Source organism: Apostichopus japonicus, chromosome 16 (genome assembly GCF_037975245.1).
Source record: "Apostichopus japonicus isolate 1M-3 chromosome 16, ASM3797524v1, whole genome shotgun sequence".
Taxonomy (NCBI): domain Eukaryota; kingdom Metazoa; phylum Echinodermata; class Holothuroidea; order Aspidochirotida; family Stichopodidae; genus Apostichopus; species Apostichopus japonicus.
In genome coordinates, this window is record NC_092576.1 from 41,358,611 (window position 1) to 41,473,722 (window position 115,112).

Here is a 115,112-nt window from a genome sequence, read left to right on the forward strand (position 1 = left end):
AAGTAACATGGATTTATGTAAAAAGAAATCGAATCAAAAGGAACAATAAATATGTCAGAAAGCTGCGGAATAAGTGATGTATGATTTAATAAAGATTTTTTTTTGCTTTCGTGGTTGACTTATTAATAACTAATTTCACACTTATATTTATAAGAAACATCAGTTAAATAAAGGAACACTGTGTGTTACTTGCTTAAGCTTCAAAAAGCGAAACTTTACACATGTACAACACATGTATATTCGAATTAATACGCGTATATATTCTAATTAATGTGCGGATATATTATGCGGTGTTTGTCCCACATGGCTTGCCATATTCGTACAATCCATCTTTCATACAAGTGTAAAGATAACATCTGTATCTTTTAAGAATTGACTAACCCTCTCTTTTAATGATGGCATTTATCAATAATAACGAACAAACAGTAGGCCGCTTCTGGTTTATTACTTGACCTGAAAATCACTTAGAATATTGTAATAGAATATTAAGTTTATCCAATGCACACATCTTAAAGTACTTAATTTGTAAGTGATCAGATGCTTTTCTTTTCTTTTACATCAGCAAAATGATGTCCCTTTGACTTTTTTTGAGTACAACGTACAAGTAAGTATGATAAGTATATCACAGTATAGTGTTACCATTTCATACAAATCTCTTAAAGCCAACGGCTCGAATCCAAACGGAAGTGTAGCAGAACTTTTACTGAAGAATCTACCAGTACATGTCTTGATAATGTACCTACTACTGGCTAAATAACCATGTGCTGGTAAAATAAAAACTATACCTTCACAAACTCAATCACAGAACTGATGATTAATATTATGGTGTAATCTCCCAAATAGTAATCTGAATACTGTTTGAACTAAACAAATATTTCGTTTATTATATCAACGTGTTCAATTTTATTGCTAACTTTGTGCGTGAAATAGCTTATAATGACATGCTGTGGGGTAAGTTTTTGTTTTGCAATTTCAAATTTACCGGAAGGTGAATGAACAAAGATGTAAACAATGTTAAATATTTGAAAATGTGTGTAGATAATAGAGCTTAATTATCTTTGAAAGCAAACATATATGTACGAATATTAAAATTAATATTTTACAAAACGAACTTTATGATGAGTGCCGTTTGATCAAGGACTTGATCATACACATAACTCTCAGCATATGCAATGTTACTGTGGCTCATATGCAACAACATGACTGGTGTGAATCAATCATAGCTTGGATTATCTGTTATTCATGTAACCTTCGCTTACTAATTCAAATCACATTCTTAACCGCTATTTTCCTGTGTTGTGCAGCAAAATGTAACGGAAAAATGTGTATTATTACAGTTAAAGATCATGTTGGGAATACATTTGTTTTCGTCATGTTCTTATATGATAGTATTTTTTAACATTTTACAACGCTTTGATATGATATGTATTTGCAAGAAAAACAACAGAAGGAACCCAATATTACAGCATGAAGTAAATATAATCGAAAACATGTATTGAAATATTAAGGAAGAAACAATGATAGCCACGGTCCACGGAGAACAGTGGTTGTTTAATGGTATTCCAATGTACATTAACAACGACGGTAGCAGAAGGTGAAATTCAATTCGTTATATGGTGGCTCTACACAGAGGTTAAAATTAAGAGGCGAGAAACATTCAAATTAACAACGACATTAACATATTAATTTGAGCTTTAATGTGAAACACATCTTATTAGATCTGGCATCATAATTTAGTCTCTCATCCTTACAGTGAATAGAAGTCAAACCCTGCATTGGTATACACTAGATTATATGAACAATCAAATGTATTTAAGCACATTTCCATGTAAATATTATATCACAAGTATCATAGGGAAGCTTACTATGTTAATAGCTTTCCATCTGGTAATTTGTAAAGTGTCTATTTTATCTTGTTTCAGATGAAAAGATTTCGAGAAAAATTTGAGGTAAGCTTCAAGTACTTCCGATCTTCTTCTTTAATGAAGTATTATTTTGCGTTTTATATTTAATCTAATGCATATTATTAACCATGGATGAAATTAAATGGGAATGAGAGGGCCCAACAACGTTTAATATATAAAAACTCAGTGAGTAAATGCTGAGCGATGCAAAATGTTTCTGATGACACATATCTGTCATTATCTACAGAGAGACCAAATGAACAAGAACCGTACTGCATCGGAAGGGAAGTGATTTTCCGAAACTATACCAAGATGTTAACAGGGAAGTACCCAAACAACTGCAAAGGGCCTTGCTCATTTCATGTTTAATTCAATCATAAACATCCTGTTTCGTCACATCAATGAAAATATATTAATGTACTATAATATCTAAACAAACAGTAAGAATTAGGGTATTAAATGATATAGCTGAAAAGTATCCACGAAATGTATTTTTACCATATGTTATGCTCTCGGATAGGATGTTTTACTGAATTAAAAAAAAATTTAGGGATCGCAACTTGGTTCAATTAACGATCTTTCTTGCCTTCCTGCGTGTCATGACCCAGAAAGTTTTGTAACCAACATAATGTAACTATGTACATTATAAACAATTGCCATGAGTAACTATTTCGTTTATTTGCGACGGTTTCAAACACTGGAAAGAACCTAAATCTACGGTTTCTAAATACTCGAAGCTTTCCGAGTCAAACTCTGCCGTTGCGTGTTTGTATATAACTAATCACTTATAGTTCACATACCTAGAGAAACACGTTAGACGATTTGCTTTTATGTTTTTTTCGGTGATTGATTGTTAGGACATCAACTCCATATTTATAAAAGAGAAATGTTATATAAGTGCTCTTGCAATATCATGGACCTTCTTATTCCTCAATCTAAGATTAAAATTCAACTTAAGAAACATTCCTTTATGATTTTGTTTAGGTAACGTGAAGATTTATAAGTAATTTAATGAGATTTAATGAGTAATTAGTGCATAGCGTTCCGTTGTAAAAACACTGCTGTTAGTTGGATGTTAATCACATGAACGAATAGAAGGTTGAACAATTTGAACATTTTTAATTTCCATATTATTGTTTGAAATCATATTTGAATAGTCAAAGCCAAAGCTAAGAACTTGATCTTCTTGGGATTTTTCCTTACATAATAGCATCAACATAGTCCTCAGATTCTCCTAAAACTAAGAAACAAAAATGTTATGCCAATCACACATAATAGGTTTTCGCATTAGTCTCTGTTTTAATCATGTTGTCGGTAATTGGCTCCCTGAGAACTTGTAATCTACGCTGTTACAAAATAGTATCTTCCTGCAATAAGTGTACAGACTTGTCTAGGTCCTTGTGTATATAGTAATAAGTTAGAATAAAAACTTTTGACTGCCAATCTGTGGACGCCCCAACCCGCTTTGTTCTGCTTCTATGTCCCGCATGATGGTTACAATCTTAGTTAGCCATTACACTCTTTTCACGAAATTTGTCTTATTCAATTTATAATCGCAACATTACCATAACAATGAATTACATGTGTCAGAAAGCATGTATTTGAAACTTCTGTTATGTTTCTGAATTTACAATTTTCTTGTACAGGACTTCATTACTAACAAATAATACATAATAATACAGAAAACATGTACATTTGTAAAACCATCGTTGCTTGATTTGATTTCATTAATTATCTGAAGCTTTAACCCTTTTTTAGAGTCATAATGATGATTTATCAAAATCAAGTCTTTCTATATTTTTCGTTGTCGTTTTACGTTTTAGAGAATCAAATAAGTCCCTATTTGAGTTTTTTTTTTTAAGCTGTTAAGAAACAAACGTGTCTTGTCGTTTAATGAATGATGATGTTAAGGTATATTTAGCCATCGATACAGTGTCTTTGTTTTGCAGACAACACTGCTAACTTCAGTTATATAGTACATACACAATCATTTTACCTTAAGTTGCTTTCAAATTAATATAATAATATTGCATTTTGTAATTCCTTAGAGGCCCCAAATAGGGATTATGTATGTTATGTTTATTGTACACAGTGGAATTGTATGCACACAACGTACACACCTTAGTCTGCATGGCTGAACCTTAACTTGTAATGGAATGTTCGGGTAGAACAATCTACGTGATTCAAGTCGCAGAATGTTCTCTATAGTTACAAAGTTAATGTTTACACTATACCGTCAATTTACAGGTTATATAGAAAGTTCGGCACACATCAACACTTCAAGAGTGTTTTGTCAAGATTCTTCTCTGATAGAATTTATGAGAAACAAATGGAGATTTAAGTTTGTTCAGAATCAGAATTTTTAGGTTTAAATTGCAAATAGCAATTAATTATAATCAAATCATTGAATCATCAGCAAAAAAGAAAAAGAAAAAAGTAGGAAATCACTAATTACCCATAAATGATATCAGCAACAATATCGATTTACTTTTGATGATATTACTAGATGGTTTAAGTATACTTTCCAATGAGTTCGCTGTGTGAGTAATTAAAATAATGCGTACGTACTAATGTGTAATATATATTAAAATATGTATATACATTTTCAGAATCAGAATGCAGTCAACTTGTTTCTTTTAGCAATGTAACATCATTTCGTACTGTAACCGAAATTTGCGTAGCAGTTTAAATTTACAGTTTTCTTTTACCATGTATTTACTGTTTTAAGCTTAAAGTAATGTTGTAATTCTTTGCTAGGAGATCTCCGTTATCCTCTCAAGTTGTTAACAATGACGTAAGCAATCGTGCACCTGGCCTTTATTCGATTAGTGGGGCTCTCCGGTCTCCGGAAGACTGGTGACCGCAACTCAGAGGCGGTGTTCTTGAAGTAGTACATTCTCGAGCGCGTAAACATAGGCCAATATTCAGGCTAGTACTAAAGGAGCTGATGTTAACGTGCAGCGTGGCGCTCTTTATCGAAATTTCATACAAGACGTCTACGTACTGTACGCTATCTTAAGGCATCGTGTCGTAACTGTTCGTAGACTTGTTAGTGCCCAAAAACTACTATTAAATATATTTGTGAGTCGTATGAACTGCTAGCCAACTGCGCTATTGCACTGAGGGAGATAACGCCCGGTTATTTAGGAGTAACGTAATAGACCAATTGTCAACATTTACGTTACTCAGTAGCGCTCTGAACTGCGTAAAACTGTATGCACGTTTGTAAAGATCAGTGCTTTGCTGTGAATGGTTTTTATTTCAGTTAGTCCTAAGAAGCAACATCAGTGCAGTAGTCCTAGTTAAGCTAACAGAAAGGAAGCTAGGTTAACTGATGCGCATTACGGCCATTTAGTCCATCCATTGTTTCTTAGCGTATCTACATCATTTAACGGCATTGCAGACACCGTTAAGTTAACTAAGTAGCCTTCAAGCTGATTTCATAGATGGTCGTTGCATTTTGCGTTGCGTTTAGCACCGCGTTGCGCGTTGCGTTGTACGCTGCGTTTGACGCAGTGTTGAGGAATTGCATTAACTGTAAGGTTCCGCGTAATGCAATACTTTATAACCATTATATGCAAAAGAAGTCTTAAATAAACGGTACCACTGTTCCACGTGCACTTGAATATCTTCTCCATTTCTTTTTTTGTTGTTGTCGAGACTCTCTTTTGCCAACCCCAGCTTCGAAAATTGCCACACCAGACAGGGAAGTGTCGTGACAATATTATGACAAAAATGGTTTATATGCCAAAATGTTAGTAGGCATATCCCCTTTAAGCACTTCTTTGGCAGTTGTCGGATTGTTCATTCCCATGACATTCATTATTTAGTTATATATGAATTCTATTTACAAGTCCTCGTGGTCCTATAATATAAGCAAGGTTGTGTACTCTGGACTTTGGTTCCTTTTAATTGACATTATCTTACCTTAAAAGTAATGTGATGCTTGAAAAATGCACATAGAATGTTTCACCACATTAACATATCAATCATCGGATGAGCCAGTAACTATCAGACGTTTGATAATACGATGTAAGAAACTGAACTATTTCCTTTGAAATATTTAATATCGACCATGATTTTACTTTAGCGTACCTAAGACGTGGCTTCAGTGTGCTTGTTTAGCGTAGCCTAGTTCTTCGTTTTAACGAAAATTTTAAGAAAAGAGAACTCTTTATTTTTGTAACTTTGACCTTCAACTGCCTCGTTAGTAATTTAAACTGCGTTGGGCTTATAGGAAATTACAAGTCCTTCTAAGTATCTAGCCCAAATATTTCCGGGGAGTCTACCACACGGGAAATTAATTTTTGACGAGAGTTGTTCCACTCTGATTTCATCAATACGGAATTCCAAGCTTATCATATAGTCAATGGTGGCTTACTGTGTATTGTGGTGAGACTTTAGGAGCCAATTTTCCAAGCGAGCGGTTTCAGTCAAATAGAAAGCGGTTAGCTTAAAAATCGAATATAAGAGACTTTGAGGTTACTAAGTAATAAAAATTGTCTTTCATCCCTGCCTTTGTTATTCCTTTACTCTGCCTCTAATTAGCCTAACGAAGACAAAGGTTGATTTTTAAAGGCCTCACCAAAGTGGATTAGGCTACACAAATGTCAATGCCCGGTAGTAACTAATAATTTTGTTCAATCAAATTATCCTATCAAGTGCTGTGCCTCTTCTCCACAATACTCAGAGTCCTTGCTACTCCACGTGTAGTCTCATATGTGACATTAGTTCCTTCTACTTGAGTATCCCCCTTCATCGGTACGTAAATATCAAGTAGATTGCTGTTTCGCATTGGAAAGGTCTCTGGCATCTGTGAACCGGACACCTATGGATGTAATATACGTGTTCAAAGTGAACTTCAGTGAGCTCCACCCTGTACGTGACGCCACGTTAAATAACTATGAGGTCTGCCTACTACTGAACATCCACCTTTCCGTTCCGGCCTTTCTTTATAACACTGTCCCGTCTATGTTTGACTCTTACTTACTTCTCTTTTGCGACCACTTATAAGACATGTTCTTTTTTGGACCGACTCTCTTCCTGGAGCTTCCTGACTCAATCTCTCTGCAACTTTCGCGAACGAATTTCCTTGCATGTAACACCCCAACAGGGAGCCCAGCAACAACAGGCTAACGCTAATGTACCATTACGAACGTATTTATTTGTGTTCAGTTGTCACCAAGAGACACTGATTAGGTTCATTTATAAAGACTACGTATATTGTCTACATTATTGTTTTCGTCTCCCAAATATATAGTATATGGACTTCGTAACACATGTCAATGTTAAACAATGTCAATCATTGAATAGTTATCATCGATATATTTGTTTACTTTCGAACGTTCAAACTGCAGAGCGCAGCTGTTATAAACTTTAAAATAATCTAGCGGTTCTCAGTGCATCTATCATATCTGTTAGTTTCAAGTAAACCAACACTACTATAACCGAGTTATTAAAAGGAACATTATATCTCACAATTTGATAGTAATTTACAATCATAACAGCTGCGGACCAGACGTCACTAGTCCATAAATATCCATCACGATGTGACGCCTTTGGGGACAGCGACTTATGCTAAGACTGGATACAATCAAATACACAAAACATACGTGCTAAGGGGTAAAAAGGTATTGGAATATATCAACTGAGTTCCAACAATTTAAAATAATTTTTGGAGTTGCCTGAAATGATATATAAGTAACTTTGAGCGTAGTGTGTCAATACTGTTAATGCTTAATTTAAAACGCAAATATATGAACACATATCGAGCATGACTGTGTTTTTTAAAACCAATGTGGTGTGATAGAAAAACATCAAAATTCTCGCTCTATTTGTCGACTGCTATATTGGTGCAAAGTATTTCACATGATCTTCTATGGTGTACTTATGTTTCCAGCAGGACAGGTACGTGTTAGTGCAGCAGTCGGAGTGTCTGACCCAAAACCACTAGCATACCAGCTAAAAACAAAACAAAAACAACAACAACAACCAAACAACTCACACCAAACACCACACATACGTTGATGTTAAGAAGTATCTCTATGGAATAGTAGTTTTGTGTAAGCACATTGTGGCAATACAGATAACAATTTGTTGTATGCAAATGAAACTTGGAATATACATAAAGTCTGTGACCGGTTAATAGTCAAACAACTAGTTAAATTGAATCAGTTCTTAAGTATACTTCAAAGTACGTGACTGAAAATCCTGTTAGTTTTCTTAAATGATATTAAATTGTAAGAGCTTGGTTCGCTATTAAGCTTAATATAAACAACTGGATTTGAAATATCATTCGTATGAAACTTCAAGACGATTTTGGAAACTGCCATTTTGTCTCTATATGAATGGAAGCTGTTCACGTGTGGGACTTGTGCTTGGAATTCGTATTTAATTCATCGATCATTTCGAATGTCAGTCTGGATCCAATCGTAAGTAATATATTGCTGAAACACAGCGATATTACTGAGCCTATCAAACTAGAGCACTATCGGAGCAAAACTTATCCGATAAACTAAGTTTATTTGTAATGTTAGGATGTTACGGTCTTCATACCGAAAAAAACAATTTATCAGGTTAAGTAAGCATTTTTATTATCTACAGTTATAAAATAACCATAATTATTTACTTCTTCTATTATGCTTTCCATCAATACCTATAATCTCAAAGTGCTTATTACAAGAATATACAGAGTAAGAAAGCCATACAAATCAAAGAAAAACATGGACAGCGTGGCATTGTTTTCCCCATGTAAATGAGCCAGCTGAATATTAAGCATTCTACAGAGTCACCTCTATCACAATAGGAAGATGTGGGACAGAAACATCTTGATTACCCTCGCTTTACAACGGGTGTTGATTCTTACATTCTGTCATCTTCACCCCTGCTCCTACTTCAGTGGTAAAATATTGAATCTAACTATGTAAAAGACTTAATGTAATGGTGTAGAAACATTTTACAATATGAGTAAGGTATGTAAATTAAAATAGAAAACGTGTAAAAAGTACGTCATAATGTTATGCTTTCTTTTAAGTAACTCTGCAATTAATATATCGCAAAAGTGGTAACAGTTCTGTAATCCATTTTTTACCTTAATGCATTAGGAACATTGCCAGATACTATATTTATGCAATGGCTATCATTTCAGTACATACGTTCCTAATATTAATTCCGAAATTGTTAGCTAGAGAATAACAGAAAAAAGTAATTCAGTTTTTTCGCTCTCCTGTTACCTTTAATAGTGTTTTTATCTACAAAACTTACATTAAATTAGTACTATACTCTCTCCAATAAATTCCATATGTGAGGTCAAATATTGCAAATGAAGGTAGCTTTATAGATTTCAGAGATAATTAAGTAACATACACCAATCAAACCGCTGAACGTTTAGATTAAATTACATGTAGCAAGGTCAATAAGTGGAAGGTACCTATTTGGTCGTTGAAGCGTATACACGTACTTTTTCGGAGCTCTTGCAATTTGTTCATTTTTGGGATTTTTGGGATCGTTTTTTTTTATCAAACACCTTGTGATTCGTTTAGTTGCTGTTTGGAGTTATTTTTGTCTGTTCCTGTCATTCTGCATATTTTTTTTGTGTTCAATCTGTGCTGTCTTTTGTCTTGTGTCGGTGCTGTCCGTGGTTTAAGGTCTGTAGCGTCAGTGTATCCTATCGTTCAGTGTATAGTCTATGTTGAGCCTAAGCTGCTAATCGTGAGTATCGTTTTTCCGCGTTCGCGGATTTTTCTGTGCCTTAGTGTATTCGTTTTTATTGTCTGTTCCTGTCATTCTGCATGTTTATGTGTTCAATCTATGCTGTTTTTCGTCTTCTTTCAGTTCTGTCCGTTTTTTTTAGGTCGGTAACGTCAGTGTATCCTTTCGTTCAGTATATTGTCTCTGTTAAGCGTAAGCTGCTAATCGTGAGTATCGATTTTCTGTGTTCGCGGGTATTCTGTACCTCAGTGTATTCGTTATTTATTATCTGTAACTTTCATTCTGCATGTTTTTGTGTTCAATCTGAGCTGTTTTTGTCTTGTTTCAGTTCTGTCCGTGGTTTTAGGTCTGTAGCGTCAGTGTATCCTATCGTTCAGTGTATAGTCTCTGTTTAGCCTAAGCTGCCCGTCGTGTGTTCGATTTTCTGTGTACGCTGTTTTTTTTCTTTGACTTAGTATTTTCGTTATGGCTGTGCCTGATCGTTTAGTCTGCTGTGATGCTTGTAATATGTGGATTGAGTTTGAGATTTCTGACTTGGCATGTGATTTTAAATCAGCGTCTAGTGAAGCTATTGTGTTTGTTTGCGATAAGTGTGTGAAACTTAAGTAATTAGAGGAGCTATTGAAAAGCTGTAGTTGTGTATGGACGGAAGTCGGGAATAGTAGGGCTGTGAGTAGTGCAGTTGCTGTAAGGGATTGTTGCGAGGTTGTTCCAACTTGTAATGGATTTGATGTGTTACCTGTGGAGGAGTCACGTGATGTTGATGATGGGAATGAAGTCTCGCAGGAGGGAAATAGTGAGTGGCTAGTAGTGGACTAAGTGCGTGGTGCTTGTGATGTGATAGAAGATGCTAGTGTGGTTGTAAACAGCGGTAAGTGGGGACAGGAGAAGTCGAAAGGAAGAATGGTATTGTGTGGGGATTCATTAGTACGGTTTGTAGACCAAGAGTTCTGCAGGGTGGATAAAGCAAAAAGGGTCAGGGTATGTTTGCCAGGTGCTAAAATCCAGCATGTCTGTAAAAGGGTGAACAAAATCGTGTCAGATGAGGAGGTGGTTGTAGTCCAGGTAGGCACCAGTAATGTGCAGAAGGAGTCACAAAACATTATTCAGTCTAGGTACCACGAATTGATGTGTCGACTAGCATCAACTCGGGCTAAAGTTGTCATATGTAGTTTGTTGCCAAGATTTGACAACAAGGTTCTGTCAGAAAAGATTGTAACTTTGAATGGTTTATTGTATAGTCTGTGTGCCGACTTCGGCTTCACATTTGGTGACATGTGGTCATCCTTCCAGGGTAGAAGGGATCTGTTCGCCAGGGATGGTTTGCACTTAGCTAATACTGGGGCCTCGTTGTTTGGTAGGATGGTGAATTACTCTGTTGAACAGCTATGTTTAAACTAAATCGGGGGCGATGAAGTCAGGAATTAGTTTGGATAAGGATTATGTTCCTAGTGGAGGCGATTATAGGCGTTTTGAGAGCAAGAAAAGTAATGGTCATAGTTCTAACTTTAGGAGGCATGCTAAGGTACATAGTTTCAGGGATAAGCTGAAGATTGTCTTTACCAATGCTAGCAGTATTCGTAAAAATATTGCTGAATTTACTGTGCTTCTCGAGGATCTGAAACCGGATGTGTTTGGTATCACCGAATCTTGGTTAAGGGAGGACATTGATCGTGCTGAGGTTTCTCACCCGGGGTATGTTGTGTATCTTCAGGACAGAAGGGATACTCATAACGGGTTTGGTGGGGGAGTTTTACTGTATGTTAGGGATGACATTGTAAGTGTTGAGAAATCTCAGTTGCAAGGGTCTTTTGTTAATTCTGTCTGGTGCGAGTTGTCCACAAACAACTTCAAGAGGTCCAGGGACGTTATCTCTGTGGGTGTTGTTTACCGCTCTCCTAACAGCAGCGATGATAATGATGTCGTGCTGTTTGATGCAATTAGAAAGGCTGATAAAGGTGATGTTGTTATAATGGGCGGCTTTAATTTTCCTGACATTAATTGGATAGATGGTTCTAGTAGTAGGAAAAGTAGTAATTTTCTAGATGTTGTGCAAGATTGCTTTTAACATCATCATGTTACTTTCCCTACTAGGGTGATAACATCCTGGATCTTGTTTTGAGTTCTAATCCAAGCAATATTGTTGATTTGACCGGTCTAGGAAAACTAGGAACTAGTGATCATGATATACTAGCTTTTGATGTTGTTTGCAAGGTCGTAAATTCTGTTAGCAAGGAAAAAGTCCCTGATTTTTCGAGATCAGATACAGAGGCAATTGAAACTTTACTAAAGGGTACAGATCGGATTAATTTGTTTAGAGATATGAGTGCTTCTCAGTCTTGGATTTGTTTTGCTGATAAATTAAAGGTCATTATGGAAAATCATGTTCCATGGAAGAATCGTCGTCGTAAAAGCAGTATGCCTCACTGGATGAATAAGAAAGTTAGATGGGCAATTAGGCAAAAACGTAGAATGTGGAAGTTGTTTAGGAGGACTAAATCTTAATCTCTTTTGGCCAAGTTTAAAATTCATCAGCTGAAGGTAGAATGCTTAGTCTCTGATGCTAAATTGAATTTCGAAAAAAGCATTGCCCTAAAAATTAAGGATAACCCAAAGGCCTTCTTTTCTTATATCAGTTCAAAGCAGAAAGTTAAGGCTGATAAGGCTGATAAGATAGTTACTGATAGTCAGGATCTTACAGATCTTTTGAACGACTATTTTGTGTCGGTTTTCACAAGGGAGGATACGAGTAGTATTCCAGATTTTCAGGGGGACAGTGATAGGCCTAAACTGGATACGGTCTAATTTTCGGATGACGTTGTCTTAAAGGAGCTGCTTCGTCTAAATGTTTCTAAAGCTTCTGCACCGGATGCAATCCATCCGTATTTGTTGAAGACTTTTGCACACCATTTCTGTGTTCTGTGTTTTAGTAAATTTATGGATGGAGGATATGTTCCTAGGGACTGGAGATGTGCTAATATTACCCCAATTTTCAAGAAGGGTGATAAGACTAAGCCCTGTAATTATAGGCCCGTTAGTCTCACTAGTGTAGTTTGTAAGGTCGTGGAGTCTATTGTTAAAAAGTCTTTGGTCTGTCACTTCAGCAGTCAGTCTTTGATCAGAGAGTCTCAACATGGCTTTTGTCAAAAAAGGTCTTGTCTCACTAATATCCTTGAGTTTATGGAAGATGTAACAAGCTCACTAAATAGGCAGAGGTCTGTAGATGTTGTGTTCCTGGATTTCCAGAAGGCCTTTGACAAAGTTCCCCACCAGCGTCTTTTACTTAGGCTGAAGAGCATGGGTGTCATAGGGAATTTACTGTTTTGGATCGGGAATTGGCTTGGTAATAGGGAACAGAGGGTGGTAATTAATGGCTGTGCTTCTTCTTGGCAGAACGTTACTAGTGGGGTTCCACAAGGGTCTGTATTAGGTCCCCTGTTGTTTGTTGCCTATATTAATGACATCGATGGAGATATTTTGTGTACAGTTAAGAAGTTTGCTGATGACAACAAATTGTATTCTGACGTCTCTTCCAAAAGCGATTCTGAGAAATCTCAATTGGATTTAGATAAGATTGTTTTCCTGGTCTCAGGGATGGCAAATGCTTTTTAATATAGATAAATGTAAGGTACTGCACATTGGTAGTAGTAACCAAAAGTTTACATACAATCTAAATGGTGTGGAGTTGCATGAGGTCTCTGTTGAAAGAGACTTAGGTATCTACATTGACTCGTCTCTGCAACCTTCTAAACATCGTCTTGAAGCTGCTAAAAGAGGTAATAGGGTTTTAGGTATGATCAAGAGGAACTTTAGTTTTCTGAAAGAGGACATCGTAGTTAGGCTTTATAAGCAGTTGGTTAGGCCTCATCTGGAGTATGCTGTGCAGGCTTGGAACCCTTATTTTGCTAAGGATAAGGAAGTACTTGAAAAGGTCCAGAGGAGGGCTACTAGGTTGATTAGTTCCTTAAACAGGGTTCCTTATTATAGGCGGTTACAAATGTTGAATCTCACCACACTGGAGCTTAGGAGGTTACGTGGGGACTTGATCCAGGTTTTCAAGATTGTGTATGGTTTCGACAATTTATCCTTTACCGACTTTTACATGTTTGCAAACAGTAGTTGTACTAGAGGTCATTGTCTTAAGCTTCAAAAGTCGCATAGTAGGATTAATATTCGACATAACTTTTTTCTAAAAGGGTTGTGAATGAGTGGAATAGTTTGCCTGAGAAAGTTGTACTTGCAAGTAGTGTCAATGGGTTTAAGAATGCTTTGGACAAGCACTTTAAGCATTGTAATCGGGTCTGAGTGTTTGTGTCTTCAGTTTTTTCCCTCTTTTTATAGGGTCCTTGATGGGGACTTAAGTGTCCTTCCTGATCCTTTTTTCTACTAAACTAAACTAAGGTCAATATGTCTCCCGCCAAGCTTTCAATCAAGAAATTATTGAAAGCAAAAAAATTGCTCACCTTAGTAACAAATCGGCCACTTCAATGCCATACCTTTGTTGGTGTAATTTCTGTAAAGATTATGTTGAATGCCCCCCCCCCCCCGCCTCGCAAAAAAAAAATGTACATTCTTCAAGATGTAGAATTATTTGAAATAAGCCTTATTATTTATTGGTAATATATGTCAATTTGAGTTTCTTACAGCCAGAAATAGTCTCCACTTTGCTAGATGATGTCAGGCTGATAATACTTAAAGGGGTGTTAAGAAATGGGGATTTGAAGGAACGCTTAGATGAATATTTCTGATCCATAACACGGGACAAAATAAATGACCTGCTAAGGCTTACCTTCGATTAACAATTAAACGATGCATCAATAGCTTCATCAAACTACGAATGGAAAAAAAGTCAAAACTTAAATGAATTTTTAGGATCCCACTGTATTCTGATGTATCACGTGTGAGGGTAGGGGATTGGTAGGGAACCTAGTTACGAGTAGTTTACCACTGCTAAACCATTATTATCTAGCAAAATCTGAATAGCTCGAGTAAGCTTCATTTCTTATAGGTGAATTGTTATATGAAACTGATGCAGATAAAAATATTGACAATAATTTGTTCAAAGAGGAAACTCATTAAATGTATTGTGAATCATCGTGTCGTACAATGTTATGGATGTGAGCTCTTATATCCTTTTTGCGTGAAATTCTTGAAGCTGAACAACATTTGTAGTACATTTTTAACACAATGATGTTTATAGTTTATAACATATATTGCTTTCTGAAATTTGAAACGCAATTGATGAAGGCGAACTAGTAACACATTTTATATAAACATGATTGATCAAGCAGTGGCGTTAATGGCAGTCTGATCATAAATGTAAATTATTATATAGAAGAATATTTAATGAAAGATGACTTTTCTTTTAATATTCATTATAGAGCTATGATCAAGTTCTGGTTTTACATAGACACATCATCACGAAGTTGTACAGCCGTGTAGGGTGAATAACAGATAGATAAGCGCCAGTAGCATGACGCCATCTCTAGGCATCCTAAACTAATAACAAACAGAAAGTTCATCACGAGTTAATTTTTAATTACATAAGATAAGGAAAAGTTCAGGTTTTATAAGTACACCGGCGTATGAGTACTTAAACGGTGGTTACTCGAGTGTTTCAAGTACATGCATTGTGCAACTTTGAACGACACCGATTGTGGCCTGTAAGGATATGGCGTATACTAGAGTACTAGGGAGTTGGGTTTGAGTGATTTAATCGTAAAACGAAGAAGATTAACGAATAATATTTGCAACTTCTGTCTGTCAGAATAACATACAATCATATAATAAGAGTTAATTATTTGAAAAGATATGCAAATAAATGAACAATGAAAATTTACCTAAGAAATTATAAACAAAGGAAATGAACAAAGAAATGTATGGCTAAAACGGCTAGCAACGAATCGGTTTGTCTGTTCTTTTCCATTATTTGACAAGACATTATAGAAGCAGACAGCACTGGAGACATACCCACATAATGCATATTGGCATTTATGTGTAAAGATACACATCTAGCTTTTGGAAATGCTAACAGAACATTCCAGATTACATTATTTACACAAGCAAAACGTCCTTAAATAACCGCAATTAGCAAATAAAATTTGCAAAAATCAACTTGATGATATTAAGATCAGTTGCATTCACAGGTCAGGCTACAAGCGCAATTAATAATAAATAGGCGCGTAGCCAGGAATTTGCCAAGGGAGGGGCGAAACTGTAGATTCGGCATTGTAAACTATCTAAGCGTAGCGCCACCATGATTGGCGCGAAGCGTACAAGAAAATGTCTCCCAGATTGCTGGAAATGGCACTTCCCAGGCCTTGTAAGTTTGCATCTTAGCATTTTCTCTTTTGAAAATACTAGCGATATCATAAAAAACATTAGAAAAATATGCTCAAGGGGGGGGGGGGGGGCGTCTGCCCTCTTCGCCCCCCCCCCTTGGCTACGCGCCTGACAATAAATGAAAAACAAAATGTTCATGTCGACACAGGTGTATAAAAGAATGGATTAATACTCCTTGAAGTTACAATCTCGACGTACTGAATATCTGCTATGACACACAATCAAGTATTAATTAAAAGTATCACACAGAATGAGGTTCGTTTTAGATAACAATTCCCAAGACTTACTCTGTAAGAATCAATGAGTTCCAATCCATCTAATATTTCAAGATAAATCGTTTAAACTCAACCTCGGTGAAGGAATTATTATCTTTATTGGTTTCTCTAAGATGGGAGTTATTAAATATGTTATCCAAATGTTCTTGCACTCAATACAAATGAGCTGTTACGAAGATTTACATTGTGTCCAGAAACGTTTTTTGTTAAAAATCAGAAAAAAAAATTATGAAAACTATAAGAACTGGGTATTGAACACATATTTCCTTTTTTAGTTTAAGTAATTTATTTATCATACTTTTATCTTTTAAATTTGTTAACTTTGCGTATTATTCAACTAACTACTGAAATTAAAACTAATTTATGAACTAACATTGAAACATATTCGCTGCCCTGTTTTTCATAGACCTGGTACTAGGGAGAGGATATATAGCCGATTTTATTTGAGATTGGATTGCAGGGACAACAATTTCAAATCAATAACGTACACTAGTCAAAACGTATGAAAGGTGTCTCCATATATCGCCCCTTCCTCCATCCTGTGCGCATACAATCACATATATGAAATGCATGTGTCATGGTTAGCTGGTGCTATATAAGTGTGGGCATTGCATTTAATGCCATATTATAATTGAATAAAGTTTGTAACTGCTTACAACGTTTTTGAATACAAAATCATAAATATGTGCTAACTGTTCATTGAACATATTAATATCGTAACCTTCAGCACATAATTTAGTTATACTAATTCGTAAGCACACACACATACAGCTGTTTTGCCAAATAAGAAAACAGTAGTAGACCTTTTATCGTCTAATGTAAACAACTGAATATGAAATATCTTATATGGTTTGTATAAGCAAACAAAAATGAGATGAGTTGTCGACAGTAAGCCACGTACGATATAAACCGTAGTACGTAAGCATTCGCTGTTACAAGTTGTAGAGACGTCGCCGTTTTGTCTGTAACTGCATGAAAACTGTTCATGGCTGGAACTCCTTAAATTAAAAAAAAAATGCCAACTTATTCCGACTGTCGTGATTCCCTCATTACACAGGTGTGAAAGTATTTTACTGAAACATATTCTGACTGTGTTCTCACTGAGCTTATTTTAAAATCACTAACTATGCCTATTGTCTTGGTCTGACACACTTGTTACGCATGTATTGCCAGATATTTGCTTTGTAAGGTTAGCATATGTTTCCAATTTCCTAGGCTGTGCGATTTAAAAACGATTAATAGCATCTCCTCCTGATAATACTGTGAAGGAGTGTCAAGGAAGTAGCAGTTCTAATTAATATGTATTTGTGGGTACTTAAAGCGGAGGGGTATGAGTGACCGCTTTTATGGGCGTCCGCAGAACAAAAGTTACGTCGGACTTTGGCAACCGGTTAACTTAACAACTAGTTATACTTTAAGGTTTAGTTTTATTTGTCACCTTCTAGACGTTTATATATGACGCTCGGGCTTTCGTTACTCTTTAATGTTATCGTTTTAATTTGTATCGGACCAGACTCGAAAAGTTATCTTACACCAAACAAAAAAGGCTACTTGACAGTATTTATGACATGTATAAATTCTTCTGATCTTTTAACCGTGTCTTAAGGGGATAGGTAGCTTTATTGTTTCGGTACTTATTCTGCCCTGGGGCAGGGTACCCCGCCGATTACGACAAACGCGAAACCTCGTTTCAAGTTCTCGTTAATTGTTATTTTACGCCCAATTCACATATCATAATGAAGAATTAAATGTATTCGTTGGAAAAGGTCCCTGGGTAGGTGTGAAGCCCTTAAAGTAATCATAGTTTCTTGCTGCCCTGTATTGTGTTGTAAGCAACAAAGTACAAGTCAGAACACTTATTCACTATGAAATTCACTTGTGAAAAAGTGGATGTAATTGTAGCTTTGTCTATATTTTTTGATAACATGTTTAAGGGTTAGACAACCCCCAATGGATTGACCGTGGCTGCTACAGGCCCTATGAGCGTCTTGTATACTTTATCCAGATAATACCAACTTGCCATCGTACAATAAGCTGTATGTTTGATCAAATGTATGTGACGTTAACGGTTCCATTTAAGTTACATTACGGAGTGATTTTGAACGTGCTAAATGTACTCCTTCTGCCATCTTTTATGTATGCTGATTGTCCAACGCGATAAAAACTAACAGCTTTTTGGCTGATTAATACGGCCAACGTTAAGTTCAGCAGATATAGCAGTGGGCTGCAAATCCGAGTCAAACAATAATGGGACATAATACATTTGATTCATCGATATATTGGTAACTGTCATACGTATGCAACATGCCAATTGCTAAGGTACTTAATCGAATAAACGTGGCATGCCTTTTTAGTGATTAACAAGATTGATTTTTTACAATGAATGAAGCATTTAGCCTGTCATATACAGTAGGTTAAATGTAGGAATTAATCTGGCCATTACATACTTAAAAAAACAGCTGGGAATAGTTTCAAAGTGAGAAGGAGCGACTGAGATTTTGATTCTGTTTCAACTTTTTGGTACTGTAAGAATTCGTAGGAAAGGGACAGCCCCTTGCTCCCCCGCCAATGACCACTTGTGTTACTGTTTTTATTTTGCGTTAATTAATAGTTGCCTAAATTTAATATTAAGCTGAAAATAGATAGTCCGACGGGTGGAAGTTCCATTTTATACTACTATTGTTTTCCAAAAACTTGTTTGAACAAGACAAATTTTCCTGTAACAGATATTGACGCAGATACTGTAATTCACAGTTATTCGCAAGAGGATAATAGTTTTGTTCATCCATTTTCTTGCCGCAATTCCATTCTGAACATCGATATGTTAAAATGATTTAATTGTTACATAAGTGATGCGACAAAAGTAAAACCACATCAAGCATTTTTAAATCCATGCGGTTTATGCTTCATAGGACATCTTAATGTTTCAAAAGCCAACGAGACTGAATAGGTCAGACTATCACTAAGCAGCATTGACGCAACATTGGTTATAATATAAGTTTCATCATCGACTGAAACTGTTTATTTTGTAGCATATTTACTTAACATTTTATTGTAGTGTTAATACTTTTTATACTAACAAAATCATATAATTTTGCATCTAGAACATGTCAGCATAATATTGCGTAGTAAACTATGGAAATCGCCTCACGTGTAGTTATGAGGGATTAGCATGTTTGTTCAACCTTATAAAGTCTTAAATATTAAGCTTAAAACGTCATCCTCATACAATGGATTCGGTCCATAAGAAGTTCAGGACATAAATTGTTTTCTTGATTATGGATCTGTTTGATTGAAGTAGGTATCATAATACAATATTAATCGCGATATCACTCGATCGTGTTCTGTGCTACATTAATTGGACCTTACATGACCTTTGTATATTATATTTTTGTCAACATTCATCGCAAACAACATCAACTAAATAAAATGAAAGAAAACATTTATTTTACAAAGGACCTAATTACGTTTACATTTTGGGCCAAACTTCTTTTGATGTTGCGTATTACAAATAGTCGCTGGATTAAGGGGCTCCAAACAAAATGCTTGCAGAAACCTCAGAGTAATGTAATTGACAAAAAAAAAAAATTACTGGTATCAGAAAGTAGTTCTATATTTCACTAGAGTATTTATGTATTGATGAAGCAATGTTTCAACAACATTGTATCCACAAACCATTACCAGTAAAATGCCTGCATCTGACACTGATTCAAAGAAAAGATTCACAGAAAATATAAACTTTGCATTAAAAACACTTCTTTGGGTTGCAAGTTTGCGCTAATTTTATAGGTCTTGCTTAACATATGTATATTATGTGGTCAGTATTGTTTTTTTTTTCTCGAGAATGCTGACCAGAAGTGGAACATAACGTCTTCATTCGAAGGCAATAGTTCATAAATCTGTACCCCGCCCCTCCACAACACATAAGTGACGAAATAGGTATATTCACTAAAATTCCGAAAGTTCCACCTCATCCTATCGTGTCAGTCCGCAGGTATCTCTTGTGTAAACAAAAACTCATATAAATCAGATAAAGAGTTCTAGTGGTCCGATAAAACATATCTCTTTTACTGATAGTAGGTATATATTACACGAGTACTCAGTGGTCGCGTATTAGCTTCATGCGGACGGTTACGTTTTATGCTGTTGTGCAAATATAATACCACTTGCATTTCATGTAGTGTTATACATTTGATTCATTAGCACCGCTTGGTTACATTAAGACAATTGATCATTATCTAATATCAAGTTGGTAAATATCACCCAGAAATCGTGTTGACGCCGAAAGAAAAAGTTCTCGTCATTTCAAAAATAACGTAATGTGCAAATAAAGTTTTCCGTTTGCCGAACTGTGTATCTAGCATTTCTGTTTGTCATAGGTCGACGAGCTTTGCAAATAAAAAATATAACAAAGATGACTTCCATATGTCCATGCACAAAGGTATCCATTCAAACAGTTCGGTGATGACAGTTCATGAGTATGGGAAGCCGTATGTCAAAGCTTGAAACATTAGAAGTGGATCCATCGGATGAACAAGCCAGTGGATATGAAGAACCGACATCATCATCTGCTAGCTCCATCCTCAGCGCACTAAATATTCATATATGATAGGGGGGTTAACACTTATGTATTTCTTTATCCAGCTCCATCCTGAACGCATATTTAAGCCCTTCCACATTATTTAAACCACGCCTATATCTCCAGTCTCAGCACACTCCTTATGTCACTCAAAGGTTTCCCCCGCCTTAATATGTTAATTTTATGAAACTTCAAGACGATTTTAAAAACTGCAATTTTGTCTGTATCTGAATTGAAGCTGTTCACGTTTGAGACTTGTGCTTGAAATTCGTCTTTGATGCAACGATAATTTTGAATGTGAGTATGGGTGCAATGGTAAGTAATTATTCCTGAAACACATCCATAAAGGGTTCTTCCTGAGCCTATTTCAACTAGAGCACTATCGGAGCAAAACTTATCAGATCAACCAAGTTTACTTGTAAAGTTAGGATGCAACGGTGCAAAATAAAATTATCAGGTTATCAAGTATTTTTCATCTACTGTCATAAAATAAACATAATTATTTATTTCACTTTACACTTTCTATTAATACTAATCACCGCAAAGGGACAGCGTGGTAATCATTTGTGCCCATGTAAATGAGCCAGCTGAATTATCAACAATCTACAGGGTCACCTGTATCACAATAGGGAGGTGAGGACAGGAATATCACCCTGATTACCCTCGCTTTCTAACGGACGTCGATTCCTCCAAACTGTCATCTCCACCCCTGCTCCTACTTCAGTGGTAAAATATTGAAGCTAACCATGAAGAAAACATGACGTAATGGTCTAGAAACGTTTATAAAATAAGTAAGGTATGTAAATTAAAGAAGAAAACATGTCAATAAAGTCAGGTTTTCTTGTTCTTCTGTTACCTTTAATATTATTTATTTATCCAAAAAACTTACATTAAATTACTAAACTCTCTTCAGTAATTCCTTATGTGAGGGCAAATGACGATAGTTATAAAGATTTCAGAGATAATTAAGTAACATACTCCAATCAAACCACTTAAAGTTTATATAGCATTACATGTATCTAGGTCAATATGTCTCCCACCAAGCTTTCAACCAAGAAATTATCGAAAACAAATCGGTCACCTTAGTAACAAATCGGCCAGTTTATAGCTATACCTTTGTGGGTATTTTTTTCTGTAAAGATTATGTTGAAAGCTCCCCCCCCCCCCTTTCACACACACATTAAAAATCGAAAATGATTTAGGATGTATAATTCATCGAGATAAGCCTCAGTATTCATCAGTAATGTATTTAAATATGAGTTTCTTACAGTCCGAACTAGTCTCCAATCTCCCTACAATCATCAATCCAATATGTGAAATCTTGATTCCAGGCTGACAATACTTAACGGGGGTGTTAAGAAACGGGGACTTGGAGTAACAGCTTTAGATTAATATTTCTGATCCATAACCGGGGCAATAACAAATGGCCTGCTACGGCTTAGCTATGATTTACAATAGAATGATGCATCAATGGCTTCAGCAAATGACGTATGGACCTAAAAAATAATTTAGAGGAATTTTGGGATCCCACGGTATTCTGATGAATCACGCGTGAGGGGAAAGGTGAGTGTGAGAGAAACCAATTATGAGTAATCTACTACTGCTAAACTATCATTATCTATCTGATCTGAGGAGCATTAATAACCTTTAGCACTTATATGTAATTTGTTATATGTAACCGATACAGATGAAAGTCTGAAAGACTGTTATAATAATTCGTAAGCACACAGCTGCTTTACCAAATAAGAATACAATACTGGACCTTTGATCATCTAATGTAAACAAGTGAATCTGAAATATCCGAGATGGGTTGTATTAGCAAACAAAAATGAGATGAAGTGTCACGGCAAGCCACGTAACCAAATACCGTGGCATGTTTTACAAATTTTAAAGACGTCGCCATTTTGTCAGTTACTGCAGGTAACTGTTCATGGATCGAACTTCTTCAATTCAAAAGATGTCAATTTATTGCGACTGCAATGGTTCCCCCATTATACAGGTAAGAATATATATTGCTTAAAAAATATCTTACAGTGTTCTAGAAAAAAAAAATATTTTAAACTAATTGACTATGCCCATTGTCTTGGTCAGACAGACTTACGCATGCATTGATAGACACTTGCTTTGTAAAAATATCATAGTTTTTCAATTTATAGACTGCATGATAACATTATCTAGTAGTTACAACTTTAATCACATGTCCTCTTGATAATACTGTGAAGGAGTGTCAAGGAAGTGGCAGTTCTAGTAAAGCGGAGGGGCAATTGTTACCGCTTTCATGCGCGTCAGCAGAACATAAATGGAACGTCTGATTTTTTATACCTGTATACATAACAACAAATTAAACGTTTAGGTCTAGTTTTATTAGTCACCTTCTAGTTGTCTAGATATAATGCTCTCGGACTTACTTTGTGGAGGCAGGATTTCCCTTGAATTACCATTTTTTGGGGGATAAACTTTAAGAAAGCTTTAATTTTCTCCTTTTATTATTGTAAGGGAAAAGAATCGGAACATTGTCTTTCTTCTGGTCCCGCTGCCTTATTGCTATATATATGTATGAACAAATGTACATCTATGTGATATAATGGCATGCATAATCGCAACAAAACTCTACTGGAAAGTATTTATGACATGTTTAAAATTCTTCTGACTTCTTAACCCTGTCTTCAACGGATAGGTAGCTTTATCGTTTCGGTACTTACCTACTGTGCCCTGGGGTTGAGGACCCCAGCGATTGCGGCCACCGCTCCAACTTTCTTGGGCCTCCGTGTTTCAATATCTTATTAATTGTGATTTGACATATAATAACACTTGTCATAGAGAGGAATAAAATGTCTTCAGAATAAAAGGTTCGTGGAGAAAGGGCGAAGCTCTTCACATTTTAAAGAATTTTTGTTCCCATGTAGCGTTGTGTAACAACATAATAAAAGTCTCACAAAAGACTATTTACTTTCTATGATTTTGTGAAAAAAAAAAGATTTTTTAAAAATGTTCTCCTTCTTTTTTTACTTCATGTTTAAGGGATAGACAACACCCAAATGACCTTACCCCTGGCTGTTGTTCCAATAATATAAACTTACTACCGCGCAATCAGCTCTCTCTTTGACGAAATGAATGTGAATTAAAATGCATTATTTAAGTTAGATTACGGACCGAAGTTTAAACGTGGTACAGGTGCTCCCTTTCCCCATATTGTATGTATGCTGACAGTCCAACAAGATAAACATAATATTTTTTATGCTCATAAATAGGGTCATCGATCAGTTTAGTAGATGTCACAATAGGCTTTAGATTCTAGTCAAAATAATAGACCATCTTAGATTTGACCTTGATCTTAATGGATAATTGTCTTACGTATGCAGGAGGCCAAACGCTTGGTTACTTAATTGGATAAACGTGGTATGCCCTTTAGTGATTCACCAGATGTATTACTCACAACTAATGAAACATTAAGAAGTTATCTGTAGGATCTGAAAATAGCACACCTAAGTAAAAGCTTTAGTTAGCTTTAAAGGGAGACAGAGAAAATAGGTTTGGTTCTGTTTGCAGTTTTTGGTACTGCTATTATTCGTAGGAAAGGGAACAGCTCCTTGCCCACCTCCCACTGCGGTTGCTCATGACCGCTTTGATTACTGTTCATATCCATATACGTTCAAACGACATGTTCAGCGTTAGTTCATGAAGCTGAGATTGCTTACATTACTAACAAGCTGAAATTAGATCGGCCAATGGGTTTAAGCCTATTGTAAATTAACATTGTTTAAGACGACATTTTTTAAGCCAAAATGCCCTCTCATGTGTCATGTTACATTGTCTGTTGTAAAATCTACATGTTTCTACAAAAAAAAAAAAATATGCTTGAAGATATACTCAGTAAAAAGGCACCTGTCCCGATGCCATCAAAGCTGATTACTAGCAACCCCATATATAGAGCACCAGCATGGGTCCATCTTCGTGAGTCTCGTAATAAAAGCATCCCTGGTGGTTAATACACACCAGTGTTGAGTGTCTGATATCAGCGATTATTACTGAAAGTAGCGTTGTTACGATATGGCATTACCTGCATGTGTTGGTATGTGTAGATGTACCAAATCCATGTATTGGCAGTGAATATGTTATGATCTCCAGGCGTTCTTTTACTCCTATCCACACAGTAAAGACATTTCACGGCCGTAGATAGTTCCTCTTATCATACGATATAATCATGGAGTTCCATGATATAAGCAATTCAATTATATTAGTTTGATCACGTTTAGTTATAGCATTTCGCGCAATACGTATACCAGCGTGGAACGGGACAGTCACCAATTTACTCGTAGCCTTTATTCGTAACCTGTATTCGTCTGCGTACTTATTTGCCGTGAACTTGACTTCGATAAAGGATGATTTGAAGAGAAATTGATACATATTCGTGGTAAAGAAGTTATGCAACAAATTTATAGTTTCAAAATTTGAAATGATGATATTCATGGCAAAAAAAAAAACAACAAATATTCTAAACAGTTCGAAAGTGGTTAAGTTACGTTCGAAAAAAAGCCCAAAATCACTGTTTACACTTTTTTTATATTATTTTGTCAATAAAAAATAGATTAAACACCTCTCCGTCATCAACTTTAATTATTGCCAGACAAATAAATAGGTTAATTACTGTAAAATTGAACTTCGAAAATAATAGGTTTTACCTAAATAACTATTAATGAGGAGTGACGTCAAGAAACTTCGTGCATATTCTACAAGAGAAGAAACAACTTTTCGCACCGCTGGGGACTGACTGGGTTGCAAGATTTCGCTTATCTTAGGTATTTTATATTAAAGGTCAATGTAACGGTTCTCGAGTACACTGACTAGAAGAGCAGCATAATGTTTCTATTAGAAGGTACTAATACCATAGGACCCCACCCGCTCCTCGTACATTTACTCTAGAACAATTATATTTACAGAAAATCCGAAAGTTAAACCAAATACCATCGTTTCAGTCTGAAGGTCTACTTTTTTTGTAAAAAGAGATTGCTATACATCAGATAAAGTTCTAGTGGTCTGATAAAATATATCTTGTTGATTGATATAAGGCATAGTAGGCGCATTTTTAGTGGTCGCGTGTTAGCTACATGCGGAATGTTATAGGTTTTCTCCTGTTGTACATATAGTTCAACTGCATTTAAAAAAAAATGTTTTCCGTAGTGAGAGACATTTAGTTCCTAAGAAGCACTTGGTTGCATAAAACCAAATTAGCACTGTCATATATATAATTAGTTAAATCGCTCAGAAATCGTGTAAACGCATAATCAAAGGGTTCTCGCTTTTTTCCCAAATTACTTGCAGATTAGTTACGCCGTTTTCCAAACTGTATATTTAGCATGGTCTTTTGTTAAAGGAGGACGAATGAAATAGGACACTTGTATTAAAGCTTCTGACAGATCATATATATGGTAACACATATGTATCCTTTCACAGTTTAGTGATGACATTTCATGAGAATGGAAAACCTCAGACCAAAGCTTGAAACATTGAAGGTGGATTCATCGGATGTGCAAGCCAGTGGAGATGAAGAACCGTCACTATCATCATCTGCTCAAGCTGCTCAAGATTGTGCGACGTCATCGCAGTCAACTGAAAGACCTACGTTTGCTGATGGAAATGATTATTCGACGTCCACAGTTACCGAGAGTCTAGGTTTGTTTTATGAAGTTGCGCTCTATTGACCTTGTCCTGTCATAATAAATAGGAAGATTAGTTATCTTTGTTACTTTTAATTTCTCTTTCTTTACACTCAAGTATGTGAGAATTGTTGTAATCTCTTTCATATAAATTGTTATGTTAGAAGCCTTCCAATTAAACTTTGTTTCCTAAATACTTCCTACACGTAGTTTTAGTTTTAGTTTCAGTTCATGTTTTGAATGGTTAAGCTTAAAGAATTATGAACTTCTATTAGGTTGTTGACATTACATATTTTTTTTTAATTTGCTCTCAAAATATTAGTTTATTTAACTATTACGCTTTTCCTGTGTTATTCAGTTCCTTGTCATGTTATTCAACAATATATTGCATTATTGCATTTTCTTGCAACGGTATTCTACGTTATCATTCACCCAGTAATGAACGACACTTATAGCGATATAATTGGAAATATTTATGCTCCTTCTTTTGGAAACCGAATCACATTTATTTGAAAAATATAAGGTGGAGTTTCTTAGGAAGATTAAACAATGTTTTCTGATTCCTAACACACATTTCTCGGTGTTGGCACTGTTTTGTATATGTAGCGTCTTGATCTCACTTTTCTATTGATTATATTTTGTGCCTTACAAGTTCCCAATGTACACATTTCTTATTCAAAGTACTTAACAAACAAAGATCCACAGTGTTACCAATTAACATCTTCCCGGCCTCCTCAAAAGAAGAAAACGAAAAGTAAAGCAGAATTGAAATACAGTATAAAATGGGATTTTAAAAGTTATCCAACGAAAGATGAGATCAGGTTATAGATTTTACTAAACTCTTAGTTTAGTATATATGCAATGACCAGAATAGCTCCAAATATTCCGAATTGTTCGTTAATCGTTTAATCTAGGTAAGCTATAGACAGGCAATCGTCAATTATCAGAACAGTACTACTAAGAAAAATTCTTCTCGATGGACTCGCCTTAGGATGTGGATGAAACCTCATACCTAGAACTTTAACAGAAATCTTACTTGGATCTTTTTTTTTCTGCGAGTATGTACATATATTACGTCATGATATGTAACTTTCCTTCGCCTCCGTTAAGTCGAGTTTTGTATTTCTTCACAGATAAAAAATCTCTTTTAGTAAATGCTTTGAAAAGGAGATATAAGATACAATACGACGCTATCCAACCAATACCGTACATTAAGGAGAGACTATATTGTGTAGATAAGGTATTTGTTGAAGGAGGTACAGAGTTCTATATTGTTAGAGGAACAGCAGATAAAGGTGAATGGGTACGTGTGAATTCTTACAGAGATATTTTCACAGACTCACGAATTAAATCCACCCGTCGTATCATAGAAGCAGAGGCCGGGTATGGCAAGTCAACTGTAACCCTACAGCTTGCATATGATTGGTGCAACGGTGTAGAAAGTTCACCTCTGAAAGATGTAGAAATTCTCATTCTCCTCCGGTTAAGACAGCTTGGAAATGTCAAATCTATCTACAAAGCAATCAAACTTTTCTTGTTAGCTGGCGAACCGCGAATCAAATCCAGTGATATTAAAAATATCATTGAAAGCTGTTCTTCTGTTGAGATACTTCTGGACGGATATGACGAGTATCCTGATAAGAACAAACGTACAGGAAATGACGTAGACCGAATAATTACAAATGATCTGTTTGAGGATCTTGACGCATCCTTAACAACCAGATATCTTCCAAAGGACTATGACAGATATAACACTAAGCGAGTGAGATTAGTTGGATTTGACAAGAAAGCACGTGATCAGTACATTCGTAAGGCCATTGCTGGAGATAACGAAGAGATTGTTGAGGACATTAAGCGCGCTTTGAAAGATAACCCGATACTAGACGACTTATGTCAGGTTCCTATCTTCTTTGTTACGTTTGCTCACATGACTCACGAAAAGGAATATTTTAAAACATTAAAATCGGTTACAGAATTCTTTCGCCACATGATCCAATGTTTCCATAATCACATGAGAAAGAAATCCCTCGATAAGAATACAAAGAAGCACATCAGTGAGTATGAAATTGAGCATACTGAACTGAGTAATGTAGCGTTTGAGGGCCTCAGTAACGAAAATCAACAACTTTCATGGGGTAGGGAAGAACTCGGTGAACGACTGGGTCAAGGGTTTTATGATCACTATATCTTAGTTGGTATTTTGGTTGAGGAAGAAGTAGCTGACGTCACAAATGAAATGACTGCAGCTAAGCACATACAGACGAAGACGGAAGCAAGGTTCTATCACAAGCTGTTCTGTGAATATTATGCATCTTTTGCATTGGTAAATAAGGTTGCTGCTGCCAGAAATGCAAATAAGGTGAAGAAAATTCTTGATAAAATAGATCCATTCGATCTTCAATACCTGTATCGATTCAGCTGTGGGATTGACGCTAAAGTTGGGAGCAAGATAATAGAATACTTGAAGGGAAGAAAAGACGGTGATAAGTTTGCCATACTCTGCATCATGGAACAAGCTGGAGAGATAGATGATGGCATCAAGAAAAGTGTCAGAGAGATCTGCTCGAAGGTGTTTTACCTCCCTTATGATGACAACAAGCTGATTCAAAGATCATCTATTCAGCTCCTGGATATTGCATCTAATTTTGATGTAAGTAAGGCTTTCGACATTTATATATTACATTAGCTCTTCATTGCTGCTTCCCTCTAACCCAATGGGTGTGTCTAGATTGTGTTAATAGATCAAATCAAAACGAATGGAAAATGTCAACAATGGAAACAACTTTTCTTATTTATCGACCTTTCTAGTTTTTCGGTAGTTTATGTTAAAACCGTGTTAATATAGTTATATGTGATTACCAGCCATTAAACCGACGCATCCACGATCCCATTCATTGCATTGATATAATTTATTGTCTGTTGTTTATGAACATTATACTCTTTCTAATATTATGTAGTAAACACGTAAGCACATAAGAATACTGGTAGTGATGTATCTGACTAAATGGTAAATAGACCACAACAAGTGGGAGCGGTCTGAGCCTAACACATAAGTCTCTTCACCGACAACCTAATTAAATTAAAATGATCGAAACGCTATATATTCTTTCTCTCTAGTATTAAGATGTGTATTTGTTTTATTCATGAGGGCTTCTTCATGTGATTTCGTAATAGTTATTGGATGTGGAACCGTCACTTTTCCTTAACACTTGTCCACATTATCGCGGCCTACCTTAAGTCTAAATCTCAGGGACAGCTCCCCTTTCGTGGCCTAATAATACAGCCACTAGATTTTGAGAAGGCTATTATTTTTAGAATGCTTCATTTAAAAAATAGGTATTGAATTGAAATACAAGGAGAAGGCTCACCGTGACCTTGTCAAAGTACTGTTAACAGGGTTCCAACCCTATCCCTTACGACTGCCTCTACGAATAAGCCGTGTTTAAGAAAACCGTAAAGAAGCCCACCCTCCTAACTGGTCGGAGTATTTTTTTTCTTCAAATGAGAACACTAGATCAGGGTATGTAATGTTCACATTCCACTGACTGCGTGATGTGTTACTACTCAGTGACAATTGAATAGATGCATTCAGTATTAATGACTGTGCTTTTTATGATTTTCCTCTAACATCAGACTACTTATGTAGCATACTTCCCCGTGTCCAGCTTGTTTAGTCCTAACCAATCAATATTTCAAACATACATATGCAGCAGTACCCAGGGTTGCCATTGTTTGCTTGACACAACCGGTCAAATTAAAGATATTTTGCCAAATGGAGAATAGGAACATTAGTCTGTGGGGGGAGGTGATAGGGGAACGGCCTCTGAGTGCTCCAGCCTACACATGGGCCTGGGTGCTTCCGTATAGTCGGGAATACTTGTTACGTGCAATAAACATGAGCATAATACCGTGAATTAGACAGAATCAAGATAAACCCAGATACCATTACCAATGAAGGTTGATGCTACATTGTAATTACGGGTGAAGTACAACGTATGGGTTTGGATCTGTTTTTAAAAGTAGAGAGCCAGGGGGGTAAATGTGTGACAGTCGGTGGTGTTTTACTGTGTGAAGTCAGTGGTAACATCTTTAAACAGTTGTTTCACCTGCTGTTGGAAATTTCAAATGTCAAGGCAATTGAAAGTAACCAAATGCCAAAATTCGTGTTTTGGGCTAGTTAACGGTCAAACTGGCAACCCTGTTTCTACGGTCAGTCATATAATAGCTTCCTCGTTTACAGTGTCTTACACATAAGCACGCAATAAAGCACTGAATGTACGGAAGACGACAGTTTCGTGATAGAGGTGTAACGGTGTTCAAAGGGGCTTAGATTTAATTAGGCTGAAGTATATTAGCCGTATTTGTTTTGAAAATCTTCATGAAGCGCCATGTCAATAGCCAATTCATGTTTCACCGATCTTTAACGTTTGGAATGAATAAGCAGGTGGTGATGAAATGACAAATTCATGATACAAAGAGGTCAAGGGGCACCTTTTACTTGATTTGTGAGGGAGAGAGAGAGAGGGGGTGGCTTGTTGGAACCCACCATAAGAGCGTTAGTGACAAATTCCTTTCGTTGCTCAAACTGTTGTTTCAGAAAACTCAGTACATTACATATACGGCGTATGTTGGACAAATTACTTTCTCAATCCAATGGCTAAATAATAGCGTAAACAAGAGAATCATTGCGAAAGTTTTTCCCTTACAAAATGTCAGTTCCTGTCATCAATAAGTGGGGACAATAATTTAAAAGCGGCTTCAGCTCCTCGTATGACTGTCTTCATTTTGCATAGGCTATAGTTTGCTTAACATTCTGAGTCTTTGGGCTGATATTCTTGTCAACAGCTCAAAGTAACCTAACCTTACCACCTTTTAATATTTCTGTTTTTGTTTGGATAAATATTATTGATTGATGTCATCCCTCCATTTTTTTCTTTTCCTACCTCTTCACCCCCGCTTTGGTCTGTCATTTCGTTTCTATTGATTTCATGTAAAATTAGTTCATATTTCCTTTGTTTTACCACAGATCCCAATTGATGATCTGTATATGGTTGAAACTTTCAGCAAGGCTGATAAGGATAACATCGTCCTTCGTTCTGGTCTTTCTTTAAGCAATCTTTCTACATTACTCAAGATAGGAGTAAAAACAGAGGAAGGAAGAGAATTGACAGAGGAAGATGTTATAGGTTTATTACTCTATGCAGAACAATCAAAGGGTTTACGTGAACTCTGGTAGGTATTATTAGTGTTAGATACATGAAATATCTACATAATTTTATAAGAAATCTTTGACCTGGTACACAGATGACCGAATCGATATGGCGGGGCTTTAATTTAACTGGCTGGATTATGGATGCGATTTCGTCCCCACCCGGTTCCATTCACATGCACTTCAACACTTACTAAACATATCGCTGGAACTCCGGTCTAACTTTGCTATAGGAGAATTATTGATTTCAAGAAAATTCAATCTCTAAGAAAGTAAAATGAAATAGACATTGCTTCCACTTCCTTTCAGGTTTCGCAACTGTCTACTACCAGAATCAATCCATCCAAATTCTATTCCAATCAGTTTGAAGACATCGAAGTTTAAAGGTAATTTTAAAATCAACGACATGTTTACATAAATTGCGGATATTGCACGGGCAAAATTTCCGTGTCGGGCTGTTTCTACCAAATAATCAGTCAATACAATTGAAGAGAAAACACTATCATGTTAATGTGTGCGTATGCTCTGTTATTTTTCTGTTCGAGTGATGTCGTAAAAGCCATCTACTAGCTACCGATAATACTATAATTACTCAATGATTTAGCCCCCACAAAATACCGATTACGTTTTCATATAAAAACTGGTAAGTTCTTTATTTTATACCTGACGCACAATATAACATGATCTGGTTTAACCAAATAACTATGAAGGGGGAATGCCGACACAGTGAATGGTTGAGTTCTGAACAAGTGAATTACATCAAAAAGCGTGAGATTTGTTTGTAAGGCCAACAAAAAGAACACTTTGTTGTCGACGTATTTTACTGGAAAGCCGGCTACAATATCACATCTTTTTACTAAATAGACAATCCTAATTTTCACTACATTGTTATGATAGGACTATCATGAATAAAATGTGCCATAACTTGAATAAAAAACTTAGAAAATCTAAAATTGTATGATAGATGTCATTACTGCAGGATATATACATAATTAGTTCAACATGTTGCCCCTGTCCTTAGCGTATAAGCTTAATATCAATTCAAACAAGGTTAAAAGCGAACAAAATAACAATATAAACGCAATCCATTTCTTGTTTTATCCCAAGTACACCGTAATCATTAAAAGGATTGAAACTACGAAATATTTAGTCTAGGTTTTTCTACTTGCATTAGGACCTATTAATGACTGTTAAAAGATGCATGGAAATGCTCCACTTACAACACCCTATATTCATATGATACAGGAATTAACATAGAGGCACACATTCATGATTGTTATTTTTACAGGCTTGAGGTATAATATTAAACCAAGTCACATGGGAATAACTCACACAAGACAAGGCATGTAAATAAAAAATAAATACGGTGAATCGTTTATATTGAGGTAATAGAGCGGTGACAAATAGAAGAGAGTAATTTTTAAGCCTTGAAGTCTGTAATTATTTTAAACATCATTTTTTCATGTCCTATAATGCTACTTGAACAGTATCATCGTAAGGCAACATATTGATCAAACAAAATAAATATACCTACGGTAGCCTGTCTATTCCTAGGCATGCATATTAGATAGTAGACCTACTGTGTAGTGCATACTTAGATGATAGGTTCACGCATTCATTAGCATAAAGTTAGGAGTTGCCTGTGTACTATTGCAATGTAATCGTACCTAGTCAACTCCTAATATGTACCACACAGTAGGTCTACTATATAATATGTTGACTATGTATATTTTTTTGTATGATCAAACTTGATTCACACTAGCCGAGGCATAGTACAGCAAACCACTATTAAATACTATAATAAAGAAATATTTGTTTCTTTAATATTTGTGACGTTAATTATTATGATCTTGTAGGTTCATTTAGGCTCTGTTGATATGTACCTTTAACAACAACTAAAACTGTATCAAAGTAAACAAAATCGACAGTAATTTTGTGATAATATCTTGTCACAGAATGATGATATATTCAAATATGTTCGAACTTAATGACACAAGAGTTAAATTAGGTCAAATAGTAACATTTCCGTATAACATCTGCAAAATTCTCATCCCATAGCTGTTCCGCTTATCGTTGGTTTGTTTAGCAAATATGGACCAACATTTATAACAAATATAATAACAAAGATGCTTAATTCGTTTACTTTTCTGTTTTGTGTAATGCATTGTTGTCATAGTTACATCATTTTGACCATAGCAAATTCATTAAAAATATATTTTTGATATCAGTGTCACTCCACGTTTTTGTTTAGTATACATAAAGATATATTTCATTCTTTAACATTCTCTACCATGTAACGACCTATCTCTCCTATACAGTCTTCTCGCAAAATGATGGCAGTTGTTTGGATCTCTATTCCGGGCAGTGGATTATGGTAAGTGTACATGGCTATGATACACAGTGAGACCACGGTAAAATACCTAATAATGAGTCAATGTTTCATATGGGTTTCGTACTAGTTTTACATATTATTTTGATAACCTAACTGTTCGACTACTACATCTTCTCTGATGCACTCTACCATTCCTTTTTATCTAAAGTAAGCTACAATCCATCTCTGAAGTCATATAAGTGAGAATAGTATAAACAGACGAATAATTCGTGATTCTTCAGTGAAGATAGTAACCATTAATATACATGTGCTAATCATTATCATTGTTCAATGTAGAAATAAACTGAAACAAATCTCAAGGTATTATATTTATATTATCTTCATACAATAATTGTATGACGGGAAGGTGAAGGTTAATCCACACTGGAGCTTAGGAGGTTACGTGGGGACTTGATCCAGGTTTTCAAGATTGTGTATGGTAACGACAATTTATCCTTTACCGACTTTTTCATGTTTGCAAACAGTAGTTGTACTAGAGGTCATTGTCTTAAACTTCAAAAGTCGCATAGTAGGATTAATATTCGGCATAACTTTTTTTCTAATAGGGTTGTGAATGAGTGGAATAGTTTGCCTGAGAAAGTTGTACTTGCAAGTAGTGTCAATGGGTTTAAGAATGCTTTGGACAAGCACTTTAAGCATTGTAATCGGGTCTGAGTGTCTGTGTCTTCAGTTATTTCCCTCTCTTTATAGGGTCCTTGATGGGGACTTAAGTGTCCCTCCTGATCCTTTTTTCTACTATACTAAACTAATCTAAACTAATCTTGGGAGTAAACATTTTCAATTTATCATTAATTTTATTGCGCTCGTTTCATTGTTAGGCTGATGACGTCGATAGTATCACTAAGCTGTGTTCAGATATCGTGGCTATTGCTGAGCGTGACAGTGAGTCACAACAGAGGTCAACCATAGAGCTCCTGGAGAAGGCATCAAGTCGTAACGTAAGTCAGTGTAATATATAATTATATCTCACTGTACGTATACATACGTCAGCTTAACCATAGAGACACCGTCTACCTGTACATACCCTATGGTATTATTGAAAAATAAAAATATCCAATTCTGCAAATAATTTGCTGGTCATCAAACTGATACATTGATATTCACGTTTAGATGCAATTATATTGAAGAAGGAAAGTTCAACTATACCAACGTTTTTTTCTAATATTTCTTTGTCGCATAGTTTCATTGACTGACTAAACAAATAACAGAATAAGTGTAAATTCAGGTTTTTTGTTTCCCTTATTCCCGGTTTTCAATTTATTTGTATATTGAAAGCAGCCTACAATGAACTGATGACTGCTCACAGTTTCATATATGAGCAAATGTAAACTTAAATTATCAATTTTCTCAAGGATTGGTCGAAATTCCCCCACGGTTCGTGTATCACAGCGATATGTTAACAGTGGTCAAGCGAGTCTCCATAATATATCAACTCAACCAGTTTGCCTTATTGTAGGCACAGTAAATCAATTGAGACCCTTTCCTTTGCTCAACAGGACAGATGACAGTATCCTATCTGTCAAGAAACACAAGTCCTGATCATTGTGGTTAAAGCAGCATTTTGCATCCTTTTCTTTGATTTTTCTTAACCACACTGATTCCACTATGCCATAACGACATACAAAACTAGCTTATCTATTTAAATCTTACTTCAAATGGTGTCATAAAAGTCGAAAAATGTGCAACTTTCAACTTTGTTTTTCTCCAAGATATTTTCCGTTGGGATCCCAATAAACGTCGCCTATGATATGAATATTTAAATACTACCAACGTCATTGACCAATACGTAATATAACACCATGCTTGTTTTGCGTACAGTCTAAATGGCAGTTGTACCATGGTGTTCCATAATAACTCCTTGGTCTCCTTAGTAGTACCAACGCAAAGTCTTGAATCTATTTTTAGCAACGGCTTATAACTAAACCTGGATCTCTGGTTGGTTGAATTCAAACAAGTGGGTTCGGGGGAACTGTATGCGATTAAATTTAAAAGTGGAAGTTGTCGTGAACACTATTCTCACTATCTGCAATATCCTTAATTACTCGCCAATTAACGTTGTTGGCACGGAAAAACTTGGCTTATATCTTAGTTTGCTGTGTGGTGATTGATATATGTAAAAAACTTGTTGGACATGTCAAAACAGTAGAAAACGGCGACCAAAAGCAAAATGCTGATTTAAGCTTAATGTACCTACTAATTTACCAATTTTAGTGATGCATTTTGTATTTTGTCGTTAGTTTACTATATTCTGATGGTAGTCTGATTTCAAACTCGCATAAGTATTTTGCAGATCGATTTGTTAATTTATTTTAAGTAGCATACTTAGTTAATGGAAAATTAATAAAAAGCACTTGATTTTTTTTCTTTCGTTTTTGCACATATTGGCCCGTTCTCCACCGTGTAGTATTATACAACACATGATAAGATTAGCTAAAATAGTCCTATGCACACCTCAAAGTAACTTCAAGAATTCCGGGTGAGGAACTCCCGATAGTGACATACTTTATTTAGGCAGTGTTTTGCTATCATTGGATTATGACATTGGGAACCATTGATATTAACTTTAGATGGTTGGATAGTTAAAATAATATATTGTACTCATTGTGTCGTGTAGGTCTTACTGTTTATATTCATAGCTAGTAGTGTACTTAAAAAACCTAATACAACGCAAATATGCTGATATAGATACTGCTATTATATTTACTTGTTACGTTATATAAGAAGGTAAGTGTAATTTAAAATATTATTTCATTTTGAATTTAATACTAAATCTCTATAAGTTTATGATACTCATTTGTATGAATGTTATAGATAAACTGTTAATTGTGTTGTGTTAGAAGTTTAATAATATTGAAAACTGAACACAATTCAATTGTTTATATTCTTTTCCTCACCCAATGTATTACCTTACATCTCCATGTTATTGAACTGTAAACTCAGACAGTATCGTCATATTTTGTACCTGTTAGTCCACTTTTTGTGTGAGTTTTAATAGCTAAACAGTTACATTCACATTCACCGTTTGACTCGCTATATCCGTTCTACTTAATTCAATAAATAAATGATATCAGCATCATTAATTTGTTTCATTCCATCAGATTCCTATCCATACCTTATACCTGTACAAGTCATTTAGTCACATAGATGAAGGTGACGTCATCCTAAGATCAGGTCTACGACTTTCAAGACTGTCATCGGTACAGCTAATTCACATAACAAAAGAGAACGACAGGATAATGACACCAGAAGAGATGATTGGTATATTGGTGTATGTACAGCAGTCACAACGATTAATTAAACTGACGTAAGTATATTAAAATATATAATGACACCCATTCAATAATGGAACATTCTTAGTCGTATATCATGACGAAACCTATACATACAAAGTCCTTAGTTAGGAACCGTACACTACTCTGTTACTGCAAAGTCCTTAGTTAGGGCATCCTCGAACACGTTGCTTCGCTCCAATCATTGGGCTCCGAATCTAATATCCAGTGTCAACAACATCTTGATCTAGATCAAAATCAGGCAGCTTAAACCAAGCACAGTTCAACCTTCAACAGTTGGTTTTGAACCAAATTATGCTGCAATATAACGCCACTATAATACGATTCATAGGAACCCCTTTGTTTACCTACAATATGAAAATCAAAATGTTTTTTCCATACTTTTCCTCTAACGAATTACAGTTGATAATATTGAAATTCCAAAATAAAATTTTTCAAAATTTTTGACTTTTTTTTCGTTATTGGAATTGAGACCTTAAATGTAAGCTAATAATTTGGTTTATATTATGCCAGTATAAAGTAACTAAAAGTAAGAAGTAAAGTAACTAAATGAAAGGAAAAACAATCTCAACGCAACAAGCCGCTCTAAGAATCATGAGTACTTATCATCTCAGGTTACAATTACGGGGAATAGAGGTCAATACAATAACGAAGGGGAAGTGACGGTAAGAACAATACTGACATTACTCAGTGATGGTTTTAAAAGTGGGAAATATTACAACCAAAGAATATTCCTTTCTCACTGATAAATACCCGTCGTTTAATTTGTTAACTTTGATAAGGTGATCAGAATATATATTTACAAAATAATTGTTTAGGATATCGGGATATGAACTGTATAGCTACAAGTCGGGATGTGTATTGTCTCGTGTCATGTTTTTTTAATGATTTTCCAAGAGGGGCTTAATGTAAATCAATATATCCATGTAATTATTAGTGATTATTATTATTATTATTACTGATAATTTCTTATTGTGTCAAGTAGTAACAATAGTTCCCCTAGTATCAATCGGAAGTTTTTGTTAGGGATGCACCGGATTTTTACATGTAACCGGAATTCCGTCTTAAGAGCAGTGACATAGGAATTAATATATTTTTTTTTATATGTCCTCCTCCTCCCCCCCCCCCCCACCAAACAAAAATGATTCACAGCAATGTGGGAATTAATAATTTCGGAATGCGTAAAATATTTGTATTACAATACAACAATTGTTTGGACAGCGATTCTGCATTACTTGATAATAGTTCAATTGGTTGACGTACTTCGTAAAGTAGCAACACTAGTTACCTCAATGTTCAACGTGAATTTATATTGAGAGTGTGTTAACATTCCTCTCAGCGGTAGATTGTCTATAAAATTTACGTAATACTGCACTACATATTTGTGATAATAACTTTACAACACTTAGACACGCGATGGGGCTCGGCTTCTGACTTTGAATACTTACATTTTTAACTTAAAAGAACGTAATAATATATGTGTGTACTTTTTCATGAGTCTTTGGCGGAAATATCTTGCCAAATGCGTGGGTGGGTGAGTGTGTGTAGTGTGTGGGGGTTGCAGATAATGATGTCGCTAAGATGAAAGTATGTTCCTAGTCAGGCTATGAATTTTTCCGTAGTCTGAGTTTTCCGTAGTTTAATATCGTGAATTCAGCCTCGTTTATTGCAATGTATCAGCTTTCGTTGCCGTATAGCGTTGTTGCTTTTGTGGACGTTAACAAAATATTACTAAATGTTAGCGAGTGTCTCTTAAGAACTATTTGAGATAATTCATTCGCAAAACTTTGTTACATACACTAGTGCCGTCATGTGTTAGTTCCAAACTCTAAATTATGTGTTAATTGAAATAGTGATCCATAATCCATGTGAATTTATTTGACGCCATAATTTTCCCAGTGTTTTCTCGAAAAAGTTCAGAATGCCATCTTCAAGATATTATAGTATCTCAACAAGGTTACTCACATGACACGTTTAGAAAGTAATTATGTCGCCATCATTTTGTTTGTTGAGAGTGTATTGACTTGACCTTGAAAGACCAGAAACACATTCTACTTTCTTCTCATCATTACTTATTTACATGGTTTAGGGATATGTTTAGTATAAATATATTTAAATTGTTTTTATTTGTTCATTCTCATATATTTTCTTGCTGTCTTTTCTCATTATTCTTTAGTTTCTACAATTGTCTACTACCTAGATCGATTCCTTCGGATTGGCTATCAACGGCTATCACAGGTATCACTCATAAAGAAAAATTAAAAAATTCTATTGATTGATCGATCGGTTTAAGTAATACTGTCTTAGTTCAATCACAACCATCCAGATTACAGGGCAAAGTTCAACGGCTAAAATGTTTAGTATACATTCCGTTGTTAAATATTTCAAGTGTTGACTGTCTGCGATGAACAGATTTAACTAATGGGAGTCGGCTACTTATGAAACAATATAAATCATGAACAATTGTACCAATCGAAAAACAAGAAAAAGATACGATTCGTGAATAATTTAGTTAAGTAATTAAAACTTCCCCAGTACAGAAATCTATGTAATAGGGTATTCATTGTATTTTCCTCAGATAGTAATATCTTTCATTGGAAGTAGACTGAATGACAACTGCGGTGTAAGAGTTTACATAATCTATATATGTCATTGTTTATATAATCTATATATGTCATTGTGCCAATGGTTCACGGTTCACTCTATCTTGTAATAATTGCGTAAGAAGAACAGAAAAAAAATGTAAAAAACGGATAATTTCATGCCAACTGTAATGTTTCCTTGGCAACCGCCCTTCTTCAGTTGTATCATCCTTCTTTCTTTATTTTGCCAACTGTACGTAAAAGCCATGTTCTTTCTAAGCGTTGTAAGGATTGCAAGTTTATTGTAAATTGCAAAAAAGATTGTTTTAATCTTTAAATCACAAACCATACAATCTTTCGAACCTAGGGTATGGGGCACGACGTATGGCTGACATCCGCACTAGGGAGGGGCGTAAAGGAGAGTTCACTTCTCTTGTGACTTGGTGGTATGGACTTAGGTCTTTGATAAGAAGGTCCGTGGTTCGATTCCTAAATGCACCTGAAAGGTCCCAATAAGACAAAACCGGTCGTGAAGGGGCATTTTTGATAGTGTTGACTTCTAATAATTTAGTATATATGCCATACCACTATATACCACTATATGCCATACCACTATATATATATATATATATATATATATATATATATATATATATATAATTAACAGTTAACAACTTCTTCCTTGAGTGGTTTCCATTTGCACCTAATCGTATCGGTTACGTCATGGATTTTCGAACAGGTGATTGGTTGGTGAGTATTCTAAACAACCTCCTTCAGTCTTTGGTTCCTTCCCACTGGGAATAGCTATTTAGAATTAAAAAATCAGTCAGAACTTAACAAATCAAAGTTGTTTTCATATCCAATGTTTGATGAACGACATGTTTATTTTACTTATATAAATTTAAAACAAATTTTAAGTATAAAACAAATTTTAGCTTACTTCACTTTCAAACTCAAAACATTATATAATGTAAGTGCTTACTGCTCTTAACTGAAAAATTGTCACTGGTGTAGCTACAATTTGTCAATGGTTGGAACCTACGTGGATTTTTATTTCGAATGAACATACTGACATACAAGGCAAAGAAAAGACAATGGATTTATGCAAAAATGAATTGAATAAACATGAACAGGAAATGGGTCAGAAAGCTGCGTAAAAAGTACGTAGGATATAATAAAGGTCGTATTTTTGCTTTTGTGGTTGACTTATTAAAAACTAATTTCGCAATTTGTTTTTTAAAGGATTATTACCACAATGTTCAGACGTTTGTGTGAATCATCAAGAACGATTAAAAATCACCATGATAGGAACAACTGTTGTTAAGTTTTCCTATAAACGATAGAACAATATTGATCAATGATGACGTTTGAAAGTTGAATATAACATTTAAATTTCTTACTGCTTTTAATTCATTCTAATTATTTGATATGAGTTCATTTTGTAAATCCTTTGTAGCAGTTAGTATTCTACGTTAGTTTTGTTTTTCAACTCTTTACTATGCGATATACAGAAATTATAACTATAGTTTAGGTCAGAATTGTTTGGAATCAAAGTGACTGAAATAGTTAAATAAAACCTACATTGATTATTTTTCAAATTTCTATACTGGTATTCTGATTGCCTTTTGTTTATTGAGCATGCAGTTAAAAAAAGCTTGGTAGAACGAAATAACTTTGCTAAAACATATTATGAAACATGGTATGTGGAATGTCGCTTGCACTAGATATGTACATAACTTTATACTTTTAAGAGACATATGTACGATGGAAGTTAATTGAATTATATTTTCAGTGTACTTCATGTCCACATGATTGCATTGGGTCTGGACAGTTTCCTGATAGGGACTCTGAAAGAATCATTATCAGTGGTAAAGAGTTATATACGCAAAATGTGTAACAACATGTATGTCGTTCAACAATACTAGTGCTCATGCACAACCGATTCATATCTGATACGTTAAGAGCAATCCACCAATCATGACAATATTTAGATTGCATCTGTAACTTTAACGAATTGACTACCACATTTGATGACAGTTAAAAATAATAAATAAAGGATGATAACTGGGCACTGACCTCATAATCACCTAGAATAGAATAAGTTAATCATATGCTATGATTTTAAAGTCTTTTATTTGTGAGTGATCAAGTATTTTATAATTTCTCTTTGAAAGCATCAAAATGGTGTCCGTTTGACCAATTCAAGGTACAGACAAGTGGTAAGTTTTGCAATAACTTTACTGTGAAATGATTCTATTTCATACTAATCTATTTAAACTAACAGCTTTACCGCTCGAATTCAAAGAAATGATTCACAACACTTTATTGATTTAAAAAATGCAGATTACCCAGTGTAATGTTTAAAGAACGTACCTTCTGCACGTGAGACCATCGGTGTATTAGTACACCTAAAGTCCACATTAACGATATTATAACAAAACTGATGAACAAAATTGTGGTACAATATCTCAAATAATAACCTGAACACTGTTTGAACTCTTAAATGATTGGATTCGTTATATGAACTTGTACAACTTTATTGCTAAGCTTTTTGTGATTTATAGCTTCCTAACTTGTGAATTGCTTTTTGTGCTTGCTCTTTCGAATTTACCAGACTTGTAAGGCAAATATGCAAAGACGTATAACCTAACCTATCACAGTACTTATCATTTTGCGGATGATAGAGTTTACTTGTCTGTTAAACGTATGGAATATATAGGTACTAATACTGTTACTAACAATTAATTAATATTAAAACTATCGCCATTACAGCGACACTTCGAAGATGATATACGAGACAGTACAGTTCAATCAATAAGTGGATGTTATACATTCCTCTTATCATATAAAATAATATTGTGATTGGTTTATAAGCAACAACATGACTAACATGAATCAATCACATATTTAAGCTTAAATGATCAGATAGTATTGTCATTCTCGCTTCACTAATTCAAATCACCTTCTTAACAATTCTTTCTTGTTCTTGCAGAAAAAAATGTTCCGTAAATTTCGCATCATAAAACTCCATATATTAAAGTTTATGATTATGTTTGGAATAAATTTGCTTTCGTTATGTTAATTCTGGATATCATTTTATAACGTTACGTTCACGTTTGATACAACGCTTTGAATTAATATGTATTTGCTAACCTAAACGGATAAAGGAAGAAATTATATAAAAACGAGCTACAATTAAGGAAAGAAACAATATTAACCACGGTCCACGAAGGCTAGTGGTTGTTTAATGGTATATCGATGTACATTCAACACGTGACAATTACAACGACATCAATACATAATTTGAACCTTGATGTGAAAAACTTCTTATTAGATCTGACGAGAGAATCTACATTCTATCGTCAGATCTAATAACCATGCGGTGAATGGAAGGCAAACTCTGCAGACTACATGGACAATGAAATGTACTTCAGAGGACATCTCTATGTAAATAATTATCATACGAGTGTAATAAAGAAGCTTTTCCATACGGTTGTTTGTAACTTGTCTCTTCTATCTTATTTCAGGTGGAAATATTCCGGCAAAAGTTCAGGTAGGCTTCAAGTACTTAGTATTCTCTTCTCTAATGAAGTAGTATTTTGCATTTTACATTTAATCAAATGCAATTATTTTTCCGTGGTGTGAAATAAAATGGGAATGAGAGGGCCCAAGAACGTTTAATATATCCAAACTCAAGATGACTTGCTAAGCGATGCAAAATGTTTCTGCTGACGAATATATGTTATTATTTACAGTGAATTCGAAAGACAAAAGAACCGTACGGCATCGGAAGGGACGTGATGTACCGATACACTATACCAAAGATGCTAGCATGCTAGGATAGTGTCGAGAGCAACTGCTAAAGACATTGCTCATTTCATGTTTCATCCAACCATATACGTTCTGGTTTATCCCAACATTGACAAATACTGAATTAACTATCATATTTAAAAAAAAAAAAAAGGTTGAAGTACACAATTATAAAAATTAAAAGCTTCCACGAAAATCAGTTATTGCAATAAATTGCGCTCTAATTGTTGTTTTAGTAAATAATTAAGAAAACTATGCAGCTCGCTTGGTTTCAATAAACGTTCCTTTTGCTTTTCTGTGTTTACGTGACCCAGATTGTCAGAAAGTTTTTAACTAACAGACTCTAAATACTTTATTATCGTTTTTTATTTGAGTCTGGAGAAGAAAGACTGGAAAGTACCTAATTTTAACCTTATTAACAAAAAATACATAATAATTCAGAAAACATGTACATTTCTAAAAACATCGTCGCTTGTTGATTTTATAAGTTTTCTGAAACGTTCATACTTTGCTAGATTCACCATTATACCTTTTTTAATATCAGTTCTTGTTGGTCTTCATTCATTGTCACAATCGTTTATGTTTTCGGGTATGCTATGTATATTGTACACAGTGGCGTATTATGCCAACGAAAGTCACACCTTAGTCTGGATTTACCTTAACTTGTAAAGAAACGTTCATGAAGAAGCGATAAAAACATACTGAATTCGTCATCAATGTGGAAGATTCCATTTCCAAATGTTATCTTTTATGTAAGAAGATGAATGTTTTAAGTCTTACACTTCAGTCAAATTCAGTTTGTGGACAGTTTAACACACCATATGAGTTTTTTTTCAAGATGATTTTCTGATATCATTTATAAAGAAAGGTAGAGAAGTAGTTGTTTCTGATATCAAATTTTCCAGTTTGTAGAATATTAATCAGAACTTAATTAATTGATATATGTTAAGAACATTTGAATAGAATAAAATTATAATCAAAGTCATTGATTTACGCCCTCCCCCCACCCCCTCCCCAAAATGACATCAGCAACAAACCAAATTTCCTTTTTTTATGATATTGAAACAATTGTAAAAACATCATCGCTTGTTGATCTTATTAGTTGTCTGAAACGTTCATACTTTGTTAGATTCACAATTATACATTTTCAATATCAAGTCTTTTTGGTCTTGTTTCATTGTTACAATCGTTTATGTGTTCGACGATCAAATAAGTCACTATTTAAATTTTTCTAAAATGTGTAACAAAATAATTAAAATATCGTGTGTTGTCGTTTATTGAATGTTGCGGTTAAAGTATAATTGGCTACGGAAAACATGTTTTTGTTTTGCAGACAACACTAATAACTTCACTTTTATATTACATACTCATGTTCAAGTAGTTGACCTTTAAGGGGTCAAAAGTAATAGTATTACTGCATTTTATAATAACCTTAGTGCTGCATTATATCGTGACTTACTTATTGTAATTAAAAAGCGTTCGCCGTTTCTTAAAAATGAAATTAACAAGGATGTGATTAAAAAGCGTTTCTTTTCTTGTGAACTTAAAAAGTAAACGTATACTTTGAATTTAACCACTTATTGTTACTGTTTCTGCTGTTTGCTTCTAAAATACATCCTTGTGGGTATGCTATGTATATTGTACACAGTGGCGTATTATGCCAACGAAAGACATACCTTAGTCTGGCTTTACCTTAACTAGTAAAGAAACGTTCAAGAAGAAGCAATAAAACATACTGAATATGTCATCAATGTCCGATATTCTATTTGCAAATTTTATCTGTCATGTAAGAAGATGGAAGTCTGAAGTCTAACACTACCGTCAAATTCAGCTTGTAGAAAGTTTAGCACATCACATGAGTTTAGCTTCTAAGATTCTTTTTCGATAACATTTATAAAGAAATGTGGAGATGTAGATGTTTCTGACATCACATTTTCTAGTTTGTATAATATTAAGTAGAAATTAATCATTGATATATGTTAAAACATTTCAATTGTAACAATTTACAATCAAAGTCATTGATTAACGTCCCCTCCTCCCCGAAAAAAAACATCAGTAAAAAAACTAATTTCCTTTTTTATGTTATTGACCGGTGGTTGAAAAAGAGTTGCCAATACGTTGCCTCTGTAAATAATGACACAAATGTGTACGTACAAATGTGTATTGCATATTTGATAATGCTTAAATAAATTGTCATAATCAGTATGCATTCAACGTGTTTCTTTTCTTAATGTAACTTCATTTCATATTCCTACAAAAATGCTGAACATGCCAAAATGTAGTTATGCAACTCCCCTTTGAGCACTTTTTTTGGCAAGTGCTTCCTTTTAATTTAAAGTAACGTGCTCTTTTGAGAAACGCGCATAGAATTTTCACCACAATAACATCTCAATTCACTAACCATCTGACGTTCGATGACACTAGGTAATAAACTGAACTATATCCTTTGACATTTTTGACATCGACCACGATTCAACGTAATTACCTCAAGTCATGAAACCTTATGATATATCCTGGATCTTTAGGAGAGTAAAACTGAGTATACACATTAATCTGCCTCGAATTAACCTAACGTAGACAGAGGTTGAACTTTATGTCTCTACAAACGTCATTATAACCCACACAAAAGCCAATGCTTTGCCCAGAAGTATGTAATATTTTGTGAATGAGATCATCATATCAAGGGGTCCGCCTCTTCTCCACAATACTTAAAGTCCTTGCTTCTCTATGTGTTATCTCATATGTGACGTCATTCCCTTTCTCTTGAGTATTCCCCTTCATCGGTACGTAAAGATCAGGTAAAGTGCTGTTCGCATTGGAAAGGTTTCTGGCATCTGTGAACCGCACACCTGGATGGAATATTAGTGTTGTAAGCTAACTTCTAGACTGGTTTCTATACGCCAGGTCAAGACTGTCTTTGTATATCGTTACCCTCCTATATCGCCATCTCCTCTCCTTAATATAATAATTCTTATCCAAACATTATCCATCATAATTGTCAAAACTTATGCTCAATGAGAAGAATACGTAAGAGTATTGATTTCGTTTTACCTGTGAAAAGGAACATTTTAAGGCAGAAACAATAATTACCACGGTCAACGAACCCTAGTGGTTTGATGTAATTTCAATATATATTCACAACGACGGTAGCGGAACGTGAAAAGACATTCGTTATATGATGGCTCTAATCAGAGGCTCAAAATTAAGAGGCGAGAAACATGCAAATTAACAACGATATCAACATATAATCTGGCAACATAATTTAGTCTCTCATCCATACAGTGAATAAAAGTCAGACCCTGCATTGATATACACTAGGCTATATGAACAATCAAAAATATTTAAGCACATTTACTTGTAAATATTATCCGACAAGTATACCAGGGAAGCTTACAGTATCACTAGCATGTTATACAGTACATTGTATCGGTATCTAAAGAGACTAAGAGTTTTAAAAAAGTACTCTCATGTCAACGCACTGGAAATGTCCGCTTTATGACTTGTGTTGTTCCATATGAATGAAATTCGTAACCATGTATTACCTTTAACCAAGCTCTTACATAAGGACCAGATGGAAAGCTGTTTCTGTGACATATTCTGCATTTTAGGAAGCTCGCACTTGTAGTCTGCCATCACATATGTATAACATGAATCATTTTGTAGTATGCTTGTACATCTGAAAGGTTTGCCAAGATCCTTCGCACATGTACATTTTATTTTCTATTAGATCGTTGATCACTGGCTTTGATTGGATCGTTGCTTCTATAACGAAACTTGAAACAAAATATAGTGCATTAATTCAGCTATCCTTCTCCCGATCATTATGGCATGTAATTAAATTTAAAGAGAGTGTTTACCTGCAATCATTACATAGCAACTGGTGGGGTGGTGGGGGTGGGGGTGGGGGTGGGATCGGTCTGAAATGGTTAACTGGTTAATGCTTGTTACAGGTTATTATAACGCTCTCTGCTCCTCGGTTTGTGGATTTACACAAGTTTTTAATCTACATTACAATAGGCTTCATTAGGTTTAACCAAAAAGGATAACAAAATATCACATACTATCAGACACGAGGCATGTACCTCTGATTTCTTCACGTCGAGTCACTATAAAATACTGCGAGTAAGAACCGGCTGTATTTTATGATCCCATTTCGAAATTGTGCAATAGACAATAGCTGGTAATTTACCAATATTTTATTGTATCGGCAACGTTTAATGGGACAAATAAGTCTAAAGATGTAAATTAGACGCGTTAGACTGAATGGGTTGACGGAGGATATTGACTGGATTTTTAATAGTTTAGATCAATGTACACCACAACCTACTGACTGTTAAGTGCTAACATCAGTCTCAGAATATCTCAAAACGAATTCCTTACTTTAAAATGAAATAGCAAGTGTTAGCTCAGCAATTGTATTGCATGTGAAATGTTATTGCAATAAACAATAACAGTTTTGTGTATTATTATAAGTCGGAAGAAATCATCGTTAAATATGTAACTTGATTCTTCCTTTCTTTGTTCTTTCACTAGTTCGTAACTTGGTGCGGTAAGAAAGTAAATCATAGAGTCATGCAAGTCAAAATTGTGGTTCAAGAGTATCGTAATAATAAAACAAATAACAGATTGTGATCGCCATTTATGAATCGCTGTATTATGTTATGGCATGGAGGAGTACACCCGAATTAAATCAACTTAATACACATGGTTCTATCTGAAGGTGGTTTGACCTTTATTATACAAGTAAGATTTATGAAATGCGTTATAAGGTTTATGATCCGTTTGACCACGCAACTCTATTGAAGAAACGTTATCAATACTGTATTAGTGGTGTTAGCTTAGAGTGAATTAAGAGCCTTTTGTCCAATAGTAAGCAGTTTGTATATTATAATGGAGTCCATTCTGAATCATAAAGCCTAACATTTGTGATTTCCGAGGGATACACCTTGTGACCTTTACTTTTTATGGTGTATGTCAATGACATTTCTTATGTTTCAAATGTTTGCACCTTTTTTTTTGCACACGGCACTATAATTTTTTTTGTTTCCTTCACTCAATCTGCTGAAATTAACAGAACTAATCCATGTTCAGGATGCTGTGTTGCTCACCGCAAAACGATATAGCTCCCACGTATTTTAACACTTCCATCTCGTTTCACTGTGACACACATGACCATAATAAAAGGCAGTCTAGATGTTTCCGCTTATAACGGTTTACCTTGTTTTTAAGTTTACGTATACTGCATCCTCTGCATGGAATGCGCTTCCCAATGGAACCCGAATTTGCAACTCAGTCATGTTTTAAGAACAAGTACATTAAGAATTACATGTATACATTCATCATTAGCTACCACAAAGAGGATTGAGTCTGGGACGTTTTGGGAGGGAGGTTCACATGGAAGTCGACGGTCAGTGTGCTTTTTGAACACTTTTAGAGGCAAACTGCAGAAATGTTTTCATTTTTTTTTATACAAAATGCATCCTCGATGCATCATGTTTGACAAATCTATTTTCGATTTAATATCAAATTGTTTTTTCAAAGAAGTCAATGGTTGTAAAATTCAAAAAGTAGACTTTAAAAGTATACATTGCAGAAAACCTATCTGTAAATCTCAAAAAGGTCATTATAATCACCAGAAAGGGGTGCAAATGGGTGTAACTTTTGGTTATTTTTTAAATAAATATGGAGTGGAAGAAAGTGGACATAGGTACTTATTAACATCAAGGCCCAAGTCATGTTTATATTTTTCAAGATTTATTCAGTATTTATGGACATATGGGTAATTAACTAGAAAAACAAACTAGTTATCCGATGAATGCAACACGATGTATCTGTATCATGTCTATCTTGCATATCATAATAATCCATGTGGTAACAATGGTTACTAAGTTAATAATATGCATACTATTGATTAGAGGTGATCGCTGTAACGTTCTGGTGTGTTCCGGTTTTTTTCAAGTTATTACATGTGAGGGAAGGTGGCGAAATCCATATTCATGAACTCTCCCCTTAGCAACTAGTTTGACCTGTGACCCGACAATTTGCGTAGCACAGTGGACTGTATTGTTTATCTGTACTGTCACTCACTAGAACAATGGCTTGTATTGTTTTGGTGTACAGCATCCCTTCCGTTCTAGCTATCGTGAGCGTTGTTTCTACACACACGCCGTCAAACCACTGTAGCAATATCACGTTATCAAGCAATCAACCATTTCTACATATATCTATTTTGCTTTATCTATCACATTCGGGATGTGAGAAGCTGTAAAGGTAAATATAAATATTCACTTTGATCACCCAATATCAATTTTAAGTTAAGAAGTGGTTCATTCACGTGAAATATAGCCAAATTGTGGTCCTCACGTGTCCTTGTTAGTCAAGTATTGGCAACGTTACTTTCCTTGTTGCATACTCACTGTGTAATAGTCCTGTAGGCTAATCGTAAACGATCGCTTACGAAGAGTGTACACTGTAAACAATAGTTAGTCTATATGACTAAAAAAAATTAGTCACAACGATGCCTCTATCGACCAGTTTCTTCTAGTCATTTGACTATATAACATTAGTTTTGTGACTAATTAAATCGAGTTTTCTGACTAATTAAAATTAGTCCTACTACGATGCCTCTATCGACCAAAGCTTAGTCCAGTGACTAAAAATATTAGTCATTGCAACTGTGACTACTTATTTAGGTCACAAGACTAGTTTCAGATTAAGTACTGATTAGTTAAGAAATGAGATAGTGACACACATTGTAAGTTTCATGGTAATTTTTATTAACATTCAGTATTAATGCAAAATGTGACAAATAAACATTCCATTTAAAAGTCATCTCATAAAGAACAGTAACAAACACTAAAGGTTAAAGAACATTTAAAACTGAAATATATATTTATTGGACAATTGGGAAACTTATCTTTACAAAAATGTCAAAATCTTCTCCGATAAAACATCTTGAGACTACTCATGGGATTACTTTGAAACGCTCCTAAGTTGGCAGTGTTCAAGAGTTTTCAAACAATTAGATCATGCATCATTATGGGCTCCATCAGTTTCATCAAAATAGCAGCATGGAAAAGATGTGGACAGACAGATAAAGGGAAAGTTTGGGAGTACACAGCTCAAATATAAAAATAGAACTTCAACCAAATAAATTATCTTAATTAATATTTTAATATAAATATACATAACATAGATTTAATATACACAAAATAATATATCATATAACTATTTATAATTTATTTATAAAAATAATACCCCATGTCAAGTCAAATGGTATAAAAAGGCCTTGAGTAGCTCTATATGACCTTAGCTGTTAAAAGGGCCAGAAAATATCCTTATAATCATCATCTCGAATTAGGATGATAAATAAAAATATTACCATGACAAGCTAAACCAAAAAGTGAGCTTTAAAGAGAACCATTGACCAGAGATTAAATTTCTATGTCTAACAACATCTGACAACTACATTTAAAACAAAAGAATAATATAAGTCATTTTATGAACTTGGAAGTGATATTATTCTGAGTTTCTGACCATGAGATGTGATGGTACAATATTATTGCAGAACATGCAAGTTGAACATGTTATTATCATTGAAGCAACACTAGGGTGGAACAGTAAACAAAGTATAGTTACAACATTTCTAGAAGTACTTTATCACAAACCATAAGCTATGTCTTGACTGGTAGACAATTACCTTCTAGGTCAATTTTTTGGGGTACATTTTAAATGAGGTCCCCACATTCAATCACACTAACCTCATTTAATCATTGTAATTATTTCCAAGTACACTGAAGTCCATGTTAAAGACTTGCCCGATATATCGAAAATCATTTGCTGATAATTTGATCTTTGCTTGATCCCAAACGTGTGCGCAAGTACACAAACAATAATCTTATACACTACACTTATGTGGGGCTTAGGCATGCACTATAGCATATACTAGTAGTATGACCGGTGTGCATTATTGAATATAACCGGTGTGCAGTATTATGTGTACGTATATGGCTAGACAAGTATATTTTTGAATTACCTCGCAGGGTACCCTATACACCTGAGTAAATAGAGGCAATTGAGATTAAGTGCCTTCATTAAAGATACATACAAATCGACCAGGTTGGTACATGAACCCACGATCATGGAATCATGTGTTCAGTGCCCTAGCCATTCCACCACAACTTCTGTATGTCTTTACGTACTGTGGTTATTTCACTGATTGCATAATGCGCACTGTATATCACAGATTGTTCCTTATATTGAATGTACGATTTTATTATCATAACTACTACAAGAACAAGACACAACATTTCTGTACGTGCTAACACCATTGGGGTGAAAGTTCAAGCGACCAACATATGATATTTACATATTCATATTTATTTTTTCTACAACTCTCATAACTGTCTTGTCAACTGGGAGTCCATCCTGGATGTTTAAAATCATCCTCTGGTAGAAGTTTAGGGTTTTCTTCAGAGCTGTTGGATAAACCAAGTTAAATATATAAAATGTAGCCAAGTAGACAGCAAAAGCTGACATGAAATTGGATGATTCTGTGACTTTGAAGCCATCAACTTTAACTGTGTAGCTGCTGACTTCTTCTTCACCTTCAAACATTTCCATGATCACTGGAAGTTTAACTTCATGCTGCCAACAAAGAAAATGAAATGAATAAGTAACCAATTATTTTAGGAAGCACAATGGCAGATCCAGGATGGGATTTGAACCCATGTAGTCAAAGCAAACGTCATGTTTTTAAGAATGATTGTGCAAGTCACCATATTAAATATGTAATTATTTAATATATAGTCTGTTTAATAATAGCATTAAAGACGATATTACATATCATTGACAAATTTTGTTAACATTATGAGTCATTTTCCTTACATGGCTAAATTTCAATGGTATCACAGTACAAACGTTAAAATGTCATTAATATGCAGTGTTGCAGTTGTGGTTGAGGCAACAGCCTCCAAGGCAAAAATTTAATGAATTTATTTGCCTTAATATATTATTAAAATTTCCTTGCTTTTCTTCAGATACTTTATTCAACTCAGACAGAACTAGTTGTTGATGCTAAAAGGTCCTTTACAAGGAACGTTTCCATTTATTGTTTAATGAAACTCATACACATATCAGTTTGTCTTTTGTTTCCCTTCAATTTAATTATAAAGGGGGAAGTTAATGACAACCCATAAGAAAAATATGCGATAAATTTAGGGTAATTATCCATTATATATATAAGTTACTTACAGTTTCATCAACCACCGAGAGCATACTTTCCAACTTCTCGTTAACAAGGGTTGGTACTGCAATCACTGCAGCATATTTAGTGGCCTCTATAAAAAAAAACATAGGTGAAACTGTTTTGTAATCCCCTTTAATATTAAATATCATGATATCCTCACTCCTCAGAGGTGTTTTCTTACAATATATTTGAAACACAAATGAAGACAAGATCAGATAGGCCTAGCTTATTACATTTGAAGTTTGAACATGATCAACGGTTATGTGAGTGGTGTGGCAATGGACACACTTGACTCACACAGTTAATACAAACCATTAATTTGACCTGACTGAAGTGTTACAGAGCTCTCTAGCAGTGGCTACCTAGAATAGGTGGGTCCTTCTTTAGTCCCCCATGCAAGGATGCCACTCTGAGGAGGGGTCTAAGGGGGGGGGGTATCCCCTTTGAGAATATATCTTATTATGATATAATTTTATTATTATTTTGGGGGCTGTGTGCCGCTTGGCACTCCCCTGACTGGTACCCTGCAGGGCGGACTGCCCCCCACTTACTACGCCATTGCTCTCTAGACCAGCGGTCGGCAACTTTTTTACCCATGAACTAATGAATATCCCCGGAACAAAGCCACGACCCAAGAGGTACTAACGCCTCAAAATATTATCGCTTGAAAATGTCATGTTCTATTGATGTTAAAGTACACTAACGACTCACATGCTGTTGTTTATAAACACTGATCATACTAAGGAAGCGTTGTTGTTTATGAACAAATTTCCTGTCGGTGTTCGCTTGATATTTTTTCTGCTCTAGCCCATACCTTCATCCAATAAAATACTAACCATGCCTTGTGCTCTCATCCTTATATTTCAAAATGTCTCCAATAGCTTTGTCTACAAGGTTTGGTCGGCTTTTCTTATTCTTCACCGTTGTTACAATAGCATCAGCATATTTGGTGAAGCCATCATGTATCAGGTCCCTAATTGAGGAGGATCCAATTCTCTGGAATTCCAAAATTATCTGAAAATTGAACAAGAAATTAAAAAAGTTTGGTGATTACATTCTATGTTGGTAAATGAAGAAAAGAGTTCTACATAACAACAAAAGGAAATAAATTGTAATGACCGTATCAGTGTCAACATTACTATGAGGTTAGTGATTGCAGTTCCTGTTAAAATAACCAGATGAGTTTCCAGTTTTTAAGTGTTTGACCTCCATTGACCTCAGGTGGCACACATTTAGTGTCATCTCCAGTCATTTTATTATGGGGTACTGCAGACGAAGGTCAACATGTTTGTATTCCCCATTTTTGGACAATCACAAATCTTATCCTGGGGCACAGTACGTAACATTTTAAGGTGTGTGTGCCCCCAGCCCGGGTATAAGGTTCCTCTATACATGCACTATGCTATCTTGAGATATTGTGTTTACAAGCAAGTCATCATGGACACATATACATCACGTCATCATGCAGTGTACTCCAGGGGGGTTGTAGGGGACCCCCTGAGTGTAAGTTGCCACCCCTGGGTGGATCTTGCCGCGCCCCCCCAAAAAATAGTGGCCGCCCCCTAATTTTTTTGTCTAACAACGAATACAACAGAAAACCAGAATGAAAACATTTCATGGTTCCTTGCTGCTGTTCATTAGTTCCATTATTAGGGAAATTTCTAACAAAGCCCTAATACAACAACAGTATGCTCACAAACTTTTGTGGCCAAAGTAATGCTAAGCCCTGATATCAATTGCAACACACATCGGTGTGTGAAGACTATCTACCATAATCATCATACCAAGTTTGACGAAATTCCGACTAGTAATAGTAGCCAAGTAATTGCAATTTGGAGTATTTCACGTTTGACCCCATGACCTCATTAATATTCATGAAATGAGCACAAAAAAAAATAGGGTTCATCTACTCACTATGGGCCACCCACCCACCAAGTTTGATCATGATCAGTCAATCCCTTGTTGAGTTATCGTGCATACAAGCTAAAGCGTCACACACACACACACACACACGCATACACTCGCCAACCTGAATACATAGGTTCCTTGGCTTTTAGCAAGGAACCAAAAACTACACTGGTTGGTAATTGAAAGGAGCTGTATAAACTGAAAGTAAATACCTCATCTTCATCGAAAAGCCATGGGTACAGCTCCTGGACCTGCTTCACAGAAACACCTTCTTTAACAATCAGTTGTCTTCGATCTGAGAATGTTGCTGACATTGCCTCTGTCACCCTGGAGTAGTGAGGTTTCTTCTTGGCGTTCTCCCTTTTCAACCACTGAATATGGGATTCAATGGACTTGTCATCTTCTGATTCTTGTCTTTGTGGGAGATAGTTAATCATACCCCATTGTGGTGGAGTTTTTCTGGCAGCAGGCACTTGGGGAAGATGAAGAGATGGTCTCACTCTTTTCCGTGACTGCACCACAGGGATTGAGTTGTCCTCCCTCTTTCTTGCATTTGAAAATTTGTATTGAAGTCTGATTTTCCAGATGGACTGCAAAATAAAGTAAACTGACAATTAGTGTTTATTTACATTACTCAACTTTTTCCTAATTGAATAATTTAATTCTACTCACACTACTCGACCAAACTTTTAAGCAATGTAGCCATTTTCTGTCGAGGGGGTATGAAAGGGAGCGTGCCCATGGAGAATGGTGAGCTAGGCTGAGAAAAAAGTAATATTGGATGAGAAATAAAGCATACAATAGCATCCATGTCCATGTCTATGTACAGGTGTAAGTAACATGGACAAATTGGTTAGTTAATGAGGTAGTATAGATTTGCACTTCAATACCTATCTGTAAATAGTTGCCCACATGGTTACCCGCTCCAAAAAATGTTATCTGCGTTCTTTCTCCTACTTATCTACCAAACATGCATTACATTTTAATTACTTTACCATGCTTTTGGTACTCTCAACCCTAATTTTTCTTTCCCTACTCCATCCCATCCCCCACCCCCCCAACCTAAACAGAGAAAAGAAGAAAAATTAGACCATGGATCTGTCAGAGCAGGCGTTCAAACCCCCTCATGAAAAAATGCTCACTAAATATATATATACTGCTGACATACCTGAACATCTCCTGTTGACATATTTGGCTGGTTGGCAAGCTTGGGGTAGACTTTAAACAACTTCTGAATAATACGCTCATACTGCATAGTCTTCGGGTAACTATCAAAAAATAAACCAGAAAACCAAAATGTTTAGTGATTCCTTGCCATGTTAAAACATCAAAAGGTAATTGCACTGCACAAACTGGCACATATCAAATTTATATCTTTTACTGAACTATTTATTCCCTCAAAATGCACTTACTAAGTATATACTTTGACTGCATTGTAGATGGCTTCCAGCATCGCAGACCGTTCTGCTTCTTTCAGAGGTGGAGACCCAGTTTGAAGTTTATCAACAATAGCCGATGAAAACTCTGGTAGCTGAAAATGAAGGTCCCAGTTGGCGTCAGTACGAGTTGAAAAAATTGTACTTGCAGATGAGGTTGGGAGGTTTGGTGGTGGATCTGTCAACAGTGATGGTGACACGTCACTAGCAAGAGGGCATCTGTACAAACAAAATAATGATACATATAACCAGAGATGCCAACCTCTTGACACAAACTAGAGCACCAATGGTGCAGAAGCTCATACCTTTTCGAGCTTAAAAATGTAGGGCCCACAAAGCTTTATGGCCCACCAAATTTCAGGCCATTTTTCAGATTCCACCAATTTTGGGCCCATGAGGGATAAGCCCCCCCCCCCCCTCCGTTAGCAGAATCCTGGCCACACCACTGGCTATAATTCCTATTTTCCGCCTTTAAATCCTATTTTACCCACTCTCTCAAACAATACCACTGACCTACCCTATTAAACTATCTCCCCTCTACCTGAGCAGACCTGAAGCACTCCTTGCCAAAATTTTGGCTGGCTGCCTACATACCTCAGGCTCAAAGACTTCTAAGAATCGGCAAGTGATGATTGGCTATAGGGCTCTCATGCTTACAGTTCAACAGTTAATAACAACTCCCAGTCCTGCTTTAATTCCACTAACAGCCTCTGCAGAGCTTAACCACAATTTTATGTAAACAAACACTGCAGAGACTGGGAGACAAATTAAAGGAGCTTTGGCAAAAGGTGAAGGCTCAGATTTTTTTAAACAATGGGGATTAATTGTAATTAATTAACTTTTGACCAAAAATTATTAGGCATCACCTTATTCATACACAATCCAACAATCCTCAGTTCAACTTTGAATATGATCCATCAAAATCTTGGGGAGATTGAGATATTTGAAAATATTACAAAGAATGACCTCCGATGACCCCCTAAATGACCATTGACCTCAATTTTCCGAACACCCCTCGTAACTCTCATCCTGAGGAACGTCGAGACCAAGTTTCATTTTAACTGGCCATACACTGTACGAACAGGAGCAATTTGAAAATATAGGGCCGCGGCCCGGGCCACAAAAGACCCCTAGTTGATCTTTGATCTCAAATTCATGAACACCCTGAAGGTAAAACTTCCATAGTACTATCGTGACAAACCCTCAACATTGTACCATGGAATCTGTAGGAGAAGAAGCATTTTGCGTATTACCACAAAATGGCCCATAACGGCCCACAGGTGACCTATGACCATCCTAAGTCTGTATGACCATCCTAACTGTACTTATTCAAAAAAAATCTATATACCAAGTTTGAGTTAAGTCCAACTTTCCCTTGTTTAGTTACAGTATACCCAAGCAAGTGTAAGGTCCACCACACGAAATAATTCATTTTTAGAGGGTGGTAATACCCAGTATCACTAGAAAACATTTTCATATGTTGCTCTTAAGGAATGGAACGAATTATCAAGGAAGTGTAAGAATGCCAAGTCTTCAAATACTTTTAAACTTTCTATTTTATATTCATTGTCGTCTTATTTTTTTATTATTATAATTATTATTTTATATGATTATATTTTTTCATTTCACTATTAGTTATTTTATTTCAGGGCCTCGGGGGAGATTAGCTTTACGCTAACCGAGTATACCCTTTAATGTAAAATAAATAAATATATAAATAAAAGTTTCTAATAATGTACCCGGAAAACAAATGAGACTCGTAGCTAAATGTCAGTGCAATGCATTTTGAACGGTGTTGTAACAACAGTCGATCAGATACTGACAGTCTATAGGCTGAGTGATGCGTTGCTGGACGTGAGCTGTACAGTAGTAAACAATCTAAATCCTACCTACTTGAACGATAAATCTTTGTGTCCAAGTTTCATCAAATTCTGTCCAAGTATGTATGCACTATGCAGGAGGTAACTTTGAAACAAATTGTTGACAGAGTGATAGAGATGGATAGACGCAGTAAGATCACGATAGCTCCCACTTAATATGTGAGCTAAAAACATGTCTGCTGAGCATATTTTGCAAATTCGAGTCACTATGCGTCTGTTACTATTTTTTCCATTGTTTGGCCAGAATTAGCCAAATTTGGCATTATTTTACCACTTTGGACAAGGATAGGAGTAACAAAAATTCTTACCGATTAGAACTTGAAGTGCATTGAGAAGCAGATAACAAAATTATCAAAAACTTTGTGTTAGTTGGAAATGCTTCTTGGGGTTCAAGGTCCCTCCATTCTTCAAAGCTCCTATCCCAACACTGCAGCTTAATTTTTTCCTTCAGTTGGAACACTTCAGAAGCCTTGACTTCCAATTGTTCTTTTGTATTACTGCCTTCTCTTTCTATTTTTTTGTTTTCATTGCCATACATGAAAAGATATCTGGAATACAAGATATAAATTTTCATAGCAAAACGAACACATACCAGGTAATTAAATGCCTCTCCATTGTGCCATTTAGGATTTACTGTAGGAACATGTTTACTTGCAGAATTTATTGCACATAGTCAAACTACCACTTACCAGTGTGGCAATTTCATTCAATAATGGTGAGCTGTTTTGATTTTCAATAATATATGTTTATTTAAATAATTGAGCCTTAAGAATAATTCTTGTCTGTCCCATTTGTGATTGTATTTAATGAGAGAGAACGAATCAAGAGAATAAACAAGCACGCAACTGTGCATAGTGATTCCTTGCCATATTTTTTTAATGTTATTATTGAATGTTGACAAATGTGAATCAATATTGTGAAGGTTGAAGCAAATCTGATTTTTGGCTATCTGACAGTCCTGACAACAAATTTATACACCACTGTTTTTTTGTTGAGTCAAATGACAGAGTTAGTGGTGGTATGTACAGGTATGTTTACAACCCATTGACAGTGGTGTATGCTTAAATGTCACCAAAAACTAGCCATAAGACCCAAAGGCACTACTATGGTAGTAGGATGTAATGTCTAATTACTACAATACTTTGTTCATTTCCCTGGCATGGATACACACTGAGAGGATAGTGATCCAGAAGACTGTCAGTAGTTCTTAGTGAATATTGGCCGGTGTCATTGAGGACGTAAGCATGAAGATGATTGCAGTAATCAGATGTAGTAGTTTGCCTACACACAAAATAAACCGTACCACCAATCCAGCAAATAAGTTCAACAATGCCAAATTTAATTAAACCCTCTGGACCTACATCAGTGATCACTGCACATCCTTTCCAATAGGAAGTACCACTGCATTCAGCTTTCTTTGCTGTGTAGACCATTTCTGCTTCACCAGTAACTGGTAGCAACACATCCTGGATGGACTTAAGCATTAACCTGATAGGATACAAGCTGCCAAAAGAATGTTCAACATGTCCCTTTGAAAGAAAATTTCTTTTAGTTCGAAACCAAGACTGATAATATTCATGCCTGTTTGCCAGTGTTTTGCAAATATTCCTTCTATTCTTTGTTCTATGTGACAATTCCTTAAAATACAGATGTTTCCCTTCAAATCGTAATGTCCAGCAATGCACTAATGGACCAAACTGCAGCATCTGATGAGGATAATGGATCATGTAGTGGAACTTGGAAGTCATAGAGTCATTCGGAAATAACACAAAATAATAAATTAAGAATGACTCTATTAAATCAGCTAAAAATTCACTTAGGACAACATTTGTGTGTGGAGCCACAACTAACTCCACAACGTCAGCAATCAGCTGTAACAACTTCCAAATGTTGTCACCAACTGGCACATGCTTACCAACCATCAATGGAAGAAGCCTTTAAAGACACCATGTTTGAATGGCATTTTGTTTCACTTTGAACCTGTGAACATTAGTTTTCATCTTTGTAGGCTTATTAACCTTGTCTGTGCCTTCATATGGGAATATGTCAATTTCTGTGTTGAGTTGTTCAAGAGAAAAGAAATTTTCTTGAACACAATGCAAAATTACTTTTTCCAATACACAAGGTACAATGCCTTCGAATAAGTCATGTGCAATATCTGAAGGTAACCCATTAACTACATGGAAATGTTGCAACACATTAAAAATGGATGATTTCTTAAGACCATACATCCCAGTAATTTCTGGAATGTTTTCTGCCATCCTGGCTTGTTGGTCATATGATGCACTTGTCCTTTTCGTAACTGAATTTGCATTCATGTGTTCCTTTATTTCCCCTCTTGTTACAAGGCAGAACCTACAGGGACGAAAGGTGTTGAAACTCTCTTGAAAGCCACCAACAGTATGAGCAGCCAAATTGTCTGCTACAATCATGGAAAGAGTACCCTTGAAATTATGTTCAGCACCATCTTTCTCAACAATAATGCCATCTTTTTCCAATTTTTTGAGGTCTGCTACCAGAGGGGCTAACACTTTGTGAAGTCCAAATTCTTTAACACATTCAGTTTGACACAGCAAAGACAGTTGAATAACATGCAATTTTGATCTCAACTTTGGGCTTATGTTACCAATGAGAAAATAGAATGCTGAAAACTTCAGATTTTTTACTTTATTTCCAAGTGGATTAGCCACACAGAAGTCATCATGATACAGTTGAATTTGAATATTTTGTGATTCAGCCAATAATGGGCTATTTTTACAAAGAGCCCCATCGCAATAGTCCTGTAGGGAGCCGTCAGGACTTAGATGTCCATTTACCACCTCAGCAAAAATGTCATCCTGTTTGAGCAATAACTTGATCGTTTCCAATATATCAATATATTGAAAAGTTTTTTCTTTGCCATTTGCTCCAACTCCCAATAGGTATTCAACTGGTTCAACAAAATCCAAAGTTTGTGCACAGAAAGAATTTACATGCCTTGCATCACTGAAATGATCCAATGACCTCCAAAGGGAGCTTTCCCCAAAAATGTTGTTATGATCTATCAGAGTAGGATCAATATTTTCATTTTGAAGTGCAGAGTTAACTTTCATTTGCATATCGGCACTGAACTCGAGAAGCAGATTTTGCATCTCAGTGGCAACAAAGTTTCAAGCTTCATGGCAAACTTTAAATTTTTCTCGCAAACCAATAAGAAATGCTGCAACTTGCTCTTCTGTGCTACTTTCAACTGCAACAAGATTAGGATTATTCAACTGGCCAACAGGATTTGGATGTTCTTCTTGTTCAAAGTCATCAATCTGTTCATCATCATTGTTGACATTAATATTTGCATCATTTCTTTGTCTACCATATTGGGCCCAAAATAGAGAATGCTTTTGTCGGATATGTATTTGAAAGCTCCTTGTTGAACTGAAAGTACGATGACAACTGTTTATGTTACAAGTGATTTTACTGTCTGGACTTTTATGCATGTATCTATAATGTTGTAATAACTTTAAAAAGCTTTGTGTGGTGAACTGGCACTGACAACATGGGAAATTTACCATAGTGTTGAAGTTTGAAATGTCAACTATATTGTTAATACGTTTGAAAATTTTGCTATTAACTATTTCGCCCAAGGTTGTAAAAGATAGATGACCGAAGTTAGCATTGTGGTAGTGGCAGCTAGATGTTCAATAAATTCTGCTCAAAAATATGTTACCAATTCCTTCATTTCTTTTTTACAATCATTTGTAAAATATATCATGAAAATGGACAGGAAATTTTGGTGTTAAATGAAAATGAACATAGGCATGTAATATAATCTCTAGCACAATTGAGAAGCTGGTATGGCAATCTCCCTGTTCAATGAAATGGTATATCTGCATGAGACAAATGGAAAATAACTGTAACAAATTTTAATAACACATAACTGCATGAAAAAGTAAACTGCATGAAATTGCTGTATCATTCTGTGAGTTTCTCAAAATGATAAAAACTGTTACTTTGAGCATCTTTATTAACTATTAATTTTGGTGATTCTTTGTGAACTCAACAACTGTATTGGCTGGTCACCAAAACCCTACCAGACTTCATTGTTAATCCTTGTGAAAAAAGGACTTGGAACACATGTACTGTACTGTTAGTTATCCCATAACAACACAAACTTGTCAAGTCTGGTTGAACTTTATTACATTTCTCAATTATTCTAATAGAAACTATTCAATCAATACCAATTATGGCCTACACCTGTGCCAAACATTATTTTCTGACCACTATGGTACTGGAAAATAGGAAAAAGCTAGATCCCAAATTTTAAGATCCGATCGGTAACATAGGCTAGGTCAGTTGTTTCTAAATATCATGACATGATTTTGCATTTAATTGATACAATTCATCCAAAAGAGTCTCTAGTCACTATGTCAACTCGTCTACTACCAACTCGCCCACAATATTTGAATGCCCACAGTTGGATGTCATGCCCCCTAAAGTTCAGTCCTGGCTATGCTTATTATTGATTTTTTATTATTGATTATTAATTAATAATTTTTTAGATGTGGGGTATTTTCTTTTGGTGGGGTGACCAATATAAGAAATGTTCTTAGGTAAGGGATCACAACATATATGCTATGTTAGTGCCCCCCCCCCCCCATCACTTTACAGCAAATGTTTCAATGTAAGAAAATGATATAGGCCTCCTAGCCTCTATGGGGGAAAAGATATGTCAGAACTGCCCTTGTGATGAAATATATATATGGTAAGTGAAACGCACATGGGGACAAGTTAGGGCCTTACTACTGTATATACTGCGTACTGTACAATTTACAACAAGAAGCTTTTTAGTGTTATTGGTTGGAGTTTGCTGATAATAGGTATGCATATGTAGAGCATGGGTTGGCGAGTTAACGAATCGGGGAGTGAACTACTTGGTATAATGGTAGTGAATGAGTTGTTAGTGATCGAGTTGGTAGCTAGTGGACTTGACACCAACAGGGAGAGTTGACTAGTAGTTGGCGTGTGGACGAGTCTGAGTTGGTAGTGGACTAGTTGGTGTCCAGACTGCATTTCATTTTATACTCACACCGAAGGTACGCCAAGAATTTAAAGTACCTTCTAGGCCTAAGACCTAAAGTAAATTCCACGACGAAGTTCTTCAGTTCAGAGTGCACGAAATGCAGGCTGGGTTGGCGTGTCGACGAAGTGTCTAGAAACTTGACGTAGGCTAGCCTACACCACAGGCTTTCGCAACATTATAGAATATAGTATACTAGCTAATCATACACATTTATATCATAATTGTCGTATAAGTGTGTATTACTGCTACTATAGACTTAACTCCTAGTTTCGGCCTAGCGTTGGCAACAGTTATGCTTACTGAGGCCTAACGTTATTAATTAATAAATACTTTCCAGCAAAACATATCGCGGATATTCAAACCTTCCTTGAACATTATGTCAATTATTATTTAATAAAATTTCAGTTGTGATTGAACTTACCGAACTGACGACATTTTGAAAATGCTTCGGAAGATTTGTTAAGTGATTGGGAATCTTCTTATTTGTTGATAGCCCTTTTACTATCTGCAGTTACGCAATGTACCACGTACAACGTACGTACGTATGTACGTGTATACAGTATACATATAATCGGCGGCCGTCGTCTGAATTTTTGATCTCTGATCAGCTGAGCAGACGGTATTCTACGGTACGATGATTGGGTAAAAATAATGACGTCATTGGTCAAAGCTGAAAGCTATAGAAAGTAAACAAACAGAAGACTAGAACATTCTCGTCACGCTTACATACATGACATGCATAGTGATTTTCAACAAAGTTCGTACAAATTTATGTGACTAATTTATGTTAGTAGAGCGACCATGCAAATTGGTCTGCAACTAACGAATTGGTAATGACTAGCTAAATCTAGTCACTGTGACTAGAATTTTGCCATTCGTGACGAACTAATGTTTACAGTGTACGTATTATGTCTAATTATACTTAAATGATTGTTTTCTAAATCACACCCAATTTATTTAGTAGATGCTGCAAATGTTACGTTTATAATACCGTATTTACGCTACTTCTTGTAGCCTAGGTCTAAAGTATATACAGTGTGAGCCTGTTTGTAAATGCCTTACACTGTATATGTGGTAATAACGTGCTAGGTCGTTGTGTAAGAGCGCCACCTATTAAGATGGCGGCCCCATGTATCGTTAGATTTATGTACATTATATATTATATTCAAGATGGCTGCGCCCATGTACCGTTAAGTGTATTGGTTCACCATATACATATTGTGCTGAATATTGCATTGAATATTGTATCCTAAATAATGCAACGATGTCATAGTATGACCTATATGAATATCTCGGAGGTTATTTAGCTGCATTTTTCAGTTAAGGTTAGTATGCCGTACCTCAAAGTAAATTAACTTGCAGTTTATGGTCATGAGTTTTAGTTTATGAATCGTTGTATCAGTCGAGGGTAAATCGAAATGGACAGGTACGATGTCATATAAAATTGTGTTAATTTGTTTTTAGAATGCAATTGTGGTTGTTTAGAGGCAGACGTGCCATAACTTAAATGTTACCTCCACTACTTGTTTAATCCTAAAGTGTTATTTTATGAATCGTTTAAGCTTTGATGCATGAGTTAAATACCTGTGTCATGGCCATTTATTATTCATGTTGTGTCATAGACCTATATATTATGCAAGGAGGTATTTTGTCTTATTAACCGTTGATTACTGAGGTTTCATTTATGGATTTATACTTATGATTCTTTTCATATTTTTATTAACAGTTTCAGAGCTTTACGCATCCGTCCGGTGGGTTGTACCACCGTCCTCTCTTTATCCTCTTCTATATTTTACTGGCTCTTACACCCAGTAAAGGCTAAGAAACCCCTAATAAATTGGAGCAAAACTATCCGTCTGTTTTTTATTCTTCTTTCGTGAATGCTCTCGTACGGCATCACATACAGATAGGAGTAATATCTAAGATTGTTTTTCTTCAGCCAATGTGCGTTCTTTGTACAAAACGTATAATTCGTCATCATCACAGAAGCACTAAGCGGCTTCCGTAGAGTTCTATTAAGATTACAGATATGCTTGGTAATATTTATTTCGTCAACCACAATGCTTAATATCTGATTTGCCATAGTATGTTCAATTCTCTACAGTGTTTAAATTGAAAAATCAACTCATTTGAATATTTATAAATATAAGCATTAAGGTATCCTTCGTTCCTGTTCGTCGTCCATCTTATTAAATGTATTGATTTAATTATGTCCCTTGCCATTAAAATACAATGTCTTACGGTTATAAGGTACCGCATCCACTACAGTTTGGGTATTTATCTCATCGTGACGGAAATTTGTAATCTGTTATATTAGAAAATTGTCGAGGTGCAAGGCAAAACTAAACTTGGAAGCTTGAAAGAGAAGTTATGTTTGTTAATTGGATTCCAAGCATGAATAGTCCTAACAAAGACACTGTTTCACTTGATTCTAGTAATTCACTACGTATTAATGACGTGACTCTGATACATGAAGGAATTTATCAGTGTATATACGATCATCATAATGTAACAAACTATTCATTAGATATTAAACGTTGGTGAAATTGTTTAGAATACTTGCTAGGAAAATACGTTACTTATTTGATGTATTTGTCATTTTTGTAGTAACTGTTCAATTACATCACAATTGACCGATTAAAAAATAACATAACTCAGTTGCCTCAGCAGCAGATTACCTTTCTAATGACACCCATTTATACGAGTAGTGCTTTTATGCATTAACTAAAGTTGTTGGAGTCAATTTGCCTATAAAGAGGGCATTTAGGTTTTTCCGGGTATAATTCATGTCTTCAGGCAATGTCATTTTACATTGTTTCCACCACAAAAGAAAAAAATAAATGAAAATAAATGGAACGGAGAGGGAACATACATCAAAGACATAGAAGACACCGAAACATTAAATGTGCAGTATGTCCTCTTATTACCTGGCATAACGTTACCCGTTTCTAGTAGCCAAGTTGCTTAAAGTTTGAGAGGATTGTATTATTAGATTAGCTCAAGTTAGTTCCCCCTATAGAAAACATGGCTTGGCGTTCCCGGTATTGCCAACGCGGTCAGAATATTTACACATCTAAGAAACAACAACTAGAGATTACAATCTGCGTTATCACAAAGCCAAGCTATGTAATTCAAATTACTTTTAGTTGTCTTAAACTCCACATAAACAAGATTGTGTTTGAGGGTTGCATGGGTTTACGACTATGGCAAGCCATGTGGGACAAACACCGCATAATATATCCACGTATTAATTGCAATTTATACGTGTATTAATTCGAATGACGACACGAAGCTGCTTCGATTTGGGCTTTTAAAGTGATATCGATAGCCCGCCACTGAAAACATTTATCGCGGATGTATGTACACAGCAAATACGGAAATATGTTTTCGTGAGTATTCGAATTAATCCGTGCATATATTGGATTTAATCCCCACATGTATTCGAATTAATTCGCGGATATATTTGATTTAATACGTGTATATATTCGAATTAATACGTGTATATATTCGAATTAATGCGCGGATATATTCAAGACTTATGATTGGCTAATAATATATACGCGTATATATATATATATATTCAAATTAATACGCGTATATATTCGTATTAATACGCGGATATATTATGCGGTGTTTGTCCCACATGGCTTGCCATATACCACAGCACAAAACAATGTGTATCAATTTCAACATAATTTAGCCTAGTGTAGACATACGAACGTCGGGTTTTCATCGCAACCCGCGCCCACCGTTTGTTAGACAGACATAATGTCATCAAATAACCATTCCTACAGTGTTTTGATTTGCAAGCTGCATACCGCTTATTAAACTTGGTTGTTTTTGTGTTACAGACAGGAACAATAGGAGGCTTATATTGGCCTTATTCCCTAGTGCAAAATCACTAGATCTGGCATTCACATTCCAGTGAAAGAACATGTCAGCAAAATAAACATATACATGTAGTAATATTGTTATGCTATTTACATGTTGATACGGATGCCGTGTCTCGAATTAACTTCCAGAAGTAAACTACAAATGGGTCTTCTGATGAGTTTGGTCTTTGTATAACTCTTGCGCTATCTTGAATCATGTTTCGCGGATATTTTAAGAACTCAACTGTGCGTAATTCTAGCGTTCCTGAAAATAAATCATTGCTAGAATTTGTACGTTTCACCAATCCGGCATTTAACAGTGTTGGCGGAGGCAGTGATCTATTTTAGTTCCAAATCATTAAAATGAAGGGCTACCTTACAATGTTTTTGTTTGTTTATTATCGGTTATATAGTCATAACCTATAATGTTAACAATTGAATCTCAAATTTCCGATATGGATTGTATTAGCAAACAAACTGGGATGAATGGTCGACAGCAAGTCACGTACGCCATATTCCGTAGCGCTTAGCATTCAGTGTTACAATTTATAAAGACGTCGACTTTTTTGTGACTGCATGAACACTGTTCATTGTTGGAACTTCTTTTATTCAAAGGATGCCGATTAATTTCGAATGTAATAAATCCTTCATTGTAAAGGTTAGTCAATATATTGCTGAAACATATCCCACAGTGTTTTCAATGAGATTATTTTAGACTCCTTAACTATACCCATTGTCTAGGTCTGACAAACTTGTTACGATTTAAACCGAAAGGTCATACTCATTCAATGGATTCGGTTCAATGAACGATTGTTTGCAACAAACAAATAAACATAAATCAGATAAGGAAACGTTCAGGACATATATCTGTTGGCTTTTTGATTAATTTTGGATTTTATTCGATTGAACTAGATACAATAGCATGATAAATGCATATCGCGATATTACTCAAACGTATTGTTTATTCTATTTTGTCAACATTAATCGTACACAATATCAACTAATAATAGCAAATGTTTAGAAATGTAAGGTAAACATCATTTTGCAAAAGAGTGGTGTAATTGACCAAAAAAACAAAATATTTATATTGCTGGGGTCAGTAATGTCTTCCTTTTTATGTGTATAAATGAAGCAATGATTTCAACAACTTTGTATACACAAAAACCATGACCAGTGAATTGCCTACATCTGACAATGAATCAAAGAAAACATTCACAGAAAATATAAACTTCGCATTAAAAACACTCCCTTGGGTTGCAACTTTTCGCTGATCTTATAGGTCTTCTATCTTATAGGTCTTGCTAAGCTTGTGTCTTGCATGTGGTCAATATTGTGGTTTTTGAGAACAATGACCAGAAGAGCAACGAAACTTCTTCATTCGAAAGCAATAATTCATAAATCTCCACCCTGCCCCTCCACAACACAACAGTGACGAAAAAGGTATATTCACTGAAATTCCGAAAGTTAACCTTATCCTATCGTGTCAGTCCGCAGGTATCTCTTGTGTAAACAAAAACTCATATAAATCAGATACAAGTTCTAGTGGTCTGATAAAAAAATCCCTTTTATCGATAGTAGGTATATTACAAATATACTCAGTGGTCGAGTATTAGCTTCATGCGGAAGGTTTCGTTTTCTGCTCTAGTGCATTTATAATACCACTTGTATTTTCCGTAGTGTTAGATTTGGTTCCTTGGTTACATTAAGACAATTGGTCATCATCCAATATAAAGTTGGTTAATATCACCCAGAAATCGCGTTGACGCCGAAAGAAAAAGTTTTCGTTATTTAAAAAATAACGCAATGTGCAAATTAAATTCCCCGCTTGCCAAACTGTGTATCTAGCATTTCTGTTTGTCAAATGGGGGCGAGCTTTGCAAATAAAACGTATAAAATAGAACACTTCCATATTTCCATGCACAAAGGTATCCTTCACACAGTTCGGTGATGACATTTCATGAGAATGGGAAACCTTAGGTCAAAGCTTAAAACATTAGAGGTGGATTCATCAGATGAACAAGACATTGGATATGAAGAACCGTCAATATCATCATCTGCTCAAGCTGCTCAAGCTTCTGTGACGTCATCGCAGTCAACTGAAAGACCCACGTTTGTCGTTAGAACTGATAACGTGACGTCAACAATTACATGGGAGCAAGGTTTGTTTCATGTATTGCTGCAATCTAATAACCATGGCCTGTTATGTGAGAATTACTGTGATTTCTTTGCTATAAACTATGATTATGTGATCGCCTTTTCTTTTATTCAGCCTTGTTACTTAAATACTTCCACAACATAAGAACATTCATTCATATATAAACGACAATATTTGATAACCCTTGATTAGAAAGAATAAAACAGAAACTAAATCAGAATTGAAATAAAATAAAAGGGGACATTACAAGTTATTCTTCTGAATGATAAGATTAACTTCTCGTTTTTACTGAACTCTTAGTTTAGTATATATTCAAGTTTGCATTGATCGTAAACATCAAGGTTACCTTCACACGTATTTTCAAACACCGGAAGAGTTGTGTTTTGCTACTCGCAAATGATCTAGTAAGCACAAAGGTCTTATATTTGGTTGCACTTCTAATGGAAAAGTTACGTTTTCCACCTTCTCGATAGACTCGCATAAGGATTTGGATGAGCCTCAGAACTTTAAGGCATATACTATTTTTATATTTATTTCTGCAAGCATGTACATATATAACGTCATCAAAAGTAAATTTCATACCTAAAATCGACTTTTATATTCCTTCACAGACAAAACGGCTTATTTAGTAAATGCCTTGAAAAGGCAATATAGAACACAATACGACGCTATCCAACCAATACCGTACATTAAGGAGAGACTATATTGTGTAGATAAGGTATTTGTAGAAGGAGGTACAGAGTTCTATTCAGTTAGGGGAACAACAGATTAAGGTTGCGAATGGGTACGTGTGGATTCTTACAGAGATATCTTCACAGACTCCCGAATTAAATCCAAGCGTCGTATCGTAGAGGCAGAGGCCGGCTATGGCAAGTCAACTGTAACCATACAGCTTGCATATGATTGGTGCAACGGCGTAGAAGGTTCACCTATGAAAGACGTAGAGATTCTTATTCTTCTCCGGTTAAGGCAGCTTGGAAATATCAAATCTATCTACAAAGCAATCAAACTTTTCTTGTTAGCAGACGAACCGAGAATCAAATCCAGTGATATTAAAAATATCATTGAAAGATGTTCTTCTGTTGAATTACTTCTGGACGGGTATGACGAGTATCCTGATAAGGACAGACGTACAGGAAGTGACGTAGACCGAATCATTACAAATGACCTTTTTGAGCATTTTGACGTATCCTTAACAACCAGATATCTTCCAAAGGACTATGACAGATATAATACTAAGCGAGTGAGATTAGTTGGATTTGACGAGAAAGCACGTGATCAGTACATTCGTAAGGCGGTTGTTGGAGATGACGAAAAGATTGTTGAGGAAATTAAGCGCGCTTTGAAAGCTAACCCAATACTTGACGACTTATGTCAGGTTCCTCTCCTCTTTGTTATGTTTGCTCACATGACCCACGATAAGAAATATTTTCAAACATTCAAGTCGGTTACAGAATTCTTTCGCCACATGATACAGTGTTTCCATAATCACATGAGAAAGAAATCCCTGGATAAGCACACAAGGAAGCACATGAGTAAGTATGAAATTGAGCATACTAAACTGAGTAATGTAGCGTTTGAGGGCCTCAGTAATGAAAGCCAACAACTATCATGGGGTAGGGAAAAACTCGGTAAACGACTTGGTCAAGGTTTTTATGATCACTATGTCTTAGTTGGTATTTTGGTTGAGGAAGAAGTAGCAGACGTCACAAATGAAATGACTCCAGCTAATAAACACATACAGACGAAGACCGAAGCAAGGTTCTATCACAAGCTATTCTGTGAATATTTTGCATCTTTTGCACTAGTAGTTAAAGTTGCTGCTGCTAGAAATGCAACTAAGGTGAAGAAAATTCTCGATAAAATAGATCCATTCGATCTTCAATACCTCTATCGATTCAGCTGTGGGATTGGCGCTAAAGTGGGGAGCAAGATAATAGAATACTTGAAGGGAAGAAAAGACAGTGATAAGTTCGCCATACTCTGCATCCTGGAACAAGCTGGAGAGATAGATGATGACATCAAGAAAAGTGTCAGAGAGATCTGCTCGAAGTTGTTTCTTTTCTCCAATTGGGACAGAAAGCTGCTCCAAAGATCTTCTATTCAGCTGTTGGATATTGCATCTAAATGTGATGTAAGTGAGACTTTCTTTATCTATCCATTACATTAGCTATTTATTACTTCTTCCTTCTAAGTGATAGGGATACCAATGTGTGTGTCTAGTTTGCTTTAGCTCAAATTAAAAGGAAAGGAAGCATGTTCAATAATTGACAACACCTCTTATATTTATTCGACTTTTCTAGTTATTCGGTAGCTAGTGTTAAAACTGTGGATATTCCATTAATCGGACCCATCCACAATGTGATTTCGTTATAATAATTGTATTCGATACCACCACTTTTTTCCTTAAAAATGAACGCCCAGCTTAAGATCATTACTGTGAAACAAATTTGACCATCATGTTATGCAGCTATCCCTCAATTTGAAGTAAAAAAAGAGTGAAAATAGACGACTAATAGATTGTAAAGCCGAATAAACTATGTAAACCTTTGAAAGATAATACGAGTACACATGTAAGTATTTCCATTTAAGTTGCATCTTTAATAGTTACAGTAAATATCATAGAATGGGTTTATCTGATATAATCTCAACCCTTACATGTACAACGTCATACTTGAAAAGGCGCCGAGAATCAGATTCGTGTCGGATCCCCTGCTCTAGATCAAATTCCCAATGCTAACGCAGTTGTACCCAGGGTCTGATGCCGAGATACTTCTCCGTCGACAGGCAGTAGATCAAGAGCTCGAGGTCACGAAAGTCAGCATGAGGGCTCGAGGTTTAATGTGACCTGGGATCAATTACGTAACGACCTATTTGCTTCGAGTGAGAAAAAAATATAACATTTGAAGTGAAGGCATACACAACCATAGTAGCTGTAAACTCTTCGCCTAAATCATTTATTACGCTGTCTATGTTTAACTATTTTACAATGTTGTCGTTTATTATAAATTATTGTCGAAAGTAAAGTCTCCAAGTTAATATGTGTGCAATTTCACATCAACATGTTACAATTCCATATGAACATGTCGAAATAATGCAATATGTCACTACGTCAATCAACATGTCAAATTCATCATAAGCATGACATGTTCATGTTCAAACCTGTTTCATAAGTTAAACCCAATTTAGCATATTGACTGGGAGTTCGTAATAACAATAACACATTGATCAATACTTTGGAGAGAAATCCACGCGTGTACTCTAAAATTTCATAGGAAATGTTATTTAGTCTTATTGCCTAACACTGAAAGGGTGGGGATGGGGGGGGGCATTTGATCAAAGGGCAGCTAACAAAAACACACATTAGTCTTTGAACAAATGTTGGGTAGAAGGGGTACACTGAAACAAAAATGTGTGGGTCTTCAAGGCCGTAGCCTGATTAGAATCCCAAGGGGCACATTATGTATATATCGTCAAAATGTAACATAGTGATGCTTTGAAGTTCGTTCATGCCAAGAATCTTTTCTAAGAATGTTTTAGTGGGTGGGCCATTTCCCAAAAGGGACCAATCATGACACTATCCAAGGGAGCGCCACCATCGTAGCGTAGCAAGAAATGCTTTGTCAAAAAAATCACCAGATTGCCGGATAATAGCACTTCCCAGTCCTTGTGACTTACATCTAAACATTCTTTATTTCAAGATTTCAAGTTTTAGAAAATACACTTCAAAAGAATAGGTTAACTAGGAAACAAAATTTGTAAAACCACTTTGTACGGGAAAAATAGGACTCTACGTTACTTTATTAGCTCTGTTTTATACGGTATGCCATATGTTTAAAAAATGTCCAATACAATAAAAGCATATCTAAAATAATATGAGCCTGTTCAAATTTAAATAAACATGACGAAACTAATATAACTATGTCCAAAATAATATAAGAGTGTCGAAAGATTATATTAACATGTCCAATATATTAAGAGTGTCGAAAAGTAACACAAGAGAGTAAAATTTAACTTCAATTTTGAAGTGAACATTTTGGCGCTTTCAGTTACTTTATGTTGCAAAATATCCAAAGTTATATATACATGTCCAAATTAATATGACCATGTCCAAAATAATAGGAAAATCTCGAGTGATACTGCGCTCTTCAACTTTGAACAGTGAACATTTAGGCGTTTGAAGTTACGCCATGTGTATTAAATATCGAACTTTATATTGTCATGTCGAAAACAAATTCAGCTTATAAATGACCTCTTTGGAGTTACTCTGTATCAACTGACACCATAGTTATCACTGTGACATTATAATGTTGCATTATTTTTCAGTTTTGTGAAACAAATAATCCATAATAGGCCGTGGGCCGAAGTAGGAGAAGTGACCTAAAAACTAAACTTCGTTTCAAAGTCACGGGGTCTACATCAAACCCATTATATTTTATTAGCAATATGTATTATTTTCCAAAATCAGTTGTTCACAAGCGTCAATGTTGCACATTAATGTTTTTATGTCAAAATGGCTGCAATTTCCCCATACATATCCTGCACAAAATAGAATAGGCCACAAATACCATAAAATGGACCAGAAAGAGAATCTGCCTTCTTGTTGAGGTCCCGCCGGCTATTTTGAACATATGTAAGATGATAATTTGTTTTGTGGGGAGGGGGGTCTACCTAATGTCATAAAGCACTAAAAATAGAATAGAGGGTGCTGTCCATATCAGTATATCAGAGCATTGCATACTGCTATGCAAAAAATGATACTTAAAATTACTTCGCGATGCTTTTCATTGTAATGATATGGAAATCTGTTATAACTTCTGATCATGTGCCAAGCATCATTCTCCCCAGCCCAATCATATGCACTGCAAATCCCATGCCTATGTTTGGTAGCTGGACATGGATATATTAAATGGTGCTTGAAATCTTACCCCTCTCCAAAATTTCAGAGATTGAAACCCCTCTTGAATTGAAAATATTGAGGCAAAGTTAAGGGATTTGGAAGGTGTGGGAAAGGGTGAGGTGGTGTAAGGAGGGGATATGTATAAATCTAGTTTATAAATGAGGAAAACATATGGGAGTGCGGCTCCAATGTAAACCGTTAAGTATTATGTAAAGAAGACGAGAAACGTGTGTTAGTTTCAGTTCTGAATTATATTATTATTGCAAAAGATCTTTTTCATAATTTTTTTGAAGCATTTCTTTTACAGTTACCTTATAAAAAGCCAATACCTTATGAATAAAGAAGTGTAACTAAAAACAAGCATTTAGCATATTTGGTCAACGGCATATAAACAATGTCAGTATTCTAGTCATTGTTACACGTTTTGAACAAGACATTCGACTTGCACTGAATGAGGACATTATGTGGTACAATGATAATTATTTTTATATAACCATTCAGAGAGTCAACTGTGTTTGAGATTCCTTGGAAAACAAGATTTTCAAAGCTAACACCCCTTTTGACCAAAAGAGATATATTTGGTGTGCCTACATGCAAGTTTGAACATGTACTTAAAATATTATTTGTACAATCCAAGACATCACAGGCAAACACCATCACCAGTGCAAAAATTCCTATTTACCATTTTGTTAAACTGAATTAACAATTGAAAACATTTACTATATCTAGTAGCTACAGTACGTATACATTTTCATAGAACAGGACCTATGAAGTACATTGCACATATTCATCAAAATGTGCAGGAATTCAGACATGGCAACTTTCCATCATGTCGTCTCTCATGCAGAATTGCAAATTTGAAGGTCTTGGATAATATAACTAAGCATTTAATACTTAAATAACTTCTTCGTCAGTATCAACCTCCTCCTCTTCAGCTTCATTTAAATCAAACTTATTATCACTCAGAAAAACGGCACAGATCTGTACACGGCAGTCCACTTTGTACACATGAACAAATACTCTTTCGGCATTTTGATTTTTTATATCCGCACTGAACAAATTCAAACTGTTTGAAGCATAGCTTGTGTATGGCAGTCTGGTAGTTTGCACGTAAAATATGCTTCTGCAGGGCATCCTGAGTAGGAGCCATCCCAGTTTCACACCTTACATAAAGTCTTAACAAATTTAACTTTGCCTGGTTTACATTTGTGCATGCAGTTTGGCCATATAGACAACAAACAAATGACTGTAGTGTTTTTGACAACTCATTTGAGTCATCAAATGTTTCTCCAAGTGAAGAAAATGTGTTATAAAATTCTGGTCTAAACTTAAGTACTTTTAGGCATTTTACCTTACCCTTACCATGAAAAGAACTAACACCGTCACACCCTGTAAAAACATGGGCACCAATCAATGCAGAACAGATATCTGTTCCTATGTTATTAGCTACTTGCGCTACACCAATAATGCGCTTCTTATTTCCTACTCCTGTACTGAAAAACAATCTTGTAGACAGGGTACTGCACATTGCAACAGCTATAATCATTACACAGCTATTACATCAGTATCTGGGCTCTTAATGATAATGTTGTTACACTTCGTAACACTAGATGCATAAGATCAATGGAGAAAAATCCTGGTATCAGCCGCTTCATGGTTACATTGAAGGGCAGGAAAAGGTTTACCCTCAACTCCTGACTCTGTTGAACAAACTTGATGACAATCTTGATCATGAGCAATGAAAATCACCACACCATGCAGGTCCATATCGCCAGAAGCCCACTTCTGAAAAACATATTTCACCAATGACTCTTTGTTTGTGCTTGTACTTAGAAATTTCTTCCATTGCTTGGGTACACTCTGATCATCTGAATATATTCAAAAAATCTCTGTACCATCAACACCCCTTTTCTCCCCGTCAGCATTTTTTATGCTTGTATTCAGATAGCGATCGGTCACGAAGAGAACATACATTGCATTGTTACTTCTGGCTAGGTTGACGAGAATATCAAGAACATGTCTAGCTAACATACCAAATGTTGCAGGTGGGTTTTTCAATTGTTGAAGGAGTGCCATACCATCAACAATCCATGTAGCTTCCATAGGAGGCCTTTCTGCATACAAAGATGTATCAGCCTTCTCTTCAGGAAATTGCATCATGTTTGCTTTGTTGGTCTTTACCAAACTTCCTTCACAAGTAGAAATAGATAAAGGAAAGATACCTAAGGAGTAACTTAACATTTCCTTAATATCAACTTGACGCGAACTGCCAATCAGGAGCAGTCTTGCAAAAAGATTACGGTCTGATTTCAAAACATTTTCTTTACCCTTCTGATTTGATTTCACCTTTTTTACCATTAATGTCAAATATTTACGATTACATTTACTCAGTGTAGCAAACACATCTTTGTCACCCTGTTGCAATCTCTCTTTGCAGTAGGCTTGCACAGCAATTTCACCAGCTTCTTGAGCTGAAAGTAGGTCTTCACAAATATCATCAGTGGCAACAACACCCAAGGAAATATTAACAAGTTGATGCTGATCAGGTTCAAATGGGTTGATCATACCTTCAACTATAGCCATTACCAAGTTGGTGTGCACTTCGTTATTACAGATTCTTGTCCAATCAAGGTCCTTCTTCCTTGAGTGTAAAAACTTCCTGCCATTGTCTGACACTCCTTGGTGATGGCAGCTCTCCCATGGCTCGATAAATGCAGCGATGGACCGCACTTCTGTTCAGGGTAAAGCCAGTCAAACCACCCTGTGTTTTTGTGTCCTTGTTGCATGTCTGATCACAAGCAATCTGGCTAAATCCAAACTGATCCTTTTACACATTAAATTCTCCAGCAGACAGATTTTCATGTACATCAGGATGACTTTCAGGGAGATTTTCCATTCCCGGCCAGTAGGCAGGAAGGTACCGTGAGTAATGAACTTTATCACATGCAAAGAAACATGGTAGCATTGAGCGTGCAGTCGACAAATGTAGCTCCGAATTGCCCTCCATGGTAGCACAGAGGAACAGCAGCAGAGGTTGAACCATTTCCAGATATGAACTCCAGAAGGCAAACGTTGGATAAACACCCCTGTCACTGCTTATGAACCGCTGAAATTGCTGTTGAAGCATCTTCAGTTCATCCATTCTTACAAAATCTAAGATGGTATTAGATAGATAACTTTCATGTAAGTCAGCCAAACCATCTTGATTTCTTCTCTTTGTTGGTCATTTAGTGTGTCCAGGAAAGCAAGCCAACGCAACCTGGATAAAGCAAAAAAAAATGTTGCTTCATCCATGACCACTACCACTGTGCTGACAGAACTTTTGTCAGCGATCTTCAAGCTTTCTTGCAACACATTGTGCAATGTGTTGTATTCTGTAGGACTTGCATTTATCACTGGCAAGTATGTAATTTGAGAAACCACTGGCACCTATGGACACAACCCAATATTTTAACCAGTCCAAGTGGGTTTACTTGCACCATACTCTGCTTTCAGCAAATTATATGTTAAGTCGATGAGACGTGCCATATTCTGGAGATTCACATTCTCCCCCACTTCGAGTTGATCACCGCAAGGTCTTGGCCCATGCTTCTTAACACCAAAATATGGCATTATGTTAGAAGGTGGAGCTTTGACCTAACGCTGCTTTCTGCGTACTGCGGAACTCTTTGTACTCCTGACAGGTCATGCTTTCCTCGCTGGATTGCAATCCCATTGGTGCTTTATGTAGTGCCTTTTCCAGTGAGGGTTTCCTCTCCAAAATCAATATTATCCCAGACACAGGTCAACAATTCACCAGGGACAATAGTAGATGGGAGTGCATCCGTATGGTCAAGATGTTGTTGAGCTAAGGCTGTGTCATGTTCAAGCACCACAGAATGGGAGAAACATTGACCTAGTCCATTCAACAGTCCTATCAGTTGATCCAGTAATATGGCGAACAGCCATACCAATGGAAAGATACTTTGGTGTCATTTTCTTTCCTTTGAAAGCAAGTTGCATTACATCTTGAGCCACAGAAAGTAATTTATGGTGAACAAAGTCTTCAACTTTTACTTTGCTAGTGATGACTGGTTCTTCGGAAGCACCAACGACCCAAGCTAGGAAGTTGTAAAGCTTAGTTGGTATAATACGTTCAGCATTAGCGAAATTTAAAGCAGCTGCTGTTGGTGGCCATTCCATAGGCTCGAAGTGATTCTGTGTGACTGAACTTGTCAAATTCTGGGCAGACATATACAAGTCCCCAATAGATGTTGGTGATGGAATCTTCACAGAGGGTATGGATGTCAGCAGTGTCACTTGTTGAAGATTCCGATGAATTGTCGTCTTCAAATGGAAGATCTTCTACAACATCAGCAGGTGATAAGTTGTCACCGTAAACTAAACAACTCAGATTCTTCCTTGAAGGCCTCAGGAAGACAAGTTGGGGATATGATCCCTAAAGCCGGTGTTGAAAAGAATATGTCCTATAATTTGCATCATCTAGATTTTCAATTTTTTGACATAACCTTTGAAGATTTGCAACAATTTGGTAAGTCTAAATATTTCCGCATTCTTCACAATTCTCTCTTCGACAATATCATGGCAGAAAATTTGGTAGGCTTGTTGGTATTGTTTTATACCAAGCACACCATCCTGCTTCTTTTGTGTAGAAAGGACTTTCACATACAGCTGATAACAAGTCTTTTGGTACTTTGCCTCAAGTGCCACCAGATCATGATCTCTGATATAAAGCAATAGCTTGTCATCATTCCTGATTTGTGCAGCTGTCTGCAGGGACCCAGCTGTAACCGTCTGGCATTCTACTAGCCTTTCTTTACTGCGCTTCTTCGTTAGAGATTTAGTTACATAACTGACCCTCTGACATATTACGCATACTGGAGGCATAATGTGGCCACGGTGTAGTGTGTGGACTGATCTCAGCAGCTTTGGGGCATGTCCTTGATCCATTGATTATATTGACAGAGCAGATTAACATTTATTTAATATGTATTTGTGATACACAAGAGGTCTTCTTTACTTCACCTCAAGTAATTAAAAGTTGCCTTCAATTACTTCAACGTTGCGTAGCTGATTGATAGTTTAAAAAGAGATATGAACATTACAATAAATTTCCACATTAATAAAAACAGTGACTGATAATGCTCAAAATAAAATATGCTAACTTATGCTGCATACCATGAGTTTTGTAAAATGATCATTCCACATGAATTTTTTGATATACAATTCAAATTATTTCCTCCCTCCTCCTCCCTCCCTATTTACTTTATGCACCTAAATTTTCTTTGAAATACATTTAAAGAGCAAGACAGTATGCATGTCTGTTCACTTACCCATGTTGTCGGTTTTTGGAAAGATATGTTCACACGTGGAAAGGGACTACAAGCAGTTATGTATGTTAAAAGAGCAACGATTTGCATCATTACGGTATCATAAGTTTGTATATAGGCCTATATTCCAACACGTACATATTTGCACTCTATTTGAAGGCAACAGACGGAAATCTTACCTGATTGATCATTGTGTGTGAAGTCTCCAAAATCTGCAGTATCAACTTGAGCTGGTAAATCCTCTGCAAGACAGAAAATAAAGAAGATATTTCAACAACAGTTTCGTTGAATTGAGCCTAGGATGACGCTAATATGTATACTTTGTGATTGTGACTTACTTGAAGGCCTGTATCTAAGAGACGGGTTGTAACTGTTCAGTTGGTTTAATTCGCATTAGTTTAAAAAATATAAACAAGTCATCTTCAACTAGAAATACAGCATATTTCAAAGACCATACCAAGGAAAAAAAAATATTGCAAAGTCTTACCAGCACCAGCAACCCGCTTTGTTCCTGTGACAAATTGTACACAGAACGTACATTCAGCCAACCTTTTTGTTTCAGCAGAGCCTGGGCAATTGAATAACAGTTTAGTTAACGTTAGCTGGAGCTGTGTACATTTTCTTACTGCATAGGCTTAGGCTAGTTGAGAACGAATGTGGTTACTGTAACTGTACGAGCTCCAATGACACGGTTTCCAGTCGAATAGAGCATTCATTTTCAATGTAATATATCAAGAATACTTTAATACGGCAAACAACTCACCAACTGATTGTGTAAGTTTCGATTTAGCCCTGGAGATTTTGGGTACGTCGGTAAACTTCATATAACATTGCCGATGATACCCGCACTTTGTTGTGTCCAACGTCAAGTTGAGGTCTACATTGTCAGACAAAACAGTGTTGGCAAAATCCCCTAATTCTACACATAAAGCCTTCCATTCCTTTGCACATCTGATTACTCTAGCTTTGGAGATATTGGTAAATGCTGTCACTTTCCCTGAGGCTGTCTTTGAAACGTGGATAATGCATTCTAATTTCATTTTCGTTCGACATGCCGCCTTATCAGTAGTTGACGCCATGTTTAAATATTGCCAGATGTTAAAAAGTATAGCACAAGCCCCTAGACGCGATTGTGATTGGTTACTCATACGCTGTATTTTCGCCGTATAAACTCTCTCAAATTTGATTAAAATGGTAACGGTTATTAATAACAACTGCAAAAATGTGCACGTGTGACAACTGGGAACAAGCGATAATGGTGATTTTATATTATTTTCATAATTATAATGGCATTTTTTAGTAGTCTTCTCTCTGTTGCAACGAACTTAAACGATTTTGGACTTCGGCCCACGGTCTATAATATGTAAATACAAGACCATTACGCTAAAAACGTTCTAACTAGTCAAAGTTATCTAACATGCGCATGTCGACAGTGAAAATGAACCGCCATACTGTTTAACTTTTTTTAACGGAGAATCGGACACTTCATTACCGTTACCATGCTTGCTGCTTAACAAGAATGCAGTAAGACATTAGCCCATGATTCTAAAAAGTAAGCCTACGCTAGGGGTATCCCACCTTCAATCTTCACTGTCACTTTTTAACTAAATTTCAAGATGGAAAAGTGGAAATAAGTCTTCAAAAGCAGATCAGTGATGCAACTGATGCAACTCAACTAATATTATCTCGAAAAATAAAATCCTTCACCACCGAAATGTCATTAACATATAAACAAATACATTAAGAAGGTAGTGGATTAACTGTACATTGTGTTACATTTCGCTTGATATGCTGTATTTCTTTTCCGCACACCAAAAAAAAAATCGATATCTCAAACATATGGTGTAACTCCAAACGCCTAAATGTTTATTACAAAGTTGAAGTTAGTAGTTACATCCGACAAATTCATACAATTTTTCGACAGTCTAATATCAATGTGGACATGCTCATATTATTTTTGGACAAACTTATATTAGTTTCGACATTTTGATATAAATTTGGACATGCTTATATTATTCTGGACATGCCTATATTGTTCTGGACATTTTGCAAAAAATGTCGTGAATTAAAAAGCCTAACTGTTCACTACAAAATTAAAGTCAGCAGTTACATTCGACATGTTCAGAGGATTTTTCGAACTCTCTCATTTTATTTTGGAAATTATCATATAATTTGTTGACATAGTTATGGTAGTGTGGAATGTTATTATAAATTTGGACATGCTTAGGCAATACTACTTTGGACATGCTTTTACTGTTTTGGACCTTTTTGATATATATGGCATTTCGTGGTTTTATTCATTATTTTTTCACGGGTAATTGAAGATGTAAAAGCAAGCTATGGTATTCTGGTGGTAGCTGTAGCCTATATATGCTGATGGAAACCAAATGGGGAATGTAAGTGTAAATTGATTGTTAGGGTTGTGTTTTCATAATTTGTTAACATGTAAAAAAGGTACCCATTGGGGATGGGGGGCATCATGACCTGAGTGGGTGAGCAGTGTAGTGGACCGGGAGCGCCAACCCCTAGTAAACCTTGGTATATACGTATATTCACAGTGCCCCAATATTCTTGTTAAAACATTGGGGCATTGATATGCGGGCTAACAATGACACTGATAGGCCTACATGAAGCACATAGATGTAATAAATATATTTATGAACCGTAGTGTTACATAAGACTGCTAGACTGTTTTATGCAGGTTAAATCTTAGGCGCTCTCTACGTTAATTGTTATTCTAACAAAACTAATGAATACCAACCAAACGCGCGATCTTGCATATGAATTTCACACAGCAATTTGAGAAGTGCACGTCCGCCTGAGAGGGAATATAGCCCTAAAGTGACCTACTGTATTGATTTTTTGGGCATTCTATTGGATGCTTGGATGTTGAAGAGAATGAAATAAACTACTGATGTTCTAAAAATCTGGAGGCACTTTAGGAAATAGTGGGTGGAACAAGAAGATTCCGTAGCGAGAGCTGGCAGATGGGTTTTGGGAGCACTGATGGCAGATGGAAAGGGGAGCACTATGGTAAACTTCTAGTTGAAAAATCTAATAGTCATTGTGAAAAAAAAACAACGTTTACTGAGCTGTGATAGCCTAAGCCACGGGCTATGTTGAATAGAACATGTCAGTTGAAACTTGTATCTGTTGAAAAGTGACCAGTTTAGCGTGATAGTCAATGGGAGCAATTGCTTTTAGTGCGACATCATACGAGATGAGCGGTTAAAATAAACCTTGTGTTGTTTTTACCGCTATTCCTTCAATACGTGCCTAGAACTTTGAGGTTGCACACGACTGACTAATGGAATTAGAAGAAATGATATAACATGTCCCTATAGCTAACGGAAATAACGCATAATGCTCAGCCGTTGACATTAACGTAGGCTTATTTGTAAGTAAGTGGAAATCTGATGTACGTATCCCCCTGACACGGTCCTGTCAAATGATAACAGGGTTCCAGCCCCATCCCTTACGTGTGCAGTGTATAAACAATGTCTTAAAGCACATTTAAGTAGCCCACCCTTCTAACTGGGAGAAATACTTTTTCAAATAAGTAAAATCTAGCTTAGGCCTAAGAAATTACTCCCCCAAACATACATATTTAAACATACGCACCAAAACAACCACAGTGATATATATATAGTGATATATAGTGATATATATATATAAATATATATATATATATATATATATGTATGTATATATATATATATGTATATATATATATATATATATTTATATATATATATATATATATATATATATATATATATATATATATATATATATATATATATATATATATATACATATATTTATACTGTTCTTGATTTTCCAACTCATTACGATTTTCATTTATATATATATTCATTTGCCTTCGCCGTTTACCTCCATGCATTAACATAAAGTCTGTTCAAAGTATATCTTTCGAGATCCGGCTTTAGGAATCACAAATGATTTCGAGTTGGTTAGCACCATGTTTGATCTCTAGAGTAAAGCAAAATATGTCACCAAAAACAGAAGTAGTATTGTTCGATACAGGTGACAAACAAACGCCTACAGTGGAATTACGACCTTCCTTACCGGTTTCGAACCTCTGGACATACAATCAGCGTCCATAACCTAGTGGTTAGGGTGTCCGCGTACAGAGCGGAAGGCCCGGGTTCGAATTCCGGTGGAGGCTGGAAGTTTTTTCACTGTTCTTGAATTTCCAACTAACTCATTACGATTTTCATCTATATATATATAAATACTAAATAGTCTCTTAATATGACTCAAAATATATATTGACCCTCTCTGCATTAATCATTCGTTTGCAGTATTTAATTTGCCCCGACATGATTTTTGTAATCATATGCAACGGTGCTGCACTATTAACATTTTACCCTACATTAACTACATTTTGTCACACTACCTTAACTACATTATTTCAAACTACCTTAACTAAATATTTTGGCTAACAATTATTATCGAGCTCTTAACTGTGAGTCTTGAAAAGTACATCATCTTTCCTTAATGAAAGTACCTAAACGTGTTTTTGTGATCTGTGGAAATTGTTATATTCAGTCAATATCTTACATGTTGGTAGTTACTGCAAAATATATATTCAATATACATACTTATGGTTTACATCAAATTTAACTGAGATCATTATATAATGCGCGATCAGTCCAACGATGTATCTTCAAATGTATGTATCAATCTTAAGTTCATTGTTAATTTCTGTTCATCAAATAATGTTCTTCAATTAAAACGAACAATAACATCATAGTTATTTGATGCATATATGTTTATGCCATCTCGGTTTTATTAATTGCTTGTGCAATTTATTCATATTTCTGTTGTTCTTCCCGCAGATCCCGATTGTTGATCTTTATCTGAATGAATCTTTCAGCAAAGCTGATAAGGATAACATCGTCCTCCGTTCTGGTCTTTCTTTGGGTAATCTATCTACAGTAGTCAAGATAGACTTATATACAGAGAAAGGAAGAGAACTTACAGAGGAAGATGTTATAGGTTTATTACTCTATGCAGAACAATCAAAGGATTTACGTGAACTCTGGTGAGTATTACTAACAGTGTTAGGTAAATAACATATCTACATTATTGTTATACGATATCTTTGACCTGGTACATGAATCGCAAAATCTACATGATGGTGTTATAATTAACAGGCTGGATTATGGAAGCTGTTTCGTCCCCACCTGGCTCCATTTAAAGCACTTAACATGTCATCGGAAGACAGGTCCAACTTTGCTGCAAGAGAATGATTAATTTATGAAAATTAAATTTCTATGAAAGGAAAATAAACTAGAGATTCTTCCATTTCCTTTCAGGATTCGCAACTGTCCACAACCAGAATCAATCCATCCAAATCATATTCCAATCAGTTTAAAGACATCGAATCTTAAGGGTAATTAACAAACAATTCATATGTTATATGTTCCAAAGATGAGTATATGAAACAAACAGATATCCGTGTCGGGCTGTCTCTACCAAATAGTCAGTCAATATATATTACAGAGAAACAACTGCCATGTTATTGTGTGCGTTGCATGCTCTGTAAGTTTTCTGCACCGTAATGTCATGAAAGCCATCTACCAGGTACCAATAATACTATTACACTACTGTTAGACATGCATGGCTTAGATATAGGTTGTATACTTTAGGTGTAATTTATTGCATTATCGATACCAGGAGCTATAATCAATCAATCACTAAATCAAACAAATGTATATATTATCCTTTCCTATATATAACGATAAGTTTATATTATACCGACGCACAAATATTACCTATCTGGATTAGCAAAATAACTAGAAAGGGGAGAATGTTGACACAGTGTATGGTTGAGTTCTGAACGAGTGAAGAACACCAACGTGTGCGATTTGTTTGTAAGGCAAAATATTAGCAACATTTGTTCGTAGCCGTATTAACGGCGGCTACAATATAACATATTTTTCTTAAATAAGCAGCCCTACTTTTCACTAAAAAGTCTATAATGGGCTATCTTGAAAAAGTATCATAACATGAACAAACAACTAAGAAAATCTGAAAGTTTATGATAGATGTCAGTACTGGAATATATACACATAATTAGTGTAACATGTTACTCCTGCCCTAAGTGATGAACTCTAAATCATTGATATTCAGCAGGTGAAACAGGGTAAAAATCAAACCCAAAGAAGTAGAAAACCAAATCCTTTTCTTGGATTTCCCCATGTACAATGTAACCATAGAACAATTAAAACTACGAAATATTTAGCGTAATTTTTTTTTAGTTGCATAAGGACCTATAAACGATTGTTAAAAAAAATTACAGTCAGTTCCATGACAATGCTTTGCTTAAAACACTATGCATTCATAGGATACAGGAATTAAGAAGAACATAGATGCACACATTAATCATTTTTATTTTTACAGTGAGGAATACTTTGTGCCACTCATTATTACACCAAGTCACTCGAAAATATGAACAATACTTGACTATAGGAGCATGTGAATAACATTTCAAAAACGCATACCTAACTACTGTATGTAGTATGTACCTAGCAATATAGGAGCCATAATGTAACAGAAGCAAAGCTATCTTCGTAGGTATTTTTACAGATGTTTTACTTTTAATTGTATAAGACATGACGGTAGGCCTAGCTGCTTATCTATGATTCTGCGATATGCTTTACTTTGTTCAACACTTACTTTTAATGGGAAACAGTTTAAATTTCATACTGCAAAGAAAAATGACTTTCCAATGCGCAATTACGTAGCACCATGTATCTGCCTAACTGCCAAACGCTTGTTCATAGAAAGAGTAGATGTCGCAGATCTGTACTTTATAGACTTGAACACAATCATAGACCTAGTGGCGAATTAAATTTGGCGAATCGATTTTTAGTCACGGTCGCCAAATAGCGATTACTTTTAAAAATATTTATCGAGGCCTGAACACCTTGAAAACATGATTTTTCGTATTAGAAATCATGGATACTTTTCATACATGGTATATGGATGCGCCATATTGATTAAAATAACCCTGTTGCTTGTGAAGTATAATCTCCTCTGAGGTCACCAGAGTTCTGATTTTTTTGCATGATATCTAACGATGGACATCTAACATTGAGTAGCATACCCCTATTGTTTTTGGTGTAGGTGTTTATAGCCACGAACAGTGCACTGACCTGTTTTTATCACACAGTGTTATTGTATCAGAATGGTGATTCAGTCCATTTCTATTTTAACAACTAGTTCTGGTTATAATAATATGAAGTCTAGCACACCGAAGTCATCGAAACCTCAATGCATTTTGCATTCGAGTTAAGCCTTGAAGTTTGTAATTATTTGGAACATCATTTTGTCATGCCCTATAATGATACTTGAACAGTATCATTGTAATAGAACACAGTCAACTCCTTACGTTGGACTAATGATTACGTAAACATATCCCCTTAGTATGCACTACATAGTAGGTTTACTATATTACATGTATGCCTACGAATAGTAAGCCTACCGTAGGTATATTCGTTTGTATGGTCAATATGTTGCCTTAAACATCAAATTCATTAAAACTAGCCGAGGCATAGTACAAACATATCCGTTAACGAGACCTATCCAGGTCAATGCAACTCCGTAGCCTAGCCTAGTAGGGCAGACAATACTTATTTTAGGGAGTTTACTTTACATTTCTAGTCACATTTGTCTCTAAGATATTTTTTCAAAGCCACAACTAAAAACTGTATACCGTTGCAACATTCCTGGTGAGTTATGACGCGATTTGTGAAGTCAATTATTTCCGACCATACATTGTTTTGTTTTTACCCTTAGGGACTTGTCAAATGGGTTGGGGCAGTTCAATTGACATGACATCATTCTCCCCTCTGTGATTACTTACTTAACCACTATTGCATAATATAATAAAGAAATATTTGTATTCTTTAATATTTATGACGTTCATTATTATGATGACGTTAGGTGCCTTTAGGTTCTGGTGGTACGTTACTTTAACAACAACTATATAATACTGTATCAACAGTCATATATACAAATATGTTTGAAATTAATGACCCAAAGTTAATTAGGATAAGTAATAAACTTCCCGTATAACATCTAGAGAATTCACATCTCCCTAGCTGGTCCGCATATTGTTGTTTAGTTTAGCAAATATGTACCAACATTTGTAACAAATAACAAAACAAAGATGATTTAAATCGTATACTTCTCTGTTTGGAGTGATGCATTGTTGTCATAGTTACCGCATATTTTTACCATTTTTACCACAGCAAGTTCATTTAAAGTCTATCTTTGACCTCAGTGTCACTCCGGGTATTTTTAAGTATACATACAGATATAAATAATTATTAAACAGTGTCCAACATGTATAGATATATCTCTCCTTTACAGTTGTCTCACAGAAATCTGGCAGTTGTTTGGATCTCCACTCTGGGCAGTGGATGACGGTAAGTGTACCTGACTATGCTTTGTAGTGGAACCACGATAAAATACCTAATGATGATGGTGATGTCTCACACGAGATTCGTGCTAGTTTTACATATTATTTAGCAAACTTCACTGTTAGACTACTATATCTTCTCTGATGCACTCTACCATTCATTGTATGTATCCTTCTATGTAATATAAGCTTCAGTCAAACTCGGAAGTCATATAAGTGATTTTGATATAACCAGACAAATAATTCGTGATTCTTTACTGAAGATAGCAACCATTAATATGCATGTGCTATCATTTTCAGTGTTTAAAGTAGAAATAACTTAAAAAATCTCAATGTATTATATCTATATTAACTTCATATCATATTTATTTGACGGGAAGGTCAAGGTCCATCGTTGGAGTATATGTACAAGTTATATCTTACTAATTTCTTGTGTATCGTTTTAATTGTTAGGCTGATGACGTCGATACTATTACTAAGCTGTGTTTAGAGATCGTGACTATTGCTAATGATGACAGTGAGTTGCAACAGGGGTCAATCATACAGCTCATGGAGAAGGCATCAAGTCATAACGTAAGTCAGTGTATTCTGCTATTTTGATTTCAAACTCAAAAGTATTTTTCAGATAAGACGTTCAGACACTGATCTAGAATTGTACGAAAATATCGTTTTGTTAATTTATTTCAAGTAGCCTACTTAGTTAATGGAGAATAAAAATCACTGCTACGATAGTCCGAATATGACCCCAACCCCCTGTGACTTTAAAAATGAAACGTCAGGTTAGCGCCAGTCACATGATTGATCAATTAACATAACTATAATGAAAAGAGAGGAGTTTAAAGTTAGTTTCTTCGTTTTTGCAGATATGACATTTATTTAGTACAGCAAATGCCGTGCTACTTAAATACGTTATTTTGTTACCATCAAACAAACGTAAAGCACTCCTGGTAATTATCTCCCGTTGGTGACATACATTATTAATGCAGTGTTTGACATCCAGTATTGTAGATATGACGTCATTAGAGAAAGGGCATCGGGAACCATCGATATTAACTTTAGATGGTTGGATCGTTAAGATGGTATACTGTACCCATTGTGTCGTGAAGGTGTTATTGGTTATATCAATAGCTATCACTGAATTTAAAAAAAAGCCGGATACAATGCAACCTCGCTGCTTTAGGTACGGCTATTATATTCACTTGTAACGTCATGTAGTAAGGTAAGTGTAATTCAAAATCTTATTTCATTTTAAACTTATTTTCAAATCTCTATAAGTTTATGATACCCATTTGTATGAATTTTATAGGTATATTGTTACATGTGTTGTTTTTGAAATTAAATAATATTGAACACTGAGCACAATTCAATTGTTTATATTTTTTCTCACTCAAATTATTACCTAACAACTCCATGTTATTTAACTGTAAACTTAGACAAAATCTTCAACTTTTATACCGGTTACTCCATCAAATCTCTTTTTCTGAGTTTTATTAGCTAAGCCTTCACGTTCACCGTATGACTCCCTAAATCCGTCCTTTTTAATTGAGTAAATAAATAATATCGGCATCATTATTGTATTTCATTCCATCAGATTCCTATCTATGTCTTAAGCATATTCAAGTCTTTTAGTCACGTTGATGGATGTGACGTCATCCTAAAGTCAGGTCTACGACTATCAGGACCGTCATCCGTATGTGATGTTTCCATATATACAGAGGACGGCAGGGAGATGACACAAGAAGAAATTGTTGATATATTGATGTATATACAACAGTCACAACGACTTATAAAACTGACGTAAGTATATTAAAATATAAAAACAAGGTTCACAATTACAAGGAAACCCGTTCAGTACTCGAACATACTTTGTCATATATCATTACGGATGCATACAGAGAACCGTACTCTGTTGCTTCAAAGTCCTTAGTAGGGCATCCTCGAACACATTCCTTCGATACAATCATTGGGCTCCGAATCAAATGTCCAGTGTCAACACAATCTTGGTCCAGATCGAACACATGCAGTTTATATCTAGCACAGGTCAGCCCTCAACACGTGGTTTTGAGCCCAATTATGCTGCAAATGTAAGTAAAAAAACAAAAGTGTAAATACAGTGCTTGAACCATTAAATGCGTTCATTGATTAATATTTACAGAGTAGATCAATCATTTGGCTAACAATAATACAATTATTTGGACAACCATTTTTCATACTTTATGACATTTCAATTGGTTGACGTTCTCGGTCAGTTGAAATTTCCAACCTAACTCTATGTTTCAATAATGGGTTACATTCCTTTGAGCGGTAGATTGTCTGTCGAAAACTCTACGTACTTTATGATACTTCAATTGGTTGACGTTTTCTGTAAAGTGGCATTACTAAGTTAATTCATTGTAATATAGGTATTGTCTATAAATCTACGTGATACTGTACTAAGTATATGTGCCACTACTATACCTGAAAAACACTCAGACATGAAATGGGGTTCGGTTTTCGACTTTGAACAATTCTTATTTTTTAATTTAAAAGAACCTAATATTTTATGTATGTACTGCCAAGTACTTGTGCTTGTGGAGTGTGTCGTGTGTGGGGATGCGGGCTGCAGATAATAATGCTGCTTAAATGAAGGTTCTTACATATTATGAGTGTTTCAGTTGTCTCAGTTTACATTAGTTGAATATCTTGAATTAATTCTAGTTTATTACGATGTTAACAGTAATCCATAATTCATTATATTTTTTTAACGCCATCAGTTTTTGGTTATAGCGTTTAGGGATACATTTAATACAAATTTATTTCAATTTATCAATTATCATATTCGATCTTTCTGTCTTTCTCATTACCCCGTAGTTTCTTTTTCTGTCTACTACCTGAATTAATTCCGGTCAGATCCATTCCTTCGGCTTGGCTATCAAAGGATATCACAGGTATCACTCGTAAAACAATTTAATTGATTGATCGATCGGTTTAAGTAATACTGAACTAGTTTAATCACAACGATCCAGATTACAGAATAAAGTTCAAGGTTTAATATATTTAGTACATGTCTTTGTAATTTATTTACAGTAAATGGCGAGAGTCAGCTACTATTACAACAATCTTGAGGATGAACAATGGTACAGATCAAACAAAAATGATTCTTAGATAATTATATAATTATTCTTTAAAATTACAGCAATCGATTTTATAGTTCATTCTTTGTATTTGCCTCAGGCAAGTTAGTTACATATGTCATTAAAAAGTATGTTGACTGACATATACGGTATAAGGTAGGTTGATTAATCTATCGGGATACTGAAGGCGACACAGCTTTTTTTTATTTATTAGTTCACTGGAGACTTTCGCTTGAGCGTAGGATCATACTTGTCAAAGGGGACTTTAGGCTAGTTTGTGATAACAGTGGTCATTGTGTCAGTGGATCATGTTTACTTTATCCTGTACTAATTGCGCAAGTCATTTTGGGTAGGCGCGTTGGAAGCCTTGTCGGATTTATCCCCATTTTAAGAGTGAGATATTTCATGACACCATATAGGCTCTACCATCTACCATCTGTAACGAGTTTTTTTTTTTTAATTTAAGAAAGTCGGTGTGGGCGGAGGCGCTTCGAATTCGCTGACGTCCCCACTGGCTGCCAAATGGTGCCATCATTGTGCCACTTTAACTAAATGGTGTATACAATTTAATGTATCAGTGATGATGCTACAAGTAGAAATGCTGGTGTTCTTTGTGCCATTCTGCTTTGTGGTTATTATATAAAGATTGAATCGTCGCAGCTACAATCAGAGAAAGTGGTATCAGACAATATGCACAAAACGGATTCGATTGTAATTATCATGATAGTGAAGTAAATACTCTTTTGCTTTGCCATAAATAATAGTCGAACATGCACAATAGTACACAACAAGATTATTATAGTTCTGGTAATATCGTTAAGAGAAATCTTTCCAACGTTATCCGAACATCTCTTAAGGTTTGAAAAAAAACTAATTAAATGGAGGTGAAAACAATGTCATTTGTATATAGGTAGGATGGCAGGTTTATTGTAAATTAAAACAAAAGTTAATGTAATGTTTCAATCACAGAATATGCCCGTTTTCGAACTCAATAGGTGGGGCGTCATATGTGGCTTAGATCCGCTCCCGATGTTGTTAGTTCTGGCTATATCGTCACGAGAAATATTTCCAACGTTATCCGCGCATCTGGCTTATAATTAACCCTATTTGTAAAAGAAAAATGACAAACATCGAGAATAGCTTTCCGTGATCAATGGATGAGAAACATCAAATATACTAATAACAGAATCGTTTTCCTGGTATCCAATGCAGTGTTTTAGTGAGATTATGGTGAAATAAACTATATTCTTTCGTAATCCCTACAAGATTGTTAACTACATTAATTGTTCCGTATATCAGTGTAGAACTTTTTCCTTCTCCTTGAATGTAGTTCAGTGGTTCACACATAGATCTGGTCACATTCTTGATCTTCGAACAGGTGCTTGGTTGGTGAGTATCTTTACCAATCTATTTCAAGGGTTGGTTTCGTCAAACTAGGAAATTCTGAATAATACAATCCAGTAACTAACAGCAAATATAGTGGCGCTGTAAAATCAAGCAAATAATGACAATTCGTTTCCATCAATCGAGCAAACTTTTGAGAGTTCCAAAATTCGTCCGAAATTGACAAATCAAAATATGAACAAATTGGTTAATACGTGGTATTCGATGTTTAGTGAACGACATGTTTATATAACTAATATTATTTTAACAAAAAGACCAAATGATACCCGAAACAGATATATTCAGCTTCTAGGATTAACAGGTGAAGTATAAAATCACATTCTACCTCTTACTGGACTTGTCATCGTAAGCTACTTACAATAAACAGTTTGTTATCATTTATTTTGCTACTGAAAGATAGAATGGCGAAATTTATATTAGCACAACGTATTTCAAGGTCAACATTGCGGAGATGATTTGGTTTGTTTTTAAAAAAGAAATTCAAATAACTTCATTACAATAAAGTACAAATACTGGTGAATTTAAAATTTAATACTTAATACTTGAATTCAGTGTACAGCTTAAACTGAGAATTAAGACTTCGTAAGCTATGCATGAAAATGAAACGAAGCAAGCCTTAGTTTAATACTCTCCGTTTGATAGAAAGGTTGTCATCTTCAATGAAATTTTATTCAGGTCATTCGTAAGGGTGAATTATATAGCAGTGTATGGTCAGGTATCAGCTAATAGAGAGTCGGTTTAAACCAGCGTATTGGTGAATTGGAAATTACTTACCATTTAGTTAAACAATGCATGTGCTACATTCTAAAATTGTTTACTCTACCAATATCCTCTTTTTTTCGTGTTTTGTTTTTGCTTGTCAGTAGTTTAGTGGCTTTAGATGTAAGATTGTAAGCAAGAAAACCGCTTTCGAAGAAGCCAGAATATACTACATCCATATATGTTGCCTAGTAGGGTATATTTAGTAAGATTGATGGTTATCAGTATGACCTTATGATAAGAAAGAAATTTATGTGAAATAACAATAAGCGTAATACGTTTCTGAAAGAGGAAGATATCGATACATTATCACTGTGTTTGGGATGATAACGAAGCATGATTCATAGGTATGTGGTTATTACATATTGTAAGTAAGTCATAGTGCGTGGACTGTCGATTTTGATAGATATATACATATATTTAGACCATGAGGAGGCCTATATGAGATGCAAGTGAATTTTATTTTATTTTCAGTGTACCTCAAGTCCACCTGATTGTATTGGGTTTATACAGTTTCCTGATAGGGACTCTGTGAGAAGCATTATTAGTTGCAAAAAAAAAGCTGTATACGTCGAAATGTATAACAACATGTGTCTCTTTTAATATTGCCCATGCTCATGCAAAACCTGTTCATCTCTTACACATTTGAAGTAATCCATCTTTCATAAAACTATGAAAAGATTACATCTGTGACTTTTACAAAATGATGTTCTCTTGGTTAATGATGTACTTTAAAATAACAAACTGTAGGACGATGATGAGCATTGTCCTCATAATCACATAGAATATAATTAGTTCATCCAATGCCATAATTTAAATATTGAAATCATCAATTGCTTCAATTTCTCTTTAAAACAGCAGGATGGTTTCAGTTTGACCAATTCAATGTACAGCGAAGAGGTAAGTATTAAAACGTTACTGTAACGTCACTGTGAAGCGATACCAGTTCATATTGAAGTTAGCAGTTTCACCACTCGAATCCAAACGAAAGATTGAATGCACTTTCAGATTAACTTGAAGAACATTCAGATCACCAGTTTCATGTTTCAAAAACGTTCGTTCTACACGTTAAAACCTCCATGGTTAGTATAATGAAACTCCAACTAAACGATGTTATAACAGTACTGATGTTTAAAATTGTGGTTAAATCTCCACCCCCTAAAAAACTTGAACATTCTTTGAATTCTTAAATAATTAGGGCGTTATAAGAACTTGGTAAAGTTAATTACTAGGTGTTTGTTTTGTGAATTATAAATTATCAACTTGCAAATGGATGCTTGTTTCCTAGTTCGAAATTACCAAACTTAACAGGTGAATATACAAAGACATATAACCTAAGCTATCACAGCACTGCGTATTATGCGGATGACATAGTTTAGTTGTCTTTAAAACTAATTGAATCAATAGGTACTAATACTACTACTAAAAATTAATGACTATTAACTATCACCATTTTAATATTTCACGGCATTGCTTTGAGGATGTACAGTTATTTTAATAAGTGGGTCTTATACATGCTGTAATTGGTTCATAAGCAACATCATGAATGACAGGAATCAATCACGGCGTTAAGCATACATTATCAGATATTCTCGTAATTCTCGCCCCGCTACTTCAAATCACCTTTTTAACAATTCTGATTTGTTCTTGCAAAAAACAAATCGTGTGATAAAACTCCGTGTATTAAAGTTTCTGATCACATTTTGTATAAATTTGCTTTCGTTATGACTTTGTTGGATATCATTTCATAACATTCCGTTCGATAAAAAGTTTTAAAAAACTAATATTTTTTGCAAACGGAAACCAAAAAAGCAGGAATATATTAAAGCGTGAACTACAGGTAAAAAGAACTGCAAAATGTACTGAAATATTAAGGAAGAAACACTGATAATCACAGTCTACGAAGACTAGTGATTGTTCAATGTAATTTCGATGTAAAGACATTCGTTTAATGGTTGTTCTGATCAGAGGCTAACATTCAGAGACGAGAAAGATTTAAATTAACAACGACAGCAACATATAATCTAAAATTTGATGTGACAATCATCTCATTAGAAATGGCAACATAAGGTAGCCTTTCACCCATAATGCGAATGGAAGACAAATCCTGCAGAGATATACACTAGGCTGATATAGCACATATCCATGTAAATAGTCTTTATACAACTATAATAAGGATTCTTACAATGTGAATTGCTTTACATATGGTAATTGTAACTTCTTATTTCAGGTGGAAGAATTTCGAACCTATTGGAGGTAGGCCTTAATTATAGTATATACTGTAAATTCGTGAAATGTCAATCCGTAAACCAAACATAGAGCGGATTTTCTTAAATATTTGAAGTTTCTGAATTCTGAAAGGAATGAACTATATTCATACTTAATGTAAACCAAAAGCATTGCATATGCAAGGTACTTTGGGACATGTCACTAAGGACTTTAGTTCTATTCTCAGCACTGCCTGTCAATGGTTATACATTTATTTGATCTCTCGTTATTTTAGTGTAGTTCATCATAAACATTTCGTCTTCTCGGTACTAAAACTGATAAGTGTAGTTGTCGTAACCAACACTTTAGTTATCTGGACACAAAGAACTGCTTAATAGTGTTGAACATGAAACTTTTGTGAATGTTAGCTTAATCCTCTGGGATTTGATTTTCTGCTGAAAAGATAAATGAGTTAGGCCTAAGCATTTGCTTGCATCTTATACAATGGTACTGTGATTGGCTCATATACAACAAAACGACTGATATAATCAATCATAGCTTAAGCAAAAATTAAGTAAAGTATAGTATTATTCGTTTCATTAGATCTATTCACCTTGCTAACTCCCTTGTTCTTGCAAAAATGTGAATCATGAATTTATGTTATTACAGTTTGTGATCATGTTTTGAATAAATTTGCGTTCATTATATTCTTACCGGATATCATTTTATAAGATTCCATTTGTTTCAGACTTAAAATATTCAATGTTAGTCAGTGTTTCATATTATTATAGAATTCAAACTCTTATCATGTCCTCTCATTTTCTTTATACAAATACATACTAATTTTCAATTCGAAAATAGTATGTATTTGTATAAAGACAAATAAGAAAGTTCGAAACAATAGTTGCCATGGTTCATGATCAATAGTGATGTTTTAATGGAACCTCACCCATACAGTGAATGTAAGTTAAACCCTGCAGTGATATACACTAGGCTATATGGACAATAAATGTACTTAAGAGGACAGGCTTCAATTACTTCCTATTGTTCTTCTTTACTGTGGTATATATCGCGTTTTACATGAATCAAATGCAAATTTTTAGCTCATGAATTAATTAATTGGGAAAAATGGCTCAAGAACGTACAATATATACAAATTAAGTGATTGGTTGTTAGCGATGCGAAATATTTCTGATGACGATATATGTTATTATCCACAGAGAATCCGAATGGCAAAAGAACCGTACGGCATCGGAAGGGACGTGATGCACCGATACTATACCAAGGATGTCAGTAGGATAGTGTCAAAAGCAACTGCTCATCTCATGTTTTATCTAATCATATACATCCTGTTTTATCCAAGCATTGAAAACCTAATGGATTAACTATAATATCTAAACTTAAAAACAAATAGAAGTAAGAGTTAAGTACAAAATGATTCAAATTAAAAGATTTCACGAAAATCAGTAATTGCAATAAATTGCGCTCTAATTGTTGTTTTAGTAAATTATCAAGAATATCATGCAGCGCGACTTCTTTCTATTTACGTTCCTTTTGGCTTCCAGTGTTAGGTGAGAAAGTTATTTAACTGACTCTAACTACTTTATTATTTAATGCCATGCATAACTGTTTTGTTAGTTTGAGACAGTTTAAAAAAAATGGAAAGAACCTAAATCCATGGTTTCTGAAAACGCGAATCTTGCTGTGTTCGACAATGTAGTTGAGTGTTTATATATATTTATAACCTATCACCTATAGTTTACCTACCCAGAGAAATAGGTTATACGATTTGCTCCTATGTTTGTTGTTTTCGGTGATTGATTTTGATGACATCAAAGTCAATTCCATATAGTATACACGAGAAATGCTATATACTATATAAGTGCTCTTGCAATATCATATACTTTCTTATTTCTCACACTAAGATTAAAATTGATGAAGTTGAGAAATTCTCCTCTGTAGTTTTCTTCAGAGAAAATGAAGATTTAATTACGAGTAATTAGTAGTATGAATTCTCCTATAGGTGTTTCGCGGAACTAACACTGCTGTTAATTGGTGTCCGTTACATTAATGAATGGAAGGTTGAAATATTCGAAACCTTTTAATTTCCATGATATTATTTGAAATCGTATTGCGATAGTCAAAGCCAAAGCTAACAACTGCTTCTTCTTGGGATTTTCCTTATTTAATAGCATCAACACTTAGTTTGCTTTAAAGCTCTTTAAAGCTCTTTTCAAGAATTCTGTTACATTTAATTTGATCTTGCAAGTTTAGCATAAGATTCAATTATATGTATCAGAAAGCACGTACTTGAAAATGTTGTTATGTTTCTGACTTTTCTAAAACTACATGTCATCATCTTTTAAAGGCCTTTAAATTAACACAATTATACATATTCAAGCAGAAAACATGTACATTTGGAAAAAGATTGTCGCTCAATTATTTTTATTAGCTATCTGACACTGTAACACATTTGTAAGATTTACACATGATACATTTGAAAGTTAAGTCTTCTTGGTTTCTTTCTTTGTCACAATGGTTTTGTTTCGGCAATCGATTAATTATTAGAACTAAACAAGACCAGACAAGAAAGTGTCTTGTCGTTCACTGAATGTTGCGATTAACGTATATTTTGCCACTGATCTTTTCTCTCTGTTCTGATACGTATTAGAAACATTTCGAATGGTAACAATGTATCATCAAACTAATTGATTAATCCCAAAAAGGAAAATATCTATTTCGCTGATTTCCCATTGTTTCAAAAACAGCAACAAATCACTTTCCTTTTCTATGATATTGATTGGTGGTGAAAAAAACGTTGACAATATCGTCCCCGTTTTTGCGTAGTGGCGAATTTGAACTTTTGGCCAAATGAGTTATATATTATTCTTACATATTTCGAGGGTGAGAATCGATTGAACCGGGCTAGAAGTCCTAATACAGTCTATTTTTTTAAGTTATATTTGACTGGTTTGTGATGAATGCCCACCTAAGGGCCATTCTCGTTTCCACGTATTGACGAATACTTTCATCATTATAAAAACTCAGTTGCACAATTTGCATTTTTTCATAACGACGAATATTGCCCTTTGGAACAAGCCGAACATAACAACCATGTCATACTGATTTGAGAACCAAATATCTGCTACTTGACAAAAATCCAGGACTATGGAAAGGTAATAGTTTAACCTCCAAAACGAGTACTGGTAGTATACATCGACGACAGTTTGACCTTTTTCTTGCAATATATCAACATTATTAAGCAGAGAATATTATATAACATCTAGTGTGGCTTACGTTGTGTCTCTCTTTAACCAAAATGCTAAGAATTTTTTTCAATACTATTATTATACCACATATGATCTATGTAGTGCCTACCTGGTACTCATTTTATATTGTAAAACGGCAAATATACACATCGGCTATATTTAATTAAGATTACCATATACTTTTAGAAAAAGTAAATGCTTCTGCAAGAACTGAGTTTACAAGAATGTGTAATCAGATTTAAAGTGATCAGAATCACATTTTGTGTACTGTACTAAAAAGTCTCCTGCACAAATTGAACAGAAATCTAAGAAATCCCCCAAAATACCGAACAAAAATTTACAGAAACTCTTGTATTTACCGTACTGCTTGATGCATTCCCTCCGAGCACTTAGAATGTTTGTTGTAGTCTGTTTGTTATATCATTTTATGTATGAACTTTTGTATTTGTAGATTTATTTGATGTAATATCTTATCATCTTAACATTTTTTTTCCCCTTTTATATTAGTTATTCGTAGACTGTTTGTTGTAGTCTGGTTGTTATATCGGATAATGTATTAACTTTTGTAAGTGTAAATGTATTCGATATATCGAATACATTTATATATGATATCCTATCATCTTAAAATTTTCTCCCCTTTTATATTATTTATTCTTCTTGTTGAGGTATTATATGACTCTTCTCTATATATTTTATATGTATACAGGAAGGGAAAAATAAGGCATGCAAATACTATAGTAAAACTTGAAAACACTTGAACAATGAGTTGCTGCCTATTCTAAATCCAATGATTCACACGAGGTTAAACATTTCGTTTAAAGGGATAGTATAGTGCAAAAACTTCCAAAACGTTTGAAGGATACTGAGAAACTATTGTCAGAGACATTCAAGTATTAGATTAACTTAAAATGAAAAATTGCTCTCAATTTTCCGTAGATAGTTTCCTTCATTAGAGTTCCGACTTAACATATTACGCAACTGAAACTATTATGTTTGCAACTGCATCTGTTCACATTTTCATCAAAACGGAATAAAATATACAACGTGATGCAAATACTTTGTCTAGTTGATACATTGTAGAAATTTTTGGGGGTTCTTTTTAAAATAAATAAGATCAATGTACTACCCTTTCAGCAGCCGGCTCTCCTTGACCTTCCTACCCCAACATATCCCTCTTAGACGTCATTCTTTTCACCCAAGAAAAAAAATACTAAAACACTTTTATCCGCCCATTACTCATACAAATTCCTCTATTTTATACATTGTAACAAAACGTGGGCGTTCTTTTTAAAAATTAATAAGACCAATATACCACCCCTTATAACAGCCGGCTCTCATTGCCCTCTATACCCCCTCCCCCATCATATCCGACTCCATCATTGCCACCCAAGAAAAACCACCCAAGAAAAACATACTAAAACATGTACGTTGATACCTGCGTATAGCCCATGCAAATTCCTTGACTCTTTCATACATTGTAGTAAACTGTGGACGTTCTTTTTAACATCAATAAGACCAACGTATTACCCCTTCGATTACTTCTCTATATCTTAAGGTTATTTCACCTAACACTCCCCCCCCCCCCTCCACCCCGCCTTTCCCCATTTGACAGTGAACATTCACGGTGTAACCCTATGGCTACTTCACACAGTAAAGCGACGACAACTAGTGACAGGAAGAAACTTGAACATTCAGTAACGAATGTGTGACGAATGTCTTAATTTAACTGAAAAACGACATGAAAAAACGACGAATATGTTTACACTAATGTTACTACTTTGTTTCGATGAACAACAAATAAGCCAACTCAAAGTTCTATTTGTTATATTGAATATATTGACAACTTTCGGTAAAAAAGATCCTTTTTAAATTACGATATACTAAAGTAAAAATGTAAAAATCTTTAGAGCAAGTTTAATCAAAACTCATTTTTTGCATATTCATCACTACTTGACAATATGTGGTCTGTGTGACTAATGACACGAATGTGTTCGTATAAATGTGTATTGTATATATTAAAATGCTTAAATAAATTTTCAGAATCACAATGCATTCAACTTATTTTTTTATCAATTCAACATCATTGCATATAACTAATAATATGATTCATATGTCAAAATGTAAGTAGCTATATCCCATTTAAGTACTTGTTTGGTAGTTGCCGGATTTTTCGTTCCCATCAAATCCATATTTGGTTATATGATTTTATATTTACAAGTCTTCGTGGTGTAATAAAAGAAGCAAAGTGGTGTTCTCTGGACTTTCAAATAATGTGATGTTTGAGAAATGCACATAAAATGTTTCACCACGTTAACATCTCAATCATGGAATAAGTCAGTAACTATCAGACGTTCGATCATACGATGTAAGAAACTGAACCAGATCGTTTGAAATATTTAATATCGACCATGATTCAGCATTGTTACCTCAAGTCATCAAACCTTATGATATATGCTGGATCTTCAGGTAAGTAACATTGAGTATACACTTTACTCTGCCTCGAATTACCTTACTTAGACAAAAATTGAGTTTTAATGGCTCTACAAAAGTCATTATACCACAAGCAAAAGCCAATGCTTTGCCTAGAAGTATGTCATATTTTGTGAATATCAAGGGGTCCGCCTCTTCTTCACAATACCCAAAGTCCTTGCTTTTCTATGTGATTTTTCATATATGACGTTAGTCCCTTTCTCTCAAGTATTGCCCTTCATCGGTAGGTAAAGATCAAGTACAGTGTTGATTCACGTTATATCGTTTCTGGCATCTGTGAACCGGACACCTATGGATGAAATATAAGTGTTAAAAGCGAACTTCTAGACTGGTTTCTTTACGCCAGGTCAAGACTGTCTTTGTATACCGTTACCCTCCTATATCACCATCCCCTTCCCTTAACATAATACTTCTTATCCAAACATTATCTATCACAATTGTCAAAACGCATGCTCAATGAGAAGAATACGTAAGAGTATTGATTTCGTTTTACCTGTGAAAAGGAACATTTTAAGGAAGAAACAATAATAACCACGGTCCACGAACCCTAGTGGTTTGATATAATTTCAATGTACATTTACAACGACGGTAGCGGAACGTGAAATGACATTCGTTATATAACGATATAATGAGAAGAATGCGTAAGAGTATTGATTTCGTTTAACTTGTGAAAAGGAACATTTTAAGGAAGAAACAATAATAACCACGGTCCACGAACCCTATTGGTTCGATGTAATTTCAATTTACATTCACAACGCCGGTAGCGGAACGTGAAATGACATTCGTTATATGTTGGCTCTAATCAGAGGCTAAAATTAAGAGGGGAGAAACATGCAAATTAACAACGATATCAACATGTAATCTGTGATTCTTGTGAAAATCATCTTATTAGATCTGGCAACATAATTTAGTCTCTCATCTATACAGTGAATAGAAGTCAAACCATGCATTGATATACACTAGGCTATATGAACAATCAAATATATTTAAGCACATTTACTTGTAAATATTATCCGACAAGTATACCAGGGAAGCTTACAATATCACTAACTTGTTATACAGTAGATTGTATCGGTAACTAAAGAGACTAAAAGTTCAACAAAGTACTTTCATGTCAACGCACTGAAAATGTCCTCTTTGTGACTTGTATTGTTCCATGTGAATGAAATTCGTAACCATGTATTACCTTTAACCAAGCTCTTAAATAAGGATCAAACGGAAAGTTGTTTCTGTGACATATTCTGCATATGAGGAAGCTCACACTTGTAGTCTGCCATCACATATTTATAACATGAACCAGTGTGTAGTATGCTTGTACAGCTGGAAGGTTCGCCAAGATCCTTCACACATGTACATTTTATTTTCTATTAGATCTTTGATTACTGGCTTTGATTGGATTCGTTGATTGTAACAAAATTATTTCTATAACGAAAATAAAAACAATAATGTGATGGATTAATTCACCTATCCATCTCTAGATCATTATGACATGTAATTAAGTAAAAATAGAGTGTTTATTGACAATCATCACATAGCGACGGGTAGGGTGGGGTGTGGTGGGCTGAAATTGGTAACTGGTTAATGCATGTTAAGTGTTGACCTAACGCTTTCCGCGCCTCGGTTTGTGGATTTGCACTATGTATTAATCTGCATTACATTACGCTTTGTTAGGTTAAACAAAACAAAAAAAGAGAACAAATTGAACAGCTTTGGTATTATGTATATTCATCTATCACAAACTATCAGACATGGAGATTTTACTTTTGATTTCTTTACGTCGAGTCACTTACTATACCATCTTCTATCATGCAGCAAACAAAAATATATGAAACACGACCTTTTTGGCTACAATGTGAGGTGCCAGTTGCAGCCCGAGGTAACAGAAGCAGAGAAATTCTCCTCTGTAGTTTTCTTCAGAGAAAGTGAAGATTTAATTACGAGTAATTAGTAGTATGAATTCTCCTATAGGTGTTTCGCGGAACTAACACTGCTGTTAATTGGTGTCCGTTACATTAATGAATGGAAGGTTGAAATATTCGAAACCTTTTAATTTCCATGATATTATTTGAAATCGTATTGCGATAGTCAAAGCCAAAGCTAACAACTGCTTCTTCTTGGGATTTTCCTTATTTAATAGCATCAACACTTAGTTTGCTTAAAGCTCTTTAAAGCTCTTTTCAAGAATTCTGTTACATTTAATTTGATCTTGCAACTTTAGCATAAGATTCAATTATATGTATCAGAAAGCACGTACTTGAAAATGTTGTTATGTTTCTGACTTTTCTAAAACTACATGTCATCATCTTTTACAGGCCTTTAAATTAACACAATTATACATATTCAAGCAGAAAACATGTACATTTGGAAAAAGATTGTCGCTTAATTATTTTTATTAGCTATCTGAAACTGTAACACATTTGTAAGATTTACACATGATACATTTGAAAGTTAAGTCTTCTTGGTTTCTTTCTTTGTCACAATGGTTTTGTTTCGGCAATCGATTAATTATTAGAACTAAACAAGACCAGACAAGAAAGTGTCTTGTCGTTCACTGAATGTTGCGATTAACGTATATTTTGCCACTGATCTTTTCTCTCTGTTCTGATACGTATTAGAAAACATTTCGAATGGTAACAATTTATCATCAAACTAATTGATTAATCCCAAAAAGGAAAATATCTATCTCGCTGATTTCCCATTGTTTCAAAAACAGCAACAAATCACTTTCCTTTTCTATGATATTGATTGGTGGTGAAAAAAACGTTGACAATATCGTCCCCGTTTTTGCGTAGTGGCGAATTTGAACTTTTGGCCAAATGAGTTATATATTATTCTTACAAATTTCGAGGGTGAGAATCGATTGAACCGGGATAGAGGTCCTAATACTGTCTATTTTTTAGTTATATTTGACTGGTTTGTGACAAATGCCCACCTAAGGCCCACTCTCGTTTTCACGTATTGACGAATACTTTCATCATTATAAAAACTCAGTTGCACAATTTGCCTTATTTCCATGCGTTTTTATAACGACGAATATTGCCCTTTGGAACAAGCCGAACATAACAACCATGTCATACTGATTTGAGAACCAAATAACTGCTAGTTGAAAAAATCCAGGACTATAGAAAGGTAATATTTTAACCTCCAAAACGAGTACTGGTAGTATACATAGACGACAGTTTGACCTTTTTCTTGCAATATATCAACAGTATTAAGCAGAGAATATTATTTAACATCTAGTGTGGCTTACGTTGTGTCTCTCTTTAACCAAAATGCTAAGGATTTTTCAACACTATTATTATACCACATATGATCTATGTAGTGCCTACCTGGTACTCATTTTATATTGCAAAAAGGCAAAAATACACATCGGCTATATTTAATTAAGATTACCATATACTTTTAGAAAAAGTAAATGCTGCTGCAAGAACTGAGTTTACAAGAATGTGTAATAAGATTTAACGTGATCAAAATCACATTTTGTGTACTGTACTAAAAAGTCTTCTGCACAAATTGAACAGAAATCTAAGAAATCCCCCAAATACCGAACATAAGTTTACAGAATCTCTTTTATTTACCGTACTGCTTGATACATTCCCTCCGAGCACTTAGAATGTTTGTTGTAGTCTGTTTGTTATATCGTTTTATGTATGAACTTTTGTACTTGTAGATTTATTTGATATGATATCTTATCATCTTAACATTTTCCCCCTTTTATATTAGTTATTCTTAGACTGTTTGTTGTAGTCTGGTTGTTTTATCGTCTTATGTATTAACTTTTGTAAGTGTAAAGGTATTCGATAAGATACCCTATCATCTTAACATTTTACCCCCTTTTATATTATTTATTCTTCTTGTTGAGGTATTATATGACTCTTCTCTATATAGTTTATATGTATACAGGAAGGGAAACAAAAAAAAGGCAGCCAAATACTATAGTAAAACTTGAAAACACTTGAACAATGGCAGAGTTGTTGCCTACTCTAAATCCAATGATTCACACGAGGTTAAACATTCCGTTTAAGGGGATAGTATAGTGCAAAAACTTCCAAAACGTTTGAAGGATACTGAGAAACTATTGTCAGAGACATTCAAGTATTACACTAACTTAAAAATGAAAAATTGCACACAATTTTTCGTATATAGTGTCCTTCATAGAGTTCCGACTTAACAGATTACGCAACTGGAACTATTATGTTTGCAACTGCATGTGTTCACATTTTCATCAAAACGGAATAAAATATACCACGTGCATGCAAATACTTTGTCTAGTTGATACATTGTAAAAATTCTTGGGGGTTCTTTTTAAAATAAATCAGATCAATGTACTACCCTTTCACCAGCCGGCTCTCCTTGACCTTCCTACCCCAACATACCTCTATGAGACGCCATTCTTGTCACCCAAGAAAAAAACATACTAAAACACTTATATCCGCACATTACCCATACAAATTCCTCTATTTTATACATTTTAACAAAACGTGGGCGTTCTTTAAAAAATAATAAGACCAAAATACCATCCCTTTAACAGCCGGCTGTCATTGCCCTCTACACCCCCTCCCTCATCATATCCGACTCCATCATTGCCACCCAAGAAAAACATACTAAAACATGTATGTTGATACCTGCGTATAGCCCATGCAAATTCCTTGACTCTTTTATATATTGACCAATGTATTACCCCTTCGATTACTTCTCTCTATCCTAAGGTTATTTCACCTACCACCCCCCCACCCGCCTCTCCCCCACTTGACGGTGAACATTCACGGTGTAACCTTATGGGTTCTACACACAGTAAATCGACGACAACTAGTCTGTGACAGGAAGAAACTTGAAAATTTAGTAACGAATGTGTGACGAATGTCTAAACTTAACTGAAAAAAACGACATGACTAAAGTTACTACTTTGTTTCGATGAGCAACAAATATGCCAACTAAAAGTTCTATTTGTTATTTTGAATATATTGACAACTTTCGGTAAAAAAGATCCTTTTTAAATTACGATATACTAAAGTAAAAATGTAAAAATCTTTAGAGCAAGTTTAATCAAAACTCATTTTTTGCACATTCATCACCACGCCAGCACGGAGACGATATGTGGTCTGTGTGACTAATGACACGAATGTGTTCGTATAAATGTGTATTGTATATATTAAAATGCTAAAATAAATTTTCAGAATCACAATGCATTCAACTTATTTTTTTATTTCAATTCAACATCATTGCATATAACTAATAATATGATTCATATGTCAAAATGTGAGTAGGCATATCCCCTTTAAGTACTTGTTTGGTAGTTGCCGGATTTTTCGTTCCCATAAAATCCATATTTGGTTATATGATTTTATATTTAACAAGTCTTCGCGGTGTAATAAAAGAAACAGAGTGGTATTCTCTGGACTTCGGATACTTTTAATTGACGTTGTCTTCCCTTTCAAATAATGTGATGTTTGAGAAATGCACATAGAATGTTTCACCACATTAACATCTCAATCATGGAATGAGCCAGTAACTGTCAGACGTTCGATCATACGATGTAAGAAACTGAACCAGATCCTTTGAAATATTTAATATCGACCATGATTCAGCGTTGTTACCTCAAGTCATCAAGCCTTATGATATATCCTGGATCTTTTGGTAAGTAACGTTGAGTATACACATTAATCTGCCCGAATAAACCTAACGTAGACAAATATTGAGTTTTAATGGCTCTACAAAAGTCATTATACCACAAACAAAAGCCAATGCTTTGCCTAGAAGTATGTCATATTTTGTTGAATGAGATTATCATACCGAGTGTTGTGCTCTTCTTCACACGTGTAGTCTCATATGTAACCTCTGTGCCTCTTTGTTTGAGTATTCCCCTTCATCGGTACGTAAGGATCAAGTACAGTGATGTTTCTCATCGGAAAGGTTTCTGTCATCTGTGAAGCGGACACCTATGGATGGAATATACGTTTTAAAAGTGAACTTCAAGACTGGTTTCTATACGCCAGGTTATTATTGTCTCCATATACTTACACCCGTTTTTATCACCATCCCCCCCCCCCCCCCAAAAAAAAACAAAACAAACAATACTTCACATCATATACTTCGTATGCTCAAAGGACAAATTGTAAGAGCAGTAATTTTGTTTTACCTGTGTTAAGGAAGATTTAAAGATGTGAATTGTTGGTCGCTGAAAAAGGTTTGTTTCCCAACATGAAAGCAAGACATCATTCCTGATGATAGAAGTATTAAACTATTGATTATAAATACACATAAAACAGGACATTGACTTCATAATATATTGTCGCTAGCTTTGACGGAAAACATTTTCTTATAAATTATTGTTTGACAGAAAACCAAATCAGATTTTCAGCTACATTATCAGCATATATGAGGGCAGAAAATTCCCTTTAAAATAATAAAATCCAAAAATGGTTGCTGCGAACTGGAGACAAAAATGTCTTTCGTTTAAGCAAATGTAGTCTGCTTCGCAATACACAGTGGACTGTTACAGAGATCGAAGAGCTTTAACATTACACGATGTAATTGCATGCCACAGAATACGGACAATGATCACATTCGGCTGTAGTGTGTCATATGATGTTAAGTCTCAATGAATTGACCCTGTCTGCTATGGGTACTATGAGCGTCTTGCATACCTTATTAAGATAATATTAACTTGCCACCGCGCATCAGCTGTCTGGTTGATCAAATGTATGTGAAGTTAACGGTTCCCTTTAATTTACATTACGGACGGAATTTTGAACGTGCCAAATGTACTTCCTCTCCACCATCTTGTATGTATGTTTATTGCACAACGCAATGAAAATAACAGCCCTTTGACTAACTAATACGGTCATCGTTAAGTTCATCAGATATCGCAGTGGGCTGCAAATTCTAGTCAAACAATAATGGGACATCTTTGATTTGATTCATATATCTTAATGGATAATTGTCATACGTATGCAGCAGGCCAATGGCTTGGGTACTTAATCGGATAAACGTGGTATGTCTCTTTAGTGATTAACAAGATTTATTACTTACAATGAATAAAGCATTTATCCTGTCATATGTACAGTTGGTTAATTGTAGGAATTGATCTGACCATAATACATTTAAAAAACAGCTGGGAATAATTTTAAAGTGAGGAGGAGCGACACAGGTTTTGATTCTGTTTGAACTTGATGTATGTTAGTATTCGTAGGAAAGGGAAGTCCCCTTGCTCTCCCGTTCATGACTTATTTTGTTACTGCTAATATTTAGTGTTAGTTAATATATCTGAGTTGCCTTACATTAATATCAATCTGAAAACTTAGCTTAGCTTTGAACAAGACGACTTTCTCTGTAACAGATATTGACGCAGATACTGTAATTCACAATCATTCAAAACAGGATAGTAGTTTTATTCATCCATATTATTGCCTCAATTCCAGTCTGAACACTGATTTGATAAAATGGTCCAATTGTTACATAAGTGATGTGACAAAAGTAAAACCTCATCAAGCATATTTAAAACTGGTTATTCTTCATAAGACATGTTAATGTTTGAAATGCCAACGAGACTGAATATGTCAACTATCACTAGGCAGCATTGACGAAACAGTGGTGATAATACCAGTTCCATCCAGGTAAGTGACAGCCCCTTGCTCTCCCGTTCATTACCTCTTTTTTTACTGTCTATATTTAGCGTTAGTTGAACAAAAACGCATGTAGCAGGATAATGACTTGCTGAAACACCTTATTTTGTAGCAGATTTACTTAACATTTTATTGTAGTGTTAATACTTTCTATACTAATAAAATCATCTAATTTTGCATATAGATCATGTCAGCTTAATATTGCGCAATAAACCAAACAACTCGTCCCACGTGTAGTTATGAGGGGTAAGAATTTTTGTTTAACGTTAGAACAATGTGTCTTCAAGTCTTAAATATCAAGCTTAAAACGTCATCCTCATTCAAAGAATTCGGTCCATAAGAAGTTCACGACATACATTTTTGTATTGATTATGGATCTGTTTGTTTGATCTAGGTATCATAATACAATACTTATCGCGATATCACTCGAGCCTGTTCTGTGATACAAAACTTAATTTAACCTCACATGACCTTTGCTAATTCCATTTTGTCAACATTAATCGCAACAACATCAAATAAATGAAATGAACGAAAAACTTCATTTCACAAATGACCTAATTTCGTTTACATTTTTGGCCGGATTGAGGGGCTCCAAACAAAATGATTGCAAAATCTCAGAGTAATGTAATTGGCAACAAAAAAACATTTATTTCTGGGATCAGAAAGTAGTTCTATATTTCACTTTATCATTAATGTATTTTCAACAACATTGTACCTACATACCATGACCAAATTGTCTTAATCTGACACTGATTCAAAGGAAACATTCACAGACAATGTAAACTTTGCATTAAAAACACTGCATTGGGTTGCAATTTTTCGGTAATCTTATCGGTCGTCGCTTAGCTTATGTCTTCCATGTGGTAAATATTGTGGTTGTAGGGAACATCGACCAGAAGAGCAACATAACTTTTCATTCGAAGGCAATAATTCATAAATCTCCACCCCCCCCTCTACAACACATAAGTGAAGAAATAGGTATATTCACAGAAATTCCGAAAGTTCAACCTTATCCTATCGTGTCAGTCCGAAGGTATCTCTTGTGTAAATAGAGATTCATATAAATCAGATAAAAGTTCTAGTGGTCTGATAATTTTTTTTTGTTGATATTAGTTATAGTACATGTGTACTCAGTGGTCGCGTACTAGCTTCATGCGGACGGTTAAGGTTTCTGCTGTTGTGCATATGTAGTACCACTTGCACTTCCCGTAGTGTTAGACATTTGGTTCCTAAGCATCGCTTGGTTACATTAAACCAATTGAGTATTATCTCATATTATCTCATTATTTCCAAATTACATAATGTGTAGATTAGTTTCCCCGTTTGCCAAACTGTATATCTAGCATAATTTGTGTCATATTGGGACGAGCTTTGCAAATGAAACTAATAAAATAAAACACTTGCATCAAGGTTTTTGACGGAACATCTATGTGGTAACACAAATGTATCCGTTCACAGATCGGTGATGACAGTTCGTGAGAATGGGAAACATTAGGTCAAAGCTTGAAACATTAGATGTGGGTTCATCTGATGAACAGGCCAGTGGATATGAAGAACCGTCACTATCATCATCTGCTCAAGCTGCTCAAGCTTTTGTGACGTCATCGCAGTCAACTAAAAGGCCCAAGTTTGTTGTTAGGACTGAAAATGTGAAGTCAACAGTTACAGGTGAACAAGGTTTTTTTTTCCATGTGTTGTTTGACTCTAATGTCCATGTTCTGTCAATGGATTTATCTCTGTTACTTTTACATTCTGATTTTTGCGCACAAGTATGTTACAATTATTTTGATTTCTTTGTTGGAAATTATTGTTATGCGATCGAATTTTGTTATTCAGCCTTGTTTCTTAAATACTTCCACATCATAGGAACTTCATTCATATATCAACGACATTATATTGGATAACCTTCGATAAGGCCTCCTCAAAAGAATGAAAAAGAAACTAAATCAGAATTGAAATACCATAAAAAAGGAGACATTCAATGTTATTCTACTGAATGATAAGATTAATATCTCGTTTTCACTGAACTATTAGTTTAGTATATATTCAACATGTAGAATACCTCCAAATATTCCGAAGTTTGCATTGATCGTAAACCTCTCACTGATCGTAAACCTCTAGGTTTCCTACACAGTCATTACTCAATTACAGAAAGATTTGTATTTTGTCACTTGAAACCCTCTGGTAAGCACAGCAGTTTTATCTATGGTTGCACTTCTAAAGAGAGAGTTACGTTTTCCACCTTCTCGACAGACTCGCCTAAGGATTTGGATGAAGCTCCAGAAGTTTAACACACGTCTTATTTGGATATTTATTTCTGCGAGCATGTACATACATGACATCATTAAATGCAACTTTCATCCGTTAATTCGATTTTTTTTTATTTCTTCACAGACAAAAAGTCTCTTTTAATAGATGCCTTGAAAAGGCGATATAAAATACAATACGAAGCTATCCAACCAATACCGTACATTAAGGAGAGACTATATTGTGTAGATAAGGTATTTGTAGAAGGAGGTACAGAGTTCTATTCTGTTAGAGGTACAGCGGATAAAGGTGAATGGGTACGTGTGAATTCTTACAGAGATATTTTCACAGATTCCCGAATTAAATCCACCCGTCGTATCATAGAAGCGGAGGCCGGGTATGGCAAGTCAACTGTAACCCTACAGCTTGCATATGATTGGTGCAACGGTGTAGAAGGTTCACCTCTGAAAGACGTAGAAATTCTTATTCTTCTCCGGTTAAGGCAGCTAGGAAATGTCAAATCTATCTACAAAGCAATCAAACTGTTCTTGGTACCAGACGAACCGCGAATCAAATCAAGTGATATTAAACATATCATTGAAAGATGTTCTTCTGTTGCGGTACTTCTGGACGGATATGACGAGTATCCTGATAAGGACAAAGGTACAGGAAGTGACGTAGACCGAATTATTACAAAATATTTGTTCGAGGATTTTGACGTATCCTTAACAACCAGATACCTTCCAAAGGAATATGACAGATATAATACTAAGCGAGTGAGATTAGTTGGATTTGACGAGAAAGCACGTGATCAGTACATTCGTAAGGCTATTGCTGGAGGTAACGAAGAGATTGTTGAGGAGATTAAACGCGCTTTGAAAGCTAACCCGATACTTGACGACTTATGCCAGGTTCCTATCTTCTTTGTTATGTTTGCTCACATGACTCACGAAAAGAAATATTTTCAAACATTCAAATCGGTAACAGAATTCTTTCGCCACATGATCAAATGTTTCCATGATCACATGAGAAAGAAATCCCTGGATATGAACACAAAGCAACATATGAGTGAGTATGAAATTGAGCATACTGAACTGAGTAATGCAGCGTTTGAGGGCCTCAGTAACGAAAACCAACAACTTTCATGGGGTAGGAAGAAACTCAGTGAACGACTTGGTCAAGGGTTTTATGATCACTATATTTCAGTTGGTATCTTGGTAGAAGAAGAAGTAGCTGACGTAAAAAATAACTAAGTGTAGCTAAACACATACGGAAAAAGACCGATGTAAGGTTCTATCACAAGCTATTCTGTGAATATTTTGCATCTTTTGCATTGGTAATTAAGGTTGCTGCTGCCACAAATGCAACTGAGGTGAAGAAAATTCTTGATAAAATAGATCCATTCGATCTTCAATACCTCTTTCGATTCAGCTGTGGGCTTGACGTTACAGTTGGGAGCAAGATAATAGAATACTTGAAAGGAAGAAAAGACGGTGATAAGTTTGCCATACTCTGCATCCTGGAGCAAGCTGGGGAGATAGATGATGACATCAAGAAAAATGTCAGAGAGATCTGCTCGAAGGTGTTTTTTGTCTCCAATAGCGATAGCAAGCTGCTTCAAAGATCTTCTATTCAGCTCTTGGATATTGCATCTAAATGTGATGTAAGTAAGACTTTATTTATTAATACATGACAGCTATTTACTGCTGTTTCATTCAAAGTGAACGCGATACCAAAGGGTGTTTCCAGATTGTTTGTATAGCTCAAATTAAAACGAATGTAAAATGTTCAACTATGAAAAATAACTTTTGAATTTGTTTGACATTTCTAGTTATATGTGATTAGCTGCCATCAATCCGATCCATCCAAGTTCCCATTTATTTCATTGATATAATTTGTCTGCTCTATATGGACGTATTTTTTTGTCGGGTATCGTGTAGTTAGTAAGCGAATACGAACACTGGCTGTAATACATCTAACTAGATGGTGAATGAACCACACACAAATTGGAGAGGTGTAAGACTCTTACACAGAAGTCTCTTCAACGACAACTTACTTTAATTGAAATGAATGAAAAAAATATTTATTAATTCCCTCTAGTATTGATATGTGTATCTGTTTTAGTCATAACATGAGGGTTTCTTTATGTGGTTTGGTTATAGTTATTGGATATGAAACCATCGCTTTTCCTTAAAATTTATCCGTATTATCGAGACTACTTGAAGTGTAAATCTCAGGGACAGCTCCCCCTGACCTGGCCTTAGAATAAAGCCACTCGAAGTTGTGAAGGTTATTATGTTTAGAACGCTTCATGGCAAAAATAGGTTAAGTCAAAGTATGAAATGAAATGCAAGGACAAGACTCACCCTAACCACGTCAACAGTTAACAGGGAAAAATCCATCCCTTACCACTGCCTCCGCTCATAAACCGTGTTTAAGATAACTGTAAGTTGCCTGGTCGAAGGTTGTTTTTTGTTTTCAAATGAGAAAGTTGATCAGGGTAAATTGTGTTTACATTCCGCTTAGTGCGGGTTGTTTTAGCAATCAATGAAATTTTGTTCATTTGGTTTATTGGTTAGATGCATTTAATTCTTATGACGATGCTTTTTTATATTTGCTTCTACACCAGACTACTTCTGTAGCATACTTCACAGTGTCCAACTGTCTAGGCCCAACAAATAGCTCCTTTAAAATAACATATACAGCACTATACGCATCAACCAAACCACAGTGATATTTTTACATTACCTTTTGGTATGGCCTACATTAATTTTTTAATATTTCAGTCAGGTGATGTGTATTCGCACGTATTTGTCCCTAGTAGTTTCTGTTAATTATCATTCGGCCACTAAAGAAGATCCTGCTAGGAACAAAACGTCAGGTCCACTTGCTTTAGCACAGCATTTATCTTTTTTATTGATCTGCAATTTATCGAATAATCAAACGTCGTAAAAGTGTTTCTAACATTTACCGACTTTTTATACTAACCAGCGATTTGCAACCCAAAGTGACAGCGTTTTTCTCTTTTTTTTTCCAGAACCAACATTTGTTTCAAAAAGAGAAAAAAAGTTAAAGAACAGAATGGATTTTCTGAGCGTTAACGTCTATAATATTCCATTTGATGTTGTAATATGAGAACAAAATACTAGTAACAGTCTCAAGTAGCTAGTAACATTTTTATAATGAAGAAAGAAAGTTACGAAAAACAATTAGTGCCGCTTGATGTGTTGGCAGATAAATTATTGGCGATGCTAGAATCTTCATGGAATCTCACTTATATGAATAAGCGCATATATAAATAAAGATATTTTGAATCCGTGAAATAACTACATCAGAGTTATTAAATGCATATCATGTCATTTTATTAATTCCATGTATAATTAATTCATATTTTTGTTGTTCTTATCACAGATCCCGATTGTTGATCTTTATCTGATTGAATCTTTCAGCAAAGCTGATAAAGATAACATTGTACTCCGTTCTGGTCTTTCTTTAAGCAACTTTTCTTCAGTAGTCAAGATTGAATTACACGTAGAGGAAGGGAGAGAACTGACAGAGGAAGATGTTATAGGTTTATTACAATATGCAGAACAATCAAAGCGTTTACGTGTGCTCTGGTAAGGTATTATTAACAGTGTAAAATGCATGGAAAGTCCACATTATTGTTATAAGAGATCTTTTACCTGGTACACGGAAAGCGCAATCGACATTGCGGGGCTTTAATTAAACAGGCTGGATTATGGATGATATTCCGTCCCCACCCGGCTACATTCACATTCACTCAAACCACTTACTGAACATGTCGCCGTAACACAGGTTTAACTTTGCTGTAGGAGAATGATTGATTTCATTAAATTAAATATCTATAGAAAGAAAATGAACTAGAAATTTCTTCCATTTCCTTTCAGGTTTCTCAACTGTCCTCTACCAGAATTAATCCATCCAAATTCCATTCCAATCAGTTTAAAGACATCGAATCTTAAGGGTAATTACAAAACAACCGATATGTTT

The 115,112-nt window shown here is 35.2% G+C and overlaps 5 protein-coding genes across 8 annotated transcripts in view; 4 read left to right on the forward strand and 1 right to left on the reverse strand.

The window, feature by feature from the left end:
• Positions 1 to 6,119, forward strand: part of LOC139982681 (uncharacterized) — a 26,241-nt gene extending 20,122 nt beyond the window's left edge. The window contains exons 11-13 of the mRNA XM_071995725.1: positions 563 to 604; positions 1,923 to 1,949; positions 2,152 to 6,119. The gene's annotated coding sequence lies outside the window, so the exon portion shown is untranslated. The remainder of the gene's footprint in view (positions 1 to 562; positions 605 to 1,922; positions 1,950 to 2,151) is intronic.
• A 21,426-nt stretch (positions 6,120 to 27,545) lies between these two features.
• On the forward strand, positions 27,546 to 35,573 carry LOC139982542 (uncharacterized). Its single transcript, XM_071995435.1, has 6 exons — positions 27,546 to 29,117; positions 31,494 to 31,699; positions 31,986 to 32,062; positions 33,995 to 34,050; positions 34,887 to 35,006; positions 35,565 to 35,573. Exons 1-6 carry the CDS (start codon positions 27,546 to 27,548, stop codon positions 35,571 to 35,573), a joined length of 2,040 nt encoding a protein of 679 aa, XP_071851536.1.
• A 14,425-nt stretch (positions 35,574 to 49,998) lies between these two features.
• LOC139982685 (uncharacterized) lies at positions 49,999 to 96,788 on the forward strand. Of its 4 annotated transcripts, none has more exons than XM_071995730.1 (13): positions 49,999 to 50,020; positions 69,075 to 69,308; positions 69,916 to 71,438; positions 84,397 to 84,602; positions 84,877 to 84,953; positions 87,938 to 87,993; positions 88,440 to 88,559; positions 89,578 to 89,783; positions 90,837 to 90,913; positions 92,430 to 92,488; positions 94,121 to 94,162; positions 95,493 to 95,518; positions 96,691 to 96,788. In XM_071995730.1, exons 3-13 carry the CDS (start codon positions 70,236 to 70,238, stop codon positions 96,734 to 96,736), a joined length of 2,118 nt encoding a protein of 705 aa, XP_071851831.1. In that variant the 5' UTR covers positions 49,999 to 50,020; positions 69,075 to 69,308; positions 69,916 to 70,235; the 3' UTR covers positions 96,737 to 96,788. The 4 variants fall into 4 exon arrangements, with proteins under 4 accessions (XP_071851831.1, XP_071851832.1, XP_071851830.1 ...); XM_071995731.1 differs by lacking the exon at positions 49,999 to 50,020 and adding an exon at positions 64,236 to 65,028 and having other exon boundaries at positions 94,124 to 94,162; XM_071995729.1 differs by lacking the exon at positions 49,999 to 50,020 and adding an exon at positions 64,237 to 64,602.
• LOC139982544 (uncharacterized) lies at positions 50,265 to 63,988 on the reverse strand. Its single transcript, XM_071995436.1, has 8 exons — positions 63,699 to 63,988; positions 58,530 to 58,769; positions 56,318 to 56,560; positions 56,074 to 56,173; positions 55,118 to 55,495; positions 53,834 to 54,011; positions 53,003 to 53,088; positions 50,265 to 52,396 (listed from the first exon to the last, which is right to left on the reverse strand). The coding sequence occupies exons 1-8, from the start codon at positions 63,710 to 63,712 to the stop codon at positions 52,115 to 52,117; spliced, it is 1,521 nt and encodes a 506-aa protein (XP_071851537.1). The 5' UTR covers positions 63,713 to 63,988; the 3' UTR covers positions 50,265 to 52,114.
• Positions 96,789 to 110,300: 13,512 nt separating the features above from the next.
• Positions 110,301 to 112,358, forward strand: LOC139982688 (uncharacterized). Its single transcript, XM_071995734.1, has 2 exons — positions 110,301 to 110,522; positions 111,249 to 112,358. The coding sequence occupies exons 1-2, from the start codon at positions 110,336 to 110,338 to the stop codon at positions 112,352 to 112,354; spliced, it is 1,293 nt and encodes a 430-aa protein (XP_071851835.1). The 5' UTR covers positions 110,301 to 110,335; the 3' UTR covers positions 112,355 to 112,358.
• The last annotated feature ends 2,754 nt before the right edge of the window (positions 112,359 to 115,112 follow it).

Excerpts from the sequence above, each read along its gene's own strand:
- LOC139982542 (XM_071995435.1), top strand. The coding sequence starts at position 27,546 with ATGATATGTAACTTTCCTTCGCCTCCGTTAAGTCGAGTTTTGTATTTC. Across the intron at positions 29,118-31,493 it reads ATATTGCATCTAATTTTGAT|ATCCCAATTGATGATCTGTA; the intron begins GTAAGTAAGGCT and ends GTTTTACCACAG. Across the intron at positions 31,700-31,985 it reads AAGGGTTTACGTGAACTCTG|GTTTCGCAACTGTCTACTAC; the intron begins GTAGGTATTATT and ends ACTTCCTTTCAG.
- LOC139982544 (XM_071995436.1), bottom strand. Across the intron at positions 56,561-58,529 it reads TGCACTTCAAGTTCTAATCG|ATGCCCTCTTGCTAGTGACG; the intron begins GTAAGAATTTTT and ends TTGTTTGTACAG. Across the intron at positions 55,496-56,073 it reads TGTCAACAGGAGATGTTCAG|TCCATCTGGAAAATCAGACT; the intron begins GTATGTCAGCAG and ends TTTATTTTGCAG.
- LOC139982685 (XM_071995730.1), top strand. The coding sequence starts at position 70,236 with ATGAAAGACGTAGAGATTCTTATTCTTCTCCGGTTAAGGCAGCTTGGA. Across the intron at positions 71,439-84,396 it reads ATATTGCATCTAAATGTGAT|ATCCCGATTGTTGATCTTTA; the intron begins GTAAGTGAGACT and ends TTCTTCCCGCAG. Across the intron at positions 87,994-88,439 it reads ACTCTGGGCAGTGGATGACG|GCTGATGACGTCGATACTAT; the intron begins GTAAGTGTACCT and ends TTTAATTGTTAG.
- LOC139982688 (XM_071995734.1), top strand. The coding sequence starts at position 110,336 with ATGGGAAACATTAGGTCAAAGCTTGAAACATTAGATGTGGGTTCATCT. Across the intron at positions 110,523-111,248 it reads TGTGAAGTCAACAGTTACAG|ACAAAAAGTCTCTTTTAATA; the intron begins GTGAACAAGGTT and ends ATTTCTTCACAG.